A 144,179-nucleotide genomic window follows, 5' to 3' on the forward strand; every position below is an offset into this window, starting at 1 on the left:
TGTATCAACACAACCAAACTCACCTACGTGGAACACTTCTCTCAGGCTTAGATGCACACTGTCATGTCTTCATCACTGCATTAATATTCTGAATTTCCCTAACATCATGCACACCAGAAGAACTGCAATGATTCAAGGTGAAAATCAGCATTGTCTTTTCAGCACAGCCAGTGAGGAGTGAGAATTGTAAAAATAACAGTGTTGGCCACACCACAAGATTCAATTTTAATATTTGGCTTAGTTTCAATTTAACTTTTGCATGATGTGACAAAACCTCATTGAGGTTTTCTGTCAGTGTGAGGTATTTCAACTGTGGCATTTGTTATTTTTTTATAACAATATCATTTTTGCTAAGTCAAAATCTTTCTGCAAGATTTTTTGTCCCTTGGATTCAAATGTTTCATGACAGTAAAAGTCCTGTTAAGCCATTCTGGACTGCTATTGAATGCCCTGTACTGAATGAATATCTATCCTCTTAATAGCCTTCAATAAAATTGTTTCAACAAAGACTACATAGAATATTCATGACATCCAGTTTTAGTCATGATTATTGGGGTGAGATTACCTTTTGCACATTGTTAAGTGCTCTCATTTTTTAAGTCTTTAACCATTTTTGCTTATTGAATTTTAATGGTTCTTGTTTAAAAAATGATCTTTCCTTCATTATACTAGTTTCTCATTTTAGGGACAGGTTGTAAATTGCAAAAGAATAATATAAAGCGTAAATGTATTGTTAATCCAACTGTTGACAATATGTCTATGGACCAAATATTAAAATCTAGTCAAAATATTATCTATTCAGATCATGTTGATGGCAATTAGTAACTGGAAAGGCAGCCATTTTCTGTCTGAATCTTCAGGGGTGGCACAGCAGCATAGTGGTTAGCACAATGGTTTACAGTGCAGGCAACCATGGTTCAATTCCTGCTGCTGCCTGTAATGAGCGTGTACATTCTCCCCAAGACCATGTGTGTTTCCTCTGGGTTCCTCCCACAATCGACAAATGTACCAGTTGGTAGGTTAATTGGTCATTGTAACTTGCGCCATGATGAGACTCAGGTTAAATCCAAAGATTGCTGGGTGGCGTGGCTCAAAGGGTTGGAAGGGCCAGTTCCACACTGGATTTCAATAAAGAAATAAAAACACAGCTCGACATGAGTGAAGGGTGTAATGAGTAACCTCAGCTTTTCCTAGAAGAAAATAGGATATATAGAACAGCAAGACCAAGGTAAATCTATAACTTGTTATTGAAATCCAGCTGGTGGAAACTTAGCATCTGCAAAATGTTAATGGGTTGGATTTCCTTCTTAACAGTATAACATCCCAAGTGACTGCCAGAGCTTTTAAACCTATTAGTACAGCCTATCGGTAACTAAAAAACAAATCACTATTTTATGTTATAAAAAAACCTTTCTTATTGATAGAAAACATAGAAACATAGAAAACCTAGAGCACAATATAGGCCCTTCAGCCCACAAAACTGTGCTGAACATGTCCTTACTATAGAAATTACCCAGGGTTACCCATAGCCCTCTAGTTTTCTAAGCTCCATGTACCTGTCCAGGAATCTCTTAAAAGGCCCAATCATATCCATCTCCACCACCATCACCGGCAGCCCATTACAGGCACTCACAACTCTCTCTGTAAAAAACTTACCCCTGATATCTCCTCTGTACCTACTTCCAAGTACTTTAAAACTGTGCCTTCTTGTGTTAGCTATTTCAGGCCTTGGAATAAGCCTCTGACTATCCACATGATCGATGCCTCTTATCATCTTATACACCCCTATCAGGTCAACTCTCATCCCTCTGTCATTCCAAGGAGAAAAGGCCGAATTCACTCACCCTATTCTCAGAAAGCATGTTCCCCAATCTAGTCAACATCCTTGTAAATCTCCTCTGCATGCTTTCTATGTTTTCCACATCCTTCTCATAGTGAGATGTCCAGAATTGAGCACAGTACTCCAAGTGGGGTCTGACCAGGGTCCTATATAGCTGCAAAATTACCTCTCGGCTCCTAAACTCAGTCCTACGATTGATGAAGGCCAGTGCACCATTTGCCTTCTTAACTACAGAATCCACCTGCGCAGCAGCTTTGAGTGTGCTATGGACTCAGAACACAAAATCTCTCTGATCCTCCACACTGCCAAGAGTCTTACCATTAATACTATACTCTGCCACCATATTTGACCTACCAAAATGAACCACTTCACACTTATCTGGGTTGAACTCCATCTGCCGCTTCTCAGCCCAGTTTTGCATCCTATCAATGTGCCACTGTAACCTCTGACAGCCCTCCATACTATCCAAAACACCCCAACCTCTGTGTCATCAGCAAATTTACAAACCCATCCCTCCACTTCCTCATCCAGGTCATTTATAAAAATCACGAAGAGTAAGAGTCCCAGAATAGATCTCTGAGGCAGACCACAGATCACTGACCCCCATGTAAAGTATGACCCGTCTACAACTGCTCTTTGCCTTCTGTTTGTAAGCCAGTTCCACAAAGCAATGTCCCTTTGGATCCCATGCCTCCTTACTTCTTCAATAAGCCTTGCATGGGGTACCTTATCAAATGCCTTGCTGAAATCCATATAGACTACATCTACTGCTCTATCTTCATCAATGTGTTTAGTCACATCCTCAAAAAATTCAGTCAGGCTGACCTGCCTTTCACAAAGCCATGCTGACTACTCATAATCAAATTATGCCTCTCCAAATGTTCATAAATCCTGCCTCTCAGGATTTTTTCCATCAACTTACCAAACACTGAAGTAAGACTCACTGGTCTATAATTTCCTGGGCTATCTCTACTCCCCTTCTTGAATAAGGGAAGAATATCCTCAACCCTCCAATCCCACGGATCCGGTCCTGTCTCCATTGGTGATGCAAAGATAATCGACTTAGGCTCAGCAATCTCATCCCTCGCCGCCCACAGAATCCTAGGCTACCTCTTGTCTGGCCCAGTGACTTATCCAACTTGATGATTTCCAAAGGCTCCAGCACATCCTCTTTCTTGATATCTGCATGCTCAAGCTTTTCAGTCCGCTGTAAATCATCCCTACAACTGCCAAGCTCCTTTTCTGCAATGAATATTGAAGCAAAGTATTCGTTAAATACCTCTGCTACCACCTCTGGTTCCATACACACTTATCCATTGTCACACTTGATTGGTCCTATTCTCTCATGTATTATCCCTTGCTCTTCAGACATATTTGTAGACTGCCTTGGGGTTTTCGTTAATCCTGTCCACCAAGACCTTTTCATGGCCCTTTCTGACTCTCCTAATTTCATTCTTAAACTCCTTTCTGCTAGCCTTATAACCTTCTAAATCTATATCGTTACCTAGTTTTTTGAAAGCTTTTCTTTTCTTATTAACTAGATTTACAATAACCTTTGCACACCATGGTTCCTATACCCTACCATCCTTTCCCTGTCTCATTGGAATGTACCTGTGCAGAATGTCACACAAATATCCCTTGAACATTTGCCACATTCCTTCCGAACATTTCCCAGAGAACATCAGTTCCCAATTTGTGCTTCCAAGTTCCTGCCTGATAGCCCCATATTTCCCCTTACTCCAATTAAACACTTTCCTAACTTGTCTGTTCCTATCCCTCTCCAATGCTATGGTAAAGGAGATAGAATTGTGATCACTCTCTCCAAAATGCTCTCCCACTGAGAGATCTGACACCTGACCAGGTTCATTTCCCAACACCAGATCAAGTACAGCCTCTTCTCTTGTAGGCTTATCTACATATTCTGTCAAGAAACTTTCCTGAACATACCTAACAAACCCCTTACTCTAGGGAGATGCCAATCGATATTTGGGAAATTAAAATATCCCACTACAACAACCCTGTTATTATTACATCTTTCGAGAATCTCTCTCTCTATCTGCTCCTCGATGTCCCTGTTACTATTGGGTGGTCTATAAAAGCACCCAGTAGAGTTATTGACCCCTACCTGTTCCTAACTTCCATCCACAGACACTCAGTAGACAATCTCTCCATGATTTCCTCCTTTTCTGCAGCCATGACACTATCTCTGATCAACAGTGCCACACTCCCACCTCTTCTGCCTCCCTCCCTGTACTTTTTGAAACATCTAAAGCCTGGCACTCTAAGTAACCATTCCTGCCCCTGAGTCATCCAAGACGCTGTAATGGCCACAACACCATAGCTCCAAGTATTGATCCACGCTCTAAGCTCATCTGCTTTGTTCACAATACTCCTTGAGTTAAAATAGACACATCTCAAATCATCGGTCTGAGTGCGTCCCTTTTCTTTCACCTGCCTATCCTCCCTCTCACACTATCTCCAAGCTTTCTCTATTTGTGAGCCAATGGCCTCTTCCTCCACCTCTTCAGTTCTGTTCCCACCCCCCAGCAATTCTAGTTTAAACTCTCCCCAATAGTCTTAGCAAACTCCCCACCGGGATATTGGTCCCCCTGGGATTCAAGTGTAACCCATCCTTTTTGGACAGGTCACACCTGCCCCAAAAGAGGTCCCAATGATTCAGAAGTCTGAATCCCTGACTCATGCTCATATCCCTCAGCCACGCATTTATCCTCCACCTCATTCTATTCCTATACTCACTGTCACATGGCATAGGCAGTGATCTCAAAATTACTATCTTTGTGGTCCTGCTTCTCAACTTCCTTCTTAACTCCCTGTAGTCCTTTTTCAGGACCACCTCCCTTTTCCTGCCTATGTCATTGGTACCAATATGTACCACAACCTCTGGCAGTTCTCCCTCCCACTGCAGGATATTGTGGACGTGATCAGAAACATCTCGGACGCTGGCACCTGGGAGGCAAACTACCATCCGAGTTTCTTTCTTGCGTTCACAGAGTCACCTGTCTGACCCCCTAACTTTAGAGTCCCCATTCATTACTGCCATCCTCCTCCTTTCCCTACTTTTCTGACCCACAGGGCCAGACTTTGTGCCAGAGACATGACCACTGTTGCTTCCCCCGGTCGGCAACAGTATTCCCTCAACAGTATTCAAACAGGTGTACTTATTGTTAAGGGGTACAGCCACAGGGGTACTCTCTAGCAACTGACTCCTGCACTTCCCTCTCCTGATTGTTACCCATTTATCTGTCTCCCGAGGCCCCGGTGTGACTACCTGCCTATAGCTCCAATCTATCGCCTCCTCACTCTCCCTTACCAGATGAATGTCATTTAGCTGCATCTCCAGCTCCCTAACGCTGTCCCTAAGGATCTGCAACTCAATACACCTGGCACAGATGTGGCCGTCCAGGAGGCTGGGAGTCTCCCGGACTTCCCACATCTGACACTGAGCCCAGAACCCTGACCTCACACACATACTTCCTGTCTATATTCTACACAGGCAACCTACCTCACCTCGACCCGTTGTCACCTAAGCCCTGTTAAGCCAAAGCCCTCCTACTCTGTCTCCCTCTACTATGTCACCTGCTCCTCTGGTGCCCGCTCTGTACAGCTGTCTCCTTTTAAACTCATCTTGCTGTTCTATCTGGCTGATATCCATGTGCTTGCACAGTCGTGCCTTGATCAAATTGCTGAAGAAATAACCTTCTCCTTTTAAACTCTTCGCGCTTTTCTATCTGGTTGATGTCCATGTGCTTGCACAGTCTTGCCTCGATCAAATCACTGAAGAAATAATCGTCTCATTTTAAACTCTTCTTGCTGTTCTAATTGGCTGATGACTACATGCTTGTGCAGTCATACCTCAGTCAAACCGCTGAAGAAATAATTTTATTTATTGTTCAAAATAGAAACATGTTGTATATATTTTTGAACAATCGATTTTAACAAATCAAATTGAGCAGCTAAAAGGGCTAAAGGCAGATAAATCAACCAGACCAGATGGACTACACACTAGGGATCAAAAAGGGGTGGCTGAAGAGACTGTGGAGACATTAATAATATCTTTTCAAGAATCAGTACATTCAGAATATTTTTGGAGGACTGGAAAATCACAAATGTCATCTCACACCTTTAATAGGGAAGGAGGCAAAAGACAGTTAATTATCGGCCTGTTCGCTTGACTTCAGTGGTTGTCAAGATGTTAAGTCCATTACTAAAGATGAGATTTTGGGGTTCTTGGACGCACACAATAAAATAGGCAGAAGTCAGCATGGTTTCATTAAGAGGTAATATTGCCTGACAGATCTGTTGGAATTCTTTGAGGAAATAACAGGCAGGATTGACAAAGGAGAGTCAGAGGATATTGTTTAATTGGATTTTCAGAATGCCTTCTACAAGGTGTCTACATGAGGCTGTTGAAACAAGATAAGAACCCATCGTATAACAGGAAAAATACTAGCATAGACAGAACCTTTTCTGGTTGGTTGCTAGTGACGACTGGTTTTCCACGAGGGTTGGCTTTGAGACCGTTTATGGATGTTACAATGATAGGTGGTGGTGCAGGCAGTGGTGAGAAAGTAGTAATACTGTAGAAGGACTCGGGCAGGCTAGGAGAATAGTCAGAGAAGTGACAAATGGAAAGAAGTGTGGGAAGTGTGTGGTCATACACTTTGATAGAAGCAATAGGGAAATAAAGGGGAGCAAATCCATAAATCAGAGGTGCAAAGGGACAGGGAGTCCCAGTAAAGGATCCCCTAAAGGTTACTTTGAAGGTTGAATTGGTAGCAAAGAAGGCAAATGCAATTTTAGTATTCATTTTAAGAGGACTAAAAGATAAAAGCAAGTATATAATACTGAGAATTTATACATAAGACACTTGGAGTGTTGTAAACAGTTTTGGGCTCTGTATCTAAGGAAGAATATGGTGGCATTGGAGACGGTCCAGAAGAGACTTAGAAAATGATCCTGGGAATGGAAGTGGTAACATATGAGGAACATTTGATGGCTCTAGATCAGTTTAGAAAAGTGATGGAAGATCTAATTGAAAGCTACTGAATACTCAAAGGCCTGGAGAGAGTGGACTTCGATAGTGTTGAGTATTTAATATCTCAGTAATGTTTGAGTAATATTGTAAATATTTTATTTGATTAACCATTCTTTGATTGTTTAAATAATTAATTGTGGGTTATATGTAAAGGTACATGAATGGCATATGTCATCACATTTCCACATGATATGTGTGCACCTTGTAAAACAAAACCAAGACACATTACTCCTGGCTTCATGTGTTTCTTTCAGTTAGTTTTATGTTTTGGAGTTATAAAACATGGCAGTGGCAACAAGAAAGTTTTAAACAAACCCAAGACCCATTGAAGTACAGAGAGACATTTGAGTTTACAAAAAAAGTGCAGCAAGACATTCAAGTTAAAACAAGACAGGAAACAGATGGTTTCCTGGGTTCATAAACACTGAATATTGGGTGATAATAATCATAAATTTAAAGAAAGAGCAGAAACAGCCTGCTACATTGGAAAGATTGACACATTCGATTGCACAATGAAAAAACTGGCTGATAGATACTGAGCGAATTCAGCAGTATTTTAAAGCAAATGAAATAGCCAATGAAAAGCAAGTGCCAGTTTTGCTGAGTGTAAATGCTTTCAGTTTGCTTAGAAGTTTAACTGATCCAACCAAATTGGCAGAAATGAGCTTTGCTGATATTGTGAAAGTGATGCAGAACTATTTAGTTGATTGCAGAATGCTTTAGGTTTCATAAGTGGAATGAAAAAGAAGGAGAGTCTATTTCAGCTTACATGGCTGAATTGAAGTGATTGTCCAAACATGGTAGGTCAAGTGATGGGCATAATGGTGCACTGAACAATCATTTAGTTTGTGGAATCTTTAGTGAAAGCATTCAACAATGGCTGCTAACTGAAGCACAACTCACATTTTAAAGAGTAGTTAAAATTGCTGTGTCAGTGGAAACAGCAGACAGAGATGCAATTCCCTGACAGTCAAGAATGAAAGTGAGCGTGAACAAAAATGCAGCATCTAGAAGGAGGCATGCCTGGCTGAACATTTGGATTATCCTTGTGTCAGGGGCTCACATACACCAGAACAATGCAGATTTAAAGCTGAAACTTGCAGAAAATGCGACAAAGGAGGACACATAAAAAGGGTTTATCGGGCAGGCAAAAATAAATGGACTGCACAGGAAAAAGAATAAGATGAAAAATCAAGTTGCCATTTCAAAAAGAGCGCTGATTTGGATACTCTTAATGAAATATCTGATAATGATGTGAGTGACACAGGAGTGGCTAGCTTTGAGGTTTACATGGAGGTTCGATGTCTCGCTCCTGCACAATCTGTCCTGGTGTGCATCTACAGAGTTGATCCAAAATGGGAACTTAGCAGGATTATGGATGGAACTGGATCTCTGTCCTAAACAGTGGAGATTGCATCTGACGTCATCTGAAGATGACAAATTGAAGACAGCAGAGTCAATTGTTAAAGAAGAAGGATGTCCAAAGCTGTCCGAACCACTTCCCACAGTTCCAGAGTCAACTCCTACAACCATCATGGATGGGGTCCCAGAACCTGAGATGGTTTCACTGGCACAAGTCTCAGCTGCCAAGCAAAGTGATCTCTCTTGTCAGAGTAGGAAAGCCTCAGCAGTAGTTAAATCCTTAGGCTTTAGTGGGACAATTTAAAATTACTGTACTCTGCTGTGGATGTCTATGTACTAGTTGTATTATATACTGTATACATGTGAATAAACTGGAGATGGATTCTTTGTTGAGTTGGAGTTTGTAGCTAAGCAGGGAAGAGTGCTGTGTATTTAATAATTTCAGTAATATTTGAGTAATATTCTGAATACCTTGCTTGATTTGTTGTTTCTTTAAATATTTCATCCTGGCTATAAGTAAAAGTACAAGAATAGCATATGTTGTCACGCCACCACCTCGCTAAAAGTAAATGAAACTTGGAGAAGCATCGTTTTATGTTTTGGATTTACCAAACATAACAGAATGTTTCAAATAGTGGGAGAGTCTAGGACCAGAGGACACAGCCTCAGAATAGATGGATGCCCCTTTAGAACAGAGTTGAGGAGGAATTTCTTTAGCAAGGGTGTGGTGAATCTGTGGAATTCACTGCCAAAGGTGGCTTTTGAGACCAAGTCATAGGGTATATTTAAAGTGGAGGCTAACAGGTTCTTGATTAGTAAGGGTGTCAAATGTTATTAGATTATATTCAACTTTATTTTCATTGTGCTGAGTACAGATACCAAGCCAATGAAATGCAGTTAGCATCTAACCAGAAGTGCAAAAGAATAGTGTTATTTACAAAATAGCTGCAAATAAAAAGTAAGTGCTACAGCACACTGTTACGTACCCGTGGATATCTTGTACTTGTCATGTGACAGTGGTGTTGAAGATATGTTGGACCTAAGGTAGTGGCCTTATGATGTTGGAGTGACGTCATTTTCCCGCCAGTAGAAGTCATGTGACAGGTTTTTTTACAGGGTATAAAAGGAGGACCCCTCCCTATGAGGAGGGGCAGTTCGGGGCTGGATTTGCCATTTTGACTCCATGCCACTGCGTGGTTCAATATTATGACACAATTTGGTTGAAAGGTGGAGTTTGATTTAATGCCTAAAGTTTAAAAGGTCATTGCCGGCAGTTTCTTTATAATACTGCCAGTTAAAAATCAGTGGAGAGTGAAGATCGGAGTTTGGGAGCTAAAAGATTGAGGAAAGTTGATTTCGACGGGGAAACAGGTTCAACCTTGTTTGATCCTCATTCGGAAGGAATTCGTTGGCTGTGCCTGTGTTAACCCCTGCAAATAATAGCAGAAAGGGTTGGGTACAGTTTTGTAAAGGAAAGGTCAGTGCCTTTAAGCCGTTTCATTTTCATCTTCGTAAATTCTCCGGGAAAAGTATAGTTCCACTGGGAACCACAACAACACGACGTGAAAGAGAATTTAAATCATCTAAAAAGTCTCTCCTTTAATGGAGTGTAAGCATTTTGAACTTTTGCAGTACTACTTTGAAGAACTGTTTTTGCAACATCGCTTTAAGAACTGTTTTCACTTTATTCCTTTAAGAACTGTTTAAGCTGCCGCACAGCAGCTGATTTCCGGTTGCGTTAGTTGTTTGTTTACTTTTGGGGGTTTGTTTTTCAGTGTTTAATAAATGTTTTATTTGTTATAAAAAACCCTGCCTCACTTATAACACAGTACAATATGGGTGCAATCCTGCTTAGCGCTGTGATGTGAGGTTCAGCAGGGTCACAGCCTCAGGGAAGAAGCTCTTCCTGTGCCTGCTGGTGTGGGAGCGGAGGCTCCTGTAGTTCCTATCGGATGGGAGGAGAGTAAAAAGTCCATGGTTAGGGTGAGATGCATCCTTGATAATGCTTTTCGCCCTGCCCAGGCAGCGTTTATGGTAGATGTTCTCAATGGTGGGCAATTGGGTGCTGATAGTCCCCTGGGGTTATTGGGACCCAAAGGGGAGAAGACAGGAGAATGGGATTGAGAGGGAAAATAAATCAGCTATGATTGAATAGCAGAGCAATCTTGATGGGCTGAGAGATTTAATTCTACTCATATGCCTTATGGTCTAAATTGTGAAGAAAAGAATAGGTGTGTTTGCCTCATTGTCTGTAAATGAAAAAATCAAAATAATTATATATTGCTGTTATTTTCATTTGATTTAACTACTAGATGGGATATTAGAATTATGAGATGAATATAAATTTAAATTCCACTCAGAGCTGTTTTTATGACCACTGGTAATTTTGACACATTGTCACCACCATACAAAATCAGCAGCTGCAGTAAAGTCAAAGTAAACAGTAATGGTTCTGGTTTGATGCTCGCCTTGGTACATTATTAATAAGCTACATTCCGGGTCAGTTAACTTTGCTGATCCTTATGGAATTTAAAAATATTTTCACAATTTAGCCATTGTTTCATATCCTCTGGATAAGTGTTCACCAATTTAAGACCGGGATGAAGAATTTCTCTTCACACTTCTGGGATTTTGTCTGTATACTGTACATACAAATCATGTATTTAAAGGAATCACTCACACAGAAGCATGTGTGAGTTAAGCGCCATTGTTATAGAGTCAAGAGTTTATAGACTTCTATAGCACACTAATAGATTCTTCAGCCCACCAAGTCGGACCGTCAAACACTCATTTATTATAATTCCACACTAGCCCCAATTTTTATATGCTCTTCACACAGAGTCAAAGAGTCATAGAACAGTACAGAACAGAGACAATGCCTTTGGCCCATCTAGTTCATGCCAAACTATTGTGCTACCTAATTCCATAACTTGAACATGGAACTTAGTCCTCCACATCCCTCCCATTCATGGAACTATCCAAATTGCACTTAAATGTTGAAATCTAACCCACATCTACCACTTCAGCTGACAGCTCCTTCCACACTCTGGCCACCTTCTGAATAAAGATCCCCCTGACATTCCCTTAATCATTTCACTCTTCATCCTACCCAATGACCTCCTGTTCTAGTCTCAGCCAATCTCAGTGGAAAAGGCCTACTTGCCTTTACCTTATCTATACCACTCATAATTTTGTATTATCTCTAACAAATCTAACCCCATCCTCCAAACATTCCCATCAACTTTCTTCAGATTCTACCGCTCACCTCTACATGCAGGACAGTTTACAGTGGCCAGTTAACCTACCAACTTGGATGGCTTTGGGATGTGTGAGGAAACCCCACACTATCATATTGGGAATATGCTCACTCTACACAGATGATATTGGAGCTTAGCATCAAACCCAGGCTGCTGCATCTTTGAGGCAATTGCACTAAAAACTGAGAACGGTGCTTTACCATTAGATCTCAGCAATGGAGTCTGACATGGATCCATCTTCACAAAGAACCCCTTTAATGAAAATACTTAACCACTCCAAATGATCTCCAGGACATGGATCAATTTTAATCCATTTGATTTAGTAGCAGACATTTAAATGGAAGCTGGTTTGTTGTTGACTCCGGATCAAGGCTCCAGTCTCACAGCTCACTCAGTCTACTCCACGCCACCTTGGCCTTTTATTCATCAATTGCCACATAGTCTGAGAAAGGAAAATAAAAACAGACAAGAACATGTTACTTAAGATGTAAAATTTCTAGATCTTTTTCTTACAGCCAAAGACCGTCAAAATAAATTCACATATTGCTGTAATGTGAGGTTCATCATCAAATGATGCTTCAACTTTTATTAACTCCAATACTGCCATTATTAGGAACTCACTACTCCCTTGTAAACACAAAGCTAAACCGTGTTAATTGCATGAGCCAGCTTCTAACTTTGATGACTCTGTAGAGAGCAAAAAAAGTCAAATCTGATTCCTAACCTGAGTTTGCTCAAGCCAAGTGTCCTTCCTTCTCTCTGCCACTATCCTATGCCATATGGCATCTCTCTCTGGATTCTAAGTGCCACCTTCACCACCACCTGAGATACTGGTAGCTCTGACTACTTCTCTGCCACAGCTCTAGGCTTACCTGATACTCTCAGTGCAGCCTCCTCTACGTTGATGAGAACCAATGTAGATTGGGGGACCATATCAGTGAGCACCCTTGCTCTCTATGCTGCAAAAGGCTGGACCTCCCAGTTGCTAACCATTTCAATATGACCTCCCATACTCATTATTACATACACATCAATGGCCTCTTCTACAGTGAAGCCAAACCCAGTTTGGAGTAGCTGGGTAGCCTCCAAACGGAAGGCGTGAATACTGATTTCTCTAACTTCTGATAATTATTCCCCTGCCCCCCTTCTCACTTTATTCATTCCCTTCAGGTTCCCCTCTCACCCCATCTCTTCTCCTCACCTGCCCGTCACCTCTCTCTGTTTGCCCTCCTCCTTCCCTTTCTTCCATGGTCCAATGTTCCCCCTTACTTCATCCCCCGCCTGCATCTACCCACCTTCCCCCTCACCTGGGCTTACCTATCACCTGCCAGCTTGTACCCTTTCCCCTCCCCCCTCTTTCTTATTCTGGTTTTGGCTCCTTCCCAGTCTTGATGAAGGGTTTTAGCCCAAAATGTCTACTGTTTATTTTTCTCCCATAGATACTGCTTGACCTGTTGAGTTCCTCCAGCACTTTGTGTGTGTTACGCAAGATTTCCAATATCTTCTGCGCAATAGCGTTCGGTCTTATTTTAATTGGGTTATTTGAATTTCTTGCTTTGTGGCTGTCTATAAGCAGACCAATTTAAAGGTGAATAATTTATACATTATTTGATCATAAAGGTGCTTTGAATCTTTGAATCTGCAGTATCTCCTTTGTTTATAGATTCAGGAATGTTTTGTTTCAATTTCTCTTTCATGAGGTTTGTTAGTTCATGCTCTGCTGTGTTAACATCTAGGAACATCAATCAAAGATTAAAATTTTAGATTGTATTTGTAACCCTAGTGCTGAAAAGATCTGCTTCATTGATCATCGATGCTTGAAATAAATGATTCATAGTGTGGTAGTTTGATTGTGTTAAAGCAACATATCTCTTTCACTTAAGTTGTCTACAATTCATTAATTTGGACAATTGCACTTTAACTTAAAGATGCAGCTAGCACAGGATCAAAGGTTAAAGTGTTTCCTTTTGGAATAATTAAACAGAAATCTTTCTAACATGCCAGAGACAGAAGCAAGAATCAAACAGGCATGATGGTTTAGTTAACAGTGACGTTCAGAGAAATATTTGGATAACTGAGGCCATGCGGTGGCAATAGTCTGATGACCAGTGTCAAAGGTCAAGTGAATAGAAGCAGGGCAACAGCAGTCATTCCTGACCTTGATGAAAGTCCATCTGCAGAATGTACTGCAGGGTATTTTTGACAAGCAATAGTCATAAAGATCACCTAAGTTTCTCAGCTTAAAGTTCATATTTTATTGAAGAAAGGGATCCTTGTAAAGCCCCTTGAGTTTTATATTATCTGACAGTGTATTCCAACTTGAATATATATGTCAAACGTAACCTTCTTGAAGAAAACTTTTAGACAACTGAAGTTTTAGTCTAATCCGCCTGTCACAGGTTGCAGGGAGGTAATATTCCATTCTCACATATCGAGCCATTGAATGATTATATGCTTATCTGTGGTAACAATGAGTTCAGTTTCTTGTGAGAACATTGGTCATATACACTCAGCAGGGATTTTATTAGATACCTGCTGTTCCTAATAAATAGGCCAATTAGTGTTTGTTTATGGTCTTCTGTTGTTTGCAGCCCCTCCACTTCAAGGTTCGACATGTTGTGCATTCAGAGATGCTCTTCTGCACACCACTGTTGTAATGTGTGGTTGAGTTACTGTCACCTTCCGGTCAGCTTGGCCATTCTCTGACCATTCTCCTTTGACCTCTCTTATTACCAAAGCATTTTTATCCACAGAGCTGGAGTTCATTGGAAGGGTTTTTTTTGGTTCTCGTACTAACGTCTTGAGACTGTTGTGCATTAAAATCCCAGGAAAACAGCAGTTTCTAAGATACTTAGACCACCTTGTCTGGCACCAACAATTATTACATGGTCAAAATCACTTATCGCACCTCTTCCTAATTCTGATGTTTGGTCCGAACAACAACCTTTTGACCATGTCTGCATGAGCAGCTGATTAGATATATGCATTAATGAGCAGATGTACAGGTCTACCTAATACAATGGACACTGAGTGTAATTATACAGCAAATGAGTTTGGAAATATTGTGCCAATGATGAAGTTGAGTATAATTTAGCAATTTAATTGTTGGGTGGATTTAACATTTCTAGAATAATACATTATGGAACAGATTTTCTTTTATCTTGAGAGAGGGAGGATGTGGACATTAGAGTGCTTCAGTGGTTAATATTTTAGTAGCTGAGAAGTTATGGAAATAGGGTCACGGAAAGTCATTGATGAAAGAAAACTCAAATAGCAGCAGGGCAGTAGCTTCAGGATTCCAGTAGATTTCAGTAGACTTTCCAGTAGATGTGTTTGTCTATGTTAGGGCAAACTACTTGTCACAGGAAATTATTACAGCAAGTGAACCAGTTAAGCATAATACTTTCTTGAATTTAAAAACTTGAAATTGAATGTCAGGATACGTAGGTAATATCCTTGTCACTTTGTATGTTTTTGAACTCCAGATCTTATTTCAACAGCTGAATGCTTCTAGCTGCTTGTTCAATTCTCTCAGGCAACCCTCAAGCAGAGAACCCTCAAGTTTCTAATAATAGATGAAAGAGATTCTACAGATTCTGGAAATCTTGACCAATACACACAAAATGCTGGAAGAATTCAGCAAGTCAGTCAACATCTATGGATGGGAATAAACTGTCAATGTTTCAGGTCAAGAACTAAAGATGAAGGGTATTAACCCCTGTTTCTTTGCCTCCATAAGTGCTGCCTGACTTGCTAAGTTTCTCCAGCATTTTGTGTCCTTTGGTCAAATTTCTAATAAGTTAGTGTTGTGTATTTAATATTTTAATAATATTTGAATCATTGTGTAAATATATTGCTGGTTAAACATTCTTGTTCATTTAAACAATTAATTACAGGTTATATGTAAAAATAGACAATAGACAGTAGGTGCAGGAGTAGGCCATTTGGCCCTACTAATGATCATTCACTGTGATCATGGCTGATCATACACAATCAGTACCCTGTTCCTGCCTTCTCCCCATATCCCTTGACCCCACTATCTATAAGAGCTCTATCTAACTCTCTCTTGAACGCATCCAGAGATTTGGCCTCCACTGCCTTCTGGGGCAGAGCATTCCACATATCCACCACTCTCTGGGTGAAAAAGTTTTTCCGCATCTCTAAATGGCCTACCCCTTATTCTTAAACTGTGGCCTCTAGTTCTGGACTCACCCATCAGCGGGAACATGCTTCCTGCCTCCAGTGTGTCCAACCCCTTAACAATCATATATGTTTCAATCAGATCCCCTCTCATCCTTCTAAATTCCAGTGTATACAAGCCCAGTCACTCCAATCTTTCAACATATGACAGTCCCACCATTACGGGAATTAACCTTGTGAACCTATGTTGCACTCCCTCAATAGCAAGAATGTCCTTCCTCAAATTTGGAGACCAAAACTGCACACAATACTCCAGGTGGGGTCTCACCAGGGCCCTGTACAGCTACAGAAGGACCTCTTTACTCCTCACCTCAATTCCTCTTGTTATAAAAGCCAGCATGCCATTAGCTTTCTTCACCTCCTGCTGTACCTGCATGCTTGCTTTCATTGACTGATATACAAGATCACCTAGACCTCGTTGTACTTCCCCTTTTCCTAACTTGACTCCATTTAGATAGTAATCTGCCTTCCTGTTCTTGCCATCAAAGTGGATAATCTCACATTTATCCACATTAAACTGCATCTGCCATACATTTGCCCACTCACCCAACCTGTCCAAGTCACCCTGCATTCTCATAACATCTTCCTGACATTTCACACTGCCACCCAGCTTTGTGTCATTAGCAAATTTGCTAATGTTACTTGGTTGTAGACAGGTCATATTTGTCTATGGAGGTATGTGACCAGTGTAGTGCCTTAGGGATCTGTTCTGGGACCCTTACTCTTCATGATATTTATAAATGACCTGAATGAGGAAGTGGAGGGATGGAGCAAACACGAGGAAATCTGCAGATGCCGGAAATTCAAACAACACACGCAAAATGCTGGTGGGACACAGCAGGCCAGGCAGCATCTATAGGGAGAAGCACTGTCGACATTTTGGGCCGAGACCCTTCGTCAGGACTAACTAAAAGGAAAGGTAGTAAGAGATTTGAAAGTAGTGGGGGTAGGGGGAAATGCGAAATGATAGGAGAAGACCAGAAGGAGTGGGATGAAGCTAAGAGCTGGAAAGGTGATTGGTGAAAGTGATACAGAGCTGGAGAAGGGAAAAGATCATGGGACGGGAGGCCTTGGAAGAAAGAAAGGTGGGGGGGAGTGAGAAGCACCAGAGGGAGATGGAGAACAGGCAAACAACTAAATATGTCAGGTATGGGGTAAGAACGGGAGGAGGGGCATTAACGGAAGTTAGAGAAGTCAATGTTCATGCCATCAGTTTGGAGGCTACCCAGCCGGTATATAAGGTGTTGTTCCTCCAACCTGAGCTTGGATTCATTTTGACAGTAGAGAAGGGATGGGTTGGGTTAGTAAGTTTGCTGATGACACAAAGGTTGGAGGTGTCGTGGATAGTGTGGAGGGCTGTCAGAGGTTACAGTGGGACATTGATAGGATGCAAAATTGGGCTGAGAAATGGCAGATGGAGTTCAACCCAGATGAGTATGAAGTGGTTGATTTTGGTAGGTCAAGTATGATGGCAGAATATAGTATTAATGGTAAGACTCTTGGCAGTGTGGAGAATCAGAGGGATCTTGGGGTCTGAGTCTATAGGACACTCAAAGCAGCTGCACAGGTTGACTATGTGGTTAAGAAGGCGTATGGTGTATTGGCCTTCATCAATCGTGGAATTGAATTTAGGAGCCGAGAGGCAATGTTGCAGCAATTTAGGACCCTGGTTAGACCCCACTTGGGGTACTGTGCTCAGTTCTGGTTGCCTCACTACAGGAAGGATGTGGAAACCATAGAAAGAGTGCAGAGGACATTGCCTAGATTGGGGAGCTTGTCTTATGAGAATAGGTTGAGTGAATTTGGCCTTTTCTCCTCGGAGCGACAGGGGATGAGAGGTGACCTGATAGAGGTGTATAAGATGATGAGAGGCATTGATCATGTGGATAGTCAGAGGCTTCTTCCCAGGGCTGAAATTTGCCACAAGAGGACACAGGCTTAAGGTGCTGGGGAATAGTTACAGAGGAGATGTCAGGGTTAACTTTTTTACTCAGAGAGTGGTAAATGTGTGGAATGGGCTGCCAGCAACGGTGGTGGAGATGGATACAATAGGGTCTTTTAAGAAGCTTTTAGATAGGTACATGGAGCTTAGTAGAATAGAGGGCTATAGGTAAGCCTAGTAATTTCTGTGGCAGTGACATGTTCAGCACAACTTTGTGGGCTGAAAGGCCTGTATTGTGCTGTAGGCTTTCTATGTTTCAATGTAGCATAAAGTGGCATCAAAATCAGTACATTATGGGCTGAATGGTCTGCCCAGTGCTATTCTATAAAAATGGGCTCCTTTGTGTGGTAGCATCCTGGACAGCTCAAGAAAACTTCATGACGAAAACTTCATTTTTTGACGAAATTTAAATTGTTAGCACTCAGTAACAACGTTTTGCACAATCCACTTTCCAGTTTTAAGTTCTCATTATTCAATTCTTCACCTTTTTGTTATTACTTGTGCTGGAAAGTTCTGACTTGACATTTAATTTCACCTCACAAAAGTCTTTGCAAAGCTTAGCAATAGCAGTACTGAGGTTGAACCACTCTCATCTAATCCAAACTGATCTAGCTACTACTTTCTATGATATCAGTCCCATCTCCAGAGAAAATCCCTGAAAAGCTATTGGCTAATGAGGAGTTATAATAGGTTAGGGTTTCTGGTCCCTTCTAATATCAACATTAAATGTTTCCAAACACAACGTGGATTTCGCACAGAGCCTTAAGCAATGTCTTAAGATGACTTAAAATATGTAATTGTTATTCTTTGATGTGTGAAGGTGAGGCTGGTTACAAGACTTCTCTATGTATAAAGATGCCCCCTATCTCTATAATCTTCACCTCTCTGATAACATTGTGTTCCTTCAATTCTGGTGTCTTGTCTTTCCTATATTTTCTTTTCTCCATCATTAGCAACGCCACTTTTAACAGGTCCAGACGCCATGTTTTGGACTTCTTTAACTTTCTTTCCCTCTCTGTTGCCATCATCGTCAATAAATTTATCTGCTACCATGTTTTGTGTGAACTATTCCAAAACCCTCTGAAGGGGTTTGGTGTCAGACTTCCTTTAACAACTGTGAAGCACGTTGTCATAGTTTAGGACATTAAAGCTGCTGAACAGAAGCAAGCTGTTGTTAAAGGGTCAGTATAGATCCAACCTGAGCTAACTATACATGTGTATATTTTCTGCACCAACCAGTATTTATCACAAGTCAACAAAAAAAAATTTAAATCAAGTAGTATAACCTGCAAAGTTTTGAGCATGCTGAATTGCAGTGACTTGCTGCTGTCTACTGGATAGATTCAGTATTACTTCCAACTTCAGCATAGGATGTTTTTGATATCTGCCTGAATTATATTTTATGTATTATGAATTTCAATTTTTTGAAAATAAATTGCAAAATAAATTACGGATTTGCTGTGAGTTCCACAAATTCCATGAGAGTTCCATGTATCAACTGTGCAAATGTACAAAGAAGCTGCATTGTTGCATACAATTGAGTGGATATTACATCTGTTACTTTTGACCACACATTCATAGCTTACAGATATATCAGGTCATTCATGCAGAAGATGATCTTCACAATATGTAAGAGGATTTCCCTGGTTCCGAACGATGGAGTGTAGTGATGGAGACTTGACTTGGACCAATTCTCTTTTAAGTAATACGTTCATTAATCATGATGCTTAATCCATAGATCCTCTACCCTTTTCCAGGTTCACACCAGTTTCTTCTGCTGACTCTATCCTCTACCAGCCATCAATCTGCTGTCTTTCCCTCCCCTTTACACAAGTGAAATGCAGCCCATTATCAATATTACCAAATTCTCTATAAAGCCCTGCCTGACTCTTAATGCAGCAAATTAACCCAACCATTATCCCAGTCCCTTACCAACTCCCAGTTACTAGTTCTCCACCCATCTTTGAAGCAAACTAAAATCTCTTCCTCCTCCTTAGTGAGCCTTCCCAACCCTCCAGGGTATTTCTCCTCTGACTGACCATGCATCATCCTTGGATTTCTCTCCCCCTAATCCCACCCCAGTAACTTACACTGAAAATTTCCCTTTATTTACTTGTTTATCCTGTGATTACCATATGAAGCAATTCACCTTACACAGGGTTAGATGACTATTTGTTGGAACGAATTTCAAAGACATTATGTATTGTTAAGTGTGATTAAGATTAAGATACACAATAAAATAACCAATTGAACTGCAGAATCATAAACATTTTTGGAGCATTTTACCTCTCCTAAATGAATTATACAATAACTAACACTGTTATGTAAAATGTAAGTTTTAAGATAACTTACATTACAGTGGAGTGTTACAGATAAGCAAAGTGCTATAACCTTATAGAAAGTTAAATATCCTAGTGTACATTAAAGATATATAATAATTTACAGAATCTGTTGAGATTTTTGTTGAAAAATGAAAGAATTATCAGTCCTGCACTCCAATGTTATCCTTTATCAAGGGTTAATCTCTAATTTTGCCTTAGACCAACCCAGCAGGAGTGTTCATTCTTTTAGGGAAACGTGTGTTAAAAATTGTATTTGTATATTGTCTTATTTGTCAGAAATCCAATAAACTAAAGAAGTTTTTACTGAAATCACAAGGAACATAAAACAGCACAGAACAGGCCCTCTGGCCTACAATGCTGTGCCATCCTTCTAACCTATTCTAAGATGGACATAAGCCTTCCTTCCCACATAACTCTCTGGTTTTCTCTCATCCATGTGCCTATCCAAGAGCTTCATACATATTTGTAATCTATCAGCCTCAATCATCACCCCAGCTGTGTATTCTTTGCATCCGCCTCTCCCTCTGTAAAAAAAACGTATCTCTGACATCCATTGATATTTTCCTCATATCATCCTAAACTTATGGCCCTTTAAAATAGCCCTTTCTATTCATATCCAAGAAAACATTGCTTTTCATCATCAGAAAACAATCTTCACACATTTGTTTCATTCAATAGGAGAACTGCAGAGGTCTGTTTCTGGGTAATATATAGTTTTACTGTTTATTTTATGAACAATCAGCTTTAGTGTTCCTAGTCCAAACATCTTCTGATAATTTAAAATATCCAGTCATTAAAATGTTCAAGAACTTTTTCAAAAGTACAGAAGTAAATATACTGTATTATCTAAGTACATATATGTCACCATATACAACCCTGAGATTCCTTTTCTTATGGGCTGAGGATGAGACCTTAGCAGACACCTGGAAGCATTTTAAGAAGTCAGAATGGATCATTAATGATTCAATATCAAAGGAACAATTTACATGTTGTTTCTGATTGAGGGGTGAGGGAAAAGAATCCCTTGTCATACAGACATCAAGCATTGTTCTCTGCCCCTAGAACTGCTCCCCATGGTCTCTAAACAGAACTCCCATAAAGCCAACACTACAGGGCTTTTCAGTCTACAAGGCAAGCACTTGTCAAGTGCAGGAATCAGCGAAATCGTCACATTAGTTAAAACGATACTCAAGCTTACTTTTCCTCCTGATAAGGGTTTCGGCCTGAAACATCGTCACTATCTCCTCCCATAAATGCTGTCTGGCTTGCTGAGTTCTGCCAGCATTTTGTGTTTTTATTCAACCTTATTTTTTTACTGTTTAAATAGTCTTCCATAAAAGAAGTTCAATGACATAATTCAAGTTCAATATATAATCCCTTAAAATGATCTACAAACTGAAATAGAAATAAAATTTGAAATAATAGACTTCCCTCTTGTATCAACCAATGGATTCAAAGATCCTATTTTACCCATAATTCATAGCTTCACTGTAAAAATATTCAGGAACATTCACACATTCCCTCGGTAACCACTCACTGACCCATTCTGCAGCCACGCACCCTGAGGGAAAACAACAGGTGAGGAAGAGACATAGTTAGAAAATATGATTAAAATGTTAAATAAATAAATACTGAGGTTAAACCCACAATGTTGTCACTCTTCTTTGTTAGAGTGCACATCTAGCGTTGATTAATAGACAGGCTTGCTTTTCAACTTTAGAACACATAGTGCTCATAAAAGGACAGCAACTCAGCCATATTGTGACAAAGCAGATAATTTTAGTGGAACAGTAAACACAGATAAATTAGCATGCTTGTATGTTAAATGTCCACTACATTGCTGCAACCTACAAACATGAGGCATGATTTACTAAATACTTCTGATAGTCTAATTACATAAACATTCTAGCATTCTAATGGGAAAAGAAGCCTTCAGTTTTTTTTCCAACCTGCATTTTCAATTGATGTGTAGGGACTTAAGCAACTGTCACATACATGTTACCATATACAACCCCAAAGTTCATTTTCTATTGGGCATAGTCAATAAATCTATAGAATAATAACCATTACAGAATCGATGAAAGACCACCCAACTAGGGTGTTCAACCAAAGTACAATAGACTACAAACTGTGCAAATACAAAAAGAAGAAGTAATAATAATAAATATATAAACATTAAGTATCAAAAACATGAGGTGACTTTGAAAGTGAGTCCATTGGCTGTGGGAACATTTCAATGATGGGGCAAGTGAAGTTGAGTGAAGTTATCACTTTTGGCTCAAGGCCCTGATGGTTGAGTCAAAGTTTGTCAAAGTTTTAGATGTCATGCCAGCTATCCACAAACTCCTATAAAAGTAGAGGTGCTGCGTGCTTTCGTTATAATTGCACTTACATGCTGGGACCAGGACAGGTCCTCTGAAATAATAACACCTAGGAACCTAAAGTTGCTAATCTTCTCCTCCAATGAGGACTGGCTCATGGACCTCTGGTTTCCTTCACCAGATGTCTATAATCTGCTCCTTGGCTTTGCTGATGTTGAGTATTATTGATTTGTCAACTTCTGCTTGTTTATATGTGTACAAGATGGAGGGGTAAAGACAGAAAGGGTTGTGGATTGGTTTCTGAATCGCCTTTTCATTGTTTGTTGCTAGGACTTTTATTTGTTTTAATCCTTCCACAAAACCCCAATCTGGCCATAGCAGCTCTTCCCAGGCAAATATTTGAACCAATTCCATAGAGGGAAACTGAAACAAGTACGGCTGATCCTCATGGCCAAACTTAGTTATTTACTACTCTTCGTCCATCTGTACTGCATATTAAGATCCAAATGGTTTATACCTGTTAAGTAAAGTTTGCTAAAGCTAATATTTTTAGAAGAAATGAAAAATTACTTTTTCCCTTCCTAGAAGCCAATGTGCTTTGGCAGTTCATTTTCTAATTCACATTTTTTGCTTAAAGCCCACATTTTTTAATAATTCAAATTATAACTAAAATGTTATAATTCCATATATCATAATAAGTTTCAGCTCTGGTTATGTTGGGCTCTACTTTGTTTTATGAAATGTTTGCAATCAGATTTTGTCGTGATATCAGTCAATTGCAGTTTGACTGTGATGATGGTTAGCCTCATTATCTCATTATTCTGATTCCCCTGTCTTCTTTTGTCCTTTTCCCGAGCTCTGTCACCTCCGGTCAAAACACAGTCCGTTCACCTCTTCCAAAGTGTCATCTCTTTCTTGTCTGTAGGGTCCTTTGCTGGGTCTGTTACAGGATCCTACACAGCTTTTCCTTATTTAAATATTCTGACATGATTTTCTGTATACTGCCTGAATCTACACTGGCAGCATTCCTCCAATCTGACAATTCATCTTTAATGTAGTCGATAGCAGAGAATATGTAATCTACATACTGCTCATTTTGCCAAGCCTTTTTTTCCATTTATTAAATAATTTGCATATATATAGTGCAGTACATTCATATTATGTTGCCACTCAAAGTAAACTTATTCTATTTGCTGACAAGATTTACACTTTATGCACATGACATCAAGTTTTTAATATATATTTCAGCCCCTCAGTGTGCAGTGATTGGTAGAGCTGAAGCTGTGGTCCCCACTGTACCCCTTTGGCAAAAGCAGCAGCTTCAGTCCATTTCTCAGCACATGGTTCTGAAACTTGGGATATGCCAGAACCATCCAAAATTCATTTACACACAGCTCTTGTTAAGCTATATAGCAAGAAACGTCAGAATTCTCTTCCTCTGAGTCAACTTTAGTTGATGTAACTTGAGTTAACAGCTAAAAAAAATTGATTCTTCTGTGTGTGTTTTTAATTAGTTTTGTTCATTCATTCACGTAAAAATGAATTCATAAAGGTATATTGCTATGTAATGAAAAATGAAAAGCACAGGTGTAAGAATGCTCAGACTGCAGATGTTTCACGTTGTGAATGTGCTTTCACCAAAAAGCAATCTCATACTTTGACAAAGTAATATCTTCAAATTCCAGGTGCATCAGTAAGCAAGACCATTTTAAGACATTTTAAAAATCTATTGATATTTAAATCTAGAGATACCTGTAGATCCTAGACTACAGACTCAGGTCGTGAGTGTAGTTCCCCTTTACTAAAATGGAAGTGTGGAAGCCAAGCCAGTCTGCAGCTACTTCTGAAATGCAGAGGCTTTAGAACCCTACTCCTGGCTATCCTACTGGTGAAGGTACAGACTCTGGAAAATAAAACTGAAGATCCTAGAGCAAGATTACTGTACCAAAGGGTCATCAAGGACTGCAGCATCTTTTGCTTTATGGAAACATGGCTCACCCTGCCATATTGGATGCAGCACTGCAACCTAATGTTTTCACCATTCACTGCAAATGCAGGCCAGATCAGACTATTAAAGGTAGAGGAGATGGAGTATGCTTTATGATTAACTCATTATGGTGAACAGACATGATGGTTCTGTCTCAGTCATACTCAACCAACCTGGAATACCTAGCAGTCAAATACCCTTCGTTTTATCTGTTGAGGGAGTTTTCCACCATCATCATGGTAGTGGTGTACATTCCATCTCAGGCCAACGTCGAGCAGGCACTGGAGGAGCTGAGCACTATGACCAGCAGTCACAAAACAGCGCACCCGGATGCCTTCCCTGTCATTACAGGATATTTGAATCAGACACCAAACAACTTTCACCAACATGTCACCTGTGGAACCAGAGAAGCCTATACACTAGACCACTGTTATACCACCATCAGGAATGTTTAACATGCCATTCCATGTCCACAGTTTGGAAAGTCTGATCATCTGGCTGTACTGTTACTCCCAGCACTATAGGCAGTGACCTAAAGACCAAACTTCCAGTAATGACCCCCCCCCCCCACTCTCCTTCAACATTCCCCATTCCCATTTCCCTCTTTCAGCTTATCTTCTTATCAGCTTATCACCTCCCTCTGGTGCTCCTCCCTGTTTTCATTCTTCCATGGCCTTCTGTCCTCTCCTATCAGACTCGTCCTTCTTCAGCCCTGTATCTCTTTCATCAATCATCTTCCCAGTTCGTTACTTCACCTGGAAGACATACTTGTTACCAGTGCATCCAAATTTGAACACATATCTCAACTCCGCACACTTTTTGAGCACCTAATCTAACGTGGGTTGATTACTAACCCTGTTAAATGCCAGCGTGGGGTGTCAACCATTGACTTTCTTAGCCATCACATCTCTGCAGAAGGTGTAAAACTCTTCCCATCAAAAATAGCCACTATGATGGATTTCCAACTGCCCTGCAATACAAAAAAAGTTACATGAGTTTTTAGGCATGGTGAATTTTTATCACCACTTGATTCCATGAGCTGCTGAAATTATGCTTCCTCTGTATAGTGTGCTTAAAGACAATACCCCTAATCAAGTGCTTTCATTGTCAGCGGACATGACCAGGAAATTCGATAATACCTAATGATCACTTTCCAGTGCAACCCTACTGGCACATCCATTCCCCATTACTACTGATGCCAGGACTGCTGGTTGGCTTCTCAACAGAGTTCCACCTTCTCAATAAATTCAATTCCTTAACATCTATTCCTACCTCCCATCATGGCATACAGCACTCTTGGTTTCCAGTTGGCCTACGTTCTGCCTCATTTGATTTTGTCCACCATGCTGCATACAAGCATCCCCTTGGGCCCCCTTACGATGGCCCGTTCTGCATTTTGGAATGGCGAGGAAAGACTTTTATCATAGATATGAGGGACAAACCTGAAACTGGACAAACCAGAGGCACCTGCTGTTCCTCCATCCGTGGAACAAAGGACGTGATCCAAGCAGTTTATGTGGACAGGCTCACCGTTCCAGGTTTAGTGAATTCTGGAGGTGGGGACGGTGGTGCTTGTGTTAGGGAATGTAACTGGTGGAAGCATACAGAATTCACAACTACCGACATTGAGCTGGGGTTCACTCTAAAAGGTGGGTCTGTCGTGTTTATGTTATTATGTAAAGTACTTTTACAGAACTTTGTGTTCAGTTTTTTGGAGTTCAATAAATGAGTTGTTATTTTTTTTTCTTAAACATAACACACCACACATTGTTCTATTTGCAAAAAAAAACACTACGCTACCATCAATGAGGAGGTGCAGATGCAGGTACATACTCAACATTTCAGAAACAGCCTCTTCCCCTCTGCCATCAGATTTCTGAATGGATAATGAGCCCATGAACACTACCTCACTAATTTTTTCTCTCTTTTTGCAATTCTTACCTTAATTTAATTTTTATATACAAATATCATATTTTACTTTTCAGTATCTATTGCAGTTTACAGCTTCCCCAAAACAACAAATTTCACAACATATGCTAGTGATAATAAAACTGTTTCTGATTTTCAAGTCATAAACTGTATCCAGTTGAGAATTGTCTTAACATTATTATAATACCCTTTGGTTTGCAGTCATCTTACATTAGATTTTTATTTCACCTTAGTGAATTTGTATTGGAGGAATAATTCTGCTGATTTGTCAGCAAATAAAATAGGTGATTAAGACCATTCCAAATCAGCTGGGAGTTACAGGCTGTCACATTGCATTGGTTATTTGATGGGAGAAAGAATTAACTGCTTGAACTATAGTAAGCACTGTGCAGATCCATCAGTAGTGTTAAAGGCATTATATGATTTAATCATATTAGATTCAAAGGCATTTCTATATATATACCTTAACATTTGAATTATTATCAAATATTTGGGATTAGTCTTTTCACACATTATAGCAACATACAAATATAAATTATACATAATCACAGCCTAGAACTGAAAGATTGCAAGTATTTTGGAAGTTTGTGGAGTTACAGGAGTTTTCAGACTAGAACCATGAAGTCATAGAGGAAGCTAACAATTAGAATTAATAACAATCTTCTTGGTCTCTAAATATGCAAAACTGGATAGGTCATGTCCCACTTTCTGAGATATTCCTTTCATCAATTTACCTTAAAATTACCTCTTACTATGAGTACATTCAGATTTATCACATGATCAATGTAAAACACTTGGGAGAAGAAGGTACTTTGGAGAACTGAACCCATAGATTCTGCATCACTAAAGATACTATCTTTTTCTTTCATGTTTATTATTGCAGAGTTACTTCTTTTTTCTTTAACAGTTTTAGAGGAATAAAAAGAGATCTTATGGAGCAAAGTGATGATGGCGCTAAACAGCGACTCTTTTGCTTGCATCTTTGGAAACAGCTCTACATCCATCTTTAATATCTTCATTTCTCCCTTTCAAGGTTCTTTTGAAGACCCTGACCTGGAGTTACACATTGATTATGGTTCTTTGCAGGAATGGGACCCATTCTTGGGATTTCATAACAGACCATTGTTCAACATGCTAAGGCTTCAGCCTAAGAGTTCGGCTCAGCTTTGGAAGCCTAGGATCTCAGGGCTCTGGAGACAGGTGGATCAAAGGTTGGTGTCCTGGACATGGGAGCTGGGACATCTTTGGCTGTATATCCAGAGACTTGCGATCTTTGGGCACAGAGCTAAAAAAAAAGCAACACAACGGTCTTTTAACATCATAAACCAGCAAGTTGTTTGTTAGGTCTCTCCTCTTGCTGCGAAAATGGAGACAACACTTTCTCCCTTATTAGGGAGAGAGAGATTCTGTGGTATGTCAAATACTGGGTTGGGAAGTAGTCTTTGAGGTACTGCAAGTCTGTGTCTTTGCTATTGCTTTGCTCCTGCTTCAGTGGTTGGTGGCAGGTACCAATGCTTTTCTTTGCTGGTGGGGGAGGGCAGATTGTTGCTTGCTGCCACTTACATGCAGGAGTGAGGGGAGTTGGGGGGTACTTTGGGGTTCTAACATTTAGCTATTGTTCATTCTTTGGGGCACTCCTCTGTTTTTGTGGATGGTTGCAGGGAAAAGGCATTTCAGGATGTATATTGTATACATTTCTCTGACGTTAAATTGCACCTTTGAAACCTTTGAAACATGAAATCCTAAAGGGGCAGGATAAAGTAAATTCGAGTTGCTCTTGATAATGGCAGAGTCTTGAATGAAGGGCCAAAGGAAGAAGTAAAGCATTTAAAACTGGGATTTGTGGAATTACTTCTTACAGAAGGCAAAGAATCTCTGGACTTTTCTACTCTAGAAGATTTCAGTTTTTTTTTTATTTAGAAATACAGCATTGTAACAGGCCCTTCTGAATCAACAAGCCTACACCACCCAAATGACCAATTATCTTTCTTTCTTTCTTTATCAATCTTTTTATTAATTAAATAAAAGTGTGAGTGTGTGTGTGTGTGTGTGTGTGTGTCTATATATATATATATATATATATATATATATAAACAAGAGGAGAATTATCTCAAATATCTATATCAATAACAATTCATATAAAAGGTAAAATAAACATTATCAAGATCATACATAGTATTAATCTAATAGTATGTAATAAAGAAAAAGACAATTGATTCTCCTCTTATCCATAAAAAGAAGAAAGAAGATAAATAAATGTTTATAATTTTAATATACATAAAAAACCCACAAAACAAAAAAAAACAACAAAAAATATTTTTTTAAAAAAGGAATTGGGCAGCTCAAACTGAGAGTGAAAGCAAGAAAAAAGAAAAACTTTCTGATCAAATCCAACATTTCAAGAAGGTAACTCGAAGAGCCATGAGTCAAAGCATATTCCAAAGGAATAGTAACTTTTTTAGATTTGTTTATGGGGGATTGTTTAATGTCTTTCACTCAGTTAATGGACAAATATGACTTATCTAATGCACACTCTTTTAGATATTTACAAATTAGGAATTTTCTACATATTTTACTTCCAGATTTTCCCTCGGCTTATTCACCCAATGTTATAGATACTCTTTTTCCGGTTAAACCATTTCAAAAAGTACTGATAGCTATAATTTATAAATGCTTATTGAATTTGCGTATTTTATCTAATGATAAAATTAAAGCTGCGTGGGAATTGGAATTTCGAGAGTCACTTTCAGATAATCAATGTGATAAAATTTTTCATTTAGTCAATACTTCATCTATTTGTGCCTGTCATTCCTTGACACAGTTCAAGGTAGAACATCAGGCGCATATGTCAAAAGACAAATTAGCCGGTATCTTTTCCAATATTAATCCTATTTGTGATAGATGTAATATTGAGGTGGCTACTTTAACACATATGTTTTGGTCTTGTATCAAGATAGATAATTTTTGGAAAGAAGTCTTTAAAACTTTATCAAAAGTCTTGAATTTGGATCTACAACCGAATTTACTTACATCATTTTTTGGGATCATTCCATCGGAAGCAGGATATATTCCTGTTTCCGTTCAACGGATGATAGCTTTTACAACTTTATTGGCTAGGAGAGCCACTTAGCTTAAATGGAAGGATTTTAATCCACCTACTGCTCTTACTTCCATTATGTCCTGTTTAAGTTTAGAGAAAATAAGAAGTCGGACATTTGATACATCCTTTAAATCTAAGGAAACTTGGCAACCTTTTATTTAATATTTCCATATACCAATTAACTTTCTAAACAATGTTACATTGGAATTTGGGAGGAAACTAGAGCACCAGGAGGAAACCCACTTGTACGAGGAGAGAATGTACAAACTCCTTGTAGACAGTAGAGGGAAATGAACAAACACGAGGAAATCTGCAGATGCTGGAAATTCAAACAACACACACAAAATGCTGGTGGAACACAGCAGGCCAGGCAGCATCTATAAGGAGAATCACTGTTGACGTTTCGGGCCGAGACCCTTCGTCAGGTCCTGGGTGTGTGTGTGTGTGTGTGTGTGTGTGTGTGTGTGTGTGTGTGTGTGTGTGTGTGTGTGCGTGCGTGTGTGTGTGCGTGCGTGCGTGTGTGCGTGTGTGTGTGTGTGTGTGTGAGTGTGTGTGTGTGTGTGTGAGTGTGCGTGTACGTGTGCGTGCGTGTGCGTGTGCGTGTGCATGTGTGTGTGTGTGTGTGTGTGTCCATTGCAAGCATTGAGAGGACCACTGACACTGTTGGGTGGTTGTGTTGTTATTTGTATGTCCAGAGATGGCTGGTGAGTCCTATAGTAGTTCTGTAGTTGAGGTGCCTGCTGCTTGTTCTTTCCGCTGTTGTCATTTAGTTTTGCTACCACATTACGATTCTTTTCAGCTTTGGTGGCACCTTTATTGAGGAGGTTGTGCCACGATGAACAATTCAAGGCTACATGTTCCAAGAAGTGTCGTTGATCTCAAGGGCCTTGAGCGAAGTCTTGAGTGTGTCCTTGAATCGCTTTCACTGACCACCATGAGATTATTTCCCAGTGGACAGTTCCCTGAAGGACAACTGTTTGAGGATGCGATCGTCTGACATCCTGATGACATGACCTGCCCACCTGATTTGATGTTTTGTCAGCAATGTGTGGATGGTGGGCATGTCTGCTGCAGACAACACTTCCGTGTCAGGAATTCTGTCTTGCCAATTGATTTTCATGATCTTCCGTAGGCATGACAAGCGGAAGTGGTTCAGTCTATGCACATGTCTCATGTGCCCAGTCCACGTTTCGCACACACAGAGGAGGGTGGGTCGGATGACAGCACAGTAGACTTTCAGCTTTGTTTTCAGACTAATTTCCCTTCGTTCCCATACAGTGTCACGTAGTCTAAAACAATTGGCACTAGCCTTGGCAATCCTGTAGCTGACCTCATTGTCAATATGTGCTGCTCTTGAGAGGGTGCTGCCAATTTACGTGAAAATGTCGACTGCCTGGAGCTGCTGGCCGTTCACTGAGATGGATGGCTCCACGTTGGGTTGATCTGAGGCTGCCTGGTGCACGACTTCTGCTGATGGTGAGATTGAAGTTGTCACGTGCAGTGGAGAATTTTTCAATGATGTTCTCCATGTTGGACTCAGAGCTTCTGTTGAGAGTGTAGATGTCAGTGAATAAGAAATCTTTCAGCACTGTCTGTTTGACCTTAGTACCAGCTGGAAGCCTCTGTATGCTGAACAGCTTGCCATCCGTCCTGTATTTGATACGGATTCAGGGATTGTTGCCGTGGAATGCATCCTTCAATTTTGCACTGAACATCATGTTAAAGAGGTTGGGCACCAGCACACATCCCTGCTTGACCCCATTTGTGACTGAGAAAGCAACAGGACGGTCACCATCACTGAGCAAGCGGGGCTGATGTCCTGTCCTGAGACTGCTTGACCATGGTGATGAATCTGCCAGGGCAGCCAAACTTTGCCAGGATCTTCCATAATCCCGCTTGACTCACGATGTAGAAGCCCTTAGTAAGATGGACAAAGGTGGTGTAGAGTTGTTCTTCTCCTGGCATTTTTCCTGGAGTTGCCTCGCAGCAAAGATCACGTTGATAGTTCCTCTTGCTTTCCTGAAGCCTCACTGACTTTTCAGGAGATTACCTCATTCCAGATGGGCATTTAGCCTGTCTAGCAGGACTCCAGCTTAGATTTTCTCAGCTACTGAGAGCAAAGAGATGCCTGTGCGGTTGTCGCATGTTTGGCAGTGTCCCTTCCTCCTGTACAGCTGTACAATGGATGCATTTTTCATATCTTGTGGAATCTGACCTTTTTCCTAGAAGAGCTCCATCAATTTGCTGGCGATGAGTGGACCACCTGTTCTGTAGGCCTCCACTGGTATAGCATCTGCTCCAAGAGCCTTGCCGCTTGACAGCTGGTCTGTTACATACTTGACTTCCTTTCTTGGGGAAGAGAGTCCATCACATGGTTGATGTCTACTTGATTGAGACGATTAATTGCTTCCTTGGTTATGCTGGATGCAGGAAAGATAATTCTGATTGACTCTGTGTGTCTTCTTAGAGATGCTGGAAGGATCATTCTGATTGGCTCTGTGAAGACTGTGCTTTTCCTGTATGAGAGCTCTTATCTCCTCATCATTCGCATTGAACCAATCTTGGTTATTCCTTTTTGTATGGCCAAGGACCGCGAAGGAAGCAGAGCGTACATGATCTCTGAAGCAGCCCAATCTCCTTCAACATCCCCTCCAAGATGAACATCGGCAAGCTGTGACTGGAGGCTTTAACCAGGTGGTATGCAGTAGCAACCAATTTCAGCTTGCTGACACAGAGCTTCTCAGCAAATTTCCTTGTCTGTGGACGTCATTTGGGTTGGATGTGGACGTTCCGTTTGGAAACGAACAGACTGTGGTCTGTTGAGCAGTCTGTGCCACACATGGCTTTGGTCACTCTGACATCACATCTGTCACATCTTCTGGTGATGATGTAGTCAATCAGATGCCAGTGCCTAGACTGAGGATACATCCAAGGTATCTTATTATGGCTTCACAGGTGAGGACCGTGTTAATGATGATCGGCACAGGTTTTCCGAAGAAGTAGGCCATTGCTGTTTCGCTTGCTGACCCCATTCTGTCATAGGCCTCCACCCCAGGTATTGTGATTTCTTCCCACATGAGCGCTGAAATTTCCAGGGGCGAGGAGCTTGTCTGACCTTGGTACAGCTACAAACAGGGAATCAAGCTTTCCAGAGAACTTAGCTTTCATATCGTCTGGGTTGATCATCGTCGGGCCATAGGCACTGATCAGCATGACATTGCGTTTGTTCCTTGGGGTAGTTACATGGTCATTAGATGATCACTGAATCCTTTTGGCAAACTGGGGTACACTTTTGGACAAGCAGTCCTTGATAACAGATCTGACTCCTGCTTTGCGATGGGTCCACTCCAGTAGAATTTGTAGCCACCACCTACTTCTGTCAGTTGGCCCTTGTTGGCAAGGTGAGAGCTGCGATGTCGGTCTTGATCCTCCACAGTTCTCTTGCCACCAAAGCAGTTCTTCTCTCTGGTCTGTCAGATTTGGTGCTGTCTACTAAGGTTCACAAGTTCCATGTGCCGATTCTGAGCGGTATCACTTTTGTTCGATTTCTTTGATTTCGACCACTGAAACGGGATCTCTGCCAGCCACAGTTTACTGACCACGGTTGGGTGAAGTGGCCCCAATGAAAAACGAAAAAGCGACAAACAGTATGTAACTGTATGGGGCAGCACGGTACCGTAATGGTTAGTACAACATGTTACTGCCGTTGCCTGTAAGGTGTTTGGATGTTTTCCCTGTGATCGCTTGTGTTTCCTCTGTGTGCTCCAGTTTCCTCCCACAGTCCAAAGACATACCGGTTCATAGGTTAATTTCGTTATTGTATTTTGTTCCTGGATTAGGCTAGGATTAAATCTGGGGATTGCTGGGCGGCATGGCTTGAATGGCCAGAAGGGCTTATACTGCACTGTATCTCAATAAATAAATGCCACTTTCTCATCAGAGAAACACCACATACTGTGAAAACTACAAGTTAAAAATGTTAGTAACTACAATTTTAGTCTTGCAGTAATTCAACTAATACCTCATTAAAGCATAAAAAAATAATCAATTCCAACAATTCCCCCTTTTGATTCTAAATCACACATTTAGAATCATTACTTCTGAAAATTTAGAGGCAGAATAACTTAAAGTATCTCTGTTACAGAGTAATCGAAAACTACTTCAGTTGCATAATATCAAAGGATACTGTATATCTTCAAAGTATTTATAGCACTTTGTCATGATTGGATATATCAAGCACACGTACGAGTTTGGATGATTCTGGTGATGATTGCGTTAAAACAAACACAAAAATATGGATCATAACATTTTACATTAATATGAATATTACAACTTTTAGTATTGAGTAACGCTAGTTTCTAAGACAAAAATGAATCCAGGTAAATAAATCCCATCAAACAATTTAATGTAGTTTAGCAACATCTTTACGAATATGGTCAACAAAGTTAGCTATGTCTTTGGAGTTAACAGGTATGCAGGTGCACGTCCTTTATCTATAACTATACAAGTCCCCCCCCCCCAAAAAAAACTGCTTGGAGAAGATCTAATGCCATACTGAATGGTACCTTCTGAACTCAGGCAAGAAGCTGTCTTTAAGGTAAATGAATGATAAGATTGCATAGCTTTGTCATGAACAGAAAAGGTTATGTCTAGGACTATAATGCAGTATGGATAGGGTCAGATGTGTCATTTCTCAAATCATGCTGGTCATATTCACATAAATGACTCAGTCTGGGACATTCTGTGACAATTGTGTGCTCATAGCCCTTGTCAGAATGATGAACTACAGGTATAGTATCCACATTGCCATTACCAAAATGTTTAATGAAGAGTGGTCATGCTTATTCTGGTCTGCAAGAATGCCTAACGTTGCTGAGTACTTTGAAGTATGTGGTTTGTATTAACATACCCAATGATCTGAGTCATTAACAGCATCTGCATGTTCATGTAAGACTCGTAAATGTACATTATGAATCATTTCAACTGGTACATCATGAGTAGGAGTAGATAAACATATAACAACAAGCTACAACTGAAGGAATGTCAAATCTGGTTATATGGGACACATTGAATTCTTTTCTTAGGGGAGAGATAATCTCATATTCAGCAGCCTTGAGAAAGAAAACTAAAGCGGAGTTGTCAGTGCTTATTAATAAAATGAAATGGATAGATAAAGTGTATTCAGTAACCTACTGAAGACCTATATAAAGAAAGGGTTGAACTTCAATCACAGTATGATTTACTTCTGACCTTTCCCATTGAACAGCAAATTTTTAAATCTAAAAGTTTATTTTATATACATGGGGAAAAATCTGCTAAACTTTTAGTGGATCAGTTAAAGGCTGAGATGGTCAGAAGACAGATTTTAAAAATTTGCCAACCAGGTAGAACAGAAACTTTAGATCCTTATGAAATTAATAAGATATTTATGGACTTTTATTCTAATCTTTATAAATCTGAATTCTCTGATAGTACTATGACTATGAATAAATTTTTGCAAAGTTAAACATACCCCAAATTTCGATTCAAGATGCCGATATGTTAGATGCCAAGGCTATATCCTCTATGCAATTAGGTAAAGGTCCGGGACCGGATGGTTATACGGTAGAATTTTACAAGACCTTTCATGAAATGCTTATACCACACCTTCATCAAACATTTACCGACTCTAAATCCTCTGGGAACCTTCCTAAATCTTTTTATGAAGCACTAATTTCATTGATTCCAAAAAAAAGGAAAAGACCCACTGGAATGTGTATCCTATAGACCTATTTCTTTACTGAATGTAGATTTTAAAATTCTTTCTAAGATTCTAGCAAATAAGCTTGAGACTATCTTACCTAATGTTATCTCAAATGATCAAACAGGATTTATTAAAAATAGGTATTCACATTTTAATATTCAAAGATTATTAAATATCATTTATTCCCTCTCAGCCATAGAATCAGAATGTATTGTATATTTGGATGCAGAGAAAGCTTTTGATAGGGTGGAGTGGCCTTATCTATTCCAGGTTCTGAAGTGGTTCAATTTTGGTACAGGATTTATTTCCTGGATTAAATTGATTTATCATGCCCCGGTAGCTGCAGTTTTAACAAATAATCAAAAGTCTCCTTACTTTAGATTATATAGAGGTACCCATCAGCGTTGTCCCCTTAGTCCTTTATTATTTAATTTGGCTTTAGAACCACTTGCTATTGCTCTTAGGGATTCTAATTCTGTACAGGGTATTAGGAGAGGGGATAAATTACATAAGGTTTTGTTATACGCGGATGATTTATTAGTTTACATTTCAAATCCTAAGAAATCCTATGTTATCTATATTTATGGAATTTGGTACTTTTTCTGAATATAAACTTAATTTACATAAAAGCGAATTATATCCTATTAATAATTATTCTGATTATTATGATCAAATACCTTTTAATATTGCCAAAAACCATTTTACTTACCTTGGTATCAAAATTTCAAAAAAATTTAAAGACCTATACAGGTAGAATTTCTTCCCTTTAGTTAAATATACTCAACAGGCGCTTTCTAAATGGTCACCTACGTCAATGTCATTGATAGGTTGAATAAATGTTATAAAAATGGTTATTTTACCAAAATTTTTATATATATTTCAAGCAGTTCCCTCTTTTGTTCCAAAAACATTTTTTGATAAAACAGATTCTTTGATTTTATCTTATGTTTGGAATAATAAAAGCTCTAGAGTAAATAAACTTTTATTGCAAAAATCAAAAAAAGATGGAGGACTGGCTTTACCAAACCTTAGATTTTATTATTGGGCAATTAATATTCGTTATATTACTTTTTGGATTTATGATATAGATGACCAAGATCGCCCTTCATGGTTACAGTTGGAGGAAAATTCAGTAATGGGGTTTTCATTAGCTTCTTTATTAGGAGCTCCTCTTCCCTTTTCGCTCTCCAGAACAGGTAGACAAGCTCTCAACCCTATTGTTAAACATACTTTAAAAATTTGGTTTCAATTTCATAGATTTTTTGAATTAAATGATTTTTTACTTTCTAGTAATATTTATTCTAATTTCTTTTTTAAACCATCAACTTTGGATAAGGCTTTTTTAACATGGAAAATTAAGGGAATAAAGACTTTTTTAGATTTGTTTTTACAAGACTGCTTAATGTCTTTTTCACAGTTAATGGATAAATACGATACCTCTAATACACATTTTTTCAGGTATTTACAGGTTAGGAATTTTTTACGTGATTTTTTACCGAATTACCCTTTGGCCTGCTCTTCAAATTTGGCTTATGTTATTTTTCAGTTTAAATCTTTTCAAAAACGATTAATAGCTATCATTTATAAACAGTTAATGAATGCTCGCATGTCACCTAATGATAGGGTTCAACATACCTGGGAAGTAGAACTTCAACATTCACTTTCAGATAATCAATGGAGTAAAATTTATTATTTAGTCAATAATTCATCTATCTGCGCATGCCATATCTTAATTCAGTTTAAGATAGTACATAGGGCCCATATGTCCAAAGATAAATTGGCGCATATTTTTCCGAATATAAGCCCTATTTGTGACAGATGTAATGCAGAAATGGTTACTCTAACTCATATGTTTTGGTCATATGTAAGTTTAAGTAATTTCTGGAGGGATGTGTTTGGAATATTATCTAAGGTTATAGATATGGATGTTCAGCCTAATCCACTTACAGCAATTTTTGGGATTATTCCAGAGTAAGCAAGCAAAGTGTCTGCTTCCGCTCAACATGTGTTAGCTTTTTCAACTTTACTGGCTGGGAGAGCTATTTTGCTACACTGGAAAGAATCTAACTCGCCCACTGTTTTCTATTGGCTCTCCTCCATCATGTCATGTCTAAGCTTGGAGAAAGTTAGAAGCCGGACATTTGATATATCTTTTAATTTTGAGCAAGTCTGGTGACCTTTTATTCAATATTTTCACATGATTTAATTTATTTTTATTTATTTATTTTTCTTTATACTCTTTGGTGAAAATCCTTATCCATGAAGGTTCGGAGATGACTGGATGTGTTTTTTTTCTCTCTCTCTCCCTCTGTTTTTTCTAATTTTATCCTCAATTGGACTGCCCAATCTTTCCTTTTCTTTTCTTTTTCTTTCCTTTTTTCTCTTTCTTTTTTTTTGTTTCAGTTTTGTTAGTGGGTTTTTTTTCCTTATCAATAAAAATTTCCAATCTTTTTTTATAATTGTTATGAGGAGTTGTAGTTTTTTTTACCATTGTATATATAACAGTATAATATTTTACTTATTTGATTTTCATATTATATAATTTTTGTTTTTACTGTTGCTGTTTATGTCTTTTATATTATCTACTTGTTAAACACCTCTTCCGATTTGTATATTCTTTATTTGGAACTCAATTAAAAAAATTGAAAAAAAAAATGAAAATCAACAAGCATCAAAATAAAGTCCACAATGTTCAATAATTATATTGGTGCTTGAAGTCTTCTCACAGCACCTGTCTTAACCTAGTGTCACTTTAGCTTGTGGCGGCTGGTGGATATGCACATACTTTTACTTTCTACCTTAACTGTTGAACTAGTAATTAACAGCACTTGGCAAGGACCTTCCCACAGAGCCCCCAGTGGTTCCTCATGCGGTTTCTTGACCAGGACCCACTCACCAGGAATCAGGGTATACCCTCCTTCTGAGGGACCCCTCCAAGCAGCAGAAACCTGTTGAGAAGCAGACTGGACAAATTGGGCTAGCTTCACACAAATTATCTGCCATAATGAGTATATCAGCCTCTCTGAGATTTCCTAGCCAGGACCACTTCCCTTGGTTTGAGCATTGATGTTGGATTTCTTGAATATCTTTTATGTCCATCTCTAATGCCTACTTCAACTTTGTTTCCATAATTTCAGATATCATGTTCTCTATTTCTTCTATTTTCTTTATTCCTTCCCTTGTTTCCCCTTTTTTGCAGATTAATTTGAGAATGTGTTTCCGCAGATTTCCATTGTGGTCATTTTCAAGCGACCTTTACATTTCAATACAGCAACTTCTGATGGTAGTTGTATGAGTTCCATAAGTTCCCTGTGCTAGCTCACCATTGGAGTTTCCACAGCTGTATGAAATCTTCCTTCTCTTCATGTTTCCAAAGTTATGAATGACTCAAAGTATATTGAGAATCAGTGTAGGTGTCAGCAGATCTTCCTTCTGCTAGCTTACAAGCTTCAGCCAAAGCTTTCAGTTCTGTCCGTTGTGCAGTGGTACCAGGAGCCATGCTTCCTGAGGGTCTCACTTCATTTTTTCTGTGACAACAGCCCAACCAGCCTTTCAAATTCCTCCCTCAATGGGTGAGGAGCCATCAGTGCTCCGAACCAGATCTAGGTTCAATAAAAACACTTCTTTATGGTAAGCTACATTTTCTTGGCGTGTTATTGTCCTTGTCCAGTCATGATCACCATAGTATTCCAAGTCCACTGACAACAGCGTAGCTCGATTCAATGGACTTGCTTGTTGGATGATGATATTAGGTGCCTCAAGAACAGGGGACCTCCTGGGCCCCCTGAGCAGTTGTCACCTCGGCGGTCCCGTTCAAAGTCAGGAAAGTGTGAACTGAATGCGGACATCAAACGTTTAAAGTCTGATCCAACATGATGTTAGAAACAGTCATGACTGCCATGTAGTTCACCTGCACTGGTCATAGACAAAAACCCCATTCTAATGCTGTGTTGTCCAATTTAGCATAATAATAACCAACAGGACACTGTTGGTCTACATGTTCTTGTGTTAAAACTGCTGTCATGTAGCTACGTTTCTTGTTGATCAACAGGGTGAATGGTTTACCCGTATCAGGGATCCCTAATGCTGGTGCAGTACTTAATATCATCTATAACATTTGAAAAGTTCCAATCTGTTCTTCATTAAGAGTCACGGGGTTGGCAGAGTGCTTGCTGCCTTTCAGCAGGCTAGTGAGGCGTTCAGCAGATGAATCGACCCATCACAAACCCTGAAGTGATCGAAGTTGCTGGATTGTTGTAGTTGGTTTAGCTGATATAATGGCCTTTGCACAATCTTTAGTGGTTTCTTGTTTGCCTCAGGAAATTTTTCTTTTCTCAAGTAAATTACTTCCACTTGTTGCAATTGTGCCGTGTCCAAATTTGCTTTGTGTCCCTTGAGGGCTAGATAATTGAGCAGACGGAATGCATCATGTTCTTTTCCAACCAGTAAATTAACATCTTGCTGTGAATTCTAGTCCCACTTGATCTGTTGGTTATCAGGTGTAGACAGTTGGTTCATCTGCACTGACCTTATTCGGACTGCGATATCTCCCCACATCTGTTTGGCAGTTTGCACCAGATCACCATAGGAAATGGCAGCCTCATTTCAATTTGCATTCACTGGCCTCACATAGAAACATTGAAACATAGAAAATAGGTGCAGGAGTAGGCCATTCGGCCCTTCAAGCCTGCACTGCCATTCAGTATGATCATGGCTGATTATCCAACTCAGAACCCTGTACCTACTTTCTCTCCATACCCTCCTATCCCTTTAGCCACAAGGGCCATATCTATCTCCCTCTTAAATATAGCCAATGAACTGGCCTCAAATGTTTACTATGGCAGAGAATTCCACAGATTCACCACTCTCTGTTTGAAGAAGTTTTTCCTCATCTCAGTCCTAAAAGGATTCCTCTTTATCCTTAATCTGTGACCCCTCGTTCTAGACTTCCCCAACATCGGGAACAATCTTCCTGCATCTAGCCTGTCCAATCCCTTTAGAATTTTATAAGTTTCAATAAGATCCCCCCTCAATCTTCTAAATTCAAGTGAGTATAAGCCTAGTTGATTCAGTCTGACTTCATATGAAAGTCCTACCATCCCAGGAATAAATCTGGTGAACCTTCTTTGTACTCCTTCTATGGCAAACATTTCTTTCCTCAGATTAGGGGACCAAAACTGCACACAATACTCCAGGTGTGGTCTCACCAAGGCCTTGTACAACTGCAGAAGAACATACCTGCTCCTGTACTCAAATCCTTTTGCTATGAATGCCAACATACCATTTGCCTTTTTCACCACCTGCTGTACCTGCATGCTCACCTTCAATGATGCACCTCCCCTTTTCCTAAATGGCCACCATTCAGATAATAATCTGTTTTCCTGTTCTTGCCACCAAAGTGGATAACCTCACATTTATCCACATTAAATTGCATCTGCCATGAATTTGCCCACTCACCTAACCTATCCAAGTCACCCTGCATCCTCTTAGCATCCTCCTCACAGCTAACACCCCTGCCCAGCTTCGTGTCATCTGCAAACTTGGAGATGCTGCATTTAATTCCTTCATCTAAATCATTAATATATCTTGAAACAGCTGGGGTCCCAGCACTGAGCCTTGCGGTACCCCACTAGTCACTGCCTGCCATTCTGAAAAGGTCCCATTTATTCCCACTCTTTGCTTCCTGTCTGCCAACCAATTCTCAATCCACATCAATACCGTACCCCCAATACCGCGTGCTTTAAGTTTGCACACTAATCTCCTGTGTGGGGACCTTGTCAAAAGCCTTTTGAAAATCCAAATATATCACATCCACTGGTTCTCCCCTATCCACTCTACTAGTTACATCCTCAAAAAATTCTATAAGGTTTGTCAGACATGATTTTCTTTTCACAAATCCACTGCTGACTTTGTCTGATGATTTCACCTCTTTCCAAATGTGCTGTTATCACATCTTTGATAACCGACTCTAGCATTTTCCCCACTACCGATATCAGGCTAACCGGTCTATAATTCCCCGGTTTCTCTCTCCCTCCTTTTTTAAAAAGTGGGGTTACATTAGCCACCCTCCAATCCTTAGGAACTAATCCAGATTCTAAAGAGTTTTGAAAAATTATCACTAATGCAGCCACTATTTCTTGGGCTGCTTCCTTAAGCACTCTGGGATGCAGACCATCTGGCCCTGGGGATTTATCTGTGTCACAAGTTGGGGGCAAGGGTTCTGGGCGAGGATCCACAAGCAGGACACAAACACGTCTTTCTTAGGTTCAATAAAATAACGTTTATTACTCGCTACAAAGAGAACCGGGAAATTAAGGAGGACAAAGAGGACTTGGAAACTGGGATCTTGGATCACAGCAGCCATGACTTAGACACTGGGAACATGGCCCGCCACGGACCTTGGACTTGGATATTGGGAACTTGGATCGTCGCGGCCATGACTGGGACTCTGGGAACTTGGATCGCCGTGGACCTTGGACTTGGAGACAGGGATCTTGGATTGTTGTGGAACTTGGACTTGGACTCTGGGAACTTGGATCGCCGTGGACCTTGGACCTGGAGACCGGGAACTTGGATCGCCGTGGACCTTGGACTTGGAGACTAGGACCTTGATTCGCCGCAGCCAGAACATGGACACCATGGATCACTGCAGCCAGAACGTGGACACCAAGGATCGCTGCAGCCAGAACTTGGACACTCAACCGCAAGACAGGAACATCGAGCCAGGACTCTGCCTTGAGCTCACCCCTGGCATTTTGACCTTGCCCGGACCCACTCTGGTGAAGGAAAGCGAATTGCCAGCACTCCGATGTGGGCTAGGTAATACTGGCTTATGGTAGTGACGGCACCTTGGTAATGCTTCCTAACACTCTCGTCCCGAACGACTAAAGCCAGGGGCTTATAAGCTGAAGGTTTGGGTCAAGAGTAAATTACCTTAATGGCCAAGCTCAAGGGACACGTGAAATGGAATTAGAAGGGAACAAAGAGTCAATGGTCCGGATCATAATGCAACCTAACTAAATTTAAAGGGGAACTGATCCGGACTATGACAATCTGCCTTTAATCCCTTCAATTTACCTAACACCACTTCCCTACTAACATGTATTTCCCTCAGTTCCTCCATCTCACTAGACCCTCGGTCACTTACTAGTTCCAGAAGATTATTTATGTCCTTCTTTGTGAAGACAGAACCAAAGTAGTTATTCAATTGGTCTGCCATGTCCTTGTTCCCCATGATCAATTCACCTGTTCTGACTTTAAGGGACCTACATTTGTCTTAACCAATCTTTTTCTTTTCACATATTTACAAAAGCTTTTACAGTCAGTTTTTATGTTTTTTTGGCAATATCTGGTTTCAAGCCATCCATGAAGGTCAACTTCACGAGGGCCATATGTGGATACTTCTGTGTTGTCTTCAGTTACTGCTTAAACTCCTGAGTAGCTGATCCAAACTGTCCAATAATGGTCTTCATATCCAAAACATCAGCTGAAGCCTTTTGTTTGCCATTAACCACTTCCCTCCAATGAATCTGTGCTGGGGATTGTCATTCCAACTATTTCTTTATTGCATCCCAACCACCTGATAAATTCATACAACATACAACATAGAATAGTACAGCACAGTACAGGCCCTTCGGCCCACAATGGTTTTTATTTATTTGTCTATCCTTTATATTCCTATTTATCCTTTCCTATATCATCTTCAACTTGCCCTGTCTTATTTGCTGGGAAAACAACATAGTAGTTAAAAATTGTATGCCATCATATGGATGCAATTTGTATATGTTCTTAATTCATTGAAGTTCAGTCCAAGTCTTTAAATGTCCTTTAGGATGTGGAATTTCTTTGGACCATTTGTTAATTTTTCCTGATTCTGGTGGTTGATGGTAAACTTCCTGTCTCCTTTCATAATTCGCATTTTCTTTCATGTGGTCATTTCATTTGGACAAGTTTTGACATAGCTGTCAGACCAATTACCTCATCACCGTCATTGTCACTTAGGCCACAAGAGGTCGCCGTTGAGTGAGTGTTATATTCATTTTGTAGTTCCCTGGCGTTCCCAAGACGTCGCTGTTTCTGGGGACTATTTGAGTTTTGGCTGCATTCCAACAGAAGTGACATCAATGACAACACTGTGCACTGGGTTTGCAGAACTGCCCGCCAAAGGTTGTTGCTGCTCAGTGCAACTTTGTTTCAGACTGCCTTAACACTCTGAATGGTTGCATTAATCAAGGACTTTACGTTGCTTTCTCACTCTCTCGGTTAACAGAGATTCACTTGCTAGACTGTTTACTGTTTCTATGGTACTGGTCCTTCAGCGTGTCACATATTTCTTCCTTCTCCCCCAATCTTGCCCAATTAGTTAAATTATTTACTTGCTCAGTGCTTGGTTCACCATGATTTAGTTCACTTTGATTTCCTAACTCAGCACATGCATGCTTAGATTCATTTGTTTGACCTTGGAGCTTGGCGTGTTCACATCTTCTTAGCTTTGATGATGCTGCTAGCATCCAGCCAGGTCTTTAATTTCTTGACAGCATTTACTTCATGTTTTCTCAACTTTGGCCATTGTTTTAAATTTGATCTTAATGAGGACTCTTAACTTTAGATGTCAATCATAGTTACCAGAAAATATAATTAGAGTTATAATGCACTCACAGCTTGCAGCTCAATTTTTTTAATAGGGCCACAGCCAGCTTATAGCCCAAAATCAATAGAGCTTATAACTCAAAAGTTCGTTCACTCAGAATGTTTTTAATAGTGCCAGCCCAAAAATATTTTTTTTTAATAGAGCTGTGCCCAAAATAGATCACAACCCAGGTTACTTTGTACAGATCAGCCACAAATAACAAAGTAAGGTATAGGTTTCTTCTCACTCTTAAACCTCATTTAGATGGTGTACTGAAGCAGAATCAGACATTTCTCCAACAATTCAGGAATGCGGGATGTTCTTATCTCCAATTAGGTGTTCACTAAAACTTATTTCTTTATCTGAGGAATTTTTCAAACTCCGAATTTCATAACCATCCTGTGCCGACTATAGCAAAATTGTGGGGTCTGATGATTTTCTTATCCACAGGTTCTTTTAGAAGTCCAAGAATGAGTGACAACTTGTTGCTTCATGATAGCTTATTTGAAGTTTTAACATAGAACAGTTAAAGAACACATGAAACTAAAGAGAAGAAACCAAAGTCAAAGACAGGATGGTGATTTTTGCAGACTGGCACTTTTATACGGAGCTAAGGACACACTCCTGGGATAATTTGAAGGGCCAATTAAAAGATACACAGCTTAGCATATGTGCCATGTGCTAACACTTAGCCAATGCAAAGTGAAAAGGCGATAAACTGTTACGTAACTGTTATACCACGTTGCCACCGGTAGGTGGAGACAAACACCATATATTGTGAAAACTGTAAGTTAGCAATGTAAGTAATTACATCTTTAGTCTTGCATTAATTCAACAAATGCATTGTTAAAGCATAAAGAACAACTGATTCCAATATTAGAGGTCAGCTAAAGTGGGTAGGTAAAGTTAAAATGCATTTTGTTATTCCCTTTGAATAACAAAATAGGTTGAATTGGCCTACTCCAAACTTACTCCACCCATTGCTCCAAATTCAATAACACTGCAACCGGGACATCATTAGTGACCACCCCGACCAGCTGCTATTGATGTTTTGTGAATCCACTAGGCCACTACCTTCTTAAATTTCCAATATATTTTCAAAATTTAACAATGGTCCCTACTTCCCATAATCTTCAGCAAGCATATTGACCAAGTTTTTAACTTAACATTTTTTAAAATTATTTTCAAATCTTTGCTGCTCTGAGTTTGAATCAACAGCCCAGAAATTGTTGATAAAGTATGTTAAAATGCCAAGAGCCTGTGGCAGCCTCATGCAAAGTTCACTGATACATTTTAATAATAATTAAAAATTTGTGAGGGAAAGTAACAAGCAGAAACATACTTGCTTGAACCAGCATGGCAGTCAGACGTTCATGATAACAGGAATGTCCTGATCAGATCAGATACTTTCTGGATTAATTGTGGTTCAGTCGATTGCACTCATGACCCTCAGTCCGAAAGCTGCAAGTTCAAAAACGTAAAAGAATTGCAAATGCTGGAAATCTGCAATAAGTAAAAATGGAAGTATTCAGCAGGTCAGACAGCATCCGCAAAGAAATAAAGAAACGGGGCAAATGTAACAGTTCAATGAAATCTTTTGTTGATTCATATCCAATACCCAACCTTTCTAATAAACTAGTCACAGACTAGTCAAGCAACAGCCTTTCCTGGTTGTACTGACAGAGCTAGACCTTATAGTTAAGATTCCGGACTCCACCATCACCATTCCTGGGTATGTCATATCTCAGCGGCAGGATAAATCTATCAGAGGTGAGGGCACAGTGGTGTACAGCAGAGGGAATTGCCATGGCAACACTCAGCATCGACTCTGGACCCCATGAAGTCTCATGGGACCAAGCTAAACATGGACAAGGAAACTCCTGCTGATTACCACGTACCGACCTCCCTCAGCTGATGAATCACTACTTCTCCATGTTGAGCAGCTCTTGGAGGAGGCATTGAGGGGGGCAAGGGCACAGAATGTACTCTGGGTGGGGGACCGCAACGTCCGTGAGTGACTTGGTATTACCAACACAGACCAAGCAGGTCCTGCTGGACATAATACTAGACTGGGACTACAGCAGGTGGTGAGGGAAGCAACAAGAGGGAAAAATACACCCGACTGCACTCTCAACAACCTCCCTGTCAAGGAGACAGCTGTCCATGACAACATTGGTAGTATTGTAGAGACTGAATCCCATCTCCACATTGAGGAAACCCTCCACTGTGATGTGTGGCACTACCACCATGCTAAATGGGATAGACTTTGAACAGACCTAGCAGCCCAAGACTGGGCATTTATGAGGCACTGTGGGTCATCAGCAGCAGCAGAATTGTACTCAACTACAATCTGTAACCTCATGGCCCGGCATGTCCCCCACTCTAACATTACCACCAGGCCAGGGGATCAACCCTGGTTCAATGAAAAGGGCAGGAGGGTATGATGAGAATGACACTAGCCATTCCTCAGTATGAGGCATCACCCTGGTGAAGCCACAATACAGGACTACTTGCATGGCATACACCATAGCCAGAAAGAAATAGACAGAGCTAAGTGGCTCCACAACTAACGGATCAGATCTAAGCTCTGTAGTCCTACCACATCCAGCCGTGAATGGTGGTGGGCAATCAAGTAACTCACTGGAGGAGGAGGCTCCACAAATAGCACCATCCTCAATGATAGAGGGGCCCAGCAAACCTGTGCAAAAGATAAGGCTGAGGCATTTGCAATATGCTTCAGTCAGAGGTGCCAGCTCGGCCTCCTCCGGAAGTCCCCAGCATCCCAGATGTCAGTAGGCAGCCAATCCGATTCACTCCACATGATATCAAGAAACGGCTGAAAGCACTGGATACTGCGAAGGCGATGGGCCCAAACAAAATCCCAGCAATAGTCCAAAATGCTTGTGCTCCAGATCTTACCACGTCACTAGCCAAGCTGTTCCAGTACAGATACAACACCGGCATCTACCCGGCAATATGGAAAATTGCCTAGGTATGTCCTGTACACAAGAAACAGGCCAATTCCTGCCCTAACAGCCTCCTCTCAAGCATCAGAAAAGTAATGGAAGATGTCATCAACAGTGCTATCATTTAGCACCTACTTGACAATAACCTCCTTACAGATGCCCTGGTTGGGTTCCATCAAGGCCACTCAGCTCCTGACCATGCCATCTGCTTGGTCCAAACATGGACCAAAGAGTTAAATACTAGAGGTGAGGTGAGAGTGATAGCCCTCGGCGTCAAGACAGCACTTGACTGAGTATGGCATCAAGGCGCCCGAGCTAAAATGGGGTCAATGGGAATTGGGGTGAAACCCTCCACTGGTTGGAATCACACCTGACACAAACAAAGGTAGTATTCATGGTTGGAGGTCAATCATGTCATCCTCAGGACATCACTGCAGGAGTTCCTCAGTGAAGTGTCCGAGGACCAAACATCTTCAGCTGCTTCATTAATGACCTTCCTTTTGTCATAAGCTCAGACATGGGGATTTCCACAGATGACTGCACAATGTTCTGCTCCATTCACGACTCCTCAGATAATGAAGCAGTTCCTAGCCAAATGCAGCAGGACCTGGACAATATCCAGGCTTAGGCTGACAAGTGGAAAGTAACATTCGAGGTACCCAAGTGGCAGGCAATAAACATATCCAACAAGAGAGGCTCTGACCACCATCCTTTGACATTCAGTATCAACACCATCACTGATTCCCCTACAATCAACATCCTGGGGGCTTACCATTGACAGGAAACTGAACTGGTTTTGACATATAAACACAATGGCTACCAGAGCAGATCAAAGACTAAGAGTCCAGTGGTGTGAAACTCACCACCTGATTCCCCAAATCCTGTCCACCATTTACACAGGTCACACATAGCACACAGAATATTTAGCACATATAATTATATTAACAGAAAGTCATGCAATTACAAAACAAGTAATGATATTGCCCAAGTACCTGCGCTGAGTGTCATTGCCTGTAGGTTGACGGAGCATGGTTGTTGACTTGGAGCCACGTTTCTGTAAAAACAAGTCTGCAGCTGTTCCTCATATTATACAGTGAAGCCACAGACAAATGCAATCTGGCTTGTCTTACACTGAGTGGACACTGGAGGGCAGCACTGATGGGAGGAGCTAGCCCACAACCTAATATGCAATCCAGTAGCACACGCCAACTCTGGCATTGCCTTCCTCAGCACAGCAATAGGCTATCCTGAGGCATGAGGGCCTGAGTTATGTTTTGGAAATCTAAAACATAAAACTATGAAACAAAAACACGGAGTTGGGAGATAATGCGTACCTACTTTAGTTTTATTTTACTTTATGTGAGACACATCTTATGATGTGGTGGCATAATGAAACAAGCCACTAAGATACTTTTAAATATACCTCAAAATGAATTGCTTACTCAACAAGGGATGCTTAATCAAACAATATATCTATAATATTACTCAAATATTAAATACACACAGCCTGATCTGTGCCACAGCTGAGGCTAGGCAGTTCCTCCACTGTTGGGCTCACAATGAACCAATGAATTAAACTCAAACTAGCCTACATTACCAATGTCCAACAGGGTCTTAGGATCACAACCAACCCAAGTCAATCACCCACATTCTCTGTTGTACCACATATACCTTCGTGCATCATCTCTGATGCCTTCTTCTCCGGGTGACTGAAGCAGTCTGCAATACAGTGCACAACAAGTTCAGTTCCACTACTATTGAGCAACTCAATAGTGGGGTGGAGCTGCAGTACTTGATGTTCTTGATAACCATCAGTGTTATTCGATCGTGAATAACGACATAAAGGATGAAGAATCACATCCTTGGTTGGAGCCAGAGAGGCCACTGCATCCAAGCGCGCTGCCATCTTACCTTTTCGAAAATGAGGATGTGCAAGGCCCAATTTTAAATCCTAGGCAGTGGGATAATGACCAAAGCATCACTATCCAACCCCAAATGATAATGTCCCATCAGTCTGCATGTGAGAACTGGAAGTTTTCGGTTGCCGATATTTTATTTATTTTCCTACACCAATGCTGATCTCTTTGTTTGGTCTCTGACACTGTTCTAATGATATTAAACAAAATTTCAAAGAAATGTACATTATCTTTCGAATACAAACTTATCTAACTTTCAAACTTAAAAGCAAGTTCATCGATTTCAAATTGTAACCTTTTATTCAGTTTTTGGGACAGCAGAAATTGGTAATTATTTCCATTTGTATTTCCAGTAGACTCAGTTTTAGTTTCAATGATTTTCCCATTACCGTCCATTTAGCCTTGCACCATCAGCTCTTTTGTTATTTAATCTCTGCTACGTTCAACTACCACAGATCTTTTTTGTCCTTCCACCCCTTTCTCTTTTCCCAGTCTTTTAAATTGGATAAAGATTATTACCTCAAACATTTCCAATTGTGACAAAATGTCAATGATGTGAAATATTAAATCTGTTCCTCTTCCCTCAAATGCTGATTGATTTTCAGGATTCCAGCAAGTTGTAAGTCACTAATTTTCCTCATACTTTTCAGTGTTGTGATCACTGAAAGTTTCACGGACTTATTATAAGAAGATAACATGGGAGGAAGCCATTTGGCTCAGAGTCTGCTGGTGTTATGTGGAATGATTCCAGCTAATCCCTATCCTCTAGCTTTTTTGTCAAACCCTGCCAATTCTTCCTTCAGCCAAGACCACAACACTAAACCCTGGGCAACATAAATGAGCATTTCCCTCCAGGCCAAGAAGATTCTACTCACTTCTGCGCTCTGCCAATTGTAGCCAATTTTGTTACCATGCTGCTATATGTTTTTATTTATATTTCATTACTTACTTGTGTTACCTCAACAAAGAACTTTAACATTAATTAGGCAGGTATCAAATATCAAGTTAGTTAATCAATGTCATACTGTTTATAAAATATCATCGTGCTGCTGTCAACTAAAATTGCTGCCCTGCTATCCTGCACCTCTTCTCCCACAACTGTTGTAATTATTGGCCTCGAGCAATTACATTCCTCCATGCTAAAGTTCTGTTTCAGCTGCAGCATTATGGAATAATCATAAACAGTCATCTGTAATAGAGTTCCCAGAAATAATGCAGCAGGAGATTGACTAGCTTGACTACAAGGAATTCCCACATTAATTACATCAGGGTGCATACAATGGATTGGGTAGAAGAATCAAAATTACCAAGCAAAGAGCAAAAGGTAGGTGGATAGCAGGAATTTCTCAAATGTAATTCAAAATGTTAAAATGAATTAATTCATGGTTAGTCAAAAGAAACTAATGCATTTCCTCCTCAAAATTATATTCCTGCAGCGACATAATCTCTGACAAGACACACAAAATGCTGGAGGAACTCAACAAGTCAAACAGCATCGATGAAGTAAAATAAACGGTTGACATTTCAGGCCGATTAAAGGTTTTTGAAACTTCAACAGTTATTTTCCCTAGATAGATGCTATTTGACCTACTGAGCTCTTCCAACATTGTGTATGTGTTACTCAAGTTTTCCAGCATCTGCTGAATCTCTTGTGTCTATAATCTTGGGCAATGTTTCAATAACTTAGCTTTGCAAAATTTGAAGTCCTGTAGAAGCTTGCAAGTTAGTCCAGAAGTGAGAAAGTTCACTTAGCTTTGTTCCACTTCATGTTAATTGATACACTTACTGTGAGTATATTTTTCTAAAGCTGTTTTTATAACCATATAGCCATATAACCATATAACAATCGCTGCACGGAAACAGGCCATCTCGGCCCTCCTAGTCCGTGCAGAACTCTTAGTCTCACCTAGTCCCACCTACCCGCACTCAGCCCATAACCCTCCACTCCTTTCCTGTCCATATACCTATCCAATTTTACCTTAAATGACACAACTGAACTGGCCTCTACTACTTCTACAGGAAGCTCATTCCACACAGCTATCACTCTCTGAATAAAGAAATACCCCCTCGTGTTTCCCTTAAACTTCTGCCCCCTAACTCTCAAATCATGTCAAATTAACTAAATAAATACAGTATTTTTTCACAACAGTACATTATAGCATACAAAATACCACTAGAAATATAAAATATACAGTATATTTTGTTTCAAATTTCATTAAATTACATTGGTTCCTTATTCGGTACTGTAGTCCTCAATGATATTCCTGGGATCTTTCTGTTTTAATCTGTTGTCCAATTCGTCTGTCCAACCAGAGGATCACCTGCACTTCCCAATTTTGGTCACTTAAGTGGGTTAACGGCAGAACCTATTCTCAGGCAACTGGATCTACAGCAGGTGTCTGCACATCTAGTGTCTTTGGCTCAGAGCCAACATCCTGCGACCGGAGTTTTGAACGTTGCTTCAGGAAGTGAAGATTGATGAGGGTTTGGATCCAGGCAGAGATCATTTCAATAGTTTAAGTAGATTAATTTTTTTTTTAAATTTGGTTGATGGTCAAGGACTGCAGAATATGGATGAGATTCAGCTGCAAGAAATTGAATCCCATGGTTGTATATGGTCACATATAGGCACTTTGATAATAAAATTTACTTTTATTGGCTCATGATGACTCAAAGTAGGGAATAAGCATTCAAAATAACACATGAAAACCTTGAGTCTCAGCACTGAGAGCAGATAGAAACCTTGTGTAAGCTGCAGAAGAACTGGACTATTTCATGAACTACCTACACCATCTTGGAGTAAGGTACCACCTGTTCCATCTGCAAAGGAGCCCACAGTTCCCAGAACAGCTTCGTCATCTACCTCTGAACCTATAAAACTATAGTAAAACAAGTCATCCTCAACCCCAAGGGACTGCCTAATAAAAGGCACTACAAAAATAGGTTGCTTTGCCTCCCTGTTATTTCTAAGAGAAATACTTACTTATGTATGGTGTAGAGAGCACAATCTTTCTTGCTCACTGCACAAGCTCCTCCCACCACCAAAATATTTTTAGTTCTCCTAGTTATAAAGACTTTGTTTATCACAGTACATTGTCAATCTTCCCACGTTGTCTGTCATCTTAGCTCTCATTCGCATCATCTGTAACTATACTAGATGCATCATAGCTAGGCTTTAAGCACATCCAGCAGTCTATTCCCTCTTCTTCTTAGTGATCGCTTCCCATGGCAAAACTAAAAATAGAATGTTTTGCAAATGTGATATCAGGAATGCATATGATGTGGCCTATCCAAAGCTGTAAGCCTTGTGTGGATGTGAGCTGAGTTCTAGAGCTGTTGGCTTGAGAAAGAATAACAATGTTAGTTCCCTACTCCTTGTGAATTTGAAGGAGGTAGAACCGTTCTGATTCTTTTGGAAGTAGCACAGGTCCCAAGAGCATGAGGGAGGGCCAGGATGACATGTAAGAACCAATGTCCCAACTCTAGAGAGAGCTTAAAAAGCCAAGGTCAAATTGAAACAAAAACGTAAAAAGTAATGTACTTTGGAGTACAGCTTGAAGTGTGCAACAATGGGCATAGTTGTGAGGCCATTTGCCAGGGGCAAAGTGGAAAATGTAATTAGAAAGTGTGTTGTTAAGTAAACAATGGCAGGCATTGGGCACACCTAAACAGCAAGAGAGACAACAACAGTCAAGTCAAGTCAACTCACTTTTATTGTCATTTCAAACATAACTGCTGGTACAGTACACAGTAAAAATGAAACAATGTTCCTCCAGGACCCTGGTGCTACATGAAACAACACAAAACTACACTAGACTATGTGAGAGAACACAAAACTACATTAGACTTCAGACTTACACGGGTCTACATAAAGTGTACAAAACAGTGCAAGACAGTACAATAATTAATGAAAAAACAATAGGCACAGTAAAGGGCAAATTACAAAAGTACAATATAATATTAAATACTGTAAATGTAAACAATGTAAACAATGTTTTAGCAGGAATTGAGAAAGAAATGAGCAAAAATTGCAAAGGGAGTGAAGTGGTGTTCAGTTGAGTGTGTATGTGTGTGTGTGTAAGTTGGTATCAGACTAGACTCTGGGCTTTGAGGAGTCTGATGTCTTGGGGAAAGAAACTGTTACACAGTCTGGTCGTGAGAGTCTGAATGCTTTGGTACCTTTTGCCAGATGGCAGGAGGGAGAAGAGTTTGTATGAGGGGTGCATGGGGTCCTTTACAATGCTGTTGGCTTTGTGGATGCAGCATATGGTGTAAATGTCTGTAATGGCGGGAAGAGAGACCCCAATGATCTTCTCAGCTGAGCTCACTATCCACTGTATGGTCTTAGGATCAGAGGTGGTGCAATTTCCAAACCAGGCAGTGATGCAGCTGCTCAGGATACACTCAATAAATCCTCTGTAGAATGTGATGAGGATGGGGGGTGGGAGATGGATTTTTCTCAGCCTTTGCAGAAAGTACAGATGCTGCTGAGCTTTCTTTGATATGGAGCTGGTATTGAGGGACCAGGTGAGATTCTCCACCAGGTGAACACCAAGACATTTGGTGTTCTTAATGATCTCTACGGAGGAGCTGTCGATGTTCAGCGGAGAGTGGTTGCTCTGTGCCCTCCTCAAGTCAACAACCATCTCTTTTGTTCTGCTCACATTTAGACGCAGATTGTTGGCTCTGCACCAGTCTGTTAGCCACTAGTTAACCACTAGCCGTTAGTCAAAAGCAAAATGAGGAACAGGGAAATGGCACATGTGTTGGACAAATATTTTTATATTTTTCAAACTCATAGCTATCCTTTCCAAAAATCCAATAAATTAGGTTTCTCCAGTTGCCACAAATCAACCCGTTTCAAAGTCACAAATGAGACTGAGATAAGAGAGAGGCCACAATCAATACCTGATCTGTCTGCAGCTTTTGCCATGTTTGATGTCAACAGGTGACAATACAACATGGCTTAACATGGCCAGAGAATCACTTGCAATAGCTTTACTTCCTGCTCCTGTTCTGACACATCTGATAATCTTCAAGATAAAAACTTAGCACTTTCCCATTTCTCGTTTACAGCCTGTCCCTTGACAGCATCATATAAAGCCACATCATGAGTTTCCATTCTGACTCTCAGCTTAATCTAATCATTCCTCTCTAGATATTTTTACTTTCTCAATTTTCAACATTTAATGCCAAATAAACAGACATTTCCTCCAGATCAATAATAGAAAGACATTCCTTCAGTTTTAATCAAAAACCATTCCTTCACTACTAATTGTAACTTTCTGAGTTGCAATTGTCCAAAAAATAAATAATTTGTAGCGTGTATGTCATACTTGATCCAAGATGAACCTTTCCATCTACCTGTGCCTAATACCGTCTTCTTCCGCTCTCTAACACTACCCAGCACTGACCTCACATCAGATCCTCTTCTGTTGAAATCTTCATTTACACCTTTGTTACCTCTAAATTTATTACTCAGAATGTCCTCTTGACTAACCTCCCTCAATCTGTCATTAGTAAATCATAATCATCTATGTTGGAACTACCATTGAATCTTGTCACCTGTCAACCTCTGCTGGGTGACTTAAGATTTAATATTTTAAAGTTGTTTGCTTTTAATATTGTCATCTTTATTTCCAATACACCTCATGGTCTCCTCATCTCTTCCCATCTATACCTTATAAGCTTCAGTGGTCCAGTTCTACTCCTATGATCACCCTCAAATATGGCACTCCACTATTGACAGTTATGCCCCGAACAAATTCCTTTCCTGAAACGATTCTCACTGACGACCTTTGCTTTGTTTGTTAAAATTCTTAAAACCTACACTTTTGACCAAGGTTCTGGTCATCTGTCTAATATTTCTATAAGTGGCTTTGTTTCAAAATTTCCTTGGTGACATGATATAATATGGTATGATTTATTAACATAACGGCTAAACAAATTCAAAAACTTATTTGGTCTAGTTTTGTCTCTGTTTCTGTGTTATTTTCTTGGTATGGCTTCGGGCAACATTCAATATTAGAAAATTAAGAACGAGAATAAGTCTTGGCTTTTGACACCAGCATCTAAAATCTGTTAATCATCCCCTAAAATTATATGTAATGCCCCAATTATGATTTCTACTGCTATGTTGTGAGTTACCTTACTTTAGTAGTTTTCTGTAAAAACAGTGTTTCCTGGAAAGAGTGTTTTGGCTTTGGCTAAAGATAAGGAGTCACGTTGTCCAACTTGGAATGTTGTGTCAGCCAATCAGGATTGTGGAATGTGAGAGAATGTTCTAGAGAGCTGGGGAGGAAGAGTCCTTTCCTGGCAGTTGCAGAGAGAAGAGCACCAGGAAAGACGTCTGGAGGTTCCCATCCAAAGGGGAAACCCGATTGCAAGGAGTGCCCCATGAGGCAGAGGATCCCAAGAAGGGAAGTTCTACCTCCTGTTGGTGATGAGAGTTCAGTGTCGTAAGAAAAGCGACACACCCTGCTACAGAAATAGTCTCCAATGCTCCTGTGTACATTTAACTGTAACTGGGCCTTTTCATTTTTCGTTTTCTTTCTCTGTTAATTGTTTAAGTTGGAAATTGGTAAATATAATTTCTTTATAATTTTATTATTTTATGATCGGTCTTTTCTGGGTTACCAATAACTGTTTATGGGCAGTATTTACACAGCATTCCCTCAAATCGAGGTTCTTTTAATCAGAACATCCCAACTATCCTGTTTGGTTGAACCCCAAATCCTACCAACCATAGATGCGTATTGCTCCTGGTGGGTGGCCTTCTCAACTTTGAGTCATGTGGCTGTTTGCAGAGTTAGCTAACAAGCCAAATTTGTGCATGAGCCCTGGTTAAAGAGTTGCACTTATGGGGCATTGGCCTAGATTTCAGATGCTGTCTGAATGCTGTTTAAGGATTGATTAAGTGGTTTTTGTGTGTTTATCCAGTGTTAAAGCAAGTGCTTGAGGAAAGTGAGGCATGTCATAATTAAGGTGGACGCTGCAGGGATAACATTTGGTGTGATTCGGAGTGGTTACCCACATGTCATGCTTCTGTTCTGAGCAGGGCGGATACTCAAATCCCCGATGAACTGCTATTTAGAATACTGAGTTCTGTCAAAGTATTCGGAAAAGTTATGCTGGTTGAATGGCATTTTGACCAATCAGCTGGTAAGGATGTTATGTTTGTCCAGGCTACCAGAAATGTAACTGGCGTCGCACTGCCTGATAGGATCAGGGAGCCTAGAGAGGTGGGACATGGGCAGTCCATATTTATAAAGACAAGTTGTATGTAGCTGAGGGTGAAGACTTTCAGGGAGATTCTCAGCCTGAGAATTTCAACCGGACTTTGCCAGACATGCTTGGAATTCTGGGTGCTAACAAAAAGAACAAATGGTGTCAGCATATTGGGCATTTGGCTCTCTGCTACAACTGTACACGGAGTGAGGCTTCTGGCTACTCACCATACTATCTGCTGTTGAGACAGGATGTGAGATTATCTGTAGATCTCAGTTTCGGAACCAGCTATGAAGACTTGTCACAGAAGATTATGAGCTAGCTGTGGTTTCTGTTACCAAGCAAAACCAAGGAAATAAGAGGAAATATTATCAAAGATTATATTCTCTCAACTGATGCTCGGGGATAAGGATTTAATAAGAAATTTAGGGCTACCAGGAAAGCATAAGTTTGCCGACTGCTGGATGTCCATGCCTTCTGTACCAGACACCAAATGTGCCAGTTTTACACTGAGGCCAAATGATCGGAATGGTCCTGTCAAAATTCTCCATCGGAATCAACTTCTACCCCAAGAGCAGGAAGTGCGTGTTGACCCAGAGCCTACACCTGGTAGGAAAGCTCTGCATAGAAGGATGAAAACAGCAAGGCGACCCACTGACAATAGTGTGATTTCAGTAGAAAAACCTGAAGAGGGACCAACCACAGAACACTGTACAGACTCAGGTGATGAGGAAATGGGAGTGAGGTATGCTTTATCTTATGCAAACTGTGCAAGAATTGATGAAGAGATTTCTGAATCTTCCAGCCCTAACTCAGATGTAATGGGCAGGTCTAGCAGTGGATAGGCAGACATGATAATAGACAGTGAGGGGAAACTGGGCTCCAGCTTAATATAATTGGGGATGAAGCAGGTGGCCAGGGGACCTGAGTAAACAGAAACAATCACAAGGAATACCTGAGACTGAAGAAGCTGAAGATGAGATAAGAAGATCTCAGGGTGTCCGGAAAACCCCCAGAAAGGCTGGTATATGATGCATCATGGAAACAGAGTGTTGTATCTATCCTAATTGTGAGATATGTTGCTGACATTTACAAATGGACTGCGGGTCCTGAGATCACGAAATTCTTTTGAAAACTGTGTTATTAATAATGGTATAATAAATAAGGATATGACTATCTTTGGTGGGGAAAGATTGTAATGCCCTGTTTGATTTCTACTGCTTTACTGTGAGGTATTTTATTTTAGCAGTTTTCTGTAAAAGCAGTGTGTCTTGTTCAAGATTGTGTTTACGTTTCAGCTAAAGATAAAGAGCCATGTTGTACAACTTAGGAATGTTGTGTCAGCCAATCGGGATAGTGGAATGTGAGAGAAGGTTCTAGAGAGCTAGGCAGGAATAATTTTCTGAAGGACAGTAGTCTAGTTGGGGGTCTTTCGGCAGGAGCTGTGGGGAGAAGAGCACCAGGGAAGAAGCCTGGAGGGTCCCATCTGAAAGGGAGACTGATTGCAAGGGGTGCTTCACGAGGTGGAGGATTCCAAGACGGGAAGTTCTAGATGTGGTTGGTGATGAGAATTCAGCACCATGAGTGAAGCGATACACCCAGCTACTACAGAAATGAGCTTCCATATTTATGTGCACATTTAAACTGGTTTAATTGTAATGGGCCCTTTCTCTGTTAACTATTTCCTAAAGTTAAAACTTGGTAAATGTATCTCCTATGCTGGTGTACAATCTGTCATTTCTGGGCTACCAATAACTGTGTATTGAAGTACTTACACAGCATTCACACAAATCAAGGTCCTTTTAACTGGAATATTATGACATTCCTGTTAGGTTGAACCCCAAATCATCCCAACCCTAGATGTGTATTCCTTATGGATGGTGCCCTTCTTACTGCTGAGTCAGATGTTAGCAAAGTTAGCTAAAGAGCCAACTTTGTGTACAAGGGATAAATACAATAATCATATGTAGATATTTGTATTTCCAGGGGCCCTTATTGATCATTTGGCTGATTCAGACACAGTTGAAATGATTCCTTCATTGATATTTAACAGTCTTCAACATTTGGAGAAATCCTGATATTTGGCAAGTGAAGTCATAAAGTTATAGAGCATGGAAGCAGTCCCTTTTGCCCAATTGCTTCATGCCAACCAAAATTCCCATCAAGTTAGTCCCATTTCCCTGTGCTTAGTCCTTTTCCTTCCAAACCTTTCTTAACCACATATCTGTCCAAGTATCCTTTAAATGTTGTTAATATATCTGCCTCAACCACTTCCTCTGGCAGTTCCTTCTATACATGGACCAGGCTTTGAGTGAAAATATTGCCCCTCGGCTTTGCATTAAATCCCTCCCTTCCCACCTTAAATTTGCACATTGGTTGGAGGTGGTAGTTCAATGATTCTTTTGTATTTACTGTGAATTCCCACAAGAAAACAAATCTCAGGGTTGTATATGGTGACATATATTTACTTTGATAATAAATTTACTTTGAACTTTGAACTCTAGTTCTTGATTCCATAACTGTGTGAAAATTCTGCAGTCACACTATGATTGCAGTTCATTCTTGTAGCATCACCCCTTATTCTCTTATGCTCCAGTTAATAAAATTCCAGCCTGATCAATCACTCTCCTTAACTCATTCTCTTCAGTCTCAGCAATATTCTTGTAAATCTCCTCTGTACTCTTTCCTGCATAATGTCATTATTCCTGTAACAAGATGACCAAAATTGAAAACAATATTTCAACTATGCCCAGTTCTACCACTGCAGCATGGTATCTACATCAAATGCCTGCAGTTGTGACCACAGGAGAAGTGGATACGAATGAATCTGATTTTGGCTTCATCTTGTTCAAGGATCTTCCTATGAGACCTTTCCTGGCAATGTTTACAGTGCTCATCAGTCCCATTCTGTTACCTTTCTGGCCTTTGCATCTAGGAACTGAAATCTGCCAGGACCAAAGGCAAGGAAATTTGTCCTGATATCTTACTGTTTCATGCTTTGATCTTCTGACTTTGGCAAAGTCATGTTGTATAATTAATGTTATTCTTTGCTTTTACAGAAGAAAGAACCACAACACAGACAACCCAGCGAAAAAAAAAACAAAAGAGTAATGTGGATTAATCCAATTATGTATGATATATAAATATTTAAATTCTTATCACAGTAATTTGGACTAGCTATGCTATATTTTAGGTGAATGGTTCTGCAAAACCTCAGTTTGTGTTGTTTTCAAAATAAGGTTAGAGTTTGACAGTGTAATTATGCAAACAAGCCAAAATGATTGGGCAGACAATGTTACACCTTTCCTAAGTCTTATTTCACATTTGAAACAAAGCAATGATGGTTTTGATTCATTCAAGAGATATGAACTTCAGAGGCTGAGCCAACAATTAATTGCTGCTTCCTATTTGCTCTGGAGAAGTAGTGGTGAGATGCCTTCTGGAACTGCTCTAGGCCTTGAGGTGTGAGCATACACAGAACACTATTAGGGAGGGAATTCCATGATTTTGACCAAATGTCAGGATGGTGTGTGGCTTGGAAAGTTATATGCAGGTGATGATGTTCCCATGCTTTGTCCTTCTAACTAGTGGAGGTCATAGGTTTTGTAGATGCTGTTAACGAAGTCTTGGTAAGGTGCTCCAATGTATCCTGTAAATGGTTCAAATGACAGCTACTGTGTATTGGTGGTGGATGCAACTGGGCTACAATATCAAACAGGTTACAATATCAATAAAAGAATGAATCCAACAAGGTGGACAACCAATGTGCAAAAGACAAACTGTACAAATACAAAAGAAAAAAAAGATAAATAAGCAATAAATATTGTGAACATGAGATGAAGAGTCCTTGAAAGTAAATCCATAGGTTGTGGGAGCAGTTCATTTTTGGGGCAAATGAAGCTGAGTGAAATTATACCCACTGGTTCAAGAGCCTGATGGTTGAGGGGTAATAACTGTTCTTGAAGCTGGTGCTGTGAGTCCCGAGCCACTGTACCTTCTTCCTGATGGCAGCAGCAAGACGAGAGCATGATCTGATGGTGAAAGTCCCAGATGATGAATGCTGCTTTCCTCTGACAATGCTCCATTTAGAAGTGCTTGATGGTGGGGTGGGCTTTACCAATGATGGACTCGTCCATATCCATTACCTTTTGTAGGATTTTCCATTCAAAGACATTGATGCTTCCATACTATGCCAGGCAATATACTCTCCACCACACATCTATCAAAGTTCATCAAAGTTTTCAATGTCATGCCAAACCTTCAGAAACTTCAAAGGAAGTAGAGGCACTGCCATGCATTCTTTGTAGTTGCAATTTTGTGCTGGACCCTTACTGAAGAAAAGATTTGCTGGTATTGGAGAGGATTCAAAGGAGGTTTCTCGAGAATAATTACTAGAATTTAAGAGAGCCAACATATGAGGTCTAGATTGAGTGCATGTGGAGAGGATACCTCCCTACTAGTGGGGAGGTAGATGATGGCATGAAGACCCTGTAATGAGTCTAAGACCAGAGGGCACAGCCCCAAAATAGAGGGATGTTCATTTACAACAGAGATGATAAGGAATATCTTTAGCCACCAGGTGGAGAATCTGTGGAATTCATTGCCACGGATGGCTGTGGAGGCTGTCATTGAGTATATTTAAAGCAACGTTTGATAGGTTCCTGGTTAGTCGGGGTGTCAAAGGTTATGGGTAGAAGTCAGGAGAATGGGGTTTAGAGGGATTATAAATCAGCCATGATAGAATGGCAGAGCTAACGCAATGGGTCAAGTCTGCTCCCATGTCTTATAGTCTTATAGGAAATAAGCTGTGATATTTCAGAATATCGGGAAGCTATTAACAAAATCTGACGATGTAACATTATTCTATAAGATTGAAATAGATAACACTAAAAATAAACGGATAATAATATTAGAGATGTGAGTATCAGAGAGAACAGACATAAAAATGTATATGATGCTATGCCAGATGATCTTCAAACAAGAGAATATCTGCAGATGCTGGAAATCCAAGCAACACACACAAAATGCTGGAGGAACTCAGCAGGCCAGGCAGCATCTATGGAAAAGAGTAATTAGTCGATGTTTTGGGCTGAGACTCTTTATCAGTACTAGACAGAAAGAGGAAAAGTCAAAGTAAGAACAAGGGGGGAGGTGGGGACAAAGTACAAGGTGACAGGTGAGTTTGGGAAAGGTGGAGAGGTGAAGAGCTGGGAAGTTGATAGGTAAAAGAGATAAAGGGTTGGAGAAGGGGGAATCTAATAGGAGAGGATAGAAGATCATGGAAGAAAGGGAAGGGGGAGAAGCACCAGAGGGAGTGTAAGGCAGCAGTTAAGGCGATGAGTTGAGACAGGGAATCAGGAATGGGGAATGTTGAAAAAGAGTAGAGGGCAATTACCGGAAGTTAGAGAAATTGATGTTCATGCCATCAGGTTGGAGACTACCCAGATGGCATATAAGATGCTGCTCCTCCAACCTCAATGTGGCCTCATTGCAGCATTAGAGGAGGCTATGGACTGACGTCAGAATGGGAAAGGGAAGTAGAATTGAAATGGGTGGCTACTGGGAGATCCTGCTTTTTCTGGTGGATGGAGCATAAGTGCTCAGTGAAACGATGCCCCAATCTATATTTGGTCTCACCGATATACAGCAGGCCACACCAGGAGTACCGGGTACAGTAGACAACCCCAATAGACTCACAGCTGAAGCATTGCCTCACCTGGAAGACTGTTTAGTAGTGAGGGAGGAGGTGTAGGGGCAAGTATGGCATTTTTTCGGTTTGCAAGGATAAGTGCCAGGAGGGAGATCAATGGGGAGGGACGAGTGGACAAGGGAGTCATGTAGGGAATGATCCCTGCAGAAGGCAGATCATGGAGGGGCAGAGATGCGCTTGGCATCCCATTGGATATGACGGAAGTTGTGGAGAATTATGTGCTGAACATGGAGACTAGTGGGGAGGTGGATGAGGGCATGTGGAACCCTATCCCTGGAGTGGCATGAAGATGGTGTGAGGGCAGATGTGTGCAAAAATGGAAGAGATAGGGGTGAGGGCCGTTTGATGGTGGAGGAAGGGAAGCCCTTTTCTTTGAAGAAGGAGAACATCTCAGTAGTTCTGGAATGAAAAGCCTCATCCTGAGAGCAGATGCAGTGGAGACAGTGGAGCTGATAGAAGGTGATGGCATTTTATGCAAGTGACAGGGTAGGAAGAGGTATAGTCCAGGTAGCTGCGAGAGTCAATAGGTTTGTAAAAGATATCAGTAGATAGACAGAGAGATCAAGAAAGGAGAGGGCGCTATTGGAAATGGACCAAATAAATTTGAGGGCAGGTTGCAAAGTTGATGAAGTCAATGAGTTTAGCGTGGATGTATCTAGAATGAAAAGCCTAATCCTAAGAGCAGATGCGGCAAAGCCAGAGGAACTGCGAGTAGGGGTTCGCATTTGTACAGTGAGAGGGTGGGAAGAGGAATAGTCCAGGTCACTGTGGTGGAATGGAAAGCCTCATCCTGAGAGCAGATGTGGCGGAAACCTGGAATGAAAAGTTATGATCTTATTGAGTCATCATTCCGGGGTCAAGAAGACTACAGCTATTCTTCCTCTTAGATTTGTTATATCCTGGTTTTCATTGTTATAAGAACAATTGAATATATTTAATCTAACAGAAATGAATTAAATTAGTAGATTGTTACTCTAGTATCAATTCCCTTTTATCTTCTTGTTATGCCTGGCACAAACTCAGTGAGCAGGTGACACAACTTAGTGTGGAGATGTCTGTGCTGCTGATATGTGGATGATGATGGAGTCCTCTGCCCTGGGGAAGAGGCTTGCAATGAGCTTATCAAGTGGATCCCCCAGAACAGCACCAGTGCCACATGCTTCTGTTGAATGGGGCTTGTGCCACCAATGAACTTTCAGAACATTCACAAGAAAAGCAGGCAGAGTCTGCCAGAAGTGTTACCACCTGAGCAGAAAAGTTGACTTAAATTTTTATCTGTTTTTCTCCAAGAGTGTATGCTTGCAAGAATGGAGGAAGTAACTTTTCATCTCACATATTGTAAGTGAACTGATGGGGGTTCCATCTTCTTTCAGTCAATAACGATGTAAAAATATCAGAGTTGCTGAAGGGATTTCAGCAGGAGGCAGAAATGTTTATATGATGTTGTTCACTTTCCCCATTTCTGTTTCTCTACTGCCACTGATCTGTGTTAACAAAACATCCTATGACATTGAATATTTCCATTATTTCAGTCCCTTGTGTGAGCTAATCCAAGTGATATGTTTCAACATATTTTATTTTATTGAACAATTGCCTCAAACCAATGTAGATAGTGTTCGTTTTGGATTAAGAGCCCTATCAGCTTTCAAAATTCCACTAAGACTGAACTACACAACCTACTTTTAAAATAGTTGTAGATGACCTCTTCTTCTTAATTCTATATTCATTGTTCAAGGTCTGCCTATATCTATGGACACAGAGTAAAACAAATACCACAGCTTAGCAACCACTCCTCAACAAACCCCACAAATCATTTAGTTGAGTCAATGCTTTGGAAAACATGCCCTTAGATGTTTCTTCTTTGGATACTTGGATGTATTATTCATATAAAAATTTAAAAAAACTTACAACAAGTTTCTAACAGAAACCCAAGAAACTGCAGATTTCTTTTTGCAGCAAATTTCCAATGTTTTCTACATTCCAAAAATAATATCTTGAAAATTTTGACAGGAATTATCTTGAAAATTCTTGATAATGTAGAAACATATTAGTAAATTTATGAATCAAAATCTATTTCCCTTGTTATGAAGTTTATATTTTTTTCATTAATTAGCTAAACAGCAATACAAACTGAGATCCCTGTACATTTTTTTCTAAAGACCAATTGAAGCGATTCAATGTTGAAGCACCAGATGGCAGCAAAGGTTTCAAACTGATAACTTTTACAACAGTGTTAAGATTTCAAAATTCAAAGTTTATTTATTACCAAAATATGTATACCTTATACAACCTCGAGATTTGTCTCCTTATAAGCCACAAAACAAAGAAACCCAACAGAATTCATTAAAACTAAAGAAGCCCATCAAACACCCAGTGTGCAGAGAGAAAAAAACACAAATCATGCAAATAATAAAAGCAAGCATATAGCGTTCAGAAATTAAGTTCATAGAAGTGAGTCTGCAGCCAGGCTTTGCTGCAGATGAATGAGAAGCCTGTCTGTTGCAGGTCCAAGTCGCAGTTCAGTGCAGAGATGAGTAAATCTTGCAAAGCACCAAGCTGAACCATCCCACCCTCACCTCTGGCCCCGACACCGTGATCTTTTCAACCTGGCCCAATGCTTAAATCATCCCTACCTCTTTTAACTCTTTGCAAAGATCACAGACTATCTAAATAGTTAAGGAATAGAATGTTTTTATTGATACATTATAAAATGAGTTACTGTAATTAGCAGAATTCAATTACATAAAATAGACATACATTATAACCAGTTCCGAAATGTTGACTCTGTTTCCTTGATGCAGACTAATTTGCTGAGTATTTTCATCAGGTTTTGTTTGTATTATTTAGCCATATAACTTTTTAAGCAAATGAGCAGTGGGGTAGTTCACTATTGGCAACAGTTTCTTTTTCAATGATCTTTGCTTTGAGCTGGTAAAAGCATTATGAGAAGGCCAGTCAAGGTTTGTATCTTTCCTCTTTCTCTTTCCTTTCCCTTTCCTTTTCTTTCTTTAACCCAAGATCACAAGAATATTAGAACAGGATTAGAGCATCTCACCCTCTGACAATGTCCAATCATTTAATATGAACATGCATGTCTGTCCCAAATATTTAAATGAACTTTTTGAACTTAAGTATTTAACCTTATCAACCCTCCACACCTGATCATTCCAAAGATTCACACCTTCTATAAAAAGAAATCTCTATGCATTTCAGATCTGAATGCCCATTATATCCACACCATAGTTCGAAATTCTCCCAGTTTTCCAGATCATGCTGTCTGCAGTTAAGGTTGATGTTAGAGTGGGGAAACCCTCAGATCAACCACTGAGTTAGGTGTGCCCCTCAGTTATGTGAAGGCAAATAACAAGGTGGGCTACGTCTAACCCAGAAGGCTGCCTTGGGAGCACATTTTTGTTTAGGTATACAGCAAATGTGCAAAGGCCAGTTAGTTAGAAGGATCTGAATGGTATCATTTCCAGCCCCTTGTTGATGCTGTTGAACAACCTGTTAAATAACTTGCCTTCCACAGGAACTTCGCATAATTCTTGGAACCCAACATTTTCAGAACGGAAGTAATTGCTAACATGTGAGCCCAGTCATAGTGAATGTTTATAAGGTAAATGTACCAGCTTCAATATGTGTGCAAACACGTGCATTCAGCACATAAATGAGGAAGCAGGTGCTCATTTATCTGATTAGATTGGCTTGCTCAGAGATACCATTGATTTGAAGGGGCTTGCAAAGAGTCACAGAGTCAAACAGATCAGCAGAACTGCTACGGTATTACCTCAGAAAGGGTGACAGTGGATAATGGGAGCACAAAACTATTACCTCTCCTCAGGAAGCCTGCAAACTGTTCTCCCAGTTCTATGCTTAGGTCTTTTCAAAATCATCCTTCAATACTACCTGCTTTTCCAGAATACGCGGCAGTCAAGCAACAGATTTTGAACTTTGCTAAGACCCCAGAACAGTCTGGGGTGATGTGGCCCATTAGTGGGTGAGTCTTGCAAATTAACTGTCATATCTTAAGATTCACCTTTAAATCGTTGCCTTTCCACCAGTACCTCAAGTCGAATATCTAGACTGATACTTCTGATAAAAAAATAAAGCATCAAATGGAGGCGAGCCTTTTAGAATCCAGACCACCTAACGTTTGCTGTCATCTTCTCCAGAAAGCCTTTCACCAGCCATGTTCCAGGCGCTAAGCTTTTTTTAAAGGGCATTAGGATGAGTAAAGACAATCTGGGATCTCTGAAAGGAGATCAGTTGTTTTTCTGTGTGTGATATGGAATTATTTAATTTCATGATATATGTCATAGTATGGCAAACCTAATATTACAATAAACAGTGAGAGGACAGGTAAGCAAGATCATTGGTGAATGGAGAGTTGGCTCTGCATGTGGATGTGTTATTCAAGGACAGAGACTTTCTAAGTACAGTAGGCCCTCCTTATCCATGGGGAATTGGTTCTGGGACCCCCCTGCAGATACCAAAAAACGCGGATGCTGAAGTCCTTTATTTAACCCGTCTCACTGTGGTGGTCTTTAGGACCCAGTGGAACCCCAGACCTTATTTAACCTGTCTCAGTGTGGTGGACATTCGGTCCTGGCACCGGAGCGCTAAACCTGCAGTGTTTCTGTTCACAAAAATAATCATGATCACAATTGAAAATAAAGTGGAAGCAATAAAGTGATCGGAAAAAGGGGAAATGCCATCAGTCATTGGAAAAGCGTTAGGCTACATCGGTCAACAATCGGAACAATTTTAAAGGATAAAGTGAGAAAGGCCCTGCCCCGATGAAAGCTACAATGATTACTAAGCAACTCAGTGGTTTAATTATTGGAGTACATACAATTTTTAAGTGTTTTATATGCATAGAAAGGTAAAATATCTACTATATAATAAGACAAATGTTTGCCTAACTGACACTAAATAATACCTGTTCCAACTTCAAATCCGACTTAAAGACAGACTCAGGAACGGAACTCGTTCATAACCCAGGGATTGCCTGTACTTTTAAATCATCTCTAGATTGCTTATAATACCTAATACAATGTGAATGCTTTGTAAATAGTTATTATACTGCATTGTTTAGGGAATAATGACAAGGAAAAATAGTCTGTACATCTTCAAACTACGAGTGCTGGAGAGAGAACTTCCGTGCCTTCACAGTCCATGGTTGGTTGAATCCATACATGCAGAATCCACGGATAAGGAGGGCCGACTGTACTATTCTCTCTTAATCCTTTCGCAAGCTTTGTTCTCCCTCTTCCTTATCCTTCAGCCTCTCGGTTGTTCAACATAGTATTAGTGACTAGGCTATTTCTACCTGATGCCAAAGTTATGCAATATGCAGAAGACAAACCTCCATCTTGACATCCACTTTGACTTGTAATGCAGGACTATTACAGTGAAGTCTAGACAATGCATACGGATTTGAAGAGACCAGTGATATGCTCCAACACAGCTTATGTAAAGATATGATTTCCACTGTGTACATTCTGTGCAGGAGTTGCCGATCAGAATTCTGCACCACATTGCAAGTGGATAGACCTTATCATATGGAGGCCATCCTCTGGTTTGTGGTGTTGGCTTGAACATAAATGGCATAACAAACAGTTACAGAAATATTTATTTATTTATTGAAATACAGAACAAAACAGACCCTTCCAACCACTCGAGGCATGCCACCCAGAAACTCCCGATTTAATCCAGGCCTAATCATGGAACAATTTACTATGATCAATTAACCTACCAGCCGGTATGTCTTTGGACTAAAGCACCTGAAGGAAACCCACGCAGTCATGGGGAAAATGTACAAACTCCTTACAGGCAGAGGTGGGACATGATATGACATCTGCTGCCAGAATTTTGGACATTGATTGCACGTATGGCTGATGCATGCTCTCTTACCATAGAATGGAAGTCCTGTCAGTTCCACTGTTAGTCAGAGCTGACATATGAAGTCTGCAAAGTAATGTGCGTGGAGTGAGTGACAACCTACTCCACAAGAAGCCTCTGGGATCAGAGCAAAACCACATTGTTTGCTGTGACAAAGGAGAATGAAGTGCAATGAGGACACAGGGGAATCTGTAGCAACATAAAACTTGCTGGAGGAACTCACTGACATGGAGGAAAAGAGGAAGTCAACACAAAGGAGCAATTGCACTGAGTTCTCTTTGGAGAGTCAATAATCTCACTTATTCAACACTTAATGGCAGAGTGTGATTAGTGCAACAGTCCCCAGTTCAAGCATGCAAGAATCCCACAGTTTAAACAAATGTTCTCGGAGTCACCATAACAACTATTGGAAATGGACGCCATCATCCACATGTAGGCCTCATGCATTACTCGTTCACTGTATTTTCCTCATCATCCATTGATCCTAGACAGCAACTCAATGCCATCTGACCTCATTCCCCAAGCTATGCAGTGTTGTGATAAGAATGAATGGCAATTTATGTAAGTCTATAAGCAACTGGGTTACACAGGTGGTCCAATTATCAGCAAAAGTTCTTCCAATTTCCAGACCACCTTTGAAGGAATTTTGTAGCTTGAAGCATTTCTAGAAAGGCCATGCTCTAGGTTTCATTAACAACAGTTAAAAATCAAAAGTTCATGACAAGAGGTGTATGACCTCTTAAACATAACTGATGGGAAGGGAATAAAATTTGAAAATGGAACCACTGAAAGATAGGAGCACTGTATCTTAGTTTTAGGACTTCTATGCGAGCTAAGTTATAAATATATCAATTATTTGCAAATTTGGACAACAACCAGTATACCAATATAGGACATAGGAACAGAATTAGGCCATTCAGCCGATCGAGTCTGCTCTACCATTCTATAACGGTTGATCCTGGATTCAATTCAACCCCTTACATCTGCCTTCTCACCATATCCTTTGATGCCCTGACCAATCACGAAACTATCAAATTCCACTTTTAATATACCTGAAAACTTGGCCTCCACCACAGTCTGTGGCAGAGCAATCCACAGATTCACTCCTCTCTAGCTAAAAATATTCCTCCTTACCTCTGTTCTAAATCATTGCCCCTCAGTTTTGAGGCTGAACCCTCTGGTTCTGAAATCCCACACCTCAGGAAACATCCTCTCCACATCTAACTTATCTAGTCCTTTCAACATTCAGTATGTTTCAATGAGATCCACCCCCCCCCCCACCGCAATCTTCAAAATTCCAGTCAATACAATCCCAAAGCTGCCAAACACTCCTCATATGTTAACCACGTCATTCCCAGAATTATCCTCATGAACCTCTACTGGACTCTCTCCAATGACAACACATCTTTTCTGAGATATGGGGCTCAAAGCTGTTGACAGTACTCTAAGCGTGGCCTGACTAGTGCTGTATAAAGGCCCAGCATCATTTCCTTGCTTTATATTCTATCCCTCTTGAAATAAATGCCAACATTGCATTTACGTTCTTTACTACAGACTCAACCAGTAAATTAACCCTCTAGGATACTTGCACGAGGACTCCTAAGTCCCTTTGCATCTTTGATGTCTGAATTTTATCCCCATTTAGATAATAGTCTGCACTACTGTTCCTTTTACCAAAATGAATTATCAAACATTTTCCAAAACTGTATTCCATCTGCCACTTTTTTGCCCATTCTTTATCTTGTCAAGCAGCCTCATGTGAGGCACCTTATCAAATGCCTTTGGAAAATCCAAGTAAATGACATACACTGCCTCTCCTTTGTCCACCCAGCTGGTTACTTCCTCAAAGAACCTATCAAGAACCAATCAATTTCTATCTAAAGTTACTTGGCCTCCATAGCCCAACATGACAATGAATTCTACAGACTCACAAGCTTCTGGCTGAAGAAATTCCTCCATATCTCAATTTTAAAGTGACATCCTTTGACTCTCCTATTAATGGAAGCATGCTCTCCACATCCACACTTTTAAGGTCTTTTAGTATTTTGTTGTTGCATTTAGATCCCACATCATTCTTCTGAATTATATCATGTAAATTAGATGGAAAACAGGAGAAAGTATTCTTTGTTTCAGGATGTCCTTCATCCAGGTATAGATGTCCCATGTAGTTCCCTTCCTGCTGGTCTTCCACCAGGTTCCTTCTACTCCAACAGAAATAGATTCCTTCCATCATTACCTCAAAACTAATTAGTGAATTCCAAGACCTGGGCCTCAACACTTCCTTGTACAATTGGATCCTGGATTTCCTCACTTGCAAACACCGGTCAATTCAGATTGGCAAAAACATCTCCTCCACAACCTCTATCAGCGCAGGTGCTCCTCAGGGCTGTGTATGCTCTACTCACTTTACACCAATGGCTGTGTAGCTAAGTACATCTCCAACACCATATTCAAGTTTGCTGATGACACCACTGTGTGGATCATATCAAAGGGTTGTATGGGCTGACATTTATGTTCTCTGATCATAGATTTTACTTTGAACTTTACTCATGCTCCACTGTCATGTTGAAGTTTGATAGACACAGGAACATGGATTCTATTGAATACTGTTAGTCATAATAAGACTAATGCTAAACATAGCATTATTTAACAAATTCTTCCCTTCAATTCCTTATCAACTCCCAGAATGCCCTCCCAGCAGTCCCATTTCCTCTCTCCTTACCTCCCTGCAATTTATTCTCTTTCACACATGCCTGTCAAGTGCCCTTTGATACCTTTTGCAATTACTGCACACCAAGGAGGTGTGAGGTTTCAGCCCAGGAATAACAAACCTGACTGGTAAAACTAAATTGTTACGTAAGCAGTAATGAAGAATCTCTCCACATCTGAGTGCAATGGTATTCCTGAGCATCCAGCTGGGACTTATTGTATATGACTGGTAGTAGTGAAATCCGAGAGGAAACGACTGACATGAGGAAGGAAGCCCTGAACATCACCACAGATGGAGGACCCTCATTGCTGACATAAACACCAGTGGTATAACAGGCAGTAAGTTAGGAGTAATTTACTGTGGCCAATTAACCTACTCTCACTCCTTTGGTATAAGGATGGGAACCAAAGGAGCCAGAATATATCCCATGCAGTCATACAGGGAATGTGAAAACTCTTTGTGTCAGAATTCAACCCAGGTTCTTGGAGCCGTTAGGCACAAACTAACGAACAGAACTAATCTATGTAGCAATGTGTAGTTGGTGCTACAAGTCCAAATGTTCTGCTCTACCCTTTTACTTGTGGCATTTCTAAGGATAAGGTCTGCATGAATACACTGTCCGTAATAAAGTTGACTGAAGTAATGCAAGCATAAAACAATGTTTCCTTTCCTGTATCTTCATCTTATTTGTTAAGCAAGTCAGCTTATTGATTTATATCGGCTTTGTCTCAGGAAAATTTGCTCCATCTGCTTTAGGAGATGCTGAAGTCTATGGTTTTAATCACCGAGGATATTCATATTATACAATCCATATATGTAGGTATGATGCAGCTTGAATCAACCATCAATAAAAGCAAGACGTGAGTTGATACAGTTGACATCAACGAATCCTGGAAGATGTTATAATCTGGAAAGGGTCAGCTAGAAAGATGGTGTCAGATGGATTTCAGTTTCTTAAATGGAAAGAGTGATGAGACAATCAATATCTATTATAGCTTCTGAAATGTGGGAAGATATTAAAGAAGTTTTTTTTAAAATAATAAATCCACTGCATTTTAGATTAAACTATTATGTTTGATTGAGACACTGAAACACTAAATAACTCAGACAAGGCAAATACCTTACTGTCACTGACCGTCTCACTTACGTTATTCATGAGCGTGCTCTGACCTGATTTCTGATGCAATTGTCAGACTCTGCAGCAGAAAAACAAATTGAAAGTAAATAATAACAGCACCTGCATGGGTTTGAATAGTTACGCATCTGTCTGTGATGTTAGATAAATACAGTGTTACCTCATTATAACTAGAATAACCGCGTAGAACCTAAATCCTAAATTTTACGCCTGGCAGCATTTCAATAAAAGTTAATATCATTAGTTAAACAATTTTTCGGATGCCCCCAAATCACTACTTTTTAAAATATACATAGTAATTAGCAGTCTTGTAGGTTATTTGAATTCTTTAAATCATCGGTTACCATTAACATCATAGTGACACTCTGTTTCATTGTAAGTAGAACATCTTGCCAGGAAAATGTGTCATCAGAAAGTAAACTCCAACATTACTGGCAATGTTACTCCATCGGAAAACGATGCTCAAGTTGATGGCACTCAAGAGAGCAACTCCATGACAAGCTTAACGTTACATCTTGTCAAAAGTGCTGCTCCCCTGGGCACCGTCAAGAAGTAATCTTCAGATTAAGAGCACAGTTCAGCAGAGGACAGCTTCAAATTTGTGTCAGTCAGGTGATGTTTATAACCTGCACAGATCGCACATCTAACTCTGAATATTGAAACTCTTCTGAAATGAAGAAACATCACAGCTCCAGTTTTATAACAGCAGAATTTGAAACCAAAGAAATGTTGGTAGTCGGTTGCCATTAGCACTAGTAAAATCAATAAGCATTTCCTTATAATATGGCTACTGAATAGATTGTGAGAAACTGTCATGAAATTCAATCTATCTTTTCATTCCGCCAGAACAATTATTGTTTGTCTTGAATGCAGGATCAAACTTACTTACAGATTGCTAACGCTAGCTAGGAGAAACAATACTTAACATTTCAGATGAATGCAATGTGATCTCAAAACTGATTCAGAGTACTTTTGTCTTAATTTTTGCACCAGTAATTTTGAAGCACAGATACCCATCAAAATCATTTATTTTTGGGAGCCCTGGAGCACACAGAACTATGCATGCACAATGGACTTGAGTAATTTTGTAGCAGCTAGAAGGATCTGTTGTCATTTGTAAACAAAAATTAAAGCTGCTAGAACTTGCAGTTAATCACCGATCAAATTGTTGTTGGTTGTGGTAATTTTCACCTTCACTCCACAGGCATTACAGACAGAATGAATCACCCAGGGGTTGTAGAATTTACCGCATCTTCATAGGGGGTCAATTTTCATGCACATATATTATTGGATCATAAAGTTCTGGAAACAAGCCTACTCCTGGAACATTGCTATCGCACCAGGAACTTAATGAACTCTGTAATATTTCAGTCATATGCCATGCTTGATATTCAATCCATTCCTTTCTACATTCCCTATGCCAATACATAGCTGCACCTTGTTAAATTGGGCATGAATCCAATGCCTGTTTTCTGTCATAGTAATAAGCCCAGTTCATCTTATGACTTATTTTGCAAACAGCAGGTAAGCTTTTGCATATAAAGGGTAAGATTTTCTCTGGTAGATGATAACAGAAATATGTTCTGGTACTATTGTACCTGCACTCTATTGTTTATTGCCACTAGATCAGAAAGTCAAATCCTGTTCCAACTGTTCAATGTGTAACATTGATTGACATTCCAATACCTTCTACAGGTTTGATGTGTGTCAAACTTAGATCCTATCAGTTTAGGTGGATCCAAAAAATCCAATGACAGTGCTCAAAGACCAAGGGAGGAGATGACCTGGCCAATATTTTCCCTCAATCAACAGTACTGAAATTATTATTCATCACGCCATGTTGAATTTGGCTGTCGTGTTTCTTTATCCTTGGAAAACAATTTGTTACTTGGAAAGCATGTAGCATGTCATAATGAAGCAGGTCATAACTGGATGGACAATCTGTTCCACCAGATGAGCACTCAAGGAGGAAATTGAAGTGTAACATTTATCAGCTGTGAATAAAACATTTCCATTTTCAGTGGAGTTCTTTATTCCAATTAAATTTCTAGTTTGGGATGTCCATAAGTCTATAAGACCATAAGATATAGGAGCAGAAGTAGACCATTCAGCCCATTGAGTCTGTTCCGCCATTCAATCATGGGCTGATCCAATTCTTCCAGTCATCCCTCTCCGCTGCCTTCTCTACTTCTGGTACCAACATCAAAATAAATCTTCAGAAGGACCTACCCATATATGTTGACCTTCTTTCTGACTTTTTCTTTCTTCCCTCATTAATTTGTCTATACAGCTGAGGTGAAAAAGAAATTGCTAAATTTCTGCAATTTGTTGGAAATGTTGAAATTCCTTTTAGTGCTCCTTTTCTGGGCAGGATGTATTTCTTTGAGAGAGTAAAAGTAGTGTTCATTAACATACCCAACTATACAGATTTCAAAACATTATTATAGGCTGCACCTCAAGTCACTGATTTAGAGTCCACAGGTCAATTTGAACCATGAATGGACAAAATGCTAAGAATTTTAGCATTGGGGTCTGGCACCCAATCTTGCATTCAGAACATTGCTGGACTTCCTACCTAATTATTCAGAAATCCTTCATAAACACACAAAACAGGTGATCCCTTGTATATGTTTCTGACTTAGATATTAATGATTTAAAGTCTTGGCTGTTTTTACAAACTAAATATTTTAGAATACTGTGATAAGGTCTTTATTCTTTGAAGCATAGAAGGTTGGGGTGGACTTGATTGAGGTATTTAAAATTATGAGGTGGATAGATAGAGTTGATGTTGATAGGCTTTTTCCATTGAGAGTAGGGGAGACTCAAACAAGAGGACATGAGTTGAAAGTTAAGGGGCAAAAGTTTAGGGGTAACACGAGGGGAACTTCTTTACTCAGAGAGTGGTAGCTGTGTGGAACAAGCTTCCAGTAGAAGTGGTAGAGGCAGGTTCGATGTTGTCATTTAAAAAAAAAATTGGATAAGTATATGGACAGGAAAAGAATGGAGGGTTATTGCAGGTCAGTGGGTCTAGGTGAGTGTAAGCGTTTGGCATGGACTAGAAGGGCCGAGATGGCCTGTTTATGTGCTGTAATTGTTATATAAAGCTGGGAAGGGCACATATGCTCCAAAATCTATATTATTCAGTCATCTACAATTTTGCCTCTCATTTCATTCCATCTTCTCCAACCTTTTACATAAGTTAATTTTGTTCAATTTGGATGAAACGAAAATTGAAGGAGCAGCAATTATCTATAAACATTAAAGAGGCCACAGGCTGAATTCTGTACCTGTCACATTGTAGCATCCTTTGAAATACCAGAAAGGATTTTGCAACAGGCAAGCTGTTCTGGTGCCCTTCTATCAGCTTCCCTCCGGCATCTCCAACTTCTGGGATCTTCCAAAACTGCCCACAACTTACTAGCCCTAACCCCTACATCTTTGGAATGTGAGAGGAAACCAGAACACCCAAAGGAAATCCATTCGATCATGGGGTGAACATATAGACTCCTTACAGACAGTGGTGGGAATTGAACACCGGTTGGTGATTGCTGGAAAGTGAATGTGCTAACCACTACACTACCATGCTGCCTCAGTATCCTAATAATTCCAGTGGGACTTCTGGACACTGCGTTCTGACCTATTCCTCCAGCATACTGACCTAATGTTACATTTTTATGGCACAATTAGGAGATTCAGCGCTCCCGAATATCCCACTGGTTCCAGCACTTGAATAGATCACTACCAAATCAAGCATACCACATGAAACATGCTATTTATCCATAATTAAATATCATTTTCCTGTGTCTTTGTGAAATTCCATCATTTCCCTCCAATTCGCCTACTGATGGAACCTGTCTACTGATGATGGCATAGCCACAGCACTACATACTGTCCTCACTCACTTGAAGAAGAGGGATGCATGTGTTAGAATGCTGTTCCTGGACTACAATTCAGCACTCATCACCATAATTCCCTCCAGACCCAACAGGAATCTGAGAGCTTGGCCTGTACCCCACCTTGTGCAGCTGGATCCTAGACTTCCTACTGGATTGCCAGCAGGTGGTAAGGAGCTGCTCCCTCACCTCTAGCCCTCTGGCCCTCAACACAGGTGACCGCAGGGTTGTGTTCTGAGTCCTCTTCTCTAGCCCCTTTACACCCATGACTGTACTGCCACACACAGCTCCAATCTGCTGATCAAATTCAGAGGTGACATGACTTTGATCAGCCTTATTTCTAGCGGTAATGAGACAGCCTACAGAGGAGAGGGTGACACCCTGACAGAGTGGTGCCAGGATAACAACCTCTCCCTCAATGTCCAGAAAACAAAACAGCTGATTATGGATTACAGGAGGAATGGAGACAGGCTTGGCCCAATCAATGTTAATGGGTCCGCAGTTGAGAAGGTAAGTAGTTTCAAGTTCCACCGACAATTTCACCTGGACTGTTCACACCAGCTTTGTGGCAAAAAAGCACAACAGTGTCTCTTCCACTCAGGCAACTGAGGAAGTTTGGCATGTGCTCCCAAATCCTCAAAACCTTCGACAGGGGCACCATTGAGAGCGTCCTGACAGGCTGTTTCAAGGCCTGGTATGGGAACTGCACCAACCTTGATCACTGGGCACTGCAGAGAATGGCATGGACAGCCCAGCGTATCTGTGGATGTGAACTTCCCTCCATTGAGGCATTTATAGTAGCAGGTGTAGAAAGAAGGCCTAGAAGATCATCGGGGACATCAGTCACCTCAACCATAAACTGTTTCAGCTGCTTCCATCTGACAAATGGTACTGCAACATTAAAGCCAGGTACAGTAAGCTATGGGACAGCTTCTTTCTACAAGCCATTAGACCTTTAAATTCACATCTCTGTACATTGCAACTGGATCATAACACAAAGAGTTTTACTCCTTCACGTTGTGGGATGGATGTAAGATTTAAATAAATTCAAATTCAAATTCCAGTTACCATTCTGCTTAAATGGCAAAGTAACAGTTAACATTTGGAAGGCAAATACCAAGGAAGTTGTCTCACTCAAAATGAACAGGCACAGTGGACAACATGTGGGAGTAGAGGAAACAAGAAAAGCACAGTAAAGCATGAGGTTCTTTGAGTTACTGTTATTGTTCCTTTAAGTGCTTGCAAAGCATGTCATGCAGATGAATACGTTTTCATAAGTCTCAAAATCCTGAGCTTCAGACCTTCCGGGAGATCAACCTTTAAGTGCAGATGCGCCCAATGATGGTTGAAGTCAAGCTAAAGAAGGAAGTAGGACAGGTTGATGAAGATTGATAGGTGCTACATTTTGGGAACGGAGTGGAAAGCACTCTGAGCAAGGCAAAGAGCACTTAGGCAGACATTTCCCATGACTATGATTCAGGCAGCCAAAGGCAGGGCCATCTAGGTACGCAGACTACAGAACTAACAAATGATAAAGATCAGGAGCAGATGACAATGAGGAGATGGGTTGGTGTGCAGCTAGCATAGGAGGACACCCTCTTCTAGAAAACAAATAATATAAAAAGGCAGCATGCCAAATACAAATTTTCCCAGCAACAAGCTTAAAGAACATGTTTTGAATGTATCACCTGCCCAATGCATTAAGATTCCTCTTCGTCGTTCGTACAATAACACAAAAACATATTTAAACATTTATTCTCAGAAGTATAATCATAACAAACAAATACCAGAAGACTAAAGTCAAGAGCAAAGTTTCTGACAAAGAAATGACAGTAGTTAGAATATAGTTGTAAATCAAGTCCCTGAAAATGGGAACTGATACCAAAAGTGCCACTTGTTAAATCCCTTGTGCAGTAAAGAAATACTTTATAGCACAATTTACTACTGCAAGCAATATTGCGATATAAGTAAATTATCCTATTAGCCCTTCGATTATGATTGACCGTGGAGCTCAGGAAGACCTTTGATACACAAATTTCCATTAAAAATTGGTTGCAAAATCAATGCAAAAATGTAATACTTTCTCTGGAAAGGACATCAGCCCATTTGAATAATCTTATGAAAAGGAAAGAACTGATCAATTGAAAGTAAGTAAGGTGAATTAATATGCAAAAGAATATAATAGAAAAAGGAATATGCCTACAGCCTGAGGGAGAACTGATGGGTTCATCCAGTTCTTTTGATTTCCACTGTCTCATCTAATAAGTTAGATTATGAGCTCTTCAAATGCAGCCACTGCATGACATTTCTGTTCTGGAGAGGGATCATCGACACAATATATTAACTCACTTTCTTGATCTGCCACTGTTTTCTGACCTTCTGAGAAATTAGTAGTTTTAGATTTTATTCTTGTGTGTTTTATCCTTTATGTGTGCTGAAGGAAAGAAAAAGAGTAGTAAAGCTTCACCATATAGATCTTGGAGCTATGCTGTTGTGACCTTAAGGAGACTTGGATGGCTCAGGGGCAGGAATGATCACTTAGAGTGCCAGGATTTAGATGTTTCAGAAAGCACAGGGAGGGAGGCAGAAGAGGTGGGATGTGGCACTGCTGATCAGAGGTGGTGTCACAGCTGTAGAAAAGGAGGAAGTCATGGAGGGATTATCTATTGAGTCTCTGTGGGTGGAAGTTAGGAACAGAAAGGGGTCAATAACACTACAGTACTTTATAGACCACCCAATAATAACAGGGGCATCGAGGAGCAGGTAGGGAGACAGGTTCTGGAAAGGTGTAATAATAACAGTGCTGTTGTGGTGGGAAACTTTAATTTCCCAAATATTGATTGGTATCTCCCTGAAGCAAGGGGTTTAGATGGTGTAGAGTTTGTTAGGTATGTTCAGGAAGGTGTCTTGACACAATATGTAGATAAACCTACAAGAGGAGAGGCTGTACTTGATCTGGTACTGAGAAATGAACCTGGTCAAGTGTCAGGTCTTTCAGCGAGAGAGCATTTTGGAGATAGTGATCACAAATCTATCTCCTTTACCACCGCATTGGAGAGGGATAGGGACAGACAAGTTAGAAAAGTGTTTAATTGGATTAAAGGGAAATATGACACTATCAGGCAGGAACTTGGAAGCATAAATTGGCAACAGAAGTTCTCAGGGAAATGTACGACAGAAATGAGGCAAATGTTCAGGGAATATTTGCATGGAGTTGTGCATATTTTTGTTTGAATGAGACAGGGGAAGGATGGTAGGGTATAGGAAATGTGATATACAAAGGCTGTTGAAAATCTAGTCAAGAAGAAAAGAAAAGCTTATGCAAGGTTCAAAAAACTAGGTAATGATAGAGATCTTGAAAATTATAAGGGTAGCAGGAAGGAGCCTAAGAATGAAATTAGGAGAGCCAGAAGTAGCCATGAAAAGGCCTTGGCAGACAGAATTAAGTAAAACCCCAAGGCATTCTACAAGTATGTGAAGAGCAAGAGGATAAGACGTGAGAGAATAAGACCAATCAAGTGTGACAGTGGAAAAGTATGTATGGAACTGGAGGTACTTAATGAATTCTTTGCTTCAGTATTCATTATAGAAAAGGATCTTGTAAAATGTAGGGATGACTTACAGTGGACTGAAAAAATTGAGCATATAGATATTAAGAAAGAGGATGTGCTGGAGCTTTCGGAAAGCATCAAGTTGGATAAGTCACCGGGACTGGATGAGATGTACCCCAGGCTACTGTGGGACATGAGGGAAGAGATTGCTGAGCATCTGGTGATGATCTTTGCATCATCAATGGGGACAGAAGAGGTTCTGAAGGATTGTGGATGTTGTTTCCTTATTCAAGAAAGGGAGTAGAGATAGCTCAGAAAATTATAGACCAGTGAGTCTTACTTCAGTGGTTGGCGAGTTGATGGAAAAGATTCTGAGAGGCAGGATTTATGAACATTTGGAGAGACATCATATGATTAGGAATAGTCAGCATGGATTTGTCAAAGGCAGATCGTGCCTCATAAGTCTGATTGAATTTTTTGAGGATGTGACTAAACACAATGACCAGGGTGGAGTAGTAGATGTAGTATATATGGATTTCAGCAAGGCATTTGTTAAGGTTCATCATGCAAGGCTTATTGAGAAAGTATGGAGGCATGAGATCCAAGGGGACATTGATTTGTGGATCCAGAATTGGCTTGCCCATAGAATGCAAAGACTGATTGTAGATGGAACATATTCTTCATGGAGGTTGGTGACCAGTGTGTGCCTCAAGGATCTGTTCTGGGACCCTTACTCTTCATGATTTTTTATAAATGACCTGAATGGGAAAGTGGAGGGGTGAGTTAGTAAATTTGCTGATGACACAAAGGTTAATGTGTTATGGATGGTGTGGAGGCCTGTCAGAGGTTACAGTAGAACATCGAGAGGATGCAAAACTGCTCTGAGAAGTGGCAGAAGGAGTTCAGCCTAGGTAACTGTGAGGTGGTTAATTTTGGTAGGTCAAATATGATGGCAGAATGTAGTATTAATGGCAAGACTCTTGGCAATTTGGAGGATCAGAGGGATCTTGGGATCCGAGTCCATCAGATGCTCAAAACAGGTTGACTCTGTGGTTAAGAAGACGTATGGTGTATTGGCCTTCAATGATCGTGGAATTGAATTTAGGAGCTGAGTGGTAATGTTGCAGCTACATAGAACCCTGGTCACACCCCACTTGGAGTACTGTGCTCATTTCTGTTCGCCTCACTACAGGAAGGATGTGGAAGCCATAGAAAGGGTGCAAAGGAGACTTACAAGGATGTTGCCTGGATTGGGGAGCATGCCTCATGAGAATAGATTGAGAGAACTCGGCTTTTTCTCTTTGGAGTGACGGAGGATGAGAGGTGACCTGATAGAGCTGTATAAGATGATGAGAGGCATTGATAGTGTCGATTCTCAGAGGCTTTTTCCCAGGGATGAAATGGCACAGTTTTAAGGTGCTTGGAAGTCAATACAGAGGAGATGACAGGGGTAAGTTTTTTATGCAGAGAGTGGTGAGTGCATGGAATAGGCTGTCGGCAATGGTAATGGAGGTGGATACGATAAGGTCTTTTAAGAGACTTCTGGACAAGTACATGTAGCTTAGAAAAATAGAGGTCTATGGACAACCCGAGGTAATTCCTATAGTGAGGACATGTTCAGCACAGCTTTGTGGGCCGAAGGGCCTGTATTGTGCTGTAGGTTTTCTATGTTTCTAAATCACTCGGATGGTAAGTTTGTCACAAGTGTGAAGTTTAAGCAGACTAGGTCTGTCTCGAGTTTAGAATGAACAGTGAACTCATTGAAAAATATGAAATTCTTATATGGGTTGACATAGTATTTTCTGCTTATGCTTCCCCTGTATAGAAGTATGAGTCACTGTGTCAAAATAAAGGATTGACCAGGACAGATATAATGAAGTTCTTCACCTTGAGCATGATGTTTCTGTGGGATTCCTTACTGAAGAGGACGGAGTGTAAAGTCATGGAATCAAGAAGCATGGAAACAAAGAATTTGGCCCGCTAGATCCACAGCGGCTACTAAACATCCTTTTACACTTACCCTACATTCTTCTCTCTACATTCTCACTGGCTCCCTCCACACGCTACCACACACCCACACACTTGAGGCAATTAACCTAGCAAGTAGTAGATCTTTGGGATGTGGGAGGAGACTGAATCTTCTGGTGGAAGCCCATGCAGTCAGTAGGAAACATGTCAACAGGCAACATCATTGAATAGGAATTGAGCCCAGGCCTTTGGAGTTGGAGGGTGACAGCCCCATACCACTAAACTCCCAATATATTGAAAACAGAAGTAGATAGAATTTCAGATTTTAGGGGAGTCAAGGGAAAATGGTTAGTTTAATAAAATAGTGCTGAATTAAAAGATTGACCATGATCTTATTGAATGAGAAAGCAGGTAAAAGAGTGAATGGCCACCTCCTGCTTCCATTTCTTATGCTTTTACATCATTTAGTTGACATACTGTCTTGCAATATAGTGTTCGGCTGAATTGTTGAAAGTCTGAGGATTGAGTATGATGTATGTGTCGAGGAGTAAGAAGAGGAATTACATTGAAAGATGTTTTTCTGTTGATAGAATAGTACGACCTGAATTCTAGTTGAAAGTTGTACAAGTTCACTGTCGTGATCATATATGATAATAATGAGGATATGGAAGCTCTTACCTCATGCGCTAGGAAAGAGGAATAGTATAAACAAAAAACAGATTCAAAGGATCTATTGATAACCTGGACTGAGATGGGAGGAAACTTGTATGATATTGGTTGATAGATTCTTGATAGGTCATGGCATAAAGGGATGCAGGGAGAAGGCTGGAGTTTGTGGCTGGGAAGGAAATGGAACAGCCATGATGAAATAGCAGAGCAGACTTGATGGGCCAAATGACCTAATTCTGCTCCTATATTTTATGGTCTTAAATATTAACATCTGAATACATTGATTGTGTCATTTTACTCATTTCAAAGCTTTAAAATATACTGTATAATCAGAGAACAGAAACAGAGAAATAGAAATTTAAGGTAGGAGTAGGCTCATTGATCATTCAATGCGATTATAGCTATCCATCCACTTGGTTGCCCCACGTCTATCTTCATGTTTAATGTACCTACCTCTTTCCTGAATGTACTTATTGACTTAGCCTTCCCTCTCTGCCATTGGAGAGAATTGCACAGTTTCATCATTTGCTTGATGAAGAAGTTTAATCCAATTTTAGTTCTAAATGGCATTCACTGTACTCTGAAGAGGTTACCCCATGGTCTTGGACTCTTTATCCACCTAGAACATACTCCTTATGTGCAGGCTGTCTCATGTTGTTATAACTTCCTAAGTTCTATAAATTTCCTTCTTATTCTTCTAAACTCCAATGAATATAGGACAAACTGTCTCAATCTTTCCTTGGAAATTACTCCTGCAGTCACAGGAAACCTTTTACGAAACTTCTCCAGGCTAAGAACTTCCTTCCCCAGATAAAGAAATGTAAAGTCCTGTAGGTCCTGAAGGCCCTGTACATATTCAAAAAGACTTGCTTGTTACGTACAAACAAGAGAAAATCAGCAGGTGCTGGAAATCTGAGCAACACTTGCAAAATGATGGAGAAACTCAAGCGGTCAAGCAGCATCTTGAGTACAGTCAATGTTTTGGGCTGAATAATAGGATGTGGAGAGCCAGTAGCTCTAAATACAAACATATTAAATGATCTGCCCTGAACCAAACATATAGATGCAATCAGAAAGAAAGTGTATGAGTGTGTTTCCTCTCTTTGGAGATTATGCAGGTTCTGCTTGTCACCAAACACTCTAACTTTGGCATAGGCAATGTTGAAAGTAGCTGGACCAGTTGCATCATGGTCTGCCACAGCCATTCCAATGCGCAGGAATGTAAGAAACTGCGGAGTAGTGGACTCTGCCCAATACATCACAGGCACATCCTTCCCTACCATCGGTCATATCTACAGGAGGCACTGCCTCGAGAAGACAATCTCTCTTACCAAAGATCCCATCCATCTGAGCAATGCCATCCTTCTGCATTTACCGTCAGCCAGGATGCATAAAGACTTGAAGTCCCACACTGTCAGGATCAAAAGCAATTACTTCTATTCCACTATTCAGTTCCTAAACCAAACTACAAAACTGTAATAGCTTTAGTTCAGAAATACCAAGACCACTTTGCACTAAAACGGACTTCGTTTTTGTTTTGTTCTGATTATGATTTCATCTTTCCCAATCTATCACCATTGAGGTAACAACCTAACTTTCCATTTTTGGAGTCAAAGTGGATAACCTCACATTTATCCAAGTCATAGTGTACTTGGCATGCATTTGTTTGCTCACCGCATTTACTTAAATCATGCTGAAACTTTTTTTGTACCCTCTTTGCAGCTCACAACCCCTCTCTGCTTTATGAGAACTATACTCCTGCATAAGACTGCAGACAATGTGCATTGGGCTTTGATCTTTACACTATTCATCATTGCAGGTATGCAATAAAATATAGTTGCTTCAAAAACATTTTGTTTTGGTTCTGTTAATTTCCTCCTTTCTTTCCCTGTCCTCTACCTTTATGCAAATATGTATTAAACAGAATGCATACTTCCTCCTATGATATCTCCAGACTCAAATCAATCTCCAGACCTTCAGCTCCTAAGGAAAATGTAAAATGAAAACCTGAACTTACTTAAGCCCATCTTGTAACACGTAGTCTTCAAAAGGGAAAGTCCTGTTGATTACAGACACCTGATGCAAAACAAAAACAACAAAAATGCAGGAAATAATCAGCAGGTGGCAGTATCCATCGGGAAAGAAGTAAACAGCAATCCAAGTTGATGACTGAGTTCTGCTGCAAGTGTTTCACTGAAATGTCACTTCATTTCCTTCAGAATAGGTGCTGTATCCACTCATGGGAACACAGCAGTTTTATTCAACCCAACCTGATGATAACTCCCTAAATATCATTCGGATGAACTTGCACCCCTCTAATTGCAATGCAAATAGTTCTATAACACAGATTGGTTATAATACCACTAATAGATTAGGGACAATTACTTGCATTGTGCGGCCACAAGAGAACAGCAGATGCTGAAAATCTAGAGCCGGAGGAACTCCATGTGTCAGACAGGACTCCTGATGAAGAATCTCGGCCCAAAACATTCGTTGTTTATTCCTCTCATAGATGCTACCTGATTTGCGGAGTACTTCTAGCATGCTCAAGATTTCCAGCATTTGCAGAATCTCTTATGTTGAGGAAATCTACAGCCTGTTCTGCAATAATGTGACTTAGCATAATACAAGTGTTCTTAGGAATATAACTACAACATTATAGCAGTACTACCCATATATTATCTCCAAGATACAGTGCCAAAAACTAAAGGCAACAATCCAGATTGATCTGTCAAAACTCTGTATAGAATGAATATATAATTCACTTCCTATCATATTCTTCCTAAATCATATTCTTCTTCCATAACTCCTAGGTTTCAGTATTTCAAAAAGTACTCCAGTCACCTTTTGGGGATTCATTTAAAAGCCGCACTTTCAAACACTGAATATCAGCTTCTGTGCTTTTTCTCATTTAATGTGTGTAAATGAGGGATTGTGCTCAATTTAGCTTGCTGTCTCCACTTACTTCTAACAAGTTTCCCACAGCATATTTTACATTATGTAGCTCTGTGGGACAAAATGAACCAGAGACCAGATTACCTGTGCATTTTAGATTGGTCTGAGACCACTGACAAGGTGTGAGGAGGTGGATCCTGAGGCTGCTCTCTGTTGATGGCCTACAGAAACTATATTGTCAAACATAAAACCATTTTTTAAAAGGTAGCGAAGGAATAAAAAATTATTCAAAACAGCTCAAAATGCTGAAAGATTCATAAAAGCATTGGGATTAATTAAAAATAAAGCACATCATGAAACGAATTACCTTTGCAATGAAGTTTAAGTGAATGAGGTCACACTACATATTCACATGAAATTTTTCTGGCCATTTAGCCCAGGATGTTTGTGAGTAACCTGTAGATTCCAGTGTGAGAGATCAGGTGCATTCCTGCCTGGTCTCTGACATCCATATTGCAATGTGAAGATGCGGATGAATGGAGTAATCTGACCCACATTTCATGGACTTCTGGCTTGTCTGAGAAATCACAAGCTGAAGATCAATATGATCTGGCCAATTTGGTTTTGCCAGAAGCTTCAGTGGGTGAGGTTTACAGATCACATATGTCTTGGGCAGCATCTTCACCCCACTTCCCACAGCAAAGGTGAGGGATATTGATGGAAATTATACTGCACAGTAAACTAAAGAAAACAATCATAATTTCTAACCAGATAATGCTGGAGGCTTAGAAGGCTGAGAGTTGAAAAAAAAGAACTGCATGACATGCCAGAAAGCTAGCATTGTTCCAAAATGAACTCATTAACTCTTGAGGTACTTAGCCACACAAAATGATAGAAGGCATAGGATGGACATGCGGAAAATTACCTTTATAGTAGAAGTGTTTAACATTAGAGTGCTTGGAGAGGAATTAAGGTCAAGGATTGGAGATTTAAAGGGGATCAAAGAATTTGTTTTTAACCAATAGGATGGTTAGAATCTGGAAACAATATTGATGGGATGCTGGAGCAGATACTACAACAACATTTAAGAAATAACAAGGCAGGCACTTGAACTTAGAGACAGGCTGTGAGCCCATGATCAACTCCATTTTTCACGCACAGTTCACTGTTCAACCACTCGTTCACTGCTGCCAGAGAAAGGTCTCTGCATGTGATGGTTTCTCTCTCCCTCTCGCTCACTGCTCCTGAAGGAAGGCTCCTGCATTCAGATGCTCTCTCTCTCTCTCTCTCCCCCCACCTTGATGCTGTCGGAGGATCAAGTCAAGTCAAGTCACTTTTATTGTCATTTCGACCATAAGTGCAGGTACAGTACACAGTAAAAATGAGACAATGTTTTCAGGACCATGGTTTACATGACACAGTACAAAACTAGACTGAACTACATAAAAAAAACCACACAGAGAAAGCTACACTAGACTGCAGACCTACACTGGACTGCATAAAGTGCACAAATCAGTGCAAGCATTACAATAAATAACAGTAGGGCAAGGTGTCAGTCCAGGCTTCGGGATTGAGGAGTCTGATAGCTTGGGGGAAGAAACTGTTACATAGTCTGGTTGTGAGAGCCCGAATGTTTCAGAGCCTTTTCCCAGATGGCAGGAGGGAGAAGAGATTGTACGAGGGGTGCATGGGGTCCTTCATAATGCTGTTTCTTTTGCGGATGCAGCGTGTAGTGTAAATGTCTGTGACGGCGGGAAGAGAGACCCTGATGATCTTCTCAGCTGACCTCACTATCTGCTGCAGGGTCTTGCGATTAGAGATGGTGCAATTTCCGAACCAGGCAGTGATGCAGCTGCTCAGGATGCTCTCAATACAACCCCTGTAGAATGTGATGAGGATGAGGGGTGGGAGATAGTCTTTCCTCAGCCTTTGCAGAAAGTAGAGATGCTGCTGGGCTTTCTTTGCTACGGAGCTGATGTTGAGGGACCAGGTGAGATTCTCCACCAGGTGGACACTAAGAAATTTGGTGCTCTTAATTATTTCTACTGAGGACCCGTTGATGTTCAGCAGGGAGTGGTCGCTCCGTGCCCTCCTGAAGTCAACAAATATATCTTTTGTTTTTTTCACATTAAGAGACAGGTTCTTGGTTCTACACCAGTCCGCTAGCTGCTGCACCTCCTCTCTGTAACCTGACTCATCATTCTTGCTGTTGAGACCCACCACGGTCGTGTCATCAGCGAACTTGATGATGTGGTTCGAGCTGTGTGTTGCAGCGCAGTCGTGGGTCAGCAGAGTGAACAGCAGTGGACTGAGCACACAGCCCTGGGGGGGCCCTGTGCTCAGTGTGATGGTGTTGGAGATGCTGCTCCCGATCCAGACTGACTGAGGTCTCCCAGGGACCTCCCAGAGGGAGGTGTTCAGGCCCAGTAGGCTCAGCTTTCCAATCAGTTTCTGAGGGATGATTGTGTTGAATGCTAAACTGAAGTCTATGAACAGCATCCAAATGTATGTGTCTTTTTTGTCCAGGTGCGTTGGGGCCAGGTGGAGGGTGGTGGCAATGGCGTCATCTGTTGAGCGGTTGGGATGGTACACAAACTGCAGGGGGTCCAGTGAGGGGGGCAGCAGGGTCTTGATATGCCTCATGACGAGCCTCTGGAAACACTTCATGATGATGGATGTAAGTGCAACAGGACAGTAGTCATTGAGGCAGGACACTGAAGACTTCTTGGGCACGGGGACGATGGTGGCGGCCTTGAAGCACATTGGAACTGTGGCGCTGCTCAGGGAGATGTTGAGGGTGTCAGTGAGAACATCTGCTAGCTGGTCTGCACATCCCCTGAGCACTCTACCAGGAATGTCGTCTGGTCCAGCAGCCTTCCATGGGTTGACCCTGCACAGGGTTCTTCTCACTTCGGCCACAGTGAGACACAGCACCTGGTCATTTGTAGGAGGGGTGGACTTCTTCGCCACCGCATCATTTTCTGCCTCAAACCGGCCATAGAAGTTATTCAGCGCATCTGGGAGGGAGGCATCACCTGCACAGTCAGGTGATGTTTTCTTGTAATTGGTGATGTCCTGGATGCCCTTCCACATGCACCGCGTGTCGCCGCTGTCCTGGAAGTGGCTGTGGATTAACTGGGTGCGGCACTGAAGATCTGGGTCTGCGGTTTTTAGATTGGACTTAGCTCCTGGTCGCTCCTTTCTCTGTTGCGATTTTGCTTTAGTGGGCGATTTTGAATTGCGGCTGCCTGCAGATAGTGAACACTGAGCAGCACTGAAAATGGACTGTTTTGATTTGGTGTTTTCATATTCTGTGTTTTTATATTCTGTTTTTCTTTGTCATTCGTGCAATTTGTTTTGTGCACTGGGTGGGTTTGACGCTCTTGTTGGCATCTGCATTTGCTTTTTTTGCATGGTGTGGTTTTGATGTTTTTCCTTCAACGTACTCCACGGTTTTCTTTGTTTCCTGGCTGTCTGTGGGGAAGAAAAATCTCAGGGTTGAATACTACATAGATTCTTTGATAATAAATGTACTGTGAATCTTTGAATCATTTGAATTATTATGTCATAGAAGGCCGAGAACCAACTGTTAACGAATGTGATCAGTATAGATGGATATCTGCTGGATAGGATGAATTTGGTGGGACCAAATAGCCTAGTTGTGTGCTGCAGTACATGATTCTAGCAATATGACTCTATCAAGTTACTTTTCTGTGACAATAACAATAAGGGTTTTATTTAATTTGAATTATCTGTTTCTGTATAACAAGGCAATTTACTTTTTTATTTGGAAATTTAATTCAGATTTTCATTTTCTTGTTGTTACCAAACATTTCTACTACGTTATGCACTCCTCCTCCTCCGCATTGCCTGCATCTTTGACATTTGAAAGGAAAGCTTAATTACTTGGTTACAAAGGATATACCTGGAATCATAATTCAAATTCCACAGCATTTAATTAAAGTTAAATGGAGGTTATGTCATTATAGTTCATGGCAATGAATAATTAAAACAAACTGCCTCAACTCAGCTTTTGTCTCAGAAATTCAAGTTTACAGTTTTATACAAATAGGCACTCTGGACGCCAACCACATTACAGATTCTAATCAGTCTGTCTCCCTGAAAAAGACGATAAAACCTTCTGACCTCCTGAAGGAATCTGCTATCATGCTGTAACTTGGACTGGCACCTCAAAGAACGAGGTTGTGCCAAACATCCTGGAGAAATTAAGGGGCTGAATATATTCATCAGAGATGAATTTTACTACATACTTCTGGAATTTGGGCACATTTAAGGTTAAGCGTGCAATATTAAAGGGGAGGTAGTAACAGGCTGGCGAACCAAAAAAAACAGATGTGGAGTTTCTGTGGATTTCAGTGAAATTGCATAAGCTAACTAAGAACCTTTAATTTCTTACCCAATCACTGTACAAATTGATAAACTAGCTGGTAGGCAGTAACACTAGACTTCATCTGGAAGGTATGGAGATTTGAGGGTTTCAACCCTTTATGTTTTGAAGCTCCAAAACATAAAATTCATCAGAACAAAAACATAGGGAGCCAGGTAAAACGTGTATTTACTTTGTTTTAACTTTAGTGAATTGCGCGAATATGATGTTGTGGTGTGATAATTTATGCCATTCATGCACACTTATGTCTAATCCGCAATGACTTGTGTAAACAAAGAATGCTTAATCATACTACACACAAATATATATGTATAACTCAAATATTACTAAAGTATTAAATACACAACACTCCTCCCTATAAACTCCGACATATAGAATGCATCTCAACTTAAATATGTAACATGTTGCTCTCTAGCCATTATATATAAAATACAACTACTAAATATAAACACCCACATTGTGGTAAATTTTAAATAGTCCCATTCAGGCACTCTTCTTGGCGGACAAGAATAAATGGACTACACTTGGAAGAGAAAAAGATAAAAAGTCAAGTTACAGTTTCAAAATGATCACTAATCTGAATGCTGCTGATGAATACCTAATACCCATTACTACGGATGAACTCTGACCTCATTCTCGCCTAGGAGAAAATGACTACAGAGTCTGCAGAGATTTTTTTCTGAATTAAATGTATAATAAATTTTTGCTTACTCTTGGTGTGAAAGTTTTTTTTAAATTGGATGGAATAGTCTGTGCTTGCAACCAGCTCTACTTTCTGTGATGCCAGTTTTTACAATGGGTACAATATAGGTATAATACTTGTTGACTTAAGCAATATTGGTTGCCTTAAGGCTCTTAATCCCTTCAAAAATTATGCCATTTTCCTGTCTTTGTGTGATAATGTGTGCAGACAGTTCCTGTGCATTATATGTAAAGTTCTTGAATAAATTAGTCAATTTGTATTTTGAGCCTATCAAATCTCAAGGGTAAAACAAGTAAATGCTGTGACATATTTTTTTGGAGATTAAGAGCTGAATGAGGAACCAGACTTGACATTGGTGATAAAAATTTGGAGGCAAGAATCAGACCCGTCACAAGTAAGCAAGTAGTTGATTGCTACCGGAGAAGAAGAATTTCAAGTTGGTTACTTAAATAATGAATGAGCCTTTGTTCTTTGACCTGACATTTGATCTTTGATCTTTTTTATGATCTTTTTATACAGTCAGGCTGATTTACGATGTTAAAGTCCGTTGTGTCACTTTTTCCAAGCTCTGTGCCCCAAGAACCTTGGGTCTCTGGACACACAGCCAGCTGCCAGTTCACTGCTTTCAATTTCCCATCTCCCATGACACACCAGGCAGTGGCACTGACCTCAAGTCTGTCCACCTCCAGAGCCATGAAATCCCAGAACTCCGAAGGCAAGGTAATCTTCTAGGCTGTGTTCTTGGCATGTCGAATAACAACCCATCACGAGGCTCCGAGTGTGGGTCCCATTCCCGCAAAGAACCGTAGACAGCATGTAATTTTAGGGCAGGGTTTTCAAGAGAACCCTAAAAGGGTAAAATAGAGATATTAAAGATAGAATAAAGCTGTTTCTGAAGATGCAAGCAAAGGAATCAGTGTTAGGCACCATTGACTCTCCTAAGCTCAGTATAGAGCCAAATGGCCAAGGGTAAGAATGACTTCATATAGCAGTGTTTGGGGCAGCTCAGTTGTCATAGTCTATTACTAAAGGTTCTCCTCTGTTCAGCCAAGGTGGCATTCAGAGGGTGAGATACATTGCCCAGAATTGCCAGGATTGTCTGCAGGGTTCTTTGTTCTACCACAGCATCCAGCGTGTGCAGTTTGACTCTTTATGGTGCTTTTTTATAGATTCCATTTGTAGAAAGAGAAAATAATCATCCTTTATGGTAAATGACAACTCTGCATTTGAGAGTGTTGTTAAAATGCAACTCAGGAAAGCAGTTAAGCAATAATTTACCAAGTGAACAAGCTAACTTAATCCATGGGGTAAATGTGGGCATATTGGATTATTGAACAAACTAGCATCTGAATATGCATGCATGTCAGCTAAATTTATTTATTTGGCGAGATGCAGGATGGAGTAGGCCCTTTTGGCCCTTCGAGCCACACCGCCCGCAAAACCTCCAACTTAATCCGAGCCTAATCAGAGATCAATTACCAATGACCAATTAATCTACCAATCGGTTTGACTTTCTGCTGTGGGAGGAAACCGAAGCATGCGAGGGAAACCCAAGCGGTAATGGGGAGAATGTACAAACTCCATTCAGGCAGCGACAGGAATTGAACCTTGGTCACCTGAAATGAAAAGCATTTTGCTGACCACTACACTACTGTGCCACCCCAAGTTATTGAAAATTACATCCAATCTTGGGCTATGTCCACCCCAGACCAGATAAATCCGTAACTGAAGCTTTTTCTCTTCATTTTGATCCTCCGTCCACACTGAAACGGCATTTTCCTCCCCTGAAAACGGTGCTTTTCTAAAACGCTGTCTAGAGAAAACGCCAATTGGCTGGTGTAGTGTATGGCATAAACGGAGCTTTTTAAAACTCTATCATGATGTGCCGGAACAGACGGTGGTGGCAGCACGGCATTTCATTGTTTTCTTCCAACACCACAACAACAACGGCGGACAGCTTCAGGTGACTGTCCATGAGCAGAATATTACTGTAGCTTTGCAATATGACAGAGAATTTCAACTCCCCACACAACCTACCAATTTCAGAACAGACTGCAACAAGACTGAAGCCAGAAGAGTTCGAAATGTACTCACTGATAATTTGACACATAACTTACTGAATAAATAAGTATACTGCACTCACTTTGCCCTGTTTTCTGTCCTTGCTTGTATTTATGCAAGTACTTCTCTGACAATAGATGTGTAACAGCCCAGTGTAACATTGTATGGAAGTACAAGATAAAACTGATGCAGACATGTTTCATACATGTAACACAGAGCTTTATTAATGTATTGCTTGTGCGCATTCAATAAATGTAATTGTCACTACTTCCAAAATGTCATTTTTATGATCTTTAGTAGTAGCTTCTGTTTGGCATAGACATGAAAATGTTAAGGCCAAAACAGGAAAATCATAAGTTTCACTTTTACTGAGGTAAAAGTAAAATCACTTTTGCCCAATAACTCATTTTATTGCACATGTTAAACACAGCAAAATAATACAGAAAGACAGGGCAAAAGTAAAGGCAACCAATGAGGTAAAAGCAAATTTCACTTTTGCCCAGTAACAAGCATTATTGCATTTAGTTGTAGCTGTCGCCGCTTTCATTGGTGAAGAGACTATGGCTGTAGGAAATGTTTCCAGGGTGACTCCTCTGTGAGAGTGTGGAAGATGTTGGTGGGCCTACCTGGGGAGTCTGACTTTCTGTATGTGTAGCTACTGTGGCTGTGAGGCTGGTACTATGGCAGTGAAAAGTACCATATATTCCTCATCATTGCAAATCCCTCTGCAACAGAGTCAGGTTTTCAATGTTCGTCATCAGCCGGGTCATACTGTCTGTGAACTCCCTGCCTGTTGCCTCCATATGCTCCAGTATTTGTTTTTCCAGTTTTAATTCCTCCTGCATGAGAGCCAACAACTGTCTATCATTTGGCAATTTCCTTTTAAGTTTTTCTAGTCTGTAACTGGACAAACGCATACCAAGTCTTTCACAGTGAGATTCGACACCAAACATGTCGCTTGTTTTCTGTAGATGTGTCCTGCGCATGCCCAGTAGGAGGAGATTCGCACAAGTACCTGTTTTAATGTGGACGGAGGTATTTTTTAAAACGCCTGGTGTGGATGCCTATTGTTTTTACGCAAAACCAGCGTTCTCAAAATTATCCGGTCTAATGTGGACGTAGCCTTAGTGTTATAGCTGTCCAAATACTGCATGAATGAACTAATGCCTGAGATGGGAATTCTGACATTATGGTCAAATAATTTGTTAAAATGCCATAGAAGGCAGGTTTACATGATAAACTCCAACTGTTGCATTGGGAATCATTCAGCACAGACGTGTTTGTTCAGAACAGTCAGGTGTTCCAATTGCAGGAAACAAGAGCACACAGCCTCAATATAAGGCTACATAGAGACTGCTGAGTGAAGCAACTTCAGAATGGAAAAGGAATAATTAGAACTGATAGACAATGTGCATAGTAATGTCCTGAGATAGTTAGCAAAGAGCCCTCATATAAGTTAGCCCTGGAATAAATCTAAGCTGGAATGTCTAAATCACCAGCTTAAGCCTTCTATTCAAGTTGGAAAGCAATTGGACTGTCATGGTCTCTCAACATTCACCACTTAGAGTTTGCCTGGGTATCCAAAGATTTGCCAAGTGATGTGCACTGGTTGTAGCTCTGCAGTTCAAAACCAGCTAATAGTAATCAGGCACTCTGGCCCTTCGACTTGAGCTTGGTGTCTCAGTCTGTGTCTGACAGAGACTTCATTTGGAGTCAAAACAACACACAGTACGTGCACTTTGCAAAACAGACACATTTATTTATAATTAAACAATTTAAATGCCATGTACATTTTTGCTAATATTCATGAATTATTTCAAGAAACATAATCATAAGACTGTCTAGATCTGGTTGATGCATCTAAATGATTTATTTCAATGCGCGACACTTCCGCTGGAGTTGCCGTTGTATTGTTTGGATATTCTTGGAGAGGTAAAAACAAGACGCAAAATCATATGATGTTTGCTCATGTGAGATTGGTTCATTTGATGTTTAATCATGGCATTTAATCTTGTGACTTCCGCCACAGTTTACAGATATTATCATGCTTAATTTCAGCTTTTCTTCCAGAGTAGCACTTTAGCCTCAAAATCAGAAGATTTTGAGTTCAAACTTTATTCAGGGACATGATCACTAATCTAAAAATGAATTATGTGTATCATTCAAAAAATGCCATCTTAATTCAAGGCCTAAAAGTCTTCTCAAAAGGATGTAAGTAAATTTAGGTCACAAAAATCTTTGCTAAAATGCCTAATACTTAACTACAAAATTCCAAAAGTAAAGAACATTTAGTCAACATCATTAATTGTGCATGGGAGCAAATTGGTCTTTGTTTCCTAACAGTGGCCAACAGGGTTTAAAAGTGATACCTCATTTGCCTTGAAGGCTTTCAGTGTCTTGATATAGAAACATAGAAACATAGAAAACCTACAGCACAATACAGGCCCTTCGGCCCACACAGTTGTGCCGAACGTGTCCCTGTCTTAGAAATTACTAGGCTTACCTATAAGCCTATTTTATTAAGCTCCATGTACCTAATTAAAAACCTTTTAAAAGACCCTATCGTATCCAACTCCACCACCGATGCCAGCAGCACATTCCACACACTCACCACTCTCTGAGTAAAAATCTTACCCCTGACATCTCCTCTGTACCTACTCCCCAGCACCTTAAACCTGTGTCCTCTTGAGGCAACCATTTCAGCTCTGGGAAAAAGCCTCTGACTATCCACAGGATCAATGCCTCTCATCATCTTATACACCTATATCAGGTCACCTCTCATTCTCCTTCGCTTCAAGGTGAAAAGGCTGAGTTCACTCAACCTATTCTCATAAGGCATGCTCCCCAATCCATGCAACATCCTTGTAAATCTCCTCTGCAACCTTTCTATGGCTCCCACATCCTTCCTGTAGTGAGGCGACCAGAACCGGGCACAGTACTCCAAGTGGGGTCTGGCCAGGGTCCTATATAGCTGGAACATTACCTCTCGGCTCTAAATTCAATTCCATGATTGATGAAGGCCAATACACCATACACCTTCTTAACCACAGAGTCAACCTACGCAGCTGCTTTGAGTGTCCTATGGATTCGGACCCCAAGATCCCTCTGATCCTCTACACTGCCAAGAGTCTTACCATTAATACTATATTCTGCCATCATACTTGACCTACCAAAATGAACCACCACACTTATCTGGGTTAAACTCCACCTGCCACTTCTCAGCCCAGTTTTGCATCCTATCAATGTCCTGCTGTAACCTCTGACAGCCCTCCACACTATCCACAACACCGCCAACCTTTGTATCATCAGCAAACTTACTAACCCATCCCTGCACTTCCTCATCCAGGTCATTAATAAAAATCACAAAGAGAAAGGGTCCTAGAACAGATCCCTGAGGCACCCCACTGGTAACCGACCTCCATGCAGAATATAACCCGTCCACAACCACTCTTTGCCTTCTGTGGGCAAGCCAATTCTGGATCCACAAAGCAATGTCCCCTTCGCTCCCATGCCTCCTTACTTTCTCAATAAGCCTTGCATGGGGAACCTTATCAAGTGCCTTGCTGAAATCCATATACACTACATTGACTGCTCTTCCTTCATCAATGTGTTTAGTCACATCCTCAAAAAATTCAATCAGGCCCATAAGGCACGAGCTGCCCTTGTAAAAGTCATGCTGACTGCTCTTAATCTTATTATACCTCATTAAATGTACATAAATCCTGCATCTCAGGATCTTTTCCATCAACTTACCAACCACTGAACCACTGATCTATAATTTCCTGGGCTATCTCTACTCCCTTTCTTGATTAAAGGAACAACATCCACAACCCTCCATTCCTCTGCAAACTCTCCCATCCCCATTGATGATGCAAAGATCATTGCCTCCTCTCCTCACCTCCTACAGTAGCCTGAGGTACATTTTGTCTAGTCCCGGCGACTTATCCAACTTGATGCTTTCCAAAAGCTCCAGCACATCCTTTTTCTTAATATCTACATGCTCAACCTTTTCAGTCTGCTGCAAGTCATGACTATAATCACGAAGATAATTTTCCATAGTGAATATTGAAGTAAAGTATTCACTAAGTACCTCCGCTATTTCCTCCGGTTCCATTGTTACATATCCCATGGTTATCTTGTGAATGTCTTATGACCATGATATAATCAAGTATCTTGTGAGCATAATGTAATTGTCTTGCGATAGTGTGGTGATGTAATTTTCCTGCCAGTGTGAGGTCACATGATGTAATTTTCCCACCTGTGTGAGGTCACATGATGTAATGTTCCAATAGGTATATAAGGGAAACTCCTGTTGTCACATGGTTAGTTAATTCATTCATTAGCTGGTTTTGCTGCATACTCATCTCATAAAACAGTTCCATTTTTAAATGGAGTTTTACTTTCTATTTTAAGGTGCAAAGGTTGTTGTTGGAAGTTGCACCAATCGCTGCCAGTTTTTGTTTGTTACACCTTTGTTTTACCTTTACAGTCTAGTATTGGAGAGTGAAGACCTCATCAAAGTACAGGAACCCGAAGGTTTGAGTAAAGTTGTTATCATTCAACGGTTCTATAAAGGATCGACCTTATTGAATCTTCATTCAGGACTAGTGGCCTGCATCTGAGATAACCCCTGGAAGATCAGGAAGGTTTGTGCAGTGTTCATCCTCCAGGAGAAGGTCAGTTCCTTCAAGCCGTTTTATTTCCTTCATTGTGAATCCTTTGGACAAGGCACCTCTCAGCTGGGATCAGCAGTAACATCACATCTTCGAGGAAATAAGTTTTCAGAGAAGTCTCTCCTTACTGACTGTGAAAATCATTTTAAGACTGCATTCAAATTTACCACTTTAAGAACTATTCCAGAGTTTGGCTGTTTGTTAAATTGCCATATAGCAGTTAACATCTGTTTAAGTTGGTCGTCTGTTGAGCAGAGTTTAATAAATGTTTATGTTTGTTTATAAAACCTGACTCAATTCTATATTCATTGTTGCCAACCACATAACACCATACACACTCTCCCATTGTCACACTTGATAGGGCCTATTCTTTCACGTTTTACCCTCTTGCTCTTCACATACTTGTAGAATGCCTTGGGGTTTTCCTTAATCCTGCCCACCAAGGCCTTCTCATGGCCCCTTCTGGCTCTCCTAATTTCCTGCTTAAGCTCCTTCCTAGTAGCCTTAAAATCTTCTAGATCTCTAACATTACCTGGTTCTCTGAACCTTTCGTGAGTTTTTCTTTTCCTCTTGACTAGATTTATTACAGCCTTTGTACACCACGGTTCCTGTACTCTACCATAACTTCCCTGTCTCATTGGAACATATCTATACAGAACTCTAATCAAATATCCCCTGAATATTTGCCACATTTCTTCCGTACTTTTCCCTGAGAACATCTGTTTCCAATTTAAGCCTCCAATTTCCTGCCTGATATCCTCATAATTCCCCTTACTCCAATTAAACATTTTTCTAACTTGTCTGTTCTTTTCCAGTGCTATTGTAAAGAAGATCGAATTATGATCACTATCTCCAAAATGCTCTCCCAATGAGACATCTGACACCTGACCAGGTTCATTTCCCAATACCAAATCAAGTACAGCCTCTCCTTTTGTTGGCTTATCTACAAATTGTGTCAAGAAACCTTCCTGAACACACCAAACAAACTCCACCCCATCTAAACTCCTTGCTCTAGGGAGTTGACAATTGATATTTGGGAAATTAAAATCTCCCACCATGACAACTCTGTTATTATTACACCTTTCCAGGATTTGTTCTGTAACTTCAGCCATCTCTGCTCTGATGTCATCTCCACCAGTATCCTCCTCCACTCCACCTGGGCAAGCTCCTCTCTCATGCCTCTGTAATTCCCTTCATTCCATTGTGATATTGATACATGCGAGTTATGCTTCTCCCTCTCAAATTGCAGTATAAATTCAATCATATTATGATCACTGCCTCCTAAGGGTTCCTTTATGTTAACCTCCCTAATAAGATCTGGGTTATTACACCACACCCAATCTAAGATAGTCTTTCCCCAAGTAGGCTTAAGAACAAGCTGTTCTAAACAACCATCTCATCAGCATTTAACAAATTCCATCTCTTGTGATCCGACACAAACCTAATTTTCCCAATCCTTTTGCATATTGAAGTTACCCATTACAATTATGTCATTACCCTTATTACATCCCTTTGCAATCTCAACCCCACATGTTAGCTGCTATTTGAAAGCCTATGCATGATTCCCATAATGTTTTTAACACTCACAATTTCTTAACTCTACCCAAAGATTCAACATTCTCTGTCCCTATATCACCTCTTTTTCAGTATGTAATTCCATTTCTTACCAAGACCGCCATACCACCACCTATGCCTTCCTGCCTGTGTTTTTGGTACAAAGTATATTCTTTGATGTTAAGCTCCTAGCTATGACCTTCTTTCAGCCACAACAGAGTGATGCCCACAATATCATACTGACCAATCTCGAAAGCTCCACAAGTTTGTCCACCTTATTCTGAATGCTACACACATTTAAATACAGCACTATGAGTTCTGCATTCTTCTCCCTTTTGAATTTTGCCTCTGGTATAATTTAATTCCTTTGCTATGTCTGCATTTGTACCCAATCATTATATTGTCTTTCCTTACATTCATGTCACACCTGTCATCTATTTAAAATCTCCATCTGAGGAACAGAGTCCTTGTCCATCCAAACTTTCTCCATAATTCAATCCCTGTTTTATGGTCTGCTGCTAAAGCAGTCAGCAGGGCCCTGCAAGTTCCTAACTGCATCTGAATTTTCAAAGTGCAACACATTAAACTCAATTTGGCATTCTTCAGCCCACTTACTCATTAGATCAAGACTTTCCTGTAATTTTTAACAACCTTCTTAATTGTCTACTATACCATCTACTTTAATATCATCTGCAAATTTACTAACCATGTCTTGTACTTTATTTTATCTAAATCTTTGATTAGATGACAACAATGGCCCCAGGACTGGCTCCTGTAGTACATCACTAGTCACACGCCTCTAATCCAAGAAACAACCTTCTACCATCACCCTTTGCTTTTTACCATCAAGCTAGTTGTGTGGACAGTGAGCTTGCTCCCCTGAATTCCATGTGATCTTACTTTCTAGAACAGCCTTCCATATGGAACCTTATCAGAGGCTTTACAGAAGTCCATAGAAAACACATCTACTGCTCTTCCCTCATTAACTTCCCTGGTCACTTCAACAGAAACTCAATGATATTTGTAAGATGTGATCTCCCCTGCACAAAACTATGCTGACTACACTTAATTAACTCCAGTCTTTCTGGATATACATCCATCCACGCCCTCTGGATCCTCTCCAGTAACTTACCAACCATAGATCTAAACTCACTGACCTATACTTCCCAGTGTTTCCTTCACTGCTCTTCTTTCAAAAAAGACATAACTACTGGCTAACAATGACACAAGCATTGCCAGGATTCACACGATGACTTCTGTAGCCTCTCACAATGTTTTTGGATGTCCTCGGTAAGGCCCTGGAGATCGGTCTACCTTCATACCTTTTAAGACACCTAGCACCTCCTCTACTGTTTGCAGATTCTCCTCAAGATCTCCTCATTTACTTTTCTTACTTCCAAAGTCTTCATGTCTTTTTCCACAGTGCAAACAGCAGAGAAATATTCATTTAAGATCTGCTTAACTTCTTCCACTACACAAAAGCATTTGGTCTTTGAAATGCCTTATTTTCTCTATAGTTACTCTTCTTTCCTTAATATGCTTACAAAAGTAAGTATCTTAAAAAAGTACCATGAGTCTACAAGGTAGCATAGTGGTTAGCACAGTGCTTTAGAGTATCAACGATCTAGGTTCAATTCCCACCGCTGCCTGTAAGGAGCTTATACATTCTCCCCATGACAATGGGTGTTTCATCCAGGTGCTCGGGTTTCCTCCCACAGTTCAAAGACATATCGGTTGGTAATTTAATTGATCATTGTAAGTTGTCCCATGACTAGACTAAGATTAAATCTGGGGATTGCTGGGTGGTGTGGCTTGAAGTGACAGAAGAGACAATTCCTCGCAGTATCTCAATAAATTAAAAGCTGATCTCTGCTGCCTGAATCTGACCCATGCCCCCTTCTTCCTGTTACAGTATGTAGGGATTGAGAGTTGCTGTACCATCCAAGCTAAGAGCTAAAGTGCTGCAGGATGTACTGTACTTGCCAGTCATCCAGGTGTGGTCAAAAAGAAAGTGATTTGTTCTTTGCCATTTCTTCCCAATCTGTAGTAAGGGATTCAGCACAGTGACCAGCCTTGGCAGGAACCTGTTATAGTAATTGCCAATTCCTAAAGAGGACCATAACTGTGACATGTCCTTTGGCTTTGGGCATCCACCACTGCTTGAATTTTCTCAGCACACGTGTAATATTTGTAGAATGATGCTTGATTTAAGAATTCATACTTGTTGCATTATGCTACTCCAAAAATGAGCCTATTATAGCAATAAAGCCCTTTGTGAGTGTTTGTGGTGAGAAAAACTTTGGAATCTTCTTCCACCTCCATCCGTAAGTAGGCCTCAGCAACGTCCATTTTTCTGAAATGTTTTCCTCCAGAAAGGCTTGCAAAGATATCCACCATCTTGGGCAGCGGGTATTGATCTTCATTCTGTAATTGTCATAAGATGGGCGTTGGGAACGGACCCAAATGCAAGACACAGACACTGAAGAACTAGGGAGAGGACTAGATGTATCAAGAAAGCAAGGGAAGTGGGGAAGAAACAACACTGGACAAGACTAGGAGACAGGGCCTGGGCTAGGACTAGAGTGGGAAAGTGGGACCTGGACGAGGAACTAGGAATTTGGAACTAGGAACTAGGAACCTGGACAAGAACTCGAGCCAGAGACTGGACAGGGACCCAGAACCTGGGTCTTGACTCGGGCTCGGACTCCGGATCCAGGCAAGGACTGTACGTGGCAAGGCAACAGGACTGGACGTGGGGGAAGGACGCAGGACTCCAGGGCTGGAGGAGGACATGAAGCTCAGACTTAGGCGAGGACATGAAACTCCAATTTGGTCTTGATCGAGGGAGAGCAGGAACGCAGAGCCTAGGTTGAGGGAGAGCAAAGCAGAAGCAGGGAGAGGTGTAGCTGGACATGGACATAAACCATGGACGAGACCAGGACTCGGGGCCTAGGCTACAACTTGGACTTGGACACAGAGTGAAACCTCCTCAGAGCTTGGACTTGAGCACAGGAACACGGAGCCTTGGACTAGAGCATAGGAACATGGAACACAGAGCCGGGACCCCTCCTTGGGAACAGGACATAGGGCCGGGGTTTTACACAGAGTCAGGACCCCTCCTAGGGGACAGGACGTAGGACTGGGGTTTTACCAGAGTCAGGACTCTTCCTTGAGGACAGGACGTAGGGCTGGGGTTTTACCAGAGTCAGGACCCTTCCCTGGGGACAGGACGTAGGGGTGGGGCTTTACACAGAGCCGGGACCCCTCCTAGGGGACAGGACTTAGGGCCGGGGTTTTACACAGAGTCAGGACCCCTCCTTGAGGACAGGACGTAGGGCTGGGGTTTTACCAGAGTCAGGACCCTTCCCTGGGGACAGGACGTAGGGCCGGGGTTTTACACAGAGCCGGGAACCCTCCTTGGGAACAGGACATAGGGGTGGGGCTTTACACAGAGCCGGGACCCCTCCTTGGGAACAGGACATAGGGGTGGGGCTTTACACAGAGTCAGGACCCCTCCTAGGGGACAGGACGTAGGGCCGGGGTTTTACACAGAGTCAGGACCCTTCCTTGAGGACAGGACGGAGGGCTGGGGTTTTACCAGAGTCAGGACCCTTCCCTGGGGACAGGACGTAGGGGTGGGGCTTTACACAGAGTCAGGACCCCTCCTAGGGGACAGGACGTAGGGCCGGGACTCATACACAGACACTAAACACAGGGACACAAAGAGACAGTTCCAAGCTCAACAATAGATAGTTCCTACTGTTGGCGTGGCAAGGCTCCGGTCTCACTCCGGCAACTGAACTTGACGGCAACACAGGTGAGGACACAGGCGTGGTTAGCCGGCAGGGCTTCAGGCCAGGCTTCAGAGGGAAGGAAGGGAACAGTCCAGCCTCAGGGTAAGGGCAAAGACAGCCTGACCTACTCAATAGAGGCAAGGACAGGAAGGGACAAATCCCACCATAGGGTAACAGTAAGAACGGCCTCACTTACCCCACAGAGGCGAGGACAGGATATCGACAAGATGAACCAGCAACCGCACTTGAACCCAGGGCCATTATATTCTAGCCCCAATATGAGGACCAGATGCCTGTGATTAAGCCCAACTGAAATAACGGACAGCCAGAAGACCCAGAGTCCAGAGTCCACGGACCGGACCATGACAGTAACAGGTTTATGTTAATCTGAAAATCACCACAGATCCTGAAAGACCCATCCTTCTTGGCTACTGGGATGACTGACGCTGTCTATGGGCTCCACTCAACCTTGGAAATAATTCCTTCAGCCTCTGTATGGTCTATGTTACTGGACATTTTATCATGTGTGGCATAAGGAACATGGTTGTGGCATTTTCATTTATCACTAATTTACCCATTATATGTTTGAGTTTTCTAATGCTACCCTTGAACAGTGCTGCCATCCAGTACCATTCTTAATTTGCATTCATTTGACTCTGTTGTATGGGATGTGGAATGCAAATTATGGATGGATCTCCAATTAGGTTATAGATGTCTCAGCCACTCATGTCCCCGCAATGTTGGTCGTCCTGTTTTTACTGCACACTATCCCAAAGTGGCTTGTTAGCTGTGGTATCTCACTGTTACGGTTGTCTTTAACACAGTAGTTATCTTTTCTCCAGTATAAGTACACAGTTGGATATCTACAGTTTTCTATTTCGTATTGTTATGAACCCTGTAACTGGGTCACTTACCAGCAAAGATAGAGAGGTCCGTTGAAGTCTGATGATACTATTTTTTACAGTATTTATTAGTAAAAATACACAAAAATAATATCAATGCAAATATACAGATAATATACGTTGTCAATACGAAATCTAAAAGTGCGGGTATAATAATAATCAATAAGAAATAAGCTCTATCATTGTCTAGGGGATAATATATTGTCCAATGGAAATATACAGTTCACTGCAGTTCCACAAGCTGCCATCTTTTGGTTGTCGCTGTGTTGCACTTTGTTGGAGAGAGAGAGAAATAGGAATAGAATGGGAACAGCTACCGCTACGGGTTTTCCAACCTTTATGATTTTGATCTCTCAGGAGTCTCTTTGTTGTGGCCTCTCCTTTAGCTAAGCCATTCTTCCGTGGTGAGCCCGCCAACCCAGGCAAGGGAAGGATGCACACGAACCCCCTCTGGCTGTTGCTATTAAATGCTGTCACGAGATTTCTAGCGTTTCTCTTGGTGCGTCTGAAGGGGTTGTTCCCCAGACCCTCTTTTATCCTTACTCACAGGGTCTCAGATGTCAATCAGGTTGGGATGATGCAATCCCTCAACCAGCCCACTCTGGTTGTCCCCTGAGTGCTTCAATGAATAGTACAGTACTCAATACACAATTCCGTCTCCAAGAGACAATGGCCGTTATCTGTGGCTTTGTTTTGCTGAGGCCAGGACACATTCCAAACCTTGTGGATTCTGGATGACTCTCTATCATTTCCTGGGTCCCAGACCTGAAATAATAGCGATCTTGTGATTCTCAAAAAGGAGGGGGCGACTTTGTACCCTTCGGCCCCTCAGAGTTGTGGCACATTTGTAACAGTATCTTTGAAATGCCATTCAAACTCATTTTGTGGAATGACTGAAACAGTGAACCTGTGTCCAATTGCATTTTAATTAACTTGCTACTCACTTACGACATACGTCATATTTCTTGTTTGTTGCTAGTTTTCGCATTGTAAAGTTCAAGACTACGCAGTTCTGTGTCACTCTCATCATGATCAGGTTTCTCATCAACAGCAAGCAGAATAGTGCTCTTTTTGAAACCACAACATGATTTTTTTATCTTTTTCTCCTCCTGTGTAGTCCATTTATTTTTGTCTGCCCACTATGCTCTTTGTCTGTGTCCTACTTTGTTGCATTTGGCTTGATGCACATCAGTCCCTACCACAACAGTAACATAATGTGCTCCGCCAGACAGATTTCTGTTTAGATGCTGTAATTTTGTTCATGCTTACTTTCGTTACTGACTGCAGCTCAATTGTGTCTCTGTCTGCTGCTGCCATTGATATAGCAATTTCAACTGCTCTTTTAAATGTGAATTATCCCTCAGTCAGGAGCCATTTTTGAAAGCTCACTTGTAAGGTTTCACAAACTAAATGATGTCTCAGTGTATCATTAATCCCATGACTGAACTAACAATGCTCAGACAAGTTTTTTAATTCAGCCATGTATGCTGAAATCGATTCCCCTTCCTTTTGATTCGGCTTATGAAAGTATTCTTCAATCAACAATGGTTTAGGCTCTAAATGTTTTTGCATTGGAATCTCATGTGGATAGGGTGGTGAAGAAAGCTTTTGGTATGCTGACTAATTTCCATGAATTGGGAGAAAGGTGGGAGAATACTGAATTTGCTGATAGGCATATGATCATACAGCATGGGAGCAGGTTCTCTGGCTCACTATGCAGGGGCTGACAATCAGGTATCCCAGTTTTATCTATCACATTCCCATCAACCATGCCCCTTATTCTTCTGTTACATGCATACGTGAGGGAGAATTTAGTTTAACCAATTAACCTATTAACCAGCTGATTATTGGTATGTACTGCATGAGGAAATTGGAGCACACAGCAGAAGCCCATGCCACAGGAGGCACATGCAACCAGAACACGGGCAATGCCCGAGATCGATATACATGTAACTACACTAGTCCAATGAAATAATGGCCATGCATCATACAGATGTCCTTGAAGATTTACTTCTATCTCTCTCTCTGTTTCTTCAGCAGACACCGTGAAAACTACAAGAAAATAAAAGACATAAAAGGTTTCTCAGTCTTTTAAAGTCTCTCAAGCTAGCGTCCACCAATAAACAGGCCCAAAACACATCAGCACAGCAGAAGTCTGCTGAAATCAAATAAAATCACTAAAAACATATTACACTGTTCATATAAAGGCACATCAACAACATTATACACAATATAAAACAAATAAAAACGATTACCGTGTGCGCCTCTTGGACCACATGCAGAATAGGGTTATTTTAGGGCCATGTGTTTTTCTGTGTTTCCATGTTGATTCTGACCCATAATTCCACAGTCATGCTCTTATTAAACTCTAGTCATGTGACCCGTTACACACTACATTAAATAAAACCTAACATAAAAAGCACAACATTTTTAATCAAACATTATTTTAAGATGATAAAATAATCATGAATTTATGACAAAAACATATAAAATAAAAATCTCAATGAAACATGTTTCTGAGACAGTTACACTCCCACCAAGTTACTATGATTTATGATAACCTTTATACAAATATTTGAAATAATCTAGGAATTTCCAGAACCAAATAATTGGTATTTGTAACAAACTCTGAGATCAAGGCTGATACTTTAAACTCTCCACACAGGTAGGTGTTTAGAAATTAGTTCTATTGGAGCACGTTTTAGTTGTTTTCTACAAGTACAACTAATTTATGAATAGAATGTTCAAGAATGGATGACACCATCTCTTGGTAGGATTACTGGATGCTTCAAAAAGTGAGGAAGCCTTCTTTAATCACCCTCCCACCCTGAGAACACCATCTTGCAATACTGAGTCAAGTTGGAACAATGAATGGCTGTGCGACAGTTTCCCATGTCTCAATATTCACAGTTCCTCTTTGAAAGCATCCCTTTGTGCCAATTTTACAAGCACAAGACTGGCTTTTCTTCTGTCTTGGACATTTATGGTTTTGCAACTTTGGCTCTCTTTGCTAGTTGCTGGATCCGGGCAACCACATTCAATGCCCTATGCCACTTTGAGACCATTTAAGTCTCTCCAAGAAATTGTCCTCTTTTACCACCTTTGTTTGTAGTACTTGTGTCGTTTTGACTTCAGGCTCGCCCACCAGAAGCTCTGAAGTTAACTTTGATGTGACTATCTCTCTTTCCCACAGAATCTTGGGTCCAATAAGCCAATTAGTACCAATCAGCTCTGCTACCTCGAGGCCTCTGGAAGCGTGATCTGCTGGATTTTGATCAGTGTCTGTGTTGTCTTTACGGCATTTGTTTAGTTTATTATATTTTCATTTTAGTAATCCGTTTGTTATCATTTTCTAAAGTTAAGATTGTTTAAATTCGTTGTCTGTGATATATCGCGGCATGTGATGATGTCACGCCCGGTTTCGCCATATCTTGTGGGAAAATACCAGTTTGGAGAAACGGGAAAGAGGGGGCTCACATGTGCAGGATCAGCGCGAGAAAAGTTTTCTTTCTATGCACTAGAAACATCAGTGAAGCAACGCCATAAGTTCATGAGATAATCGATATATTGAATTAAAAATGTTAACGCTGATTCTGTTAAAAGTAATGACGGTTGATAAGGTTTATGTTTTTGTTATTTAAAGAGTTACGGATAGTTTGTGTTGAAGTGTATTTAAAGCAGTCGATGGCGTAGGTAGACTCTGACTGTATGTTGCACTTTAATGTAATATAGTTGTTGTAGTTTTACTTTTGCAAGTATTTATGATGTAAATGTGATATCAAGAAGGAAACAAATACTGTATATATTTTGTATTGTTTTATCAACAGTTTTCACCATATGTTAATGTGGAAGAGTGAACAGTCAATGGTTAATCTTACTGGGAACGCCTCATTGATTGGTTTAAGCTTGGTGTTTAGTTCAGAGTTCTTTTACACCTGTGCGAGAACACTACAGTGAAAAGGCGGCATTATCAGGTGTTTCAAGTGCTGCAATGACAACTCAATCCAGCATCAAGTCATTGCCATCCAGCGACAGGGGCAGTAGGGCATCAACAAGTAAGGCTGCCAATGCAAGAGCTAAGGAAGAAGCCTCCACGGTGCGAGCATCGTACGCCGAACAAGAAGCAAAATTGAAAAAGGAAGCGGCTGCCAGAGAAGCCAAAAACCAGTTGGAAAAGGTAAGGATAGAGTCAGAGTTAGAAGTGCTGATGCTACACCGAGAAGCAGAAGCTGCCAGGGTGGAAGCAAAGATAATAGAAAATGCTGAAGAAATGCATGTTCTGGTTGATGTAAAATCTACTTCAGAAAAGATCAGATTGGAACGCACAAGCGACTATGTCCAATCTCAAATGGACATGAAGATTTGTTCTTCCTCTCCATACTTATGTGCTAACATCCCATTTCAGGAGGAGTCTCAGAGAGGCCCAATTGCATCACATCCATCCGAGGAAGACAATTTACCCTTGCAACTCCGCGATGAATTCAAGAATGAAAGGTGCTGATGGCAAATACTTCTCGACACCAAACTTACCAGATTTGGCGAGAAGAGAGGCAAAGGCTGAATTCAGAACAGCAAATTCCATAAAAAATGTACACCTTCAGTCATATCCCCGCCGACATATTCCCCCAGCCAGCATGCCACTTGCAGTTGAACCCATGGCACAGTATTTAGCATGACGAGATCTCATCACTTCAGGACTATACCAGTTTGACGATAAACCTGAAAATTACCGTGCATGGTACTCCACATTCACCAACGCTATCGACGGAGTCCAGCTTGGAGCAACCCAAGAGATGGATCTTATGACAAAATGGCTGGGAAAAGAATCATGCGAACAAGTGAGACGCATACGTTCAGTGTACATTAACAACCCCGAGCTAGCCTTACGCAAAGCATGGGAGAGACTTTGGGAGTGCTATGCGGCCCCTGAAATTATTGAATCGGCACTATTCCGACGTCTGGAAAATTTTCCTAAGGTGTCAGCCAAGGACCACGCTAAGTTAAGAGAGCTCGGAGATTTACTCATGGAGATTCAAGGTGCCAAAGAAGGTGGCTATTTAACTGGTCTATTATACCTAGATACTTCATACGGGATTAGACAAATTGTGGACAAACTTCCATTTAGGCTGCAGGAAAGGTGGGTGTCTGTTGGCTCAAAGTACAAGGAAGAGAACGATGGTCGATTTCCTCCCTTTGAGTATTTCACTAGGTTTGTGTGCAAGGAGGCGAAGAGGCGAAACGACCTTAGTTTCATGAGTCCAGGTAGCAGTACAATTTACACCAAACCAGTCAAATCCATTTCGAATAATTTCAACATTAATAAACCTGTCTCAGTGCTTAAAACTGAAGTCTTTACAATTAACGATGACCCTAGCAAGAATTGTTCATTGCATACCAAACCCCACCCCCTCAAAAAATGCAGAATGTTTAGGAAAAAAACCCTTGAAGAGAGGACAGCCCCTCTCAAGGAGAAAAAAATATGTTTTAAATGCTGTTCCTCTACCTCTCACCTTGCTAGTGACTGTACGATCTCCGTGAAGTGCCCGGAATGTAATAGCACTAATCACGATGGGGCCATGCATCCCGGCCCATTACCGCAAACCGACAAAGCTCCTTCACCCTCACAACAGGACGACGGGGAGGGAGAGGCTCACTCCAGGACAACTGTTGTCAGCTTGAGCTGTACAGAAGTTTGCAGTCAAGCCGTTCTTGTTCAAAGATCTGCCTCACTAAGGTGTACCCTAAGGGAGTCAACGACAAGGCCATCAAAGCCTACGTAATTCTGGACGATCAGAGCAATCGCTCACTAGCCAAACCAGAGTGCTTTGACTTGTTCAACATTGAGAGTAATCAGTTCCCATACTACCTTAGAACTTGCTCAGGCAGCGTGGAAACTTATGGAAGGAAGGCAGAAGGCTTCCAGCTCGAGTCCCTGGATGGTAAGGTTGTTATCTGTCTCCCTCCACTCTTAGAGTGCAATGAAATTTTGAATAACCGCACTGAGATCCCGAGGCCAAGTGCAGTGCTACACCAGCCGCATCTCCACCACATTGCCAAGCACATCCTAGAACTGGATCCAAAAGCAGAAATACTCCTGCTATTAGGAAGAGATGTTCTCCAGGTGCACAAGGTCAGGCAGCAGGTCAATGGACCACACGACGCCCCCTTTGCGCAATGCCTGGATCTGGGCTGGGTGGTGATAGGAGAGGTGCGCCTTGGCAATGTACACAAACCGACAGTTAACACACTCAAGACCAATGTGCTACAGAGTGGCTGCCATTCAATTTTTCAACCCTGCACAAGTTTCATGTGTATCAAGGAAGCACAACAAGACTTTAACAAATGTAAAGTAACTGACAAGATGCTGGGTCAGTCAGTCTTCGCTCAAACTGAGCATGATAATAAACTTGCTCCATCAGCTCAAGACGCCATTTTCTTAAAAATAATGGACACCAAGGTCTTCAGAGATGAAGCAAATAACTGGGTCGCCCCACTACCTTTCAGAGAACCACACCAGTGCTTGCCAAACAACAAAGAGCAGACAGTCAAGCGGTTCACATCCTTGCAAAAAACCCTGAAAAGGAAACTTGAAATGCAGCAACAATACGTAGCATTTATGGAGAAGATCTTCGCTAATGGACATGCTAAAGTAGCACCGCCACTGAGGGAAGGTGAGGAGAGCTGGTACCTCCCAACGTTTGGGGTTTACCACCCACAAAAGCCCGATCAGATCAGGGTGGTCTTTGACTCCAGTGCTCAGTGCGCTGGTATCTCCCTTAATGACGTGCTCCTCACAGGCCCCAACCTCAACAATACCCTTCTCGGGGTCCTGCTGCGCTTCCGGAAGGAGAAGGTCGCAATCTTAGCGGACATACAGCAGATGTTCCATTGCTTCTTAGTACAGGAAGACCATCGCAATTTCCTTCGTTTCTTATGGCACAAATGTAACTTACCTCGCACTGCGGACGAATTGGCCCAGGCAAAAGGACGCCATCTTTAAAGCAACTCAAAGGGCAGATTTTGCAAGGGAGTTTTTGGCTCTCCAAGCTAATAAACCAATACCAAAGGACAGCCCTTTGAGGAAACTCAACCCGATACTGAAGAACAATATCATCTGCATTGGAGGGCGGTTAATACACTCCCACCTTCCAGTTGCAGAAAAGAGTCCAGTAATCCTGCCCAAAGACAGCCATGTGTCCTTACTGCTCACTCGCCATCACCATGAACAGGTAAAGCATCAGGGCCGTCACCTGACGGAAGGAGCAATAAGGGCAGCAGGACTGTGGATCTTGGGAGGTAAAACACTGATCAATTCAGTACTTCACAAATGTGTAACCTGCAGGAAACTGCGAGGCAAGTTGGAAGCTCAACGTATGATGGATCTCCCACCAGAACGCCTCGAAGCCTGCCCTCCTTTTACATATGTGGGGCTCGACGTATTTGGTCCCTGGACTATCACTACGAGACGCACCAGAGGAAGACAAGCAGAGAGCAAGCGGTGGGCCATCATGTTTAGTTGCATGAGTTCAAGAGCGGTGCACATTGAGGTCATCGAATCTTTGGATACATCCAGCTGCATTAACGCTCTCAGGCGCTTCTTTGCGCTAAAAGGCCCTGCAAAACAGTTAAGGTCTGATTGCGGCACGAACTTTGTTGGAGCATCAAAGTAGCTGGGGATGGACAAAACGGTGCAAAAGTACCTCAGTCAGCAGGGATGCAACCGGGAGTTTAACACACCACACGCCTCTCACATGGGAGGTGCATGGGAGCAGATGATTGGTATCGCCAGAAGAATTCTTGATTCAATGTTTCTGCAGCAACACACCCGATTGACCCATGAGGTACTGTGCACACTAATGGCAGAGGTCACAGCCATTATAAATGCATGACCACTCCTACCCTTGTCTTCTGACCTGGAAAACCCCTTCATACTCTCGCCATCAATGCTCCTTACGCAGAAGGCAGGAGCTCCCCCTCCACCTGGGGACTTCTCTGATAAGGATTTGTACTTAAAGCAATGGAGACAGGTCCAGGCTCTGGAAAATCGGTTCTGGTCTCGTTGGAGACATGAATATCTACCTTTTTTGCAACACAGACAAAAGTGGACAGAACCCTGCAGGAATCTTCAAGTTGGAGATTTAGTCCTGCTCAGGGACAAGCAAATCACCCGCAACAGCTGGCCAATGGCCAGAATCGCTGCCACTTTCCCTAGTAGGGATGGACATGTCAGGAAGGTTGAGTTAAAAACTACCGACCAAGGTGATGTGAAAATTTACCAAAGGTCAGTTACAGAAGTCATTCTACTTCTACCTAAGGACTGATTTAGAGACTGAAGTTTTGTATTCTGTTCATTGTGACCTTACGAAGGTCAAGCGGGGAGTGTGTTGCCTTTATGGCATTTGTTTAGTTTTTTATATTTTCGCTCTAGTAATTCGTTTGTTATCATTTTCTAGTTAAAGTTAAGATTGTTTAAATTTGTTGTCTGTGATATATTGCGGCATGCGATGACATCACAACCGGTTTCGCCACGTCTTGTGGGAAAATACCGGTTTGGAGAAACGGGAAGGAGGGGGCTTGTGTGTGCAGGATCAGCGTGAGAAAAGTTTTCTTTCTACGCGCTAGAAACATCAGTGAAGCAACGCAGTAAGTTCATGAGATAATCAATATGTTGAATTAAAAATGTTAACGCTGATTCTGTTAAAAGTAATGACGGTTGATAAGGTTTATGTTTTTGTTATTTAAAGAGTTGCGGATAGTTTGTGTTGAAGTGTATTTAAAGCAGTCGATGGCATAGGTAGATTCTGACTGTATGTTGCATTTTAATGTAATATAGTTGCTGTAGTTTTACTTTTGCATGTATTTATGATGTAAATGTGATATCAAGAAGGAAACAAATACTGTATATATTTTGTATTGTTTTATCAACAGTTTTCACCATATGTTAATGTGGAAGAGTGAACAGTAAACAGTTAACCTTACTGGGACCGTCTCATTGATTGGTTTAAGCTTGATGTTTAGTTCCGAGTTCTTTTACACCTGTGCGAGAACACTACAGTGTCAATATAATACCAATGTGCTGAATCAGTTGCTTCTCTGATTCTTTGGACTCAATTTGCAACAAAAATGTGAAACCTTCAGGCTTCATTACTAATGCAGCCTAAGACTACCTGGGAATCTGGCTAAAAATACTCTTGGTCAATTTTGAGCTCCAGCTCCTCCTTTAGCATACTCCTGACCACTGAGGAGACCACTGCAGCCGTTAACTCCAGTCTTGCTATGGTTACAGCTCTTGTGGGTGCAACCCTTGCCTTACCTATGACTAAGGAGCTTTGTCTTCACTCAGTACTCAGATATATGAGCACTGACCATACCCATGGTTACTCGCATCCAAAAAGTGATGCTGTTCAATTCTGTGGACCTTCCCTAGGTTTTCAGGAGCAAAGCATCTTGGAATCTGGTGTTTTTGCAGATTCTTTCGATCGTTTAGCCAGCTCTCTCATCCTGGCTTTAATTCTCCAGGAAGCGGTTCGTCCCATCCAATGCCCTTTTGGCACATTTCCTGTAGCACTTCCTTTCCTAGTAAGGGGAAGAGAGCTGGGAAGCCTAGTGGATCAAACACAAAGGCTACAATCGAGAGGATGCCCTGCCGTGTTGCTGGTTTCTCATCTACAGTGACTTTAAAAGAGAAGGTGTCACTGATCACACTCCACTTTACTCCCTGTCAGCCCATTTGTGAACTCAAGTCCAGCTAGTAAGTGAATATTCAGAGCCGTGTCATCATACTTAGCAGAGCAGTTGAACACAACCCTAATTTCTCCTGGCTTTCTAGGGTGATAGACTCCTTGGTGAGGAATATACTACATCTTTCCAGCTTTGGTTTGATCTTCAGCTCTCTCCACATCACCACCCTTGAAGACACCTTCCACTTCCATAAATTTAATGTAATCATCCTTGAATTTGGGAGTTTTCTCAGGTTTCCCTTTCAGCTGCTTCACCTGCACCAGAGCCAGCCGCTTATTTTCTGGAAATTGAGGGTGTATCTTAAAGGGGAGGGGCATTTCCAGGTGCCCATCTGCATTCTGGTGTATTCTTTCATTCAGTAATTGCATGAACTGTATGCCATCTTGTGATCGGCTCTTTTCCCCAGGGTTTGTATCTCTGAAGTCTGACTCAAGGGCTTTAATGACAGGGGCTGGTGTCAATGATGGAAGTTCCTTGACAGATACACGATTGCACAAACCTTTCACTTCTGTTGACTTTGCAGCTCATGGTCAGTAGCCGACAATGCACCAACCCAGGTCAGTCGTGATGGCATATGAACATCATCACCTCCTGTGATGACTTGTCGTGGTGCCGATGCTCTCACGCAGTCGCAGCCTATCAGGAGCCCGACTTCGAAATCCATCAGCTCTGGTACTTCCCGTGCAATTCTATTCAGACGTTTCCACCTTTTGGCCATTTCGGGGGTAGGAATGTGGGAATGTTCGAGTGGGATGGAATCTCTGGTATAGGCATGTGGCAAGTTGATGAAACTTTGCGAGGAAAACCCTCGAACTCTAAGCCCACTAACTCTTCCACTCTGAACAATGGAATCTTTTCTCATCATAGTGGTAAGCTTTAACTTGACTGGCTCTAATCCTACCCCCATCTTCTCACATGCCTCCTGGTCTTCAAAAGTGTTGCTGCTCTGTGTATCCAGTAGGCCATACACTAAGGTCTCTGTTTTAGGGGTGGTGATTGAAGAAATCCATACAAGCACTATCATGGATGCGCTCCCACTATCACCTCTGTCTATGCTGCAAAATGGGAGGGTGTGTTTTCTTCCACTTGCATAATATGAGAAGATGTGTCTGCTGCAGCAGAAGGACGGTCTTCAGGAAGTGATGTTGGATGATGTTTCTTACATATGCCACAAGTAGCTTTGCTCTTACAATCCTTTGAATAGTGTCCTCTCCTAAGACAGCCAAAGCACAGGATATGTTCAATATGAACCTCCACAGGCTTACTGGTGAGCGTCTGGCATTTGTGGATAGAGTGGCTTTCTCCACAGCACATGCATGTGACTGGGTTTGAAGATGAAAACGAAGTGCTTGCCTTCTTGCATCCATCTGAATCCTTTGAGCTGTTCTCCACGGCACTGTATGTTTACATCACTGTGCTTGATTTATCCGATGCTTTCAAATTTGTGATGAACACGTTAGCCTTTGTGCGTTTCGTGGCTCTAGATGTCTTTTCTTCAGTCAGCTTCAAGGCATGAAAGGATATTACAGGATTGCATGCAATTTCTGCTTCTTGTGGCTCAAAATCAGCCAACTCCTTGAAATCAGGGAATTCTTCCATTTGTCGCTGCTGCTTTGTGGCATGATGATTCCAGCGAGAGGTCACCCAATCAGGGAGTTTTTGGAGTATCCTTTGATTCCCTTCACGGTCATTTAACACCCGAAGCCCTTTGATACATGGCATGGCATTGCTGCAGGCTGTCAGAAAATCACTGAATTGCCTCTGATTAACTGACTCCCTTGAGCCAATCTTTGGCCAGTTATTCAGTTTTTCTCCAAATGCATGCTGGATTACAAAGGGATGACCATACTGAGCATCCAGAGCCTCCCATGCCTGGTCAAAGGCTTCGTCATCCTTTCTGCAGAAGCTTCCTTCCAATACAGATTGTGCCTCACCACAGATGTATTTTTGTAGGCAGAACAACCTGTCAGCTGGATTTGTGCATCACCGTTCTATCAATGCCTTAAAACTTGTGCTCCATTCTAAAAACCTAAGTGGGTCCCATAAGGAGACTGAGGGCTTGGGTGTAGGAAATCTGGTGAGAACCATTGCGTCATGTAGGGCTTGTACTAACGATGCTTCATTGTTAGTATTGTTTGTTCGTTTATTGTTATTGTTTTTACATGTTTGTTCCCCTTTAATTTCCTTTAAGGTATTAGAAGACAATAAGCCGGCTCACTGTTTTCTGTTCTGGTTTCCTCCAAGGCCTCTCCTGAGTCAGCATCAGAGTAAGCCTTAAACTTTGTGGCTATTACTTGAAGATCTCTCTGATTTTCCAGTCTTTTAAGTTCTTGCCTCTGTGCAGCAATAGCTTCCTCCATCTCCATTTTAGCTTGCTTTACAGCAAACTGTGCAGCACACTCTGCTCTTTTTGCTGTAATGCTTTGCTGTTCTGATAAATAGCTTGAGTGGTAGCTACGAACAATGGATTTGGAGATTGTAATCCCAAATTTTGACTGGGCATACTCTCTGTCAAGCAACATACGAAGTCTTGCATTTTCTGCCTTAGCATCAAACTCCTCTTGCCCCACTTCACTGATACATACTTTCATTAGCCCAATCAAATCTGTTGTTACTGCTGTGCAGGAATCCATTTTACTTCTAACCTCAGTAGAAACTTGCCGATTGAGATCGTATATTTTCATACACATGTCTCACTTGTGTCTCCAGCCCTTCATCAACACCCATCATGTCACCTAAGTCTTGGTCGGAGCACTCATCCTTAAGTTTGGTATGTGTAGCTCCAACTTGTTCTTTCCAGCTTTCATATAGCTTGATGAATTTACTCTCCCTCTGAGAACCCTCTTGTTGCTTAACCTCCAGCATTTCTGGGGTTAACTTCTTTTTCCCATGAAGATTTCCTGGAATTGACTCTCCTTGAAGTGGCATTGAACATATTTTAGAAAAAACACTTTATCTGTCACCAAGTTATTGCTGAATATGCATAACCTTTTGCAACTATATAATTGTCAATGCAATCCAAGTACTAATATTTGGTAACTGTTTACTCAGTTAACCTCCTAATACTCTTTGATTATGCGTTTGCACTCTCAGATCAAGAACACCATTAGAACCTTCATAACAATGCCACTAGTAAAGCAGGAACAACAATTAGGCTATAATGATAAATCAATTACTTTTCTCATCAATAAACCAGTATTTTAACAAGTATTTTTCAAATTTTACTGATAAGGTATAAGGTTGCAAAGGTAGCATGGTCAAACCTGACACGTCTGCGGAGCCACAATTCCCTGCCGGAAGACAGCAAGGGAACGAAACAGTCACTGCACTCTGAAGCCTGTAGAGAGAATATTTGCAAAGCTGTAGCCTACGCTGGTAAACGTTGCTCTCTCTTGGTGAAATCGCGGTAGTCTCAGCCCAACGGTGTCAGGAGCAGACACTCCCATTTTCTCCCATGAATCGGCAAGCCTTTTCTCCAACGACTTCTCCGGCCACGTGCTGCCCCAGCGATCGTGCTTCCTCCTCTCTTCGTCCCGGACACGTGGCGCTCCTTACTTTGAACTCTCGGCCATGTTGGCTGCAGGTTTTCACTGCAACAACACTGGTCCAATGTAATAATAGCCACGCATCATACAGATGTCCTGGAAGATTTATTTTTATCTCCCTCTCTCTCTTTCTTCAGCAGTCACCGTGAAAACTACAAGAAAATAAAAAACATAAAAGGTTTGAAACATACATTTCTCACTTTTAAAGTCTCCCAAGATAGTGTCAGCCGATAAACGGGCCCAAACATATTAGCAGAACAGAACTGTGCTGAAATCAAATAAAATCACTAACAACGTATCACACTGTCCACGTAAAGGCACATCAACAACATTATACACAATGTAAAACAAATAAAAACTATTACCATGTGCACCTCTTGGACCACATGCAGAATAAGGTTATTTTAGGGCCATAAGTCTTTCTGTGGTTCTATGTTGGTTCTGACCCATAATTCCACAGTCATGCTCTTATTAATCTCTGGTCATGTGACCCATTACACACTACATTAAATAAAACCTTACATAAAAAGCACAAAATTTTTAATCAAACATTATTTTAAGATGATAAAATAATCATGAATTTATGACAAAAACATGTAAAAATAAACATCTCAATGAAACATGTCTCTGAGACAGTTACAATACATTTTGTGTCGTACCTGCTGTGTTACCCTGCAGCGACAAAAAAATGAGAGCCTACTTAATTCCAAGAATCAGGACAAAAGTTAGGTAACCAGCCCACTCCTGGAATTTAGGAGAGGGGTGAAAAATCAACTCACTCTCAGAAACAGGTTGGTGTTTTTAACCTTTTGGAAAGCCTGGACATCTTGATTTTTAATTTCTTTGTAAGCTTTAAATGTTTTGAACTGACCTATGTCCTTCTGTTTTTAACACCCGTCTTGCCAACACCAATCATACTTGTTACATACATATCCAGGTCTTTACAGTGTCTTAATGTATACCACAAACAGCAAAGACCCCAGTACCCACCGATCCCTTCAGTCTCGTAGCTGCACACAGGCCTTCAATTAGAGAAGCATCTTCTCACAACTGCACTCTGCTTCCTATCATTAAATCTATCTTGGAACCAATTAGTCAGCACGCATTAGATCACTGATGCCTTAATCTCCTTAATATGCCTAACACATGGGAGCTTATCAGATGCCTTACTAAAAGATAAATATTTTTTAAGAATATCTTTCTTTGTCACATATGCAGTGTGGTAACTTCTACTTTACAAAAGGACCACTCGACAACTTAATGGCCAAAAGAGTATCTTTATCTGGAACGTAAATGATATTTACAATACAGAGGTTTCCAGGTACCTCGTGCTGCATGGGTGGTGGAACTATATACAATGCATACTAGAAATAAAACCCTGCTGACTCCGGAACCCGCCTCTTGTTAATAACAGCTTCCCAATCGGTATTAACTTACTTTTAATAATACTCACATTACAACACTTCTCCCCCTTTAAAATCCAATATTCCCAAATATAGAAGAACTGGGAAATAGAAACAGTGGTATCATTAGCAACAGGTTACCAATACAAAACACCTAAAAAACGTGGCAAATTCAACATTCAATCTAACAACTAAAGAACTATTCAATCAAAGATTCAGTCTGTCAGGAGGTTTGCGATCTAGGCACTACCCCCAGTGACCCAGCAGGCACTGCTGGTGAGGATGTTTTGCATGGATCTAGTGTTGGGGACACGAGAGGGGCCTCTGTGTCTGCGTGAGAATGTCCATCCCCTTCAGGGGACTCTGCCCCCTCTGCCAGTGTCTCTCCCTCTGGCAAAGTCACTGGTGGATGTGCTTCCCCAGTAGTCTGTCTCACCATTGGAAACTCCATGGAACTGTCTACCTCTGAGCCAGAATCATGATGCAGGCACACATGGTCCTGATGTCTGCGGAAGACATGCCCATCAGTCAGCTTAACAATGTAGGAGACTGGACCACTCTGCTCAAGAATAACCCCAGGTAGCCATTGCTGATTACTGCTACTGCCGAAGATTCTCACATAGACCTTGTCATCTTGTTTTTAACTGTCTCTCTCTCACATGTTGATCATGTCCCTCCTTCTGCTTTTCCTACTTTCTCTCCGCTTTTGCCTTCATGTCCGGGTACAGCAGGTCCAATCTTGACTTAGGCCTACGCCCCATCAGCATCTCTGCTGGAGTGCGTACAGTCACAGTCTATGGCATGAGGTGGTATTTAAACAGGAAATGTGAAAGCCAGGTACTAAGAGAGTCCCCTGTCATCTGCTTCAGGCCTTCCTTCAATGTCTGAACAGCCCGCTCAGCCAAGCCATTTGAAGTTGGGTGGAAAGGGGCCGTCCGAATGTGACAAATTCTATTCTGCTGCATGAACTCACTGAACAGCTCACTGGCGAACGTCCAGCCATTATCAGTGACCAGAGAGTCAGGCAACCCGTGGACTGCAAACACTTGCCTGAGTTTGTCTATGGTTGAGGGGGCTGTGATGTGAGCTTCAATCCATTCGGAATGTGCATCCACCATTACAAGAAACATCTGCCCCATAAAGGGACCAGCAAAGTCCAAATGTAGCCTAGTCCAGGGGTAGACTGGCCATTCCCATGGGTGCAAAGGAGCTGGTGGTGGCATGTTCTGATTGGTCTGACATTGCGTGCATGATTTTACCTTGTTCTCCAGATCCTGATCCATTCTTGGCCACCAGATGTAGGATCTGCAAGGCTTTAATGCAAGACATCCCTGGTTGAGTCTTATGCATTTCCTCCACAATCTGTGAATGGCCAGGGGGAGGCACGATGACCCTCACCCCCAGAAAATGCAGCCATCCTGCAGACTCAGTTCCGTCTTGTGTTTGGCATAAGGCCTCAGTTCCTCTCCTTCCACGACTCTGGGCCAACCTTGTAAAAGAAAAGTCTTGACTTGAGACAGGACTGGGTCCCTCTCTGTCCATTGTTTGATCTGGGTCATCTTTACAGGTGTCTCGGACAGCCTCTCCAATGAAAATGCAGTCTCTGGTGGCACATATGTAGTAACAGGCGTCTCAGGTAAAGGGAGTCGACTCAGCACAGCGGCGTTTGCATTATCCCCACCCGCTCTGTACACCATAGTATACTGATGGGCTGTCAATGTGAGAGCCCAACGCTGTATCCTGGCTGAGGCTAGTGGTGGGATACATCTGGTCTCCCTAAAAAGGCTCATCAGTGGTTTATGGTCCATACAAATTGTGAATGCATGTCCATAAAGGTACTGATGAAAACATTTGACCGCAAAAACAACGGACAGACCTTCCTTGTCTAGCTGCAAATATCCCTTCTCAGTAGCCATCAAGGTACATGAAGCAAAACCAATAGGCTTCTCTGAACGGTCCTCCATTACATGTAGAGAACTGCCCCGACTCCATAGGACAAAGCGTCGCATGAGAGGGTGATCTCCTTGTCTGAGTCATAGTGAACAAACAGCTTCACTGAGTACAGGAGTTCTTTCACTTCCTTGAAAGCTCTTCACCCCACTGTAGTGTTATTGTGAAGCAGCTTATACAGTGGGGCCAAAACGCTTAAGAGGTCAGGAAGAAACCTGGGCCTAAAACAACGTGCTGTGGTCTCAAGGTCGCCATGGAGTTTCACTGTCACACCCTTCAGTGTGCCCAGCTCATCCCTGAAAGTGTCACTATACCGCTGCAGAATGTCCTCCATCGTGTGTGCATACTTAATTTCATGCCAGTTGGGCCGGATTTGTGAAGCCAATTGCAGCCCAAAAGACTGGGCCCACTGCCCTTAGCTATTGCCAGCCTGGCTTCAGCCTTCTGGCCCCCGACCGAAATATCCACATATAACACCCCTAAATGTGGAATGGGTTGTCCCGTATAGGTCCTGAGTTTGAGCTTTGATGGTCTGAGGGGAGGCAGTTTGGATCCCCATGTCCTCCTGTAGGTCTCCTCACTAATGACCGATGCAGTAGCCCCTGAATCAATCTCAAACTTAATGTCCTTTCCCCTGACAGTGACAGTGGCATAATAGGGTTCAGGTGGTCCCTCATCCATTTCCACCCTAAACATGTTGTAGGCCCACTCTGCCTCTTTGTCTGCTTCTCCTAGGTGGTGTGTGGCTGCCTGAGTCTGCAGAGCTTTCCCCTGCCCAGGCTTAACCTCACCCTTTATGCTCCTGCACTTTTTAGCTAAAAATCCCTTTTTGCTACAAGCATGGCAGACAGTATCTTTGAATTTGCAAACATTTGCATAGCCCATCTCTCCACACCGAAAACATTCCAACCACTTTGCCTGTTTACCAGTCTCCCTCCTGACTTGGTGCACTGCCGCCGACTGCGACCCCCATGTCCTTTCTGGATATCCCTGGCATTATCAGCAGCCATCTCCGTGCCTTGGGCAATCTCTAGGGCTTTCTTGAAAGTCAACGGTGGGGTTTCCCCCCAACAAGTGGCGTTGTATGGCGTCATTATTAACGCTGCATACTGATCTATCGCGGAGCCCGCCATCCAACACTGCTCCGATATCGCAATGCTCCGACAGCTGCTGAAGCTCGGCCTCAAAATTAGCCACAGACTGACCTGACTTCCGGACATGGCTATAAAAATTGAATGTTGGACTATCACTGAAGGTTTCGGATTCTGGTGGTTCCCCATGAGCTTGACCAGTTCGTCATATGGAATTTCTCCCGGTTTCTGCAGTGTGGCTAGGTTCCTTTTCAAATTGTAAGTCTTTACCCCACACACACTCAGGAGAATAGAGCGCTTCTTAGCCTCCTCAGTTATTCCATTAGCACAGAAAAAGTGTCCCAAATTTTCCTCATACTCCAGCCAGTACTCGGTTCCCTCCACAAATTCACCGATAGTCCTGAACGTAGCCATCCAAACGTGAGGCTCCTTGTCCACTCACAGCTCCCGATCAAAACGGGCCGACGTGTCCACAAAACCAGTTCACCTCGTCGGCAAAAGTATGTGGTAGCTTCTACTTTACAAAAGGACCACTTGACAATTTAATGGCCAAAAGAGCATCTTTATCTGGGACGCCAAATTATATTTACAATACAGAGGCTTCCAGGTACCTCGTACGGCCTGGGTGGAGGAGCTACATACATACAAGCACACCAGAAGTAAACCCCCCTCCCCCCAACCCCGGAATCAGCCTCTTCTTACCAACAACTTCTTGATTAGTATTAACTTAATTTTAATAATACTCACGTTACAACATACTTACTTTGATTTGTACTTCAGGGAGCGCGAAGCGCAGAATCAAATATCACTGTGATGATTGTATGCTCTAGTATCAATTGTTTGATGACAATAAAGTAAAGTATTATAGTATATTGAAATAGAGAGTGAAATGTGCCATTTGTAGTAAATCAAATCAGTGAGGTTTGTTCTGGGCAGCCCACAAGTGTTACCACACTTGCAGTGCCTCCATGGCATGCCTGCAGCAGCTAATCCTCACCATAAACTGTAAAGTAATTGTGCTAAGCATTACGGTACCATGCCACACTGAATAAAGTCCATATAGACAACATGCAGTATCTCTGCTTTTGGCCTCATTTGTTATTTTCATCAAAAAATAACTCAGGTTGGTGAGACAAGATTTACCTCAAACAAAGATACGTCGACTACCCCTAATGAGTTCCTGTCTTTCTGAATGTTCCCTTACCTTGGAATTTTTCCCAATATTTTTCCTCACAAAGATGTAGAAGTCACCAGCCTGCAGTTACCAGGCTATACCTGCTGCCTTTCTTAAATGCAAGAAAAAAAATGAGCTGGCCTCCATTCCCTGTATTTCACCTGTGCAAACAAGGAAGTAAAAAACTAAGTCTGGGTCCCGGTATTCTCTTCTCATGCTTCCAATAACATTTCTGGATAAATTTCATCCAGCCCCGGGAATTTATCCACCATTAGGCATTCTAAGAAAGCTAATAACTCCACCTTCTTTAATATTGCTATGTATATCAGATTCATTTCTTCATGCGGAGTAATCAGTTGATCATGGTCAGCAAATGAACATTATGACTTTATGTAGCCTGCAAACTATTTGACCAGACTGATCGATTCCTGTTCAGCTGATCATAATTAGGAGAAGTTACTAACCAAAGCAACAGCAGTAAAGTGGCATTTAGAATCTGGAATGAGAACGAACAAGTTAGTTTGCCTTAATAATACTTTTGGTGGTCATTCCTAGCGTTGCTCCACCTCCTTTCTTGTTCTGAACTAACACTGTAATTTAAAACCTCATTTCGGCCTCCAGAGCAGGGTTGACAGCAAACTGAGTGTCATCTTACAAAGGAAAGCAAAGGCTGTCAATACTGTGAAAGGAAACATATGTTGTTGAAATGTTGATTCACACAGGAAATATGTTGCATATGTGATTTAAAATGCAATGCTGCCTGAGTTTGTAGAAGAAACAAAAAAGCAAGTAAAATTGAAGTTAAAGGGATGAGAATTTTGTATGGAAACAAAGTTGGCTCAGCAAGTTAGAACAACAGCTTGTTGTCACAAAAGTGCATGACAGACTTATGAATCAGAATCATATTGACTATATAACATGAAATTTGTGGCTTTGCAGCAGCAGTACAGTGCAAAAACACAGAATTACCATACAGTACAAAATAAATAGCGCAAGGAAAGAAATAATAAGGTAGCATTTATGGTTTACTGGCCATTCCAAAATCTGATGACGGTGGGGACGAAACTACTTTTAAATCACTGAGTGTGGTCTTCGAGCTGTTGTACCTCCTTGCTGTTGATAGTAATGAAGGCATATCATGGATGGCAAAGATCCTTAGTGACAGATGCCCCTTCTTGAGTCACCACTTCAAAGCTCAAAGTAAATTTATTCTCAAACTATGTAATAACCAAAATCCTTGGAGGATAAGGATTGACCTAATCAAAGTATATAAAATTACATATATATATTAAACTGTATATAATAGCATATAAATTGCATAGAGTAGAGCACAAATTTGAGGTGAGAGGCAGAAGGTATAAAAGAGATTTTCAAGGCGACTTTTTGACACAAAGAATGGGAGGCACCTGGAACATACTGAATAGGAGTGGGTAAAAGCAGAGATGATAGCAACACTTAAGAGGTACTTAGATAGACATTTGAACAAACAGGGAGTGGAGGGCTACAGATAATGTGCATGTAAAAGGGAATAATTTTAACTTGGCATCATGGTTGGCACAGACTCTGTTCTAACTGGCTATACTGTTCTATGTTCTATATTCAAAGGGAAAGATCTCACAGAGTCATGATTTACCCGTGTGTGATGCAACTGTCTGGGCACTGTATGATAGTGTACATTAGACATTGAACAATGTGTGATGTTCCCCCTTTGACCACATATGTTTCTTCTGTTGCTCTGTTTTCCTCCCACATTCCAAAGACGTATGGTTTATTAAGTTAATTGTCACGTAAGTGTAATTGACAGTGTGAGCTCATTAGGCCAGAAAGGCCTTCTACTGTGCTGTATCTCTAAAGTAAATAAAACTATTCATTTTTATTACATATTTATCAGACAATGAGCACTGTACTCTGACAGTGTGTAGCTTCATTACAGCATCATGAGTTTTATCAGAAATAGCCATTTGAAACTTCTTGGAAATCAATCTATAACTTGGCCATTTAAAGAAGAGGAAATGATACCTCCACGAACATAAGCAAATTACTACATAAGAAGATTGTGTACAAGGAAATGAAAGAAATTGAAATATAATTAAAGCAAAGACATGTCCAGACGTTTGTAGTAAATGAGATACTGATCTGTAAATCAGAAGCATGTAATAAAATATTCCTTGTGAGGTGATATTATTTTTCCCTCTCTTCACTATTCTTTATTTATTTTGCAATTTCTCTTTGCTATTGTTCACATGACTAACTTTTTTTTTCTTTTTTGGTACAGTTTTCATTGACAGAACCTGCATCTTGGATTGGTGGGGTTTGTATCAGGTCAGAGAATAAATGTATTGAACATGATCCAAAATTAGTGGGCTGAAGCTGGTCACTTTCAGCCCACTAACTTTGCTTTTTAACAATTAGCCCACTAATTGTGCTTCTAAGAACCATTACTAAGAACAAGACAGAGTTCCAGTGATAATGGAAGAGTGAATAATTGAGAAGCAAATCTGTTATAAAATCAGAAAATCCTGGAAATATTCAGGAAGTAAGACAATATCCATGAAAAAGGAAACACTGTTAACATTTAATGTTGAAGAGTCTCGACTGAACTGGGAAAGAGAGAAAACAAGGTCATTTAGAAGTGACAGAGAGTGCGCAGGTGAGATGGATATGGCAAAGTAAATATAACAGATGTGGTGAACCAAGGTTGCCATGGTAATAATTAGTTGATGAAGTGATCTAGTGGATAGGTTAATGAGAGATTAAAGAGAGAGAAAAGAAAGGAATATAAGGACATAAGAAATAGCAGCAGGAGTAGGCCATCTGGCCCATTGAGCCTGCATTGCCATTCAATAAGATCATGGCTGATCTGACCATGGACTCATCTCCACCTACCTGCCTTTCCCCCATAACCCTTAATCCTTCTACTATGCAAAAATCTATCCAACCCTGTCTTAAATATTTTTACTGAGGTAGCCTCCACTACTTTACTGGGCAGAGAATTCCACAAATAATATATAAAAGTTCTACAGGATCACATAAAAGTTGTTAAACAAATGTTGCACCTATAACCAACAGCCAATGGATCAGACGATGTCAGAAGGAAATAAAAGCTAAGTTAATACAGTTATATCAAATCTCATTTTAAATGGATCTTTGATAAGAGAACTTGGTGGGGTGCTGCTAGAGAATTCTGGAGCAACCAGTACAAATTCTGAAGCTAAGTTTGTCAATTATAGAGGTGATTGGTGAAATATATTTTGCTGCTTTCTACAGCCCCTTCAACATGTGTGAAATTGTTTGAGAATTAGAGGGTCATCTATAATTAACATAAGCACAAACCTCAGAATCAGCATGTGGAAATGTGTCTGACAGACCATTCCAATTACATGTGATGTGGAAAATAAGCTTGCATGTCCCTGAACAATTTATCGCAAAAAGTGCTGGGTGTTGTACCAATGGTCCGGAGAGTTGTGGTTAGCGTAGTGCTATTCCATGACTGTCTGTAAGGATGTTATCTGTTCTCTCCATCATTATGTGGGTTTCCTCTCATTTCCGCCTAAGGGTTAGTAGGTTGGTTGGTGTAATTGAGCAATGTGGCTTATTGAGCTTGAAGGGCCTGTTACCAGGTTGTATCTCGGAATAGAAAAAAATACTAAATTTCTGTGGCCTTCTGAAGCAAAGTCTCAGAGATGAATGTTACACTTTCGAATGTTGTCCAGCCCCATAAAACTCGCACTGGGTTAGAAAACAGGGGAGCAAGTGGAGGGGTTAAAGGGAAACATAGAAATATAGACAACCTACAGCACAATCCAGGCCCTTCAGCCCACAATGCTGTGCTGAACATGTACTTACTTTAGTAATTACCTTGGGTTACCCATAGCCCTCTATTTTTTTAAGTTCCATGTACCTATCCAGGAATCTCTTAAAAGACCCCATTATATTCTCCTCTACCACAATGCCAGCAGCCCATTCCATGCACTCACCATTCTCTGCATAAAATATTTACCCCTGACCTCCTCTGTACCTACTTCCAAGCATCTTAAAACTGTGTCCTCTCATGTTAACTATTTCAGCCCTGGGGGAAAAGCCTCTGACCATCCACATGATCAATGCCGCTCATCATCTTATACACATCTATTAGGAAGTTAGATGTTAAGCAGAGTTAGTCTGAAGGAAAGGACAGAGAGAGCCAGGTTAGTAATATGGTGGAATTAATAGACCAAAGTGTATTTCTTTTAATGTAAGGAATAATGTGGATAAACTTAGAGCCTGGATCACAAACAAGAGAAAAACTGCAGATGCTGGAAATCTAAGCAACACACACGCGACACTGGAGGAACTCAGCAGGCCAGGCAGCATTGATAGAAAAGAGTAAACAGTGACATTTCATGCTTCATCAGAACTGGGGGGGGGGGGGGGGAGAGAAATCAGAGTAAAAAGATGGGGCGAGGGGAGGAAGAAGTACCAGGTGGTAGGTGAAACTGAGAAAGGAAGAGGGGGTGAAATAAAGAGCTTGGAGGTTGATTTGTGAATGAGACAAAGGGTTGGAGGAGGGGGGAACTGATGGGAGAGGGTAGAAGACCATGGTAGAAAGGGAAGGGGGAGGAGCACCAGAGGGAGGTGATGGGCAGGTAAGGAGATAAGGTGAGAGAGGGAAATGGGAATGGGGAATGGTGAAAGGGAGGGGGTCAATTACCCTAAGTTTGAGAAATCGATGTTCATGCCATCCGGTTGGAGGCTACCGAGATGGAATATAAGATGGTACACCTACATCCTGAGTGTGGCCTCATCATGGCAGTTGAGGAAGCTGTGGTCTGACATTGAAGTGGCAGTGGGAAGTAGAATTGAAATGGGTGGTGACCAGGAGATCTTGCTCTTTCTGGTAGGTGCTCAGCAAAGTGGTCTCCCAACCTACGTCAGGTCTCACCAGTATACTGTAGGCCACACTGGGAGCACCGTACAGAAAAGGTATCTTGCCAACCAGAAAATTACATATTTATGTCTACTCTATTTCATATTAACCAGCATTCTGTGTGTGTTGCTCTAAAAAGGCAACTTTTCACAGATCATGTCTCGTAAAGAGCCTGGCTACTCTTTTTAAAGCAACCGGTTGTCCATAACATCTGGATTTTTCCTGAGGTCCATTGTAATTAGTACCTGAGGCCTTGAAATCTGAAAGCACTGGGATTGGTTTAAAGAGAATAATGAGCAGTTCCAAGAGCTAATTAGCCATAAATGTATACTGCTCTTGGAAAGCAAACTCAAATCTGTCTCCAGGAAAAGGAATCATCTCTACAAGCTCTTGAATTCTGAGGCCCAACCTATGACCAAACAAGTAGATAGTGAGTGGAAAAGATTAAGTAAGGGGAAAATTTCTCTTGAGGTACTGAATTAAATTTGAATGGCAGAAATGGTAAGAATTAGGCCATTGGATACTTCACTGTCCCATATTGGACACCCTTCCTTGACAGGTCAATATGGCTGCTTCTTTACTCCAGTTCTATGTAAGTGTGGCCAGGATGTAGGTGACGGTCCCATTTTGTTCTCAGTTATTGAATATTTACCAGCGTACTCAGGGGCAGGTGGAGATGGATGTTGGAAAGTGATGACGACTCAACACATTTTACCTCTGGACACTTCTTTTGTGTTTATCTCTGGTCTGGAGTTCTGCTGGCTGATCCCATTTGCAGTACCGTTCATTCCTCTGTGGGATCCCACTTTACAGAACAAATTCTCTTAGGATCCCAGTAGGAAACATTAGCATTGTTAGGTATAGTTAGCAGATGTTTACTGTATGAATCTTTACTGGAATGAAGGACTTTACTTAATTTAATATGTTGCTTAACAAAGACATTCATTGCAATAGTTCATGGCAGATAACACAATTCTTTCAAACATATCCATTAAAAAGTAACATTTAAATCTTTTTGATCAGATCAATGGGAATAAGTCTGTAAAATAAATGAACAACTTTGATCTTCCATTCAATAATAATTACAATTCCATAGATGTATGTTTCAGCTTTCTTCTAACTTAATTGGCCTCAAAGAGAGATTGACCAGCTTCTGGCTATTCACAAAATCCACAGAATCTAATTGCTAGTGGCTACCACTAAAACCACAAATAACAACGTTCGGCATCACAAATAATTGTGGTATTCATGGTTTCCAAGATGCACAATCTCCACAAAAAGTGAAGTTTCCTGAAGGCTGCATATATTATATTACAATGCTACAATGAACAGTGGCGAATCGGACATGAGGAGCGAGAGAAGGAGTGAATCACTCAGGTTGGCAAGTATGCATTAAAAAGCAGCGTGTTATGGGAGTTTTGGCATTTGAACAGTGGTGAATCAGAGATCAGGGTTCAAGAGCAAGAGCAGATTAAAGTAAGTGGAACGGCCTTTGTCAGAGTGGATAGTGGTAAAGTAGGAATTCAAGGCTTTATCTCTTCAAGGCTTCGGCAAAGAGAAGCTTGAGTGAAGGAAGGCTAAGAATTGTTGGTAGATTTTCTTCAGTTCATTTATTGTTTCTTTATAATTGCACAGTTAGAGCATTAGAGGTGCCAGGCAGGATAGTTGAATGCTCTTCTTGTAGGTTATAGGAAGATAGAGAGACCTCCAGTGTTCCAGACAACATCACCTGCAAGAAGTGCATTCAGCTGCAACTTCCAACACTCCAATGTTAAGGAGTTAGAACTGGAACTGGAGGAACCACAAATCATTCGGGAGGCTGAGGGGGCAATAGAGAGGTAGTTAAACCCAAGGTGCAGGACACAGGAAACTGGCTGGCAATCAGGAGGGTGAAAGGACTTATATAGCCAGTGTAAAGGACCCCTGTGGCCATCCCCCACAACAATAGATATACCACTTTGGATACTGTTGAGGAGTGACTTAGCTGAGGAAAGTCACAGTGGTCAGGTCTCTGGCACCTGTCTGGCTCTGGGGCTCGGAAGGGAAGAGGGAGAAGGTGCAAGCTGTGATGATAGGGGATTTGCTAGTTAGGGGAACCAGAAAGGAAGTTCTGTGGACAAGAACGAGATTACCAGATGGCACATTGCCAGGGTGCCAGGGACTGGGATATCTTGGATCAAGTACTCACCATTATTGAGTGGGTGGGTGAGCCACTGGAGTTTGAACTGTCCCCTATCAGTAAACGGTAGCACAAGAAGAATAGGCCACTTCACACAGGTCAGCAATTGGCATTTCATGGCAGTGTTTGGAGTTTGACTGCATCCTATCTGTGAATGAGATTCATTAACATGGTTGAATAAAAATGAGGCAGTGGCAAGTGGAGCAGCCAGCATTGGAGTGGGCCAGCGTTAGATTGGGAGGCTGTAGCTTTAGCTCATCAGGCTTAGGCAAGATCAGGTGTGGGTGAGGTAAGTATCTGTTAAGCTTATTCTTCTTCTTAATTCTTCATTCCTTATCATTTAGAGCATAATTAGTGCAGTGAGAATGGCTTCAGGGACTGTATTGTGCTCTTTGTGTGTGATGCCGGAATTCTGGGAGACCTCCAGCCTTCGGGATAATCACATCTGCACCAGGTGCACCAAACTTTAGATCCTCAGAGAACTTTTTAAGGTAGAGGAATAGAGATGAGATTCTGTGGACGCAACGGACACCTGGAAGATATATTACCTCCCAGGTACTAGGGTTAGAGATGTATTGGATTGGGTCCACAGCATTCTAAAAGTAGAGGACGAGCTGCTAGAAGTTTTGATACATATTGGCACCAAAGACATTGGTAGGAAAGGTGAGGAGGTCCTGAAGAAGGATTTTAGGGAGCTGGGTAGAAAGCTAAAAGACAGGACTGCCGGGGTAGTTAGTTCCAGATTGCTACCTGTGCCACATGCCAGATAGGAGATTTGGGCAAATAAATGCATAGCTGAGGAACTGGTGCAGGGGGCAGGGATTCAGATTTCTAGATCATTGGGATCACTGGATTGCTGGGAGAGAGGGAGAGCTTGTCTGAGATATCAAAGTGCTGGTTTGCGGGCTGTAGTTTTGATGGACTCTGGATCAAGGACTCTTTGGGGCTTCGGGGTTTCTGCTGTTACTTGCATGGTGGGGGGGAGGTCAGTGCTTCTGTTGGTTTGGGTGGAGAGTGACAGGATGTTCGATGCTTTTGCTGCTGTTTGTGTGAAGGGAGGGGGAGTGGGGGCTTCTGGGCTTCGATGCTTCCATCATTCATTCTTTCATGGATGCCTATGAACAGTACCAATCTCAGGTAGTACATTGTATACAAACTCTGATAATAAATGAACCTTTGAACCTTTTAACCTTTGATTTCTTGTCTGAAAGGAAGGTACAACATATATAAAAGGGAAGGACTACACCTGAACCCGAGGGAGACCAATCTTCCTGCAGACAGATTTGCTAGAGCTGTTCGGAAGGGTTTAAGCTAATTTGGCACAGGGATGGGAAACAAAGTGATAGGGCTGGCGATGGGGAAGTTGGTTTAGAAACAGAGGCAGTGTGTAGTGAGACTGCAGGTAAGGAGAAGCTGATGATAGGGCAAAATCACAGTCAACAGGATTGGTTGCAATGTATAAGAGGGTCAAAATCAAAAAGGGTGATGAATACAGGACTGAATATGTTATAATTGAATGCACGCAGTATACAGAATATGGTAGATAAATTTGTAGCACAGTTAGAGATTGGCAGGTATGACATTGTTGGCCTCACTGAACTGAGGCTGTGGGTCTGGGTGCAGCTTGATAGGACAAGTCAGTCTAAATGGTTCGGATTAGATAGGCCGAAGGGCCTGTTTGTGTGCTGTCATCTTCTATAATTCCATGACTTTGTTCATATTAACATAATTGATATGTTGCTCCAACTCCCTGATAAAGATTTTAAAAGTTCATTGATATCTGACGTAATGTATTCCTCCGTAAACATTTTTGGCTACCGCTGCAGGTATCTCTTGCATCCATTTTACCAAATTGCTAGATTATCCATCTTAACCCGAGAGTTATTTTCATATTTTTCTTTAATTGTTTTAGTAGCTGCATACCTATTCCTTTTTTCTCTTGCCCTTATCTACTGCAAGTGCAATCACACCTCTTTGCTGTTAAGTTTCAGTAAGTGTTAAGCCAAGGTATTTTAAGCATTCCTGCGACTTCTATTCTCACCTGCTACAACCCTACTTACTAATCACTTAGGTCCTAAAATTTACCTTATGTTTCCGTTGAATTCATCTAGAATTTTCTTTCTTCTAACAGAAACTGTTGGTAATTTTAGTATTATTTCTTATGCCCATTTATTCTTGTCGTTTATTTTTTCTTTACTTCCTTTCCAGATATAATATTCTTTCCAGTCATTTTGGTTTTACCTTTTCCTGTGGATACAATTTAACGTTTAATGCTTTAATTATTTATGAAATCACATTCTAGCCTAATTTTCTATTATTCATTAATCCATTGTATTTCTCCTGACTTCAACATTGATCTGTATAGATTGTTTTTTAAACATTTTCCACTGTTCTATTTTTGTCTGATTTTTTTTTATTTGCAAATGTTTCTCTTAGTTACTTTGAGCTAAATCTCATTGCTAGGTCCAATGGTGCTCTTTTATTCCTTGTTCTGTCCAGTAGATGAGAAATTTTATGGCTCAATACACTTGTAAGTACCGTACTTGCTACCAACTGCACATACACAGGATAATCAGTGCCATTAATAATGGGTTCATGTGTGGGTTGGGAAGAGCAATCCGTGGCTTAACTTCATACAAACATTTAGCAAGAGCAGTCAAAGAATTTACCACACACAGAGCAAGCAGTATCTTTCACCCCATTTACTCTGTCAGTTTATTTGGAGATTCAGTACCCACAAGACTCAGTGACTAATATCCCCCATGTTCTTTTCTTTTCATGGATCTGCCCACATTCTTCAATATTTTATTGACACTGGCTAGTATGCAATATGGGGTGTATGGGGTGTCTAGGGAGGGGTAGCACCTCTGGTGGGGGGCCTGCTGTGCTCTTTTTCAGGGCAGCTCATCCACCTTTGGTCCCCATCTGGTGCTCAGCTCTCACCTGTGGCTCCAAGTAGCTGTGGGGATGTGCAATGGCCACACCCCGGTAAACCGTTTCGGCAGACGGGCCAAACCAGGTGAGGGTAGCTGACGGGTCTTCGACCCTCGATGAGGTAGGGAATCTGATTGTCCCAGCGTGTGAAGTCTGGCCATGACGGATTGAGTGGAAGGGACCAATTAATGGTCCAACGGTCAAGAAAGCAGGCCAGCAGGCGTTTGTGGAGCGTTAAGAGCGCGACAAGGCACTTAGACGTCCTGGTCATCCACTGCAAGAGGTGGTGATCTCTTTAAGCTCACCCGGCAGAAGGCAAAGGCAAACCACTGCTGTAAGCTGCCGAGTACATGATTTCCCAATATGTCAGAGCGGCGTGGAGGGAAATCGTCTGCCAACTGGAAATTCCAGATGCGACCTAATGACGACGAACTTGCAATATACAGTACACTTCCTCCTTTGTCTGCACCTATTATCGACTCTTTGTTCAACACTTCTTGTTATCCTCCCTAGGTCAGGTCCTCTGCTTCCTGCCTGCCACTACCTTCTGCACCCTACACATCGATACTTATCTACATCAGATGCAGAGGACCCACACCCTTCCTGTCCAGTGTGTACTGAACTGTAGTGTGCAAAATGCAATTACCTTCAGGAGTGGACAGGCTCAAACTTGGATTTGAGACTTCATATCTTATCAAAGCTAACTCTATTTACTAGCATTTAAATACATCTGTCATTCAACAACATCTAGAAACTATTAAATAGCAGCCAGTAATTATTTAAAGGGATCTTCATCAAATGGGCTGTTACTTGTGATTCGGCAGACAGTTGCTCAGTGTACTGAAGAATAGCAGAAGGTGTGAAGTGCAGGAGAGGCAGAGCTGAAGGCCATCATTAATTGTACAGAATCTGGCACTGTATGAGGCAACATGCAGTTGAGAAGTGGGAGGGAAAAATCTCTGGGAATAGGCAATAATGTAGCTGATGCACCATCAATAACTCTCGGAGACGGGAGGTGAACGATAGGTTTTTATTAGCTGCAAGAGACCACGATTAGCAGCAAGAGACCACCATACCACATCCTGGAGACTGAGGGAGGAGCAGAGCCTCCAATCGCCTTTATACCGGGGTCTGTGGGAGGAACCACAGGAGCAGTCAGCAGAGGGGCGTGTCCAGACAGGTATATATAGTTCACCACATTAGCCATTCCTGAAGTTCTTCCATTAGCATCTGAACAGATAAGATTAAAACATAAATCCCCAATGGCTTTACCCAAATGGATAAAAGCAAAATCGGATTAGTGAAATTGTGGTAATAGAGACTGCTTGTTCCTGTTCACAGATACATGCTGAGGATAAAATGATACAAGAATAAAAAATATGAGATTGTCAGCTGAAAATGACAATTTCTTGTTCAATGAAACTGTAAATTACAACTTGATGAGCAATCTTTACATTTTTGCATTGATCTCACTCTTAGGCAGATCCCCTGAAATGATTCTGAGGAATTCAAAGTTGTTGACACTCTAAAGAAGACAGAATAAGAAGGTAGAACGAGGGGAAGGGGTACATACTGGCAGGCGAGGGGGAAGGTGGCATTTTTATTATTCCACTTGATATAAGAATGAGCAGAACAGGGGTGGCATGGTAGTGTAGTGGTTAGCGCAACACTTTACTGTACCAGCAACACCAGGTTCAATTCCTGATGCTGCCTGTAAGGAATTTGTATGTTCTCCCTGTGACTGCGTGGGTTTCCTCCAGGTATTTCGGTTTCCTCCTACAGTCCAAAGACATACCAGTTGGTAGGTTAATTGATCATTAGAAACTGCGCTGCAATTAGGCTAGGATTAAATCAGGGAACTGCTGGGCAGCGCATCTCAAAGGACCAACAGGGTTGATTCCATACTGATTCTCAATAAGTAAATAAAAAATAAACAAACAGGAATCATACATTTTCAGCAAATTTTAAAAGAAAGGCAAAACATGATTTTGAGAAATCATAAATATATATAAGCACAGAAAACCTACAGCACAATACAGACCCTTCAGCCCACAATGCTGTGCTAAACATGTACTTACTTTAGAAATTACCTAGGGTTACCCATAGCCCTCTATTTTTCAAAGCTCCATGTAACAAATCTTGGTGTAGAAATCAATCTGACCATCTTAGGGCACACGGAAAAGTAATATTTCCCAGTTTCCACACTCGATTGGCAAGGCCAGTGGCTCCCTCGATATATGCTCTCAGTTCAAAGTTGCATAAAGAGATTCTGCATGAGGAAAGTCAAAGATTGAAGTAGTTTTGACATTACTGCAACCATCAGCCAAATGCAGATGGTGACTGAGGCATAGTTTGGGCAATCGCTTTGTGCATAGCCTTTATTTATTTAGTGATACCGCTCGGAGTAGGCCTTTCTGGCCCTTTGAGCCAGGCCACACCAGCAACCCCACAACGCCGATTAACCCTAACCTAACAACAAAACTGTCACTAAGGAAGCAGAATCAGAATCAGGTTTAATATCACCAGCATGTGTCATGATATCTGTTAATGTTGCAGCAGCATTATAAAACAATACTTGATAAGGATAGAAAAAAGAACTAAATTTGTTACTTATGTATAAACCATATCTATTACATTTTTCCCATGAATAACTCATTATGTTTGGCTTTTGATGCTTGGATAATTGATTTTCACGTCAATAACATTCTGCTTTCCTTTAACAAAGCCAATCACATCTAAACCACTGTTGACGCTATGGAAAAGGCACGTCTCTAGAGAGTGAAGGATCTCTCATCACTCTAAATGCATTTGCCAATTCTTTTTGATAATGCAGACTTCAGCATTGCTGTGTTCAGTGTAGGAAAATCATGATCATATCTGCACTGCAATTGTAATTAAGAAATATTGCCACAGTGAGTAGTGATTTGTTTTTTTTAACCATGTACTGTTACTGTTAGACAATATTGGAAGAAGAGACAAGAAGCATGCTGGTTTGTAGATTTATGAGTTCACACAGCTAACACACGACTGTGCAGCACTATTCATTTCTAAGCAATGTCATTAAGTTTGCTGACGACACAACATCAAAAACAGTGATGGAACAGCATAGAGGTAGAGCAGCTCGTGGGCTCGTGACAACACAATAACCCGAGTCTCAACATGGACAAGACTGAAGAAGTGACTATGGATTCCAGGAGGTTGCAGGCTGACCTGTCCCTCCTGCATATCAACCTCTTCGCCGTGGAGAGAGTCAGGAGCACCAAGTTTTTTGGGGTGCACATTACTGACGATCTTACCTGGTCCCTCAACACCACCTCTTTAGCCAAAGAGCACAGCAGCACCTCCAGTTCATGAGGAGAAAAAGGCAAGTGAAGCACCCCCCCCCCCCATTCTCACCACATTCTATTGGAGCACCATCGACAGTGTCCAGACCAGCTGCATCACTGTCTGGTATGGGAATTGTAATGTAGCAGATCGCAAGAACCTGTAATGGATAGTGAGGACTTCTGAAAGCATCATCTGGGTCTCTCTCTATCTCTCTCTCTCCCTCTCTCCTCCCCACCATCATTCAGGACATACATCAGAAGCACTAACTAAAAAAGTGCCTGCAGCATTGCAAAGACCACTCCCATCCTTCCCACAGTCTCTTTGACCTCCTGCCGTCAGGCAGAATGTCAGAATGTATCGCAGAATAAGAACCAGAACTATCAGGTTGGGTAAGAGCTTCTTCCCCCAGCACCAAGGCTATAAGACTTCTTAACACCTTGTTGCTGCCTGGCCTACATGTAGACCCCACCTGAATGCCCTACACACCCTGTTTGAATGCTCTGTCAATGCCACTGCCCTCTCCCAACAAATAACAGACACAATATACTGTGTTTGCATCTTGTCTCAAGAGCAATGATGTTTCATTTCGGTGTCTACATGTGTATGGTTGAATGACAATAAACTTGAAGTTAAATTATGAAACATAATTACCATTCTAGAGAAAAACAGAACACAGAATTCTAAACAACCACTGGTTGAGATACTGACTTGGAGAAAGGCCAATTTTGATGGTATCAGAAATGATCTGGCAAGTCTGGATTGGGACGGGCCTGTTTCTGGCCAAAGTGCACTTGGTAAGTGGGAGGCCTTGAAAAGTGAAATTTTGAGAGTACAAAGCTTGTATGACCCGTAAGAATGAAAGTAAAGATAACAGGTGTAGAGAACCTTGGTTATTAAGAGATTTTGAGGCCCTGGTGAAGAACATAAAAGGAATTGGATAGCATTTATAGGAAGGTAGGAAGAAACTAAATGCTCATAGAGTATAAGAAATGCAACAGAACTCTTAAGAACTAAATCAGGAGAGCTGAAAGAAGGCATGAGGTTGCCCTAGCAGACAAGGTGAAGGAGAATCCTAAAGGATTCAACAGATAAGTTAAGAGCAAAAGAGTTGCACAGGACAAAATTGGTCCTCTGGAAGATCAGAAGGGTAATCCATGTGTGGAGCCAAAAGAGATGGGGGAGAACTGAAATGATTTGTTGCATCTATATTTATGCAGGAGATGGACACAGAGTTGGTGGAAGTGAGGCAAAGCGTCATCAACTTTAATAGGTTCAATGTTCAATAGGTACATTTAATGTCAGAGAAATGTTTACAATATACATCCTGAAATTCTTTTTCTTTGCAGACATCCATGAAAACAGAGGAGTGCCCCAAAGAATGAATGACAGTGAAGCATTAGAACCCCAGCTCCCCACTCCCTCGCACAAACAGCAGCAAGGCAATCAACCCCCCTCCCCCGCCAGCAAAAAAGTGTCAGTGTGCCCCAACGAGCACTCAAGCATGCAGCAAAGCATCAATAAGACACAGACTTGCAGTACCCCAAAGACTACTTGTTCACCCAGTATTCAACATACCACAGGCTCTCTCTCTCTCTCCCTAATAAGCTAAAAAGAGGTGTCCCCATTTCACAGTGAGAGTGGAGACACGACAAGCAACTTGGTGATTTATGCTGCTAGAAGTCTTTTGTGTCGACTTCAGAGTCCTGTGCTGAAAGAACTCAGGTCTCTGGTCATATAGCCAACAGCAAGCCCAGTGCTTCCGATCTTCCGTGTTCTCCCATGACTCATCAGGTGCAGCACTGGCCATGAATCAGCTGATCTCCACAGCCACAAAAATCCAGAACCCTGAAGGTGCTCTCGCCTTCCAGGCCGCGTCCTTGAGATATCAAAAAGCAGCTGGTCGTGAGGCCCTGAGAACGGGTCCCATCCCCACAAAGAACCAAAGTCAAAGTGTAACTCCAGGTCAGGGTCTTCAAAGGACCTTCTTGGACCCTATCCAGATAACAGAGGAGGAGGTGTTTGCTGTCTTGAGGCAAATTGGGGTGGATAATTCCCCAATTCTAACATGTGAGAGGTAAGTGCAGAAATTGCTGGGGCCCTAGCAGAGATATTTAAATTATCCTTAGTGACAGATGAAGTACCAGAGGTGTTGAGGATAGCCAGTGTTGCTCTGTTGTTCATGAAAGGCTCTAAAAATAAACCAGGGAACTATAGGCTGGTGACCCTGACATCAGAAGTGGGAAAGTTATTGGAAGGTATTTTAAGGAATGGAATATATGTGAGCATATGGATAGACAGAGACTAAATAGGGGTGGCTTTATGTTGAACCGATCTTATAGATTTTTCCGAGGAAGTTACCAGGAAAGCTGATGAAAGCAAAGCAGTTGATGTTGTCTTACATTGACTTTAGCAAGACATTTGACAAGGCCCTGAATGGGGGGGGGGGGGGGGGAGGGGTGTTGGCCAAGGAAGTTCAGTGGCTCAGCATTGGATTAAACTTTAGCTTTGTGGGAGAAGCCAGAGAATAGATCTAGATGGTTGCCTCTCTGGCTTGAGGCCTGTGACTAGTGGAGCACTGCAAAGATTGGTGTTGGGTCCATTGTCATTTGCCATCTATATCAACGATCTGAAAGATAACGTGATAAACTGTCTTAGCAAATTTGCGAATGACAGGAAGATTGGTGGTGTAGTAGACAGCGAGGAAGACTATTGGGGCTTGCAGCAGGATCTGGAGCAGCTGGAAAAATGGATTGAAAGATGGAGGATGGAATTTAATGCAGACAAGTTCAAAGTGTTGCACTTTGGTAGGACCAACCAGGATAGGTCTTACACAATGAATGGCAGGGTTCTGAGGAGTTCAGTGGAATAAAGGGATCTGTGAATAAAGATCCATTGAAAGTTGCATCACAGGTGGATAGGGTCATAAAGAAAGCTTTTTGCACATTGGCCTTCCCAGATCAAAGTACTAAGTACAGGAGCTGGGATGATATCTTGAAGTTGTATAAGACATTGGTGAGGCCTAATTTGGAGTATGGTGTGCAGTTTTGGTCACCTACCTACAGGTCAATGTAAATAAGATTATAAAGTAGACAAAATTTACAAGGATGTTGCTGGGTCTGGAGAATCTGAGTTTCAAGGAAGGATTGAATAGTTTAGGACTTTTTTCCTTGGAACCTAGAAGACTGAGAGGAGGTTGGATGGTAGGGTATGGAGGACTATGGTCCTGGTTCAGGTTTTTTAGGGGTAGGCAGTTTAAGTGGTTCTGCATGGACTAGATGGGCTGAAGGGCCTGTTTCTGTGCTGTACTTTTCTATGACTATGACTTTATGCTATGATTAAATATAAAAATATCATTAGAAAATATACAAATCTTTTGCCAATGAGGAGTTTGGAATAATGAAATACTGTTCAAACCCAAGTTTGTACATTTCAATGGTATTTGAGCTCTGTAGTATCAGCACACTATTTTAATCATTATCTACTCATATCATTATTGCTTGTGGTTCTAGTTAGTTTTCAAGATACCCAGAACTCGATATCACTGCTGGTAATAAAAATACAACAGATATGCTTTGTGAAAACGCAACTTAACATCCTAATAATTTGCATAAAGTATTACATAGAAAGAAATTCATGAGTACATCATAAATTTAGCAGATACTGCTAACAACAGCAATTGTTGACCAATAAAATGGAAAAGAATATCTATCACTCTTTAGACCTAAAACTATTTAAAATTTTAAAATTTTAGCACTGCTAATAATTTGCCGGTTTCTCCTTTCCCATTTGCTTCTCTCGATGGAACTAAAACAATACAATGTAAGACAGCTGTCTTGGCTAGCTAATGACTAAAATCTACCTATTAATCCACACGAGTTATCACATTTGATCTTGATCACCTGGCCGGAGTTCATGGGGCTCTACTGGGGCACCCAGCTGATTTTCTGCTTCTTAACATGGAGAAAATAAAGCCAGTTGCAGCACTTCGATTGACATCTGAACAGAGTTTATACAGCTCCTATTCCCATACCACATACAGTAACAGGAATTCAACTTCACCCATCGTCTATTCCATTTCAAGGAGCAATCCCATTCCCCTATTAACGTTTTTAGTAAGCAATTCAAACCACATGCCCATCAACTCACCTCAGATTCCATCACTCATCTATACATTAAAGGCAACCTACAATGGTCAATTATCCTTAAAGTTCACACATCTTTGGGAAGAAATTTGGAGAACCTTTGGAAAACCCACTGATGGAGCCATCTAACACACACAAAATGCTGGTGGAACGCAGCAGGCCAGGCAGCATCTATAGGAAGGAGTAGAGTCGACGTTTCAGGCCGAGACCCTTCAACAGGACTAACTGAAAGGAAAGATAGTAAGAGATTTGAAAGGAGGCGGAAATCCGGAATGATAGGTGTGGTAAACTACATATACCTGTCTGGACACGCCCCTCTGCTGACTGCTCCTGTGGCTCCTCCCACAGACCCCTGTATAAAGGCGATTGGAGGCACTGCTCCCCCCTCAGTCTCTGAGATGCTGTGCTCCATTTTGTTGCTAATAGAAGCCTATCGTTCGCCTCCCGTCTCCAAGAGTTATTGATGGTGCATGAATTTCATTAGCAGCAATTTTAAAACATGGAGAGCATTTTACGACCCGACAGATTGGATATTGACCCTCAATCTCCGGAAGCTAGCATCGCTTTTGAACTCTGGCTTGCATGCTTCGAATCATACCTAGAGGAGATTCGAGTGACCGAGCCTGCCATGATGCACAGTGTTCTCCTTTCTAGGGTCAGTCCGCGGGTCTACTCCCTGATCAGGTACCTGTCGATCTACCAGGGGGCACTGGACGCCCTCAAAAGACGATACCTGCGGCCAGTGAACACCGTCTACACAAGACATAGCTTAGTGACACGGCAGCAGCGAACCGACAAGTCGAGTGCTGAGTTTGTCCGGGCCCTACAGACACTCGTGCGGGCCTGCGACTGCAGGGGACTGACGGTGGAACAGCACACGGAGCTGCTGGTAAGAGACGTCTTCGTTATGGGGATCAGGTCAGTGTACGTGCGCCAGCAGCTGCTGGAAAACGCCAATCTTACCTTACATTCGGCGATCGAGCTGGCCGACAACTGGAGGCTGCTCTGCACGATGCCGACACTGTCCAGGCGTGCAATCTCCCGCCGGCCCGGTGGACACTGCAGACCCCGCAACCTGCTGGCAAATCGACCTCGGCTGCTGCCACGCGTGAGTCTGTGAAGTCCCCGCAACCCACCGGCGAATTGACCTCGGCTGCTTCCAGTCGCAAGTCCGCGCAGTGTTACTTCTGTGGACTCGAAAAGCACCCCCGAAAATGCTGACCGGCTCGAGGAGCTACCTGCTCCAGCTGAGGAAAGAAGCGCCACTTCGCCAAGACCTGTGAGTCCAAACCACGAGCGGGGTCAAGCAGCACCGCGTGTGAGGCATGGGGGTTGCCATCTTGGTCGATGCCATCTTGCCTGCCCGCCGCGTGCGAGGCATGGGGATGGCCATCTTTGCCGGCGCCACCTCGCCCCGCCTCCGACCCAAAGGTGCTTACCGGGCACCAAGATGGTAATGCAACTCTGGCCTCCGTGACCCTTGACCAAAGTGCTCCGCACAAACTCGCAAGGTCAATGATGGACATCCTGGTGGAGGGGCACAGGACTAGCTGCCTGTTTGACACGGGCAGCACTGAGAATTTTATTCACCTGGACACGGTGCAAGGCTGCGGACTCGTGACATGGCCGGTAAGCCAGAGGGTCACCATGGCTTCTGGGTCGCATTCCACAGACATCCAGGGGGGTTGTGTAGCAACATTGGTGGTACAGGGCACAGAATATCGGGACTTTGAGTTACTGGTCATGCCTCAACAGTGTGCCCCTGTGCTATTGGGGCTCGACTTCCAGAGCCACCTGAAAAGTGTGACTATGGAGTATGAAGGGCCCCTCCCACCAATCACTGTCAGAAGTCCTCAGTTTTGTGGAACTTCGTCATATACCCCGCTACTGACCACGCACACACGCCGACCCGCACATCGCACCCAACACCATGCCAACAGCCGCGCTACTGACACCACCTGCAGCCTCTCCACCCTCAAAATCCCTCCCCCACCGCTGTTCGCCAACCTGACCCCCAACTGTAAACCTGTGGCAACCAAAAGCAGGAGGTACAGCGCGGGGGACAGGGCCTTCATTCAGAGGTGCAGCGGCTGCTCAGGGAGGGGATCACTGAGCCAAGCACAAGTCCTTGGAGAGCCCAGGTGGTCGTTGTTTGGACCGGGCAGAAAAATAAGATGGTCATAGACTATAGCCAGACCATCAATAGGTTCATGCAGCTTGACACATACCCCCTACCCCGCATCGCGGATATGGTCAGTCAGATAGCTCAGTACAAGGTGTACTCGACCATAGACCTGAAATCTTCTTACCATCAGCTCCCCATCCGCCCAGAGGACCACCCCTACACCGCCTTCGAGGCGGGCGGCAGGCTCTTTCACTTCCTGCGCATCCCCTTCGGTCTCACGATTGGTGTCTCTGTCTTCCAGAGGGAAATGGACCGGATGGTGGACCAGTGCCAACTGAAGGCCACGTTCCCATATCTAGATAACATCACCATCTGCAGTCATGACTGGCAGGATCACGACAACAACCTCCAACGATTTTTCCAAGCGGCCAAAGCTCTTAACCTCACCTGTAACAGGGACAAGTGTGTGTTTGGAACCACCCGACTTGCTATCCTTGGGTATGTCGTGGAGAATGGGGTCTTTGGCCCTGACCCCGACCATATGCGCCCCCTGTTGGAACTCCCTCTTCCCAACACCCTCAGAGCCCTCAAACGGTGCCTGGGCTTCTTTACCTATTACGCCAAATGGGTCCCTCACTCCGCAGACAAGGCCCGCCCCTTGGTCAAGTCTACCACATTTCCCCTCTCAGCCGAGGCCTGCGCGGCCTTCAGCCGCATTAAAGGGGACATTATCAAAGCAACGATGCATGCGGTGGACGAGACCATTCCCTTCCAAGCAGAGAGTGACGCCTCTGACTTTGCGCTGGCTGCTACCCTCAATCAGGCAGACAGGCCAGTAGCATTCTTTTCTCGTACCCTTCAGGGCCCTGAAATTTGGCATTCCACGGTGGAGAAAGAAGCCCAGGCCATAGTGGAAGCTATTAGGCACTGAAGGCACTATCTCGCTAGCAAAAGGTTCACCTTGCTGACCGACCAGCGCTCAGTTGTGTTCATGTTCAGCAACCAATAGCCGGGCAAAATCAAAAATGATAAAATTTTGAGGTGGAGAATAGAACTCCCCACCTACAACTATGATATCCTGTACCGGCCTGGAAGGCTCAATGAGCCCCCTGATGCCATGTCACGGGGAGCGTGTGCCAGCACGCAACTCGACCGGCTATATGCCCTCCATGCAGATCTTTGCCACCCGGGGGTCACCCACCTTTACCATTTTGTGAAAGCCCGGAACCTGCCTTACTCCCTTGAGGAAATCAGGACGATGACCAGGGACTGTCAAGTCTGCGCTGAGTGCAAACAGCACTTCTACCATCCTGAAAAGGCACAACTTATCAATGCCACCCGCCCCTTTGAGCGACTGAGTGTCAACTTTAAGTGCCCCCTTCCCTCCACTGACCACAATGTCTACTTTCTCAACGTAATTGACGAGTACTCGTGGTTCCCCTTTGCCATCCCCTGCCCCGATACCACTGCCACATCCGTCATAAAAGCCCTGCGCTAGCTCTTCACTCTGTTCGGATATCCCTGCTATATCCACAGTGATAGAGGGTCCTCGTTTATGAGTGACGAACTGAGCCAGTACCTGCTGGCTAGGGGTATTGCTACTAGTTGGACCACGAGCTATGATCCCCGGGGGAATGGACAGGTAGAGAGGGAGAATGCCACGGTGTGGAAGGCCACACTCTTAGCCCTTAGGTCAAAGGGATTGCCGGTCTCTCACTGGCAGGAGGTCCTCCCCGAGGCACTCCACTCCATCCGCTCCCTGTTATGCACGTCCACCAATGCCATCCCTCATGAGCGACTCTTTTCTTTTCCCAGGAAGTCTGTCACTGGGACCACCCTACCGGCTTGGCTGACATCCCCAGGGCCAGTACTGCTCCGGAAACATGTGAGGAGCAATAAATACTCCCTGCTAGTCGAGAGGGTTCACCTACTTCATGTGAACCCCCAGTATGCCTACGTGGTCTTACCTGATGGGCGGGAGGACACGGTCTCTGTCCACAACCTGGTGCCTTCTGGAGCACCAGACCCCTATCCTGAACACTCCACGGTGACTATGAACCCCGTACCCACCGATGTATATACCCACAAGACACCACACACCAAGCCCTACACAGACTCCTCACGACACTCCCATACCGGGCACCATGCACACGCATGTGGGATTACTGACGCCTAACGGGCTGGCACCTCAAGTCAGGCCAGAGCCAACACAACCACCATCACCAGTGCAATCACCACCGGTGCTATGTGGATCGCAGCGACAGACTCGACCGCCTGATAGACTTAACCTGTAAATATACTTAGAAGAAACTTCGCCCCGTGGGGACTCTCTTTTAAAGCAAAGGAGGTGGGGGGGGGTGAATGTGGTAAACTATGTATACCTGTCTGGACACGCCCCTCTGCTGACTGCTCCTGTGGCTCCTCCCACAGACCCCGGTATAAAGGCGGTTGGAGGCACTGCTCCGCCCTCAGTCTCCGAGATGCCGTGCTCCATTTTGCTGCTATTAAAAGCCTATCGTTCGCCTCCCATCTCCGAGTTATTGATGGTGGATCAATAGGAGATGGCAGGAGGGGGAGTGGTGAAGCTAAGAGCTGGAAAGGCGATTGGCAAAAGGGATACACAGCTGGAGAAGGGAAAGGATCATGGGACAGGAGGCCTAGGGAGAAAGAAAGGGGAAGGGGAGCACCAGATGGAGATGGAGAACAGGCAAAGAGTGATTGTGAGAGGGGCAGAGGGAGAAAAAAGGGGGGATAAATAAATAAATGAGGGATAGGGTAAGAAGGGAAGGATGGGGCATTAACGGAAGTTAGAGAAATCAATGTTCATGCCATAGTAGGATAGTAGGATTATCTGCGACCTTTTGTTGACTCATGCTGTGTGTTTGTAGTTTGAACACAGCTTTGAATAGTCATCGCTGCCTGTCTATTGTGGACCATCGCCCAATCATGTTGGTTTGCCTGAGAGTTCATCACTTCTTCTGGTTGCCAACGTCTGAACTGAATGCTGTTTGTGTGGTCTGGTTTATGTGCTGTAGGTACACAGATACCACCCCCCACCACTCTAACACTCAAGCATCTGTTGCTTCTGAGGACCTCACCATTCTTACCACCAGGAGAGTTATGCTCGATGTGGACGGAAGCAAGTCCAATATATGTCAAGCTTGTTTTGGAAATGGTGGGTCGAGCAGTATTTACCATGGCTACAGGAGTGTCAGAACTGGTCAGGTATAAAGCGCAATTTCTTCTCAGGAGATATGGTGCTTATTGTTGTGAACACAGCACCTCAAAACTCGTGGATCATGGGAAGAGTCATTCAAG

General features: G+C 41.6%; 1 long non-coding RNA gene across 2 annotated transcripts; it reads right to left on the minus strand.

Moving 5' to 3' along the window:
* Window positions 1–11,184: 11,184 nt before the first annotated feature.
* Window positions 11,185–83,416, minus strand: LOC132395032 (uncharacterized). 2 transcript variants are annotated; one of them, XR_009512498.1, is made up of 4 exons: window positions 83,372–83,416; window positions 25,162–25,277; window positions 24,942–25,062; window positions 11,185–11,957 (listed from the first exon to the last, which is right to left on the minus strand). It is a non-coding gene; the product is annotated as an uncharacterized LOC132395032 (long non-coding RNA). The 2 variants fall into 2 exon arrangements; XR_009512497.1 differs by having other exon boundaries at window positions 24,942–25,277.
* Window positions 83,417–144,179: the final 60,763 nt, after the last annotated feature.

This window comes from Hypanus sabinus, chromosome 6 (genome assembly GCF_030144855.1).
Source record: "Hypanus sabinus isolate sHypSab1 chromosome 6, sHypSab1.hap1, whole genome shotgun sequence".
Lineage (NCBI taxonomy): Eukaryota > Metazoa > Chordata > Chondrichthyes > Myliobatiformes > Dasyatidae > Hypanus > Hypanus sabinus.